This window comes from Pleurodeles waltl, chromosome 12 (assembly GCF_031143425.1).
Source record: "Pleurodeles waltl isolate 20211129_DDA chromosome 12, aPleWal1.hap1.20221129, whole genome shotgun sequence".
In the NCBI taxonomy this organism is placed as follows: Eukaryota; Metazoa; Chordata; class Amphibia; order Caudata; family Salamandridae; genus Pleurodeles; species Pleurodeles waltl.
This window is the reverse complement of record NC_090451.1, coordinates 120,717,652-120,860,932: the sequence shown is the minus strand read 5'-3', so window position 1 is coordinate 120,860,932 and position 143,281 is coordinate 120,717,652. Positions and strand designations below refer to the sequence as shown.

Sequence of the window (143,281 nt, the reverse complement as noted above, 5' to 3'; positions counted from 1 at the left end):
TAGAGCAAAGCTGAAGACAACAAGTTGCCATAACAATCTGTAAATATATGCTCTTTATTATGTGTGGACAACTATCACCTCATAGAACACATTTCGGCTACTATATTTTTTCCTCCTGAAAACTGACCTTTACACGACAAGGTGGCCGAGTGGTTAAGGCGATGGACTGCTAATCCATTGTGCTCTGCATGCGTGGGTTCGAATCCCACCATTGTCGGTTTATTATTGTGTGTTTACTTTTTAATATGCGGTATGTCTGGTTTAACCCTATTTAATGTGAAAGTTAAATTACGTATCCCATGGTATTTCCGACAGTACAATGCCTCGGTTTGGAAACACCGCTCAGGTGAGCACTGTGCTTAGGCATTACTGTAAACAGCGCCGGCCGGGTTCTGTGCATGAATCACAAATTCTTTCCTCAGGCGGAGGGTTGTTAAGTTGGGGGACGTAGAAGTTTGCAATATATTGTGTAATGAAACTGCATAGAAAATGTGTTAATGTAGAAATAATGCACGCGTTTGAAATGTGCCCACGGGGAGTGGCTACCAATGTATACGAAGACTAATGAAAGTTATTAATGCTGAATTAATGATGTTTTGAACTTGTATTAACATATCAAAATTGGAGTTATGTATTAGGAGTTTGTACATTAAGCACTAGGCCTTAGTTTGGCGAGGGTCTGGGCCTACATGCCTGGTCTCATATTAAACTGTGTTTTTCTAACGTGCAATGTGCTGTTTTCCTGAAGGACACGAAACTGTACTTTTCCAGAAGCTAGAGATGTGTGTAGCTGTAGTAAATTCTTTCTCATGGGACCCGACTTGCTCAAGTAGACATTCTTGCTGAAAGCAACAGTGTAATTCGTAACAGGTGCAAGGTTGCCTGGAGTAGGAGAAAACAATGGAACTTCTGACTGGTGCGTAAAGTGTAACTTTTCTTACCTGACATTCCAACCGATGAAGACGTCAATAACATGGGCCAATCAACGACATGTGAACTATGGTTTGTGGAAAATTCTGGTGAAATGCGTGAATAATTATTGGACAGAGATAACGATGCACAAATTATTATCCAACGAGGAATTAGGAGTAAATTAGACAGTTTTGATTTAACCATATGACCTGAGCAGAAATCAGCTATTTATTGGACATTCCACTCCAACCCATTCTTTGCCATTCTACTGAGCCATTTAGGCCATTTCCTTTGAGACTTTGCCGTTTGTTCGTCCTGATACTCTAAACCACCCTTTACTTATTCCTTACCTGATACTCCTATCTCCTCTATATGAGGGGAGTTCTTGTTCCTCAGCTATGCAATACAGAGGCTTTGCCCTGTCCTATCTTTGCTGATGGTGAAAACGACTGATGGCCTGAGGACAAAGACTGACGCTGTTTGCTGATCTGTTGGATGGGTAACTATCTGATGAAAATTGTAATTGTCGGCTTGCCTTTTCTTTCTCGGTACCAACTGCTCTTTGATAGAGGCCATAGTTAGATGTTTTCCAAATTTGTGTTTGCTAAATTGTTTTGCATGAAGCCCAACATGCTGATGCTAATTTGAGGTTAGTTAAGGTGTTCACTAAAATCTGACGCAAATAGACAAAATACTGAGTTCTTGCTTTTTTGAATCATGCACTACTGAGACTTTGCTAAGTTGGTTCTTATTAATGATGTGTTAATACTGAGTGAATATTCTCCATGCATTGATTAATTGCATTTCTAATTGCAAATCTGAAGAGTTACTAATGAGATGAATTGCCGATGAGATTAACAGAAATGACTTTAGATTGTAACCAATAGGGAAATAAGTATCCTAACACTTAACTAAATTGGTGTTTTTATTCATGACTGAAAGGTCATGGTGTGTTCACTTTATTGACTCTCATTAAAGGTTATTGATTAGCATGATGATTAGTTATTGCGATTGTTGTTGAGATATTGATCCATTGATTTGTGATGCCAAAAGACATCTCGTACTGGGAAGTCCCCGAACGTAGTCCAAAAGGTTCATCGACCTAGGCGTGTCTCCTTGTAAGTTTACTTATCAAAGCCGTGATGCGCTATCACTAATAAAAAGTCATCTGATCTGTTGCTGCTGAGTCATCGTCAACGAAAACCACCAAGATATTACTTCAATGTGGTGTAATTACGACTGCCTCAGTTTTATGCGTTACGTGAGCAGTCGGACAGCAATTTATTTAGCGCAAAAATATTTCTTGTTGATGCACGTACGTTTTTAAACTGAAGTGTCAAAGCTGTAGCGGCAATACTCCCAGTTTAGGCGGTTTTATAAACTAAGTTTTACTTTCTCCTACTTAAAACGTTTTGCAGAACAATGCACATTAAATGGGAAGGCAGTTTTCCTTATTTGTGTACTATTTGCTGCCTAATGTTGACATGTAAGCACCCCAACAATGAATGACACCTAGAGACTCGAAAGCACCATACCAGTAAAATATTTGTGTGAAATTGCACTTTAAATCCACGTACAACTGAAATAAAGCAATCTTATCTCATTTGAGGGTAGTGTGACAGTAGATCACATATGGATAGAACACGTTTGGAATGTGTAATTTTCATGATTCCATTACATATATCATATAAATTCAAGCTGAAGTAGGGAAGGACAACAAGGTCATTTAGAGCAAAGCTGAAGACAACAAGTTGCCATAACAATCTGTAAATATATGCTCTTTATTATGTGTGGACAACTATCACCTCATAGAACACATTTAGGCTACTATATTTTTTCCTCCTGAAAGCTGCCCTTTACACGACAAGGTAGCCGAGTGGTTAAGGCGATGGACTGCTAATCCATTGTGCTCTGCATGCGTGGGTTCGAATCCCACCCTTGTCGGTTTATTATTATTGTGTGTTTACTTTTTAATATGCGGTATGTCTGGTTTAACCCTATTTTATGTGAAAGTTAAATTACGTATCCCATGGTATTTCGGACAGTACAATGCCTCGGTTTGGAAACACCGCTCAGGTGAACACTGTGCTTAGGCATTACTGTAAACAGCGCCGGCCGGCTTCTGTGCATGAATCACAAATTCTTTCCTCAGGCGGAGGGTTGTTAATATGGGGGACGTAGAAGTTTGCAATATATTGTGTAATGAAACTGCATAGAAAATGTGTTAATGTATAAATAATGCACGCGTTTAAAATGTGCCCACGGGGAGTGGCTACCAATGTATACGAAGACTAATGAAAGTTATTAATGCTGAATTAATTATGTACTGATGTTTTGAACTTGTATTAACATGTCAAAATTGGTGTTATGTATTAGGAGTTTGTACATTAAGCACTAGGCCTTAGTTTAGCGAAGGTCTGGGCCTACATGCCTCGTCTCATATTAAACTGTGTTTTTCTAACGTGCAATGTGCTGTTTTCCTGAAGGACACGAAACTGTACTTTTCCAGAAGCTAGAGATGTGTGTAGCTGTAGTAAATTCTTTCTCATGGGACCCGACTTGCTCAAGGAGAGATTCTTGCTGAATGCAACAGTGTAATTCGTAACAGGTGCAAGGTTGCCTGGAGTAGGAGAAAACAATGGAACTACTGACTGGTGCGTAAAGTGTAACTTTTCTTATCTGACATTCCAACCGATGAAGACGTCAATAACATGGGCCAATCAACGACATGTGAACTATGGTTTGTGGAAAATTCTGGTGAAATGCATGAATAATTATTGGACAGAGATAACGATGCACAAATTATTATCCAACGAGGAATTAGGAGTAAATTAGACCGTTTTGATTTAACCATATGAACTGAGCAGAAATCAGCTATTTATTGGTCATTCCACTCCAACCCATTCTTTGCCATTCTACTGAGCCATTTAGGCCATTTCCTTTGAGACTTTGCCGTTTGTTCGTCCTGATACTCTAAACCACCCTTTACTTATTCCTTACCTGATACTCATATCTCCTCTATATGAGGGGAGTTCTTGTTCCTCAGCTATGCAATACAGAGGCTTTGCCCTGTCCTATCTTTGCTGATGGTGAAAACGACTGATGCCCTGAGGACAAAGACTGACGCTGTTTGCTGATCCGTTGGATGGGTAACTATCTGATGAAAATTGTAATTGTCGGCTTGCCTTTTCTTTCTCGGTACCAACTGCTCTTTGATAGAGGCCATAGTTAGATGTTTTCCAAATTTGTGTTTGCTAAATTGTTTTGCATGAAGCCCAACATGCTGATTCTAATTTGAGGTTAGTTAAGGTGTTCACAAAAATCTGACGCAAATAGACAAAATACTGAGTTCTTGCTTTTTTGAATCATGCACTACTGAGACTTTGCTAAGTTGGTTCTTATTAATGATGTGTTAATACTGAGTGAATATTCTCCATGCATTGATTAATTGCATTTCTAATTGCAAATCTGAAGAGTTACTAATGAGATGAATTGCCGATGAGATTAACAGAAATGACTTTAGATTGTAACCAATAGGGAAATAAGTATCCTAACACTTAACTAAATTGGTGTTTTTATTCATGACTGAAAGGTCATGGTGTGTTCACTTTATTGACTCTCATTAAAGGTTATTGATTAGCATGATGATTAGTTATTGCGATTGTTGTTGAGATATTGATCCATTGATTTGTGATGCCAAAAGACATCTCGTACTGGGAAGTCCCCGAACGTAGTCCAAAAGGTTCATCGACCTAGGCGTGTCTCCTTGTAAGTTTACTTATCAAAGCCGTGATGCGCTATCACTAATAAAAAGTCATCTGATCTGTTGCTGCTGAGTCATCGTCAACGAAAACCACCAAGATATTACTTCAATGTGGTGTAATTACGACTGCCTCAGTTTTATGCGTTACGTGAGCAGTCGGACAGCAATTTATTTAGCGCAAAAATATTTCTTGTTGATGCACGTACGTTTTTAAACTGAAGTGTCAAAGCTGTAGCGGCAATACTCCCAGTTTAGGCGGTTTTATAAACTAAGTTTTACTTTCTCCTACTTAAAACGTTTTGCAGAACAATGCACATTAAATGGGAAGGCAGTTTTCCTTATTTGTGTACTATTTGCTGCCTAATGTTGACATGTAAGCACCCCAACAATGAATGACACCTAGAGACTCGAAAGCACCATACCAGTAAAATATTTGTGTGAAATTGCACTTTAAATCCACGTACAACTGAAATAAAGCAATCTTAGCTCATTTGAGGGTAGTGTGACAGTAGATCACATATGGATAGAACACGTTTGGAATGTGTAATTTTCATGATTCCATTACATATATCATATAAATTCAAGCTGAAGTAGGGAAGGACAACAAGGTCATTTAGAGCAAAGCTGAAGACAACAAGTTGCCATAACAATCTGTAAATATATGCTCTTTATTATGTGTGGACAACTATCACCTCATAGAACACATTTCGGCTACTATATTTTTTCCTCCTGAAAGCTGCCCTTTACACGACAAGGTGGCCGAGTGGTTAAGGCGATGGACTGCTAATCCATTGTGCTCTGCATGCGTGGGTTCGAATCCCACCCTTGTCGGTTTATTATTATTGTGTGTTTACTTTTTAATATGCGGTATGTCTGGTTTAACCCTATTTTATGTGAAAGTTAAATTACGTATCCCATGGGATTTCAGACAGTACAATGCCTCGGTTTGGAAACACCGCTCAGGTGAGCACTGTGCTCAGGCATTACTGTAAACAGCGCCGGCCGGGTTCTGTGCATGAATCACAAATTCTTTCCTCAGGCGGAGGATTGTTAAGTTGGGGGACGTAGAAGTTTGCAATATATTGTGTAATGAAACTGCATAGAAAATGTGTTAATGTAGAAATAATGCACGCGTTTAAAATGTGCCCACGGGGAGTGGCTACCAATGTATACGAAGACTAATGAAAGTTATTAATGCTGAATTAATTATGTACTGATGTTTTGAACTTGTATTAACATATCAAAATTGGAGTTATGTATTAGGAGTTTGTACATTAAGCACTAGGCCTTAGTTTAGCGAGGGTCTGGGCCTACATGCCTGGTCTCATATTAAACTGTGTTTTTCTAACGTGCAATGTGCTGTTTTCCTGAAGGACACGAAACTGTACTTTTCCAGAAGCTAGATATGTGTGTAGCTGTAGTAAATTCTTTCTCATGGGACCCGACTTGCTCAAGGAGACATTCTTGCTGAATGCAACAGTGTAATTCGTAACAGGTGCAAGGTTGCCTGGAGTAGGAGAAAACAATGGAACTACTGACTGGTGCGTAAAGTGTAACTTTTCTTACCTGACATTCCAACCGATGAAGACGTCAATAACATGGGCCAATCAACGACATGTGAACTATGGTTTGTGGAAAATTCTGGTGAAATGCGTGAATAATTATTGGACAGAGATAACGATGCACAAATTATTATCCAACGAGGAATTAGGAGTAAATTAGACCGTTTTGATTTAACCATATGAACTGAGCAGAAATCAGCTATTTATTGGACATTCCACTCCAACTCATTCTTTGCCATTCTACTGAGCCATTTAGGCCATTTCCTTTGAGACTTTGCCGTTTGTTCGTCCTGATACTCTAAACCACCCTTTACTTATTCCTTACCTGATACTCATATCTCCTCTATATGAGGGGAGTTCTTGTTCCTCAGCTATGCAATACAGAGGCTTTGCCCTGTCCTATCTTTGCTGATGGTGAAAACGACTGATGCCCTGAGGACAAAGACTGACGATGTTTGCTGATCCGTTGGATGGGTAACTATCTGATGAAAATTGTAATTGTCGGCTTGCCTTTTCTTTCTCGGTACCAACTGCTCTTTGATAGAGGCCATAGTTAGATGTTTTCCAAATTTGTGTTTGCTAAATTGTTTTGCATGAAGCCCAACATGCTGATTCTAATTTGAGGTTAGTTAAGGTGTTCACTAAAATCTGACGCAAATAGACAAATTACTGAGTTCTTGCTTTTTTGAATCATGCACTACTGAGACTTTGCTAAGTTGGTTCTTATTAACGATGTGTTAATACTGAGTGAATATTCTCCATGCATTGATTAATTGCATTTCTAATTGCAAATCTGAAGAGTTACTAATGAGATGAATTGCCGATGAGATTAACAGAAATGACTTTAGATTGTAACCAATAGGGAAATAAGTATCCTAACACTTAACTAAATTGGTGTTTTTATTCATGACTGAAAGGTCATGGTGTGTTCACTTTATTGACTCTCATTAAAGGTTATTGATTAGCATGATGATTAGTTATTGCGATTGTTGTTGAGATATTGATCCATTGATTTGTGATGCCAAAAGACATCTCGTACTGGGAAGTCCCCGAACGTAGTCCAAAAGGTTCATCGACCTAGGCGTGTCTCCTTGTAAGTTTACTTATCAAGGCCGTGATGCGCTATCACTAATAAAAAGTCATCTGATCTGTTGCTGCTGAGTCATCGTCAACGAAAACCACCAAGATATTACTTCAATGTGATGTAATTACGACTGCCTCAGTTTTATGCGTTACGTGAGCAGTCGGACAGCAATTTATTTAGCGCAAAAATATTTCTTGTTGATGCACGTACGTTTTTAAACTAAAGTGTCAAAGCTGTAGCGGCAGTACTTCCAGGTTAGGCGGTTTTATAAACTAAGTTTTACTTTCTCCTACTTAAAACGTTTTGCAGAACAATGCACATTAAATGGGAAGGCAGTTTTCCTTATTTGTGAACTATTTGCTGCCTAATGTTGACATGTAAGCACCCCAACAATGAATGACACCTAGAGACTCGAAAGCACCATACCATTAAAATATTTGTATGAAATTGCACTTTAAATCCACGTACAACTGAAATAAAGCAATCTTAGCTCATTTGAGGGTAGTGTGACAGTAGATCACATATGGATAGAACACGTTTGGAATGTGTAATTTTCATGATTCCATTACATATATCATATAAATTCAAGCTGAAGTAGGGAAGGACAACAAGGTCATTTAGAGCAAAGCTGAAGACAACAAGTTGCCATAACAATCTGTAAATATATGCTCAATATTATGTGTGGACAACTATCACATCATAGAACACATTTCGGCTACTATATTTTTTCCTCCTGAAAACTGACCTTTACACGACAAGGTGGCCGAGTGGTTAAGGCGATGGACTGCTAATCCTTGGTGCTCTGCATGCGTGGGTGCAAATCCCACCCTTGTCGGTTTATTATTGTGTGTTTACTTTTTAATATGCGGTATGTCTGGTTTAACCCTATTTTATGTGAAAGTTAAATTACGTATCCCATGGTATTTCCGACAGTACAATGCCTCGGTTTGGAAACACCGCTCAGGTGAGCACTGTGCTTAGGCATTACTGTAAACAGCGCCGGCCGGGTTCTGTGCATGAATCACAAATTCTTTCCTCAGGCGGAGGGTTGTTAAGTTGGGGGACGTAGAAGTTTGCAATATATTGTGTAATGAAACTGCATAGAAAATGTGTTAATGTAGAAATAATGCACACGTTTAAAATGTGCCCACGGGGAGTAGCTACCAATGTATACGAAGACTAATGAAAGTTATTAATGCTGAATTAATTATGTACTGATGTTTTGAACTTGTATAAACATATCAAAATTGGAGTTATGTATTAGGAGTTTGTACATTAAGCACTAGGCCTTAGTTTAGCGAGGGTCTGGGCCTACCTGCCTGGTCTCATATTAAACTGTGTTTTTCTAACTTGCAATGTGCGGTTTTCCTGAAGGACACGAAACTGTACTTTTCCAGAAGCTAGAGATGTGTGTAGCTGTAGTAAATTCTTTCTCATGGGACCCGACTTGCTCAAGGAGACATTCTTGCTGAATGCAACAGTGTAATTCGTAACAGGTGCAAGGTTGCCTGGAGTAGGAGAAAACAATGGAACTACTGACTGGTGCGTAAAGTGTAACTTTTCTTACCTGACATTCCAACCGATGAAGACGTCAATAACATGGGCCAATCAACGACATGTGAACTATGGTTTGTGGAAAAATCTGGTGAAATGCGTGAATAATTATTGGATAGAGATAACGATGCACAAATTATTATCCAACGAGGAATTAGGAGTAAATTAGACAGCTTTGATTCAACCATATGACCTGAGCAGAAATCAGCTATTTATTGGACATTCCACTCCAACCCATTCTTTGCCATTCTACTGAGCCATTTAGGCCATTTCCTTTGAGACTTTGCCGTTTGTTCGTCCTGATACTCTGAACCACCCTTTACTTATTCCTTACCTGATACTCATATCTCCTCTATATGAGGGGAGTTCTTGTTCCTCAGCTATGCAATACAGAGGCTTTGCCCTGTCCTATCTTTGCTGATGGTGAAAACGACTGATGCCCTGAGGACAAAGACTGACGATGTTTGCTGATCCGTTGGATGGGTAACTATCTGATGAAAATTGTAATTGTCGGCTTGCCTTTTCTTTCTCGGTACCAACTGCTCTTTGATAGAGGCCATAGTTAGATGTTTTCCAAATTTGTGTTTGCTAAATTGTTTTGCATGAAGCCCAACATGCTGATTCTAATTTGAGGTTAGTTAAGGTGTTCACTAAAATCTGACGCAAATAGACAAATTACTGAGTTCTTGCTTTTTTGAATCATGCACTACTGAGACTTTGCTAAGTTGGTTCTTATTAACGATGTGTTAATACTGAGTGAATATTCTCCATGCATTGATTAATTGCATTTCTAATTGCAAATCTGAAGAGTTACTAATGAGATGAATTGCCGATGAGATTAACAGAAATGACTTTAGATTGTAACCAATAGGGAAATAAGTATCCTAACACTTAACTAAATTGGTGTTTTTATTCATGACTGAAAGGTCATGGTGTGTTCACTTTATTGACTCTCATTAAAGGTTATTGATTAGCATGATGATTAGTTATTGCGATTGTTGTTGAGATATTGATCCATTGATTTGTGATGCCAAAAGACATCTCGTACTGGGAAGTCCCCGAACGTAGTCCAAAAGGTTCATCGACCTAGGCGTGTCTCCTTGTAAGTTTACTTATCAAGGCCGTGATGCGCTATCACTAATAAAAAGTCATCTGATCTGTTGCTGCTGAGTCATCGTCAACGAAAACCACCAAGATATTACTTCAATGTGGTGTAATTACGACTGCCTCAGTTTTATGCGTTACGTGAGCAGTCGGACAGCAATTTATTTAGCGCAAAAATATTTCTTGTTGATGCACGTACGTTTTTAAACTAAAGTGTCAAAGCTGTAGCGGCAGTACTTCCAGGTTAGGCGGTTTTATAAACTAAGTTTTACTTTCTCCTACTTAAAACGTTTTGCAGAACAATGCACATTAAATGGGAAGGCAGTTTTCCTTATTTGTGAACTATTTGCTGCCTAATGTTGACATGTAAGCACCCCAACAATGAATGACACCTAGAGACTCGAAAGCACCATACCAGTAAAATATTTGTATGAAATTGCACTTTAAATCCACGTACAACTGAAATAAAGCAATCTTAGCTCATTTGAGGGTAGTGTGACAGTAGATCACATATGGATAGAACACGTTTGGAATGTGTAATTTTCATGATTCCATTACATATATCATATAAATTCAAGCTGAAGTAGGGAAGGACAACAAGGTCATTTAGAGCAAAGCTGAAGACAACAAGTTGCCATAACAATCTGTAAATATATGCTCAATATTATGTGTGGACAACTATCACATCATAGAACACATTTCGGCTACTATATTTTTTCCTCCTGAAAACTGACCTTTACACGACAAGGTGGCCGAGTGGTTAAGGCGATGGACTGCTAATCCTTGGTGCTCTGCATGCGTGGGTGCAAATCCCACCCTTGTCGGTTTATTATTGTGTGTTTACTTTTTAATATGCGGTATGTCTGGTTTAACCCTATTTTATGTGAAAGTTAAATTACGTATCCCATGGTATTTCCGACAGTACAATGCCTCGGTTTGGAAACACCGCTCAGGTGAGCACTGTGCTTAGGCATTACTGTAAACAGCGCCGGCCGGGTTCTGTGCATGAATCACAAATTCTTTCCTCAGGCGGAGGGTTGTTAAGTTGGGGGACGTAGAAGTTTGCAATATATTGTGTAATGAAACTGCATAGAAAATGTGTTAATGTAGAAATAATGCACACGTTTAAAATGTGCCCACGGGGAGTAGCTACCAATGTATACGAAGACTAATGAAAGTTATTAATGCTGAATTAATTATGTACTGATGTTTTGAACTTGTATAAACATATCAAAATTGGAGTTATGTATTAGGAGTTTGTACATTAAGCACTAGGCCTTAGTTTAGCGAGGGTCTGGGCCTACCTGCCTGGTCTCATATTAAACTGTGTTTTTCTAACTTGCAATGTGCGGTTTTCCTGAAGGACACGAAACTGTACTTTTCCAGAAGCTAGAGATGTGTGTAGCTGTAGTAAATTCTTTCTCATGGGACCCGACTTGCTCAAGGAGACATTCTTGCTGAATGCAACAGTGTAATTCGTAACAGGTGCAAGGTTGCCTGGAGTAGGAGAAAACAATGGAACTACTGACTGGTGCGTAAAGTGTAACTTTTCTTACCTGACATTCCAACCGATGAAGACGTCAATAACATGGGCCAATCAACGACATGTGAACTATGGTTTGTGGAAAAATCTGGTGAAATGCGTGAATAATTATTGGATAGAGATAACGATGCACAAATTATTATCCAACGAGGAATTAGGAGTAAATTAGACAGCTTTGATTCAACCATATGACCTGAGCAGAAATCAGCTATTTATTGGACATTCCACTCCAACCCATTCTTTGCCATTCTACTGAGCCATTTAGGCCATTTCCTTTGAGACTTTGCCGTTTGTTCGTCCTGATACTCTGAACCACCCTTTACTTATTCCTTACCTGATACTCATATCTCCTCTATATGAGGGGAGTTCTTGTTCCTCAGCTATGCAATACAGAGGCTTTGCCCTGTCCTATCTTTGCTGATGGTGAAAACGACTGATGCCCTGAGGACAAAGACTGACGATGTTTGCTGATCCGTTGGATGGGTAACTATCTGATGAAAATTGTAATTGTCGGCTTGCCTTTTCTTTCTCGGTACCAACTGCTCTTTGATAGAGGCCATAGTTAGATGTTTTCCAAATTTGTGTTTGCTAAATTGTTTTGCATGAAGCCCAACATGCTGATTCTAATTTGAGGTTAGTTAAGGTGTTCACTAAAATCTGACGCAAATAGACAAATTACTGAGTTCTTGCTTTTTTGAATCATGCACCACTGAGACTTTGCTAAGTTGGTTCTTATTAACGATGTGTTAATACTGAGTGAATATTCTCCATGCATTGATTAATTGCATTTCTAATTGCAAATCTGAAGAGTTACTAATGAGATGAATTGCCGATGAGATTAACAGAAATGACTTTAGATTGTAACCAATAGGGAAATAAGTATCCTAACACTTAACTAAATTGGTGTTTTTATTCATGACTGAAAGGTCATGGTGTGTTCACTTTATTGACTCTCATTAAAGGTTATTGATTAGCATGATGATTAGTTATTGCGATTGTTGTTGAGATATTGATCCATTGATTTGTGATGCCAAAAGACATCTCGTACTGGGAAGTCCCCGAACGTAGTCCAAAAGGTTCATCGACCTAGGCGTGTCTCCTTGTAAGTTTACTTATCAAGGCCGTGATTGCGCTATCACTAATAAAAAGTCATCTGATCTGTTGCTGCTGAGTCATCGTCAACGAAAACCACCAAGATATTACTTCAATGTGGTGTAATTACGACTGCCTCAGTTTTATGCGTTACGTGAGCAGTCGGACAGCAATTTATTTAGCGCAAAAATATTTCTTGTTGATGCACGTACGTTTTTAAACTGAAGTGTCAAAGCTGTAGCGGCAATACTCCCAGTTTAGGCGGTTTTATAAACTAAGCTTTACTTTCTCCTACTTAAAACGTTTTGCAGAACAATGCACATTAAATGGGAAGGCAGTTTTCCTTATTTGTGTACTATTTGCTGAATAATGTTGACATGTAAGCACCCCAACAATGAATGACACCTAGAGACTCGAAAGCACCATACCAGTAAAATATTTGTATGAAATTGCACTTTAAATCCACGTACAACTGAAATAAAGCAATCTTAGCTCATTTGAGGGTAGTGTGACAGTAGATCACATATGGATAGAACACGTTTGGAATGTGTAATTTTCATGATTCCATTACATATATCATATAAATTCAAGCTGAAGTAGGGAAGGACAACAAGGTCATTTAGAGCAAAGCTGAAGACAACAAGTTGCCATAACAATCTGTAAATATATGCTCTTTATTATGTGTGGACAACTATCACCTCATGGAACACATTTCGGCTACTATATTTTTTCCTCCTGAAAACTGCCCTTTACACGACAAGGTGGCCGAGTGGTTAAGGCGATGGACTGCTAATCCATTGTGCTCTGCATGCGTGGGTTCGAATCCCACCCTTGTCGGTTTATTATTGTGTGTTTACTTTTTAATATGCGGTATGTCTGGTTTAACCCTATTTAATGTGAAAGTTAAATTACGTATCCCATGGTATTTCCGACAGTACAATGCCTCGGTTTGGAAACACCGCTCTGGTGAGCACTGTGCTTAGGCATTACTGTAAACAGCGCCGGCCGGGTTCTGTGCATGAATCACAAATTCTTTCCTCAGGCGGAGTGTTGTTAAGTTGGGGGACGTAGAAGTTTGCAATATATTGTGTAATGAAACTGCATAGAAAATGTGTTAATGTAGAAATAATGCACGCGTTTGAAATGTGCCCACGGTGAGTGGCTACCAATGTATACGAAGACTAATGAAAGTTATTAATGCTGAATTAATGATGTTTTGAACTTGTATTAACATATCAAAATTGGAGTTATGTATTAGGAGTTTGTACATTAAGCACTAGGCCTTAGTTTGGCGAGGGTCTGGGCCTACATGCCTGGTCTCATATTAAACTGTGTTTTTCTAACGTGCAATGTGCTGTTTTCCTGAAGGACACGAAACTGTACTTTTCCAGAAGCTAGAGATGTGTGTAGCTGTAGTAAATTCTTTCTCATGGGACCCGACTTGCTCAAGGAGACATTCTTGCTGAAAGCAACAGTGTAATTCGTAACAGGTGCAAGGTTGCCTGGAGTAGGAGAAAACAATGGAACTACTGACTGGTGCGTAAAGTGTAACTTTTCTTACCTGACATTCCAACCGATGAAGACGTCAATAACATGGGCCAATCAATGACATGTGAACTATGGTTTGTGGAAAATTCTGGTGAAATGCGTGAATAATTATTGGACAGAGATAACGATGCACAAATTATTATCCAACGAGGAATTAGGAGTAAATTAGACAGTTTTGATTTAACCATATGACCTGAGCAGAAATCAGCTATTTATTGGACATTCCACTCCAACCCATTCTTTGCCATTCTACTGAGCCATTTAGGCCATTTCGTTTGAGACTTTGCCGTTTGTTCCTCCTGATACTCTAAACCACCCTTTACTTATTCCTTACCTGATACTCATATCTCCTCTATATGAGGGGAGTTCTTGTTCCTCAGCTATGCAATACAGAGGCTTTGCCCTGTCCTATCTTTGCTGATGGTGAAAACGACTGATGGCCTGAGGACAAAGACTGACGCTGTTTGCTGATCTGTTGGATGGGTAACTATCTGATGAAAATTGTAATTGTCGGCTTGCCTTTTCTTTCTCGGTACCAACTGCTCTTTGATAGAGGCCATAGTTAGATGTTTTCCAAATTTGTGTTTGCTAAATTGTTTTGCATGAAGCCCAACATGCTGATGCTAATTTGAGGTTAGTTAAGGTGTTCACTAAAATCTGACGCAAATAGACAAATTACTGAGTTCTTGCTTTTTTGAATCATGCACTACTGAGACTTTGCTAAGTTGGTTCTTATTAATGATGTGTTAATACTGAGTGAATATTCTCCATGCATTGATTAATTGCATTTCTAATTGCAAATCTGAAGAGTTACTAATGAGATGAATTGCCGATGAGATTAACAGAAATGACTTTAGATTGTAACTAATAGGGAAATAAGTATCCTAACACTTAACTAAATTGGTGTTTTTATTCATGACTGAAAGGTCATGGTGTGTTCACTTTATTGACTCTCATTAAAGGTTATTGATTAGCATGATGATTAGTTATTGCGATTGTTGTTGAGATATTGATCCATTGATTTGTGATGCCAAAAGACATCTCGTACTGGGAAGTCCCCGAACGTAGTCCAAAAGGTTCATCGACCTAGGCGTGTCTCCTTGTAAGTTTACTTATCAAGGCCGTGATGCGCTATCACTAATAAAAAGTCATCTGATCTGTTGCTGCTAATTCATCGTCAACGAAAACCACCAAGATATTACTTCAATGTGGTGTAATTACGACTGCATCAGTTTTATGCGTTACGTGAGCAGTCGGACAGCAATTTATTTAGCGCAAAAATATTTCTTGTTGATGCACGTACGTTTTTAAACTGAAGTGTCAAAGCTGTAGCGGCAATACTCCCAGTTTAGGCGGTTTTATAAACTAAGTTTTACTTTCTCCTACTTAAAACGTTTTGCAGAACAATGCACATTAAATGGGAAGGCAGTTTTCCTTATTTGTGTACTATTTGCTGCCTAATGTTGACATGTAAGCACCCCAACAATGAATGACATCTAGAGACTCGAAAGCACCATACCAGTAAAATATTTGTATGAAATTGCACTTTAAATCCACGTACAACTGAAATAAAGCAATCTTAGCTCATTTGAGGGTAGTGTGACAGTAGATCACATATGGATAGAACACGTTTGGAATGTATAATTTTCATGATTCCATTACATATATCATATAAATTCAAGCTGAAGTAGGGACGGACAACAAGGTCATTTAGAGCAAAGCTGAAGACAACAAGTTGCCATAACAATCTGTAAATATATGCTCTTTATTAGGTGTGGACAATTATCACCTCATAGAACACATTTCGGCTACTATATTTTTTCCTCCTGAAAACTGACCTGTAAAAGACAAGGTGGCCGAGTGGTTAAGGCGATGGACTGCTAATCCATTGTGCTTTGCATGCGTGGGTTCGAATCCCACCCTTGTTGGTTTATTATTGTGTGTTTACTTTTTAATATGCGGTATGTCTGGTTTAACCCTATTTTATGTGAAAGTTAAATTACATATCCCATGGTATTTCCGACAGTACAATGCCTCGGTTTGGAAACACCGCTCAGGTGAGCACTGTGCTTAGGCATTACTGTAAACAGCGCCGGCCGGGTTCTGTGCATGAATCACAAATTCTTTCCTCAGGCGGAGGATTGTTAAGTTGGGGGACGTAGAAGTTTGCAATATATTGTGTAATGAAACTGCATAGAAAATGTGTTAATGTAGAAATAATGCACACGTTTAAAATGTGCCCACGGGGAGTGGCTACCAATGTATACGAAGACTAATGAAAGTTATTAATGCTGAATTAATTATGTACTGATGTTTTGAACTTGTATTAACATGTCAAAATTGGTGTTATGTATTAGGAGTTTGTACATTAAGCACTAGGCCTTAGTTTAGCGAGGGTCTGGGCCTACATGCCTCGTCTCATATTAAACTTTGTTTTTCTAACGTGCAATGTGCTGTTTTCCTGAAGGACACGAAACTGTACTTTTCCAGAAGCTAGAGATGTGTGTAGCTGTAGTAAATTCTTTCTCATGGGACCCGACTTGCTCAAGGAGAGATTCTTGCTGAATGCAACAGTGTAATTCGTAACAGGTGCAAGGTTGCCTGGAGTAGGAGAAAACAATGGAACTACTGACTGGTGCGTAAAGTGTAACTTTTCTTACCTGACATTCCAACCGATGAAGACGTCAATAACATGGACCAATCAACGACATGTGAACTATGGTTTGTGGAAAATTCTGGTGAAATGCGTGAATAATTATTGGACAGAGATAACGATGCAGAAATTATTATCCAACGAGGAATTAGGAGTAAATTAGACCGTTTTGATTTAACCATATGAACTGAGCAGAAATCAGCTATTTATTGGTCATTCCACTCCAACCCATTCTTTGCCATTCTACTGAGCCATTTAGGCCATTTCCTTTGAGACTTTGCCGTTTGTTCGTCCTGATACTCTAAACCACCCTTTACTTATTCCTTACCTGATACTCATATCTCCTCTATATGAGGGGAGTTCTTGTTCCTCAGCTATGCAATACAGAGGCTTTGCCCTGTCCTATCTTTGCTGATGGTGAAAACGACTGATGCCCTGAGGACAAAGACTGACGCTGTTTGCTGATCCGTTGGATGGGTAACTATCTGATGAAAATTGTAATTGTCGGCTTGCCTTTTCTTTCTCGGTACCAACTGCTCTTTGATAGAGGCCATAGTTAGATGTTTTCCAAATTTGTGTTTGCTAAATTGTTTTGCATGAAGCCCAACATGCTGATGCTAATTTGAGGTTAGTTAAGGTGTTCACTAAAATCTGACGCAAATAGACAAAATACTGAGTTCTTGCTTTTTTGAATCATGCACTACTGAGACTTTGCTAAGTTGGTTCTTATTAATGATGTGTTAATACTGAGTGAATATTCTCCATGCATTGATTAATTGCATTTCTAATTGCAAATCTGAAGAGTTACTAATGAGATGAATTGCCGATGAGATTAACAGAAATGACTTTAGATTGTAACCAATAGGGAAATAAGTATCCTAACACTTAACTAAATTGGTGTTTTTATTCATGACTGAAATGTCATGGTGTGTTCACTTCATTGACTCTCATTAAAGGTTATTGATTAGCATGATGATTAGTTATTGCGATTGTTGTTGAGATATTGATCCATTGATTTGTGATGCCAAAAGACATCTCGTACTGGGAAGTCCCCGAACGTAGTCCAAAAGGTTCATCGACCTAGGCGTGTCTCCTTGTAAGTTTACTTATCAAGGCCGTGATGCGCTATCACTAATAAAAAGTCATCTGATCTGTTGCTGCTAAGTCATCGTCAACGAAAACCACCAAGATATTACTTCAATGTGGTGTAATTACGACTGCATCAGTTTTATGCGTTACGTGAGCAGTCGGACAGCAATTTATTTAGCGCAAAAATATTTCTTGTTGATGCACGTACGTTTTTAAACTGAAGTGTCAAAGCTGTAGCGGCAATACTCCCAGTTTAGGCGGTTTTATAAACTAAGTTTTACTTTCTCCTACTTAAAACGTTTTGCAGAACAATGCACATTAAATGGGAAGGCAGTTTTCCTTATTTGTGTACTATTTGCTGCCTAATGTTGACATGTAAGCACCCCAACAATGAATGACATCTAGAGACTCGAAAGCACCATACCAGTAAAATATTTGTATGAAATTGCACTTTAAATCCACGTACAACTGAAATAAAGCAATCTTAGCTCATTTGAGGGTAGTGTGACAGTAGATCACATATGGATAGAACACGTTTGGAATGTATAATTTTCATGATTCCATTACATATATCATATACATTCAAGCTGAAGTAGGGACGGACAACAAGGTCATTTAGAGCAAAGCTGAAGACAACAAGTTGCCATAACAATCTGTAAATATATGCTCTTTATTATGTGTGGACAATTATCACCTCATAGAACACATTTCGGCTACTATATTTTTTCCTCCTGAAAACTGACCTGTAAAAGACAAGGTGGCCGAGTGGTTAAGGCGATGGACTGCTAATCCATTGTGCTTTGCATGCGTGGGTTCGAATCCCACCCTTGTTGGTTTATTATTGTGTGTTTACTTTTTAATATGCGGTATGTCTGGTTTAACCCTATTTTATGTGAAAGTTAAATTACATATCCCATGGTATTTCCGACAGTACAATGCCTCGGTTTGGAAACACCGCTCAGGTGAGCACTGTGCTTAGGCATTACTGTAAACAGCGCCGGCCGGGTTCTGTGCATGAATCACAAATTCTTTCCTCAGGCGGAGGATTGTTAAGTTGGGGGACGTAGAAGTTTGCAATATATTGTGTAATGAAACTGCATAGAAAATGTGTTAATGTAGAAATAATGCACACGTTTAAAATGTGCCCACGGGGAGTGGCTACCAATGTATACGAAGACTAATGAAAGTTATTAATGCTGAATTAATTATGTACTGATGTTTTGAACTTGTATTAACATGTCAAAATTGGTGTTATGTATTAGGAGTTTGTACATTAAGCACTAGGCCTTAGTTTAGCGAGGGTCTGGGCCTAAATGCCTCGTCTCATATTAAACTTTGTTTTTCTAACGTGCAATGTGCTGTTTTCCTGAAGGACACGAAACTGTACTTTTCCAGAAGCTAGAGATGTGTGTAGCTGTAGTAAATTCTTTCTCATGGGACCCGACTTGCTCAAGGAGAGATTCTTGCTGAATGCAACAGTGTAATTCGTAACAGGTGCAAGGTTGCCTGGAGTAGGAGAAAACAATGGAACTACTGACTGGTGCGTAAAGTGTAACTTTTCTTACCTGACATTCCAACCGATGAAGACGTCAATAACATGGGCCAATCAACGACATGTGAACTATGGTTTGTGGAAAATTCTGGTGAAATGCGTGAATAATTATTGGACAGAGATAACGATGCACAAATTATTATCCAACGAGGAATTAGGAGTAAATTAGACCGTTTTGATTTAACCATATGAACTGAGCAGAAATCAGCTATTTATTGGTCATTCCACTCCAACCCATTCTTTGCCATTCTACTGAGCCATTTAGGCCATTTCCTTTGAGACTTTGCCGTTTGTTCGTCCTGATACTCTAAACCACCCTTTACTTATTCCTTACCTGATACTCATATCTCCTCTATATGAGGGGAGTTCTTGTTCCTCAGCTATGCAATACAGAGGCTTTGCCCTGTCCTATCTTTGCTGATGGTGAAAACGACTGATGCCCTGAGGACAAAGACTGACGCTGTTTGCTGATCCGTTGGATGGGTAACTATCTGATGAAAATTGTAATTGTCGGCTTGCCTTTTCTTTCTCGGTACCAACTGCTCTTTGATAGAGGCCATAGTTAGATGTTTTCCAAATTTGTGTTTGCTAAATTGTTTTGCATGAAGCCCAACATGCTGATGCTAATTTGAGGTTAGTTAAGGTGTTCACTAAAATCTGACGCAAATAGACAAAATACTGAGTTCTTGCTTTTTTGAATCATGCACTACTGAGACTTTGCTAAGTTGGTTCTTATTAATGATGTGTTAATACTGAGTGAATATTCTCCATGCATTGATTAATTGCATTTCTAATTGCAAATCTGAAGAGTTACTAATGAGATGAATTGCCGATGAGATTAACAGAAATGACTTTAGATTGTAACCAATAGGGAAATAAGTATCCTAACACTTAACTAAATTGGTGTTTTTATTCATGACTGAAATGTCATGGTGTGTTCACTTCATTGACTCTCATTAAAGGTTATTGATTAGCATGATGATTAGTTATTGCGATTGTTGTTGAGATATTGATCCATTGATTTGTGATGCCAAAAGACATCTCGTACTGGGAAGTCCCCGAACGTAGTCCAAAAGGTTCATCGACCTAGGCGTGTCTCCTTGTAAGTTTACTTATCAAAGCCGTGATGCGCTATCACTAATAAAAAGTCATCTGATCTGTTGCTGCTGAGTCATCGTCAACGAAAACCACCAAGATATTACTTCAATGTGGTGTAATTACGACTGCCTCAGTTTTATGCGTTACGTGAGCAGTCGGACAGCAATTTATTTAGCGCAAAAATATTTCTTGTTGATGCACGTACGTTTTTAAACTGAAGTGTCAAAGCTGTAGCTGCAATACTCCCAGTTTAGGCGGTTTTATAAACTAAGTTTTACTTTCTCCTACTTAAAACGTTTTGCAGAACAATGCACATTAAATGGGAAGGCAGTTTTCCTTATTTGTGTACTATTTGCTGCCTAATGTTGACATGTAAGCACCCCAACAATGAATGACACCTAGAGACTCGAAAGCACCATACCAGTAAAATATTTGTGTGAAATTGCACTTTAAATCCACGTACAACTGAAATAAAGCAATCTTAGCTCATTTGAGGGTAGTGTGACAGTAGATCACATATGGATAGAACACGTTTGGAATGTGTAATTTTCATGATTCCATTACATATATCATATAAATTCAAGCTGAAGTAGGGAAGGACAACAAGGTCATTTAGAGCAAAGCTGAAGACAACAAGTTGCCATAACAATGTGTAAATATATGCTCTTTATTATGTGTGGACAACTATCACCTCATAGAACACATTTCGGCTACTATATTTTTTCCTCCTGAAAGCTGCCCTTTACACGACAAGGTGGCCGAGTGGTTAAGGCGATGGACTGCTAATCCATTGTGCTCTGCATGCGTGGGTTCGAATCCCACCCTTGTCGGTTTATTATTGTGTGTTTACTTTTTAATATGCGGTATGTCTGGTTTAACCCTATTTTATGTGAAAGTTAAATTACGTATCCCATGGTATTTCAGACAGTACAATGCCTCGGTTTGGAAACACCGCTCAGGTGAGCACTGTGCTTAGGCATTACTGTAAACAGCGCCGGCCGGGTTCTGTGCATGAATCACAAATTCTTTCCTCAGGCGGAGGATTGTTAAGTTGGGGGACGTAGAAGTTTGCAATATATTGTGTAATGAAACTGCATAGAAAATGTGTTAATGTAGAAATAATGCACGCGTTTAAAATGTGCCCACGGGGAGTGGCTACCAATGTATACGAAGACTAATGAAAGTTATTAATGCTGAATTAATTATGTACTGATGTTTTGAACTTGTATTAACATATCAAAATTGGAGTTATGTATTAGGAGTTTGTACATTAAGCACTAGGCCTTAGTTTAGCGAGGGTCTGGGCCTACATGCCTGGTCTCATATTAAACTGTGTTTTTCTAACGTGCAATGTGCTGTTTTCCTGAAGGACACAAAACTGTACTTTTCCAGAAGCTAGAGATGTGTGTAGCTGTAGTAAATTCTTTCTCATGGGACCCGACTTGCTCAAGGAGAGATTCTTGCTGAATGCAACAGTGTAATTCGTAACAGGTGCAAGGTTGCCTGGAGTAGGAGAAAACAATGGAACTACTGACTGGTGCGTAAAGTGTAACTTTTCTTACCTGACATTCCAACCGATGAAGACGTCAATAACATGGGCCAATCAACGACATGTGAACTATGGTTTGTGGAAAATTCTGGTGAAATGCGTGAATAATTATTGGACAGAGATAACGATGCACAAATTATTATCCAACGAGGAATTAGGAGTAAATTAGACCGTTTTGATTTAACCATATGAACTGAGCAGAAATCAGCTATTTATTGGTCATTCCACTCCAACCCATTCTTTGCCATTCTACTGAGCCATTTAGGCCATTTCCTTTGAGACTTTGCCGTTTGTTCGTCCTGATACTCTAAACCACCCTTTACTTATTCCTTACCTGATACTCATATCTCCTCTATATGAGGGGAGTTCTTGTTCCTCAGCTATGCAATACAGAGGCTTTGCCCTGTCCTATCTTTGCTGATGGTGAAAACGACTGATGCCCTGAGGACAAAGACTGACGCTGTTTGCTGATCCGTTGGATGGGTAACTATCTGATGAAAATTTTAATTGTCGGCTTGCCTTTTCTTTCTCGGTACCAACTGCTCTTTGATAGAGGCCATAGTTAGATGTTTTCCAAATTTGTGTTTGCTAAATTGTTTTGCATGAAGCCCAACATGCTGATGCTAATTTGAGGTTAGTTAAGGTGTTCACTAAAATCTGACGCAAATAGACAAAATACTGAGTTCTTGCTTTTTTTAATCATGCACTACTGAGACTTTGCTAAGTTGGTTCTTATTAACGATGTGTTAATACTGAGTGAATATTCTCCATGCATTGATTAATTGCATTTCTAATTGCAAATCTGAAGAGTTACTAATGAGATGAATTGCCGATGAGATTAACAGAAATGACTTTAGATTGTAACCAATAGGGAAATAAGTATCCTAACACTTAACTAAATTGGTGTTTTTATTCATGACTGAAAGGTCATGGTGTGTTCACTTTATTGACTCTCATTAAAGGTTATTGATTAGCATGATGATTAGTTATTGCGATTGTTGTTGAGATATTGATCCATTGATTTGTGATGCCAAAAGACATCTCGTACTGGGAAGTCCCCGAACGTAGTCCAAAAGGTTCATCGACCTAGGCGTATCTCCTTGTAAGTTTACTTATCAAGGCCGTGATGCGCTATCACTAATAAAAAGTAATCTGATCTGTTGCTGCTGAGTCATCGTCAACGAAAACCACCAAGATATTACTTCAATGTGGTGTAATTACGACTGCCTCAGTTTTATGCGTTACGTGAGCAGTCGGACAGCAATTTATTTAGCGCAAAAATATTTCTTGTTGATGCACGTACGTTTTTAAACTGAAGTGTCAAAGCTGTAGCGGCAATACTCCCAGTTTAGGCGGTTTTATAAACTAAGTTTTACTTTCTCCTACTTAAAACGTTTTGCAGAACAATGCACATTAAATGGGAAGGCAGTTTTCCTTATTTGTGTACTATTTGCTGCCTAATGTTGACATGTAAGCACCCCAACAATGAATGACACCTAGAGACTCGAAAGCACCATACCAGTAAAATATTTGTATGAAATTGCACTTTAAATCCACGTACAACTGAAATAAAGCAATCTTAGCTCATTTGAGGGTAGTGTGACAGTAGATCACATATGGATAGAACACGTTTGGAATGTGTAATTTTCATGATTCCATTACATATATCATATAAATTCAAGCTGAAGTAGGGAAGGACAACAAGGTCATTTAGAGCAAAGCTGAAGACAACAAGTTGCCATAACAATCTGTAAATATATGCTCTTTATTATGTGTGGACAACTATCACCTCATAGAACACTTTTCGGCTACTATATTTTTTCCTCCTGAAAACTGACCTTTACACGACAAGGTGGCCGAGTGGTTAAGGCGATGGACTGCTAATCCTTTGTGCTCTGCATGCGTGGGTTCAAATCCCACCCTTGTCGGTTTATTATTGTGTGTTTACTTTTTAAAATACGGTATGTCTGGTTTAACCCTATTTTATGTGAAAGTTAAATTACGTATCCCATGGTATTTCCGACAGTACAATGCCTCGGTTTGGAAACACCGCTCAGGTGAGCACTGTGCTTAGGCATTACTGTAAACAGCGCCGGCCGGGTTCTGTGCATGAATCACAAATTCTTTCCTCAGGCGGAGGGTTGTTAAGTTGGGGGACGTAGAAGTTTGCAATATATTGTGTAATGAAACTGCATAGAAAATGTGTTAATGTAGAAATAATGCACGCGTTTAAAATGTGCCCACGGGGAGTGGCTACCAATGTATACGAAGACTAATGAAAGTTATTAATGCTGAATTAATTATGTACTGATGTTTTGAACTTGTATAAACATATCAAAATTGGAGTTATGTATTAGGAGTTTGTACATTAAGCACTAGGCCTTAGTTTAGCGAGGGTCTGGGCCTACCTGCCTGGTCTCATATTAAACTGTGTTTTTCTAACTTGCAATGTGCTGTTTTCCTGAAGGACACGAAACTGTACTTTTCCAGAAGCTAGAGATGTGTGTAGCTGTAGTAAATTCTTTCTCATGGGACCCGACTTGCTCAAGGAGACATTCTTGCTGAATGCAACAGTGTAATTCGTAACAGGTGCAAGGTTGCCTGGAGTAGGAGAAAACAATGGAACTACTGACTGCTGTGTAAAGTGTAACTTTTCTTACCTGACATTCCAACCGATGAAGACGTCAATAACATGGGCCAATCAACGACATGTGAACTATGGTTTGTGGAAAATTCTGGTGAAATGCGTGAATAATTATTGGACAGAGATAACGATGCACAAATTATTATCCAACGAGGAATTAGGAGTAAATTAGACAACTTTGATTTAACCGTATGACCTGAGCAGAAATCAGCTATTTATTGGACATTCCACTCCAACCCATTCTTTGCCATTCTACTGAGCCATTTAGGCCATTTCCTTTGAGACTTTGCCGTTTGTTCGTCCTGATACTCTAAACCACCCTTTACTTATTCCTTACCTGATACTCATATCTCCTCTATATGAGGGGAGTTCTTGTTCCTCAGCTATGCAATACAGAGGCTTTGCCCTGTCCTATCTTTGCTGATGGTGAAAACGACTGATGCCCTGAGGAGAAAGACTGACACTGTTTGCTGATCCGTTGGATTGGGTAACTATCTGATGAAAATTGTAATTGTCGGCTTGCCTTTTCTTTCTCGGTACCAACTGCTCTTTGATAGAGGCCATAGTTAGATGTTTTCCAAATTTGTGTTTGCTAAATTGTTTTGCATGAAGCCCAACATGCTGATTCTAATTTGAGGTTAGTTAAGGTGTTCACTAAAATCTGACGCAAATAGACAAATTACTGAGTTCTTGCTTTTTTGAATCATGCACTACTGAGACTTTGCTAAGTTGGTTCTTATTAATGATGTGTTAATACTGAGTGAATATTCTCCATGCATTGATTAATTGCATTTCTAATTGCAAATCTGAAGAGTTACTAATGAGATGAATTGCCGATGAGATTAACAGAAATGACTTTAGATTGTAACTAATAGGGAAATAAGTATCCTAACACTTAACTAAATTGGTGTTTTTATTCATGACTGAAAGGTCATGGTGTGTTCACTTTATTGACTCTCATTAAAGGTTATTGATTAGCATGATGATTAGTTATTGGGATTGTTGTTGAGATATTGATCCATTGATTTGTGATGCCAAAAGACATCTCGTACTGGGAAGTCCCCGAACGTAGTCCAAAAGGTTCATCGACCTAGGCGTGTCTCCTTGTAAGTTTACTTATCAAGGCCGTGATGCGCTATCACTAATAAAAAGTAATCTGATCTGTTGCTGCTGAGTCATCGTCAACGAAAACCACCAAGATATTACTTCAATGTGGTGTAATTACGACTGCCTCAGTTTTATGCGTTACGTGAGCAGTCGGACAGCAATTTATTTAGCGCAAAAATATTTCTTGTTGATGCACGTACGTTTTTAAACTGAAGTGTCAAAGCTGTAGCGGCAATACTCCCAGTTTAGGCGTTTTTATAAACTAAGTTTTACTTTCTCCTACTTAAAACGTTTTGCAGAACAATGCACATTAAATGGGAAGGCAGTTTTCCTTATTTGTGTACTATTTGCTGCCTAATGTTGACATGTAAGCACCCCAACAATGAATGACATCTAGAGACTCGAAAGCACCATACCAGTAAAATATTTGTATGAAATTGCACTTTAAATCTACGTACAACTGAAATAAAGCAATCTTAGCTCATTTGAGGGTAGTGTGACAGTAGATCACATATGGATAGAACACGTTTGGAATGTATAATTTTCATGATTCCATTACATATATCATATCAATTCAAGCTGAAGTAGGGAAGGACAACAAGGTCATTTAGAGCAAAGCTGAAGACAACAAGTTGCCATAACAATCTGTAAATATATGCTCTTTATTATGTGTGGACAACTATCACCTCATAGAACTCATTTCGGCTACTATATTTTTTCCTCCTGAAAACTGACCTTTACACGACAAGGTGGCCGAGTGTTTAAGGTGATGAACTGCTAATCCATTGTGCTCTGCTTGCGTGGGTTCGAATCCCACCCTTGTCGGTTTATTATTGTGTGTTTACTTTTTAATAGGCGGTATGTCTGGTTTAACCCTATTTTATGTGAAAGTTAAATTACGTATCCCATGGTATTTCAGACAGTACAATGCCTCGGTTTGGAAACACCGCTCAGGTGAGCACTGTGCTTAGGCATTACTGTAAACAGCGCCGGCCGGGTTCTGTGCATGAATCACAAATTCTTTCCTCAGGCGGAGGATTGTTAAGTTGGGGGACGTAGAAGTTTGCAATATATTGTGTAATGAAACTGCATAGAAAATGTGTTAATGTAGAAATAATGCACGCGTTTAAAATGTGCCCACGGGGAGTGGCTACCAATGTATACGAAGACTAATGAAAGTTATTAATGCTGAATTAATTATGTACTGATGTTTTGAACTTGTATTAACATATCAAAATTGGAGTTATGTATTAGGAGTTTGTACATTAAGCACTAGGCCTTAGTTTAGCGAGGGTCTGGGCCTACATGCCTGGTCTCATATTAAACTGTGTTTTTCTAACGTGCAATGTGCTGTTTTCCTGAAGGACACGAAACTGTACTTTTCCAGAAGCTAGAGATGTGTGTAGCTGTAGTAAATTCTTTCTCATGGGACCCGACTTGCTCAAGGAGACATTCTTGCTGAATGCAACAGTGTAATTCGTAACAGGTGCAAGGTTGCCTGGAGTAGGAGAAAACAATGGAACTACTGACTGGTGCGTAAAGTGTAACTTTTCTTACCTGACATTCCAACCGATGAAGACGTCAATAACATGGGCCAATCAACGACATGTGAACTATGGTTTGTGGAAAATTCTGGTGAAATGCGTGAATAATTATTGGACAGAGATAACGATGCACAAATTATTATCCAACGAGGAATTAGGAGTAAATTGGACCGTTTTGATTTAACCATATGAACTGAGCAGAAATCAGCTATTTATTGGACATTCCACTCCAACCCATTCTTTGCCATTCTACTGAGCCATTTAGGCCATTTCCTTTGAGACTTTGCCGTTTGTTCGTCCTGATACTCTAAACCACCCTTTACTTATTCCTTACCTGATACTCATATCTCCTCTATATGAGGGGAGTTCTTGTTCCTCAGCTATGCAATACGGAGGCTTTGCCCTGTCCTATCTTTACTGATGGTGAAAACGACTGATGCCCTGAGGACAAAGACTGACGCTGTTTGCTGATCTGTTGGATGGGTAACTATCTGATGAAAATTGTAATTGTCGGCTTGCCTTTTCTTTCTCGGTACCAACTGCTCTTTGATAGAGGCCATAGTTAGATGTTTTCCAAATTTGTGTTTGCTAAATTGTTTTGCATGAAGCCCAACATGCTGATTCTAATTTGAGGTTAGTTAAGGTGTTCACTAAAATCTGACGAAATAGACAAATTACTGAGTTCTTGCTTTTTTGAATCATGCACTACTGAGACTTTGCTAAGTTGGTTCTTATTAATGATGTGTTAATACTGAGTGAATAATCTCCATGCATTGATTAATTGCATTTCTAATTGCAAATCTGAAGAGTTACTAATGAGATGAATTGCCGATGAGATTAACAGAAATGACTTTAGATTGTAACCAATAGGGAAATAAGTATCCTAACACTTAACTAAATTGGTGTTTTTATTAATGACTGAACGGTCATGTTGTGTTCACTTTATTGACTCTCATTAAAGGTTATTGATTAGCATGATGATTAGTTATTGCGATTGTTGTTGAGATATTGATCCATTGATTTGTGATGCCAAAAGACATCTCGTACTGGGAAGTCCCCGAACGTAGTCCAAAAGGTTCATCGACCTAGGCGTGTCTCCTTGTAAGTTTACCTATCAAGGCCGTGATGCGCTATCACTAATAAAAAGTCATCTGATCTGTTGCTGCTGAGTCATCGTCAACGAAAACCACCAAGATATTACTTCAATGTGGTGTAATTACGACTGCCTCAGTTTTATGCGTTATGTGAGCAGTCGGACAGCAATTTATTTAGCGCAAAAATATTTCTTGTTGATGCACGTACGTTTTTAAACTGAAGTGTCAAAGCTGTAGCGGCAATACTCCCAGTTTAGGCGGTTTTATAAACTAAGTTTTACTTTCTCCTACTTAAAACGTTTTCCAGAACAATGCACATTAAATGGAAAGGCAGTTTTCCTTATTTGTGTACTATTTGCTGCCTAATGTTGACATGTAAGCACCCCAACAATGAATGACACCTAGAGACTCGAAAGCACCATACCATTAAAATATTTGTATGAAATTGCACTTTAAATCCACGTACAACTGAAATAAAGCAATCTTAGCTCATTTGAGGGTAGTGTGACAGTAGATCACATATGGATAGAACACGTTTAGAATGTGTAATTTTCATGATTCCATTACATATATCATATAAATTCAAGCTGAAGTAGGGAAGGACAACAAGGTCATTTAGAGCAAAGCTGAAGACAACAATTTGCCATAACAATCTGTAAATATATGCTCTTTATTATGTGTGGACAACTATCACCTCATAGAACACATTTCGGCTACTATATTTTTTCCTCCTGAAAACTGCCCTTTACACGACAAGGTGGCCGAGTGGTTAAGGCGATGGACTGCTAATCCATTGTGCTCTGCATGCGTGGGTTCGAATCCCACCATTGTTGGTTGATTATTGTGTGTTTACTTTTTAATATGCGGTATGTCTGGTTTAACCCTATTTTATGTGAAAGTTAAATTACGTATCCCATGGTATTTCCGACAGTACAATGCCTCGGTTTGGAAACACCGCTCAGGTGAGCACTGTTCTTAGGCATTACTGTAAACAGCGCCGGCCGGGTTCTGTGCATGAATCACAAATTCTTTCCTCAGGCGGAGGGTTGTTAAGTTGGGGGACGTAGAAGTTTGCAATATATTGTGTAATGAAACTGAATAGAAAATGTGTTAATGTAGAAATAATGCACGCGTTTGAAATGTGCCCACGGGGAGTGGCTACCAATGTATACGAAGACTAATCAAAGTTATTAATGCTGAATTAATTACATACTGATGTTTTGAACTTGTATTAACATATCAAAATTGGAGTTATGTATTAAGAGTTTGTACATTAAGCACTAGGCCTTAGTTTAGCGAGGGTCTGGGCCTACATGCCTGGTCTCATATTAAACTGTGTTTTTCTAACGTGCAATGTGCTGTTTTCCTGAAGGACACGAAACTGTACTTTTCCAGAAGCTAGAGATGTGTGTAGCTGTAGTAAATTCTTTCTCATGGGACCCGACTTGCTCAAGGAGACATTCTTGCTGAATGCAACAGTGTAATTCGTAACAGGTGCAAGGTTGCCTGGAGTAGGAGAAAACAATGGAACTACTGACTGGTGCGTAAAGTGTAACTTTTCTTACCTGACATTCCAACTGATGAAGACGTCAATAACATGGGCCAATCAACGACATGTGAACTATGGTTTGTGGAAAATTCTGGTGAAATGCGTGAATAATTATTGGACAGAGATAATGATGCACAAATTATTATCCAACGAGGAATTAGGAGTAAATTAGACCGTTTTGATTTAACCATATGAACTGAGCAGAAATCAGCTATTTATTGGACATTCCACTCCAACCCATTCTTTGCCATTCTACTGAGCCATTTAGGCCATTTCCTTTGAGACTTTGCCTTTTGTTCGTCCTGATACTCTAAACCACCCTTTACTTATTCCTTACCTGATACTCATATCTCCTCTATATGAGGGGAGTTCTTGTTCCTCAGCTATGCAATACAGAGGCTTTGCCCTGTCCTATCTTTGCTGATGGTGAAAACGACTGATGCCCTGAGGACAAAGACTGACGCTGTTTGCTGATCCGTTGGATGGGTAAGTATCTGATGAAAATTGTAATTGTCGGCTTGCCTTTTCTTTCTCGGTACCAACTGCTCTTTGATAGAGGCCATAGTTAGATGTTTTCCAAATTTGTGTTTGCTAAATTGTTTTGCATGAAGCCCAACATGCTGATGCTAATCTGAGGTTAGTTAAGGTGTTTACTAAAATCTGACGCAAATAGACAAATTACTGAGTTCTTGCTTTTTTGAATCATGCACTACTGAGACTTTGCTAAGTTGGTTCTTATTAATGATGTGTTAATACTGAGTGAATATTCTCCATGCATTGATTAATTGCATTTCTAATTGCAAATCTGAAGAGTTACTAATGAGATGAATTGCCGATGAGATTAACAGAAATGACTTTAGATTGTAACCAATAGGGAAATAAGTATCCTAACACTTAACTAAATTGGTGTTTTTATTAATGACTGAAGTGTGTTCACTTTATTGACTCTCATTAAAGGTTATTGATTAGCATGATGATTAGTTATTGCGATTGTTGTTGAGATATTGATCCATTGATTTGTGATGCCAAAAGACATCTCGTACTGGGAAGTCCCCGAACGTAGTCCAAAAGGTTCATCGACCTAGGCGTGTCTCCTTGTAAATTTACTTATCAAGGCCGTGATGCGCTATCACTAATAAAAAGTCATCTGATCTGTTGCTGCTGAGTCATCGTCAACGAAAACCACCAAGATATTACTTCAATGTGGTGTAATTACGACTGCCTCAGTTTTATGCGTTACGTGAGCAGTCGGACAGCAATTTATTTAGCGCAAAAATATTTCTTGTTGATGCACGTACGTTTTTAAACTGAAGAGTCAAAGCTGTAGCGGCAATACTCCCAGTTTAGGCGGTTTTATAAACTAAGTTTTACTTTCTCCTACTTAAAACGTTTTCCAGAACAATGCACATTAAATGGGAAGGCAGTTTTCCTTATTTGTGTACTATTTGCTGCCTAATGTTGACATGTAAGCACCCCAACAATGAATGACACCTAGAGACTCGAAAGCACCATACCAGTAAAATATTTGTATGAAATTGCACTTTAAATCCACGTACAACTGAAATAAAGCAATCTTAGCTCATTTGAGGGTAGTGTGACAGTAGATCACATATGGATAGAACACGTTTGGAATGTGTAATTTTCATGATTCCATTACATATATCATATAAATTCAAGCTGAAGTAGGGAAGGACAACAAGGTCATTTAGAGCAAAGCTGAAGACAACAATTTGCCATAACAATCTGTAAATATATGCTCTTTATTATGTGTGGACAACTATCACCTCATAGAACACATTTCGGCGACTATATTTTTTCCTCCTGAAAACTGACCTTTACACGACAAGGTGGCTGAGTGGTTAAGGCGATGGACTGCTAATCTATTGTGCTCTGCATGCGTGGGTTCGAATCCCTCCCTTGTTGGTTGATTATTGTGTGTTTACTTTTTAATATGCGGTATGTCTGGTTTAACCCTATTTTATGTGAAAGTTAAATTACGTATCCCACGGTATTTCCGACAGTACAATGCCTCGGTTTGGAAACACCGCTCAGGTGAGCACTGTGCTTAGGCATTACTGTAAACAGCGCCGGCCGGGTTCTGTGCATGAATCACAAATTCTTTCCTCAGGCGGAGGGTTGTTAAGTTGGGGGACGTAGAAGTTTGCAATATATTGTGTAATGAAACTGCATAGAAAATGTGTTAATGTAGAAATAATGCACACGTTTAAAATGTGCCCACGGGGAGTGGCTACCAATGTATACGAAGACTGATGAAAGTTATTAATGCTGAATTAATTATGTACTGATGTTTTGAACTTGTATTAACATATCAAAATTGGAGTTATGTATTAGGAGTTTGTACATTAAGCACTAGGCCTTAGTTTAGCGAGGGTCTGGGCCTACATGCCTGGTCTCATATTAAACTGTGTTTTTCTAACGTGCAATGTGCTGATTTCCTGAAGGACACGAAACTGTACTTTTCCAGAAGCTAGAGATGTGTGTAGCTGTAGTAAATTCTTTCTCATGGGACCCGACTTGCTCAAGGAGACATTCTTGCTGAATGCAACAGTGTAATTCGTAACAGGTGCAACGTTGCCTGGAGTAGGAGAAAACAATGGAACTACTGACTGGTGCGTGAAGTGTAACTTTTCTTACCTGACATTCCAACCGATGAAGACGTCAATAACATGGGACAATCAAGGACATGTGAACTATGGTTTGTGGAAAATTCTGGTGAAATGCGTGAATAATTATTGGACAGAGATAACAATGCACAAATTATTATCCAACGAGGAATTAGGAGTAAATTAGACAGTTTTGATTTAACCATATGACCGGAGCAGAAATCAGCTATTTATTGGACATTCCACTCCAACCCATTCTCTGCTATTCTACTGAGCCATTTAGGCTATTTCCTTTGAGACTTTGCCGTTTGTTCGTCCTGATACTCTAAACCACCCTTTACTTATTCCTTACCTGATACTCATATCTCCTCTATATGAGGGGAGTTCTTGTTCCTCAGCTATGCAATACAGAGGCTTTGCCCTGTCCTATCTTTGCTGATGGTGAAAACGACTGATGGCCTGAGGACAAAGACTGACGCTGTTTGCTGATCCGTTGGATGGGTAACTATCTGATGAAAATTGTAATTGTCGGCTTGCCTTTTCTTTCTCGGTACCAACTGCTCTTTGATAGAGGCCATAGTTAGATGTTTTCCAAATTTGTGTTTGCTAAATTGTTTTGCATGAAGCCCAACATGCTGATGCTAATTTGAGGTTAGTTAAGGTGTTCACTAAAATCTGACGCAAATAGACAAATTACTGAGTTCTTGCTTTTTTGAATCATGCACTACTGAGACTTTGCTAAGTTGGTTCTTATTAATGATGTGTTAATACTGAGTGAATATTCTCCATGCATTGATTAATTGCATTTCTAATTGCAAATCTGAAGAGTTACTAATGAGATGAATTGCCGATGAGATTAACAGAAATGACTTTAGATTGTAACCAATAGGGAAATAAGTATCCTAACACTTAACTAAATTGGTGTTTTTATTCATGACTGAAAGGTCCTGGTGTGTTCACTTTATTGACTCTCATTAAAGGTTAATGATTAGCATAATGATTCGTTATTGCGATTGTTGTTGAGATATTGATCCATTGATTTGTGATGCCAAAAGACTTCTCGTACTGGGAAGTCCCCGAACGTAGTCCAAAAGGTTCATCGACCTAGGCGTGTCTCCTTGTAAGTTTACTTATCAAGGCCGTGATGCGCTATCACTAATAAAAAGTCATCTGATCTGTTGCTGCTGAGTCATCGTCAACGAAAACCACCAAGATATTACTTCAATGTGGTGTAATTACGACTGCCTCAGTTTTATGCGTTACGTGAGCAGTCGGACAGCAATTTATTTAGCGCAAAAATATTTCTTGTTGATGCACGTACGTTTTTAAACTGAAGTGTCAAAGCTGTAGCGGCAATACTCCCAGTTTAGGCGGTTTTATAAACTATGTTTTACTTTCTCCTACTTAAAACGTTTTGCAGAACAATGCACATTAAATGGGAAGGCAGTTTTCCTTATTTGTGTACTATTTGCTGCCTAATGTTGACATGTAAGCACCCCAACAATGAATGACACCTAGAGACTCGAAAGCACCATACCAGTAAAATATTTGTGTGAAATTGCACTTTAAATCCATGTACAACTGAAATAAAGCAATCTTAGCTCATTTGAGGGTAGTGTGACAGTAAATCACATATGGATAGAACACGTTTGGAATGTGTAATTTTCATGATTCCATTACATATATCATATAAATTCAAGCTGAAGTAGGGAAGGACAACAAGGTCATTTAGAGCAAAGCTGAAGACAACAAGTTGCCATAACAATCTGTAAATATATGCTCTTTATTATGTGTGGACAACTATCACCTCATAGAACACATTTCGGCTACTATATTTTTTCCTCCTGAAAGCTGCCCTTTATACGACAAGGTGGCCGAGTGGTTAAGGCGATGGACTGCTAATCCATTGTGCTCTGCATGCGTGGGTTCGAATCCCACCCTTGTCGGTTTATTTTTGTGTGTTTACTTTTTAATATGCGGTATGTCTGGTTTAACCCTATTTTATGTGAAAGTTAAATTACGTATCCCATGGTATTTCAGACAGTACAATGCCTCGGTTTGGAAACACCGCTCAGGTGAGCACTGTGCTTAGGCATTACTGTAAACAGCGCCGGCCGGGTTCTGTGCATGAATCACAAATTCTTTCCTCAGGCGGAGGGTTGTTAAGTTGGGGGACGTAGAAGTTTGCAATATATTGTGTAATGAAACTGCATAGAAAATGTGTTAATGTAGAAATAATGCATGCGTTTGAAATGTGCCCACGGGGAGTGGCTACCAATGTATACGAAGACTAATGAAAGTTATTAATGCTTAATTAATTATGTACTGATGTTTTGAACTTGTATTAACATATCAAAATTGGAGTTATGTATTAGGAGTTTGTACATTAAGCACTAGGCCTTAGTTTAGCGAAGGTCTGGGCCTACATGCCTGGTCTCATATTAAACTGTGTTTTTCTAACGTGCAATGTGCTGATTTCCTGAAGGACACGAAACTGTACTTTTCCAGAAGCTAGAGATGTGTGTAGCTGTAGTAAATTCTTTCTCATGGGACCCGACTTGCTCAAGGAGACATTCTTGCTGAATGCAACAGTGTAATTCGTAACAGGTGCAAGGTTGCCTGGAGTAGGAGAAAACAATGGAACTACTGACTGGTGCGTAAATTGTAACTTTTCTTACCTGACATTCCAACCGATGAAGACGTCAATAACATGGGCCAATAAACGACATGTGAACTATGGTTTGTGGAAAATTCTGGTGAAATGCGTGAATAATTATTGGACAGAGATAACGATGCACAAATTATTATCCAACGAGGAATTAGGAGTAAATTAGACAGTTTTGATTTAACCATATGACCGGAGCAGAAATCAGCTATTTATTGGACATTCCACTCCAACCCATTCTTTGCCATTCTACTGAGCCATTTAGGCCATTTCCTTTGAGACTTTGCCGTTTGTTCGTCCTGATACTCTAAACCACCCTTTACTTATTCCTTACCTGATACTCATATCTCCTCTATATGAGGGGAGTTCTTGTTCCTCAGCTATGCAATACAGAGGCTTTGCCCTGTCCTATCTTTGCTGATGGTGAAAACGACTGATGGCCTGAGGACAAAGACTGACGCGGTTTGCTGATCCGTTGGATGGGTAACTATCTGGTGAAAATTGTAATTGTCGGCTTGCCTTTTCTTTCTCGGTACCAACTGCTCTTTGATAGAGGCCATAGTTAGATGTTTTCCAAATTTGTGTTTGCTAAATTGTTTTGCATGAAGCCCAACATGCTGATGCTAATTGGAGGTTAGTTAAGGTGTTCACTAAAATCTGACGCAAATAGACAAATTACTGAGTTCTTGCTTTTTTGAATCATGCACTACTGAGACTTTGCTAAGTTGGTTATTATTAATGATGTGTTAATACTGAGTGAATATTCTCCATGCATTGATTAATTGCATTTCTAATTGCAAATCTGAAGAGTTACTAATGAGATGAATTGCCGATGAGATTAACAGAAATGACTTTAGATTGTAACCAATAGGGAAATAAGTATCCTAACACTTAACTAAATTGGTGTTTTTATTCATGACTGAAAGGTCATGGTGTGTTCACTTTATTGACTCTCATTAAAGGTTATTGATTAGCATGATGATTAGTTATTGCGATTGTTGTTGAGATATTGATCCATTGATTTGTGATGCCAAAAGACATCTCGTACTGGGAAGTCCCCGAACGTAGTCCAAAAGGTTCATCGACCTAGGCGTGTCTCCTTGTAAGTTTACTTATCAAGGCCGTGATGCGCTATCACTAAAAAAAAGTCATCTGATCTGTTGCTGCTGAGTCAACGTCAACGAAAACCACCAAGATATTACTTCAATGTGGTGTAAATACGACTGCCTCAGTTTTATGCGTTACGTGAGCAGTCGGACAGCAATTTATTTAGCGCAAAAATATTTCTTGTTGATGCACGTCCTTTTTTAAACTGAAGTGTCAAAGCTGTAGCGGCAATACTCCCAGTTTAGGCGGTTTTATAAACTAAGTTTTACTTTCTTCTACTTAAAACGTTTTGCAGAACAATGCACATTAAATGGGAAGGCAGTTTTCCTTATTTGTGTACTATTTGCTGCCTAATGTTGACATGTAAGCACCCCAACAATGAATGACACCTAGAGACTCGAAAGCACCATACCAGTAAAATATTTGTGTGAAATTGCACTTTAAATCCACGTACAACTGAAATAAAGCAATCTTAGCTCATTTGAGGGTAGTGTGACAGTAGATCACATATGGATAGAACACGTTTGGAATGTGTAATTTTCATGATTCCATTACATATATCATATAAATTCAAGCTGAAGTAGGGAAGGACAACAAGGTCATTTAGAGCAAAGCTGAAGACAACAAGTTGCCACAACAATCTGTAAATATATGCTCTTTATTATGTGTGGACAACTATCACCTCATAGAACACATTTCGGCTACTATATTTTTTCCTCCTGAAAACTGACCTTTACACGACAAGGTGGCCGAGTGGTTAAGGCGATGGACTGCTAATCCATTGTGCTCTGCATGCGTTGGTTCGAATCCCACCCTTGTAGGTTTATTATTGTGTGTTTACTTTTTAATATGCGGTATGTCTGGTTTAACCCTATTTTATGTGAAAGTTAAATTACGTATCCCATGGCATTTCCGACAGTACAATGCCTCGGTTTGGAAACACCACTCAGGTGAGCACTGTGCTTAGGCATTACTGTAAACAGCGCCGGCCGGGTTCTGTGCATGAATCACAAATTCTTTCCTCAGGCGGAGGGTTGTTAAGTTGGGGGACGTAGAAGTTTGCAATATATTGTGTAATGAAACTGCATAGAAAATGTGTTAATGTAGAAATAATGCACACGTTTAAAATGTGCCCACGGGGAGTGGCTACCAATGTATACGAAGACTAATGAAAGTTATTAATGCTGAATTAATTATGTACTGATGTTTTGAACTTGTATTAACATATCAAAATTGGAGTTATGTATTAGGAGTTTGTCCATTAAGCACTAGGCCTTAGTTTAGCGAGGGTCTGGGCCTACATGCCTGGTCTCATATTAAACTGTGTTTTTCTAACGTGCAATGTGCTGTTTTCCTGAAGGACACGAAACTGTACTTTTCCAGAAGTTAGAGATGTGTGTAGCTGTAGTAAATTCTTTCTCATGGGACCCGACTTGCTCAAGGAGACATTATTGCTGAATGCAACAGTGTAATTCGTAACAGGTGCAAGGTTGCCTGGAGTAGGAGAAAACAATGGAACTACTGACTGGTGCGTAAAGTGTAACTTTTCTTACCTGACATTCCAACCGATGAAGACGTCAATAACATGGGCCAATCAACGACATATGAACTATGGTTTGTGGAAAATTCTTGTGAAATGCGTGAATAATTATTGGACAGAGATAACGATGCACAAATTATTATCCAACGAGGAATTAGGAGTAAATTAGACAGTTTTGATTTAACCATATGACCTGAGCAGAAATCAGCTATTTATTGGACATTCCACTCCAACCCATTCTTTGCCATTCTACTGAGCCATTTAGGCCATTTCCTTTGAGACTTTGCCGTTTGTTCGTCCTGATACTCTAAACCACCCTTTACTTATTCCTTACCTGATACTCATATCTCCTCTAGATGAGGGGAGTTCTTGTTCCTCATCTATGCAATACAGAGGCTTTGCCCTGTCCTATCTTTGCTGATCGTGAAAACGACTGATGCCCTGAGGACAAAGACTGACGCTGTTTGCTGATCCGTTGGATGGGTAACTATCTGATGAAAATTGCAATTGTCGGCTTGCCTTTTCTTTCTCGGTACCAACTGCTCTTTGATAGAGGCCATAGTTAGATGTTTTCCAAATTTGTGTTTGCTAAATTGTTTTGCATGAAGCCCAACATGCTGATTCTAATTTGAGGTTAGTTAAGGTGTTCACTAAAATCTGACGCAAATAGACAAATTACTGAGTTCTTGCTTTTTTGAATCATGCACTACTGAGACTTTGCTAAGTTGGTTCTTATTAATGATGTGTTAATACTGAGTGAATAATCTCCATGCATTGATTAATTGCATTTCTAATTGCAAATCTGAAGAGTTACTAATGAGATGAATTGCCGATGAGATTAACAGAAATGACTTTAGATTGTAACCAATAGGGAAATAAGTATCCTAACACTTAACTAAATTGGTGTTTTTATTCATGACTGAAAGGTCATGGTGTGTTCACTTTATTGACTCTCATTAAAGGTTATTGATTAGCATGATGATTAGTTATTGCGATTGTTGTTGAGATATTGATCCATTGATTTGTGATGCCAAAAGACATCTCGTACTGGGAAGTCCCCGAACGTAGTCCAAAAGGTTCATCGACCTAGGCGTGTCTCCTTGTAAGTTTACTTATCAAGGCCGTGATGCGCTATCACTAATAAAAAGTCATCTGATCTGTTGCTGCTGAGTCATCGTCAACGAAAACCACCAAGATATTACTTCAATGTGGTGTAATTACGACTGCCTCAGTTTTATGCGTTACGTGAGCAGTCGGACAGCAATTTATTTAGCGCAAAAATATTTCTTGTTGATGCACGTACGTTTTTAAACTGAAGTGTCAAAGCTGTAGCGGCAATACTCCCAGTTTAGGCGGTTTTATAAACTAAGTTTTACTTTCTTCTACTTAAAACGTTTTGCAGAACAATGCACATTAAATGGGAAGGCAGTTTTCCTTATTTGTGTACTATTTGCTGCCTAATGTTGACATGTAAGCACCCCAACAATGAATGACACCTAGAGACTCGAAAGCACCATACCAGTAAAATATTTGTGTGAAATTGCACTTTAAATCCACGTACAACTGAAATAAAGCAATCTTAGCTCATTTGAGGGTAGTGTGACAGTAGATCACATATGGATAGAGCACGTTTGGAATGTGTAATTTTCATGATTCCATTACATATATCATATAAATTCAAGCTGAAGTAGGGAAGGACAACAAGGTCATTTAGAGCAAAGCTGAAGACAACAAGTTGCCATAACAATCTGTAAATATATGCTCTTTATTATGTGTGGACAACTATCACCTCATAGAACACATTTCGGCTACTATATTTTTTCCTCCTGAAAACTGACATTTACACGACAAGGTGGCCGAGTGGTTAAGGCGATGGACTGCTAATCCATTGTGCTCTGCATGCGTTGGTTTGAATCCCACCCTTGTCGGTTTATTATTGTGTGTTTACTTTTTAATATGTGGTATGTCTGGTTTAACCCTATTTTATGTGAAAGTTAAATTACGTATCCCATGGTATTTCCGACAAAACAATGCCTCGGTTTGGAAACACCGCTCAGGTGAGCACTGTGCTTAGGCATTACTGTAAACAGCGCCGGCCGGGTTCTGTGCATGAATCACAAATTCTTTCCTCAGGCGGAGGGTTGTTATGTTGGGGGACGTAGAAGTTTGCAATATATTGTGTAATGAAACTGCATAGAAAATGTGTTAATGTAGAAATAATGCACACGTTTAAAATGTGCCCACGGGGAGTGGCTACCAATGTATACGAAGACTAATGAAAGTTATTAATGCTGAATTAATTATGTACTGATGTTTTGAACTTGTATTAACATATCAAAATTGGAGTTATGTATTAGGAGTTTGTACATTAAGCACTAGGCCTTAGTTTAGCGAGGGTCTGGGCCTACATGCCTGGTCTCATATTAAACTGTGTTTTTCTAACGTGCAATGTGCTGTTTTCCTGAAGGACACGAAACTGTACTTTTCCAGAAGCTAGAGATGTGTGTAGCTGTAGTAAATTCTTTCTCATGGGACCCGACTTGCTCAAGGAGACATTCTTGCTGAATGCAACAGTGTAATTCGTAACAGGTGCAAGGTTGCCTGGAGTAGGAGAAAACAATGGAACTACTGACTGGTGCGTAAAGTGTAACTTTTCTTACCTGACATGCCAACCGATGAAGACGTCAATAACATGGGCCAATCAACGACATGTGAACTATGGTTTGTGGAAAATTCTTGTGAAATGCGTGAATAATTATTGGACAGAGATAACGATGCACAAATTATTATCCAACGAGGAATTAGGAGTAAATTAGCCAGTTTTGATTTAACCATATGACCTGAGCAGAAATCAGCTATTTATTGGACATTCCACTCCAACCCATTCTTTGCCATTCTACTGAGCCATTTAGGCCATTTCCTTTGAGACTTTGCCGTTTGTTCGTCCTGATACTCTAAACCACCCTTTACATATTCCTTACCTGATACTCATATCTCCTCTATATGAGGGGAGTTCTTGTTCCTCATCTATGCAATACAGAGGCTTTGCCCTGTCCTATCTTTGCTGATGGTGAAAACGACTGATGCCCTGAGGACAAAGACTGACGCTGTTTGCTGATCCGTTGGATGGGTAACTATCTGATGAAAATTGTAATTGTCGGCTTGCCTTTTCTTTCTCGGTACCAACTGCTCTTTCATAGAGGCCATAGTTAGATGTTTTCCAAATTTGTGTTTACTAAATTGTTTTGCATGAAGCCCAACATGCTGATTCTAATTTGAGGTTAGTTAAGGTGTTCACAAAAATCTGACGCAAATAGACAAATTACTGAGTTCTTGCTTTTTTGAATCATGCACTACTGAGACTTTGCTAAGTTGGTTCTTATTAATGATGTGTTAATACTGAGTGAATAATCTCCATGCATTGATTAATTGCATTTCTAATTGCAAATCTGAAGAGTTACTAATGAGATGAATTGCCGATGTGATTAACAGAAATGACTTTAGATTGTAACCAATAGGGAAATAAGTATCCTAACACTTAACTAAATTGGTGTTTTTATTCATGACTGAAAGGTCATGGATTGTTCACTTTATTGACTCTCATTAAAGGTTATTGATTAGCATGATGATTAGTTATTGCGATTGTTGTTGAGATATTGATCCATTGATTTGTGATGCCAAAAGACATCTCGTACTGGGATGTCCCCGAACGTAGTCCAAAAGGTTCATCGACCTAGGCGTGTCTCCTTGTAAGTTTACTTATCAAAGCAGTGATGCGCTATCACTAATAAAAAGTAATCTGATCTGTTGCTGCTGAGTCATCGTCAACGAAAACCACCAAGATATTACTTCAATGTGGTGTAATTACGACTGCCTCAGTTTTATGCGTTACGTGAGCAGTCGGACAGCAATTTATTTAGCGCAAAAATATTTCTTGTTGATGCAGGTACGTTTTTAAACTGAAGTGTCAAAGCTGTAGCGGCAATACTCCCAGTTTAGGCGGTTTTATAAACTAAGTTTTACTCTCTCCTACTTAAAACATTTTGCAGAACAATGCACATTAAATGGGAAGGCAGTTTTCCTTATTTGTGTACTATTTGCTGCCTAATGTTGACATGTAAGCACCCCAACAATGAATGACACCTAGAGACTCGAAAGCACCATACCAGTAAAATATTTGTATGAAATTGCACTTTAAATCCACGTACAACTGAAATAAAGCAATCTTAGCTCATTTGAGGGTAGTGTGACAGTAGATCACATATGGATAGAACACGTTTGGAATGTGTAATTTTCATGATTCCATTACATATATCATATAAATTCAAGCTGAAGTAGGGAAGGACAACAAGGTCATTTAGAGCAAAGCTGAAGACAACAAGTTGCCATAAAAATCTGTAAATATATGCTCTTTATTATGTGTGGACAACTATCACCGCATAGAACACATTTCGGCTACTATATTTTTTCCTCCTGAAAACTGGCTGTTACACGACAAGGTGGCCGAGTGGTTAAGGCGATGGACTGCTAATCCATTGTGCTCTGCATGCGTGGGTTCAAATCCCACCCTTGTCGGTTTATTATTGTGTGTTTACTTTTTAATATGCGGTATGTCTGGTTTAACCCTATTTTATGTGAATGTTAAATTACGTATCCCATGGTATTTCCGACAGTACAATGCCTCGGTTTGGAAACACCGCTCAGGTGAGCACTGTGCTTAGGCATTACTGTAAACAGCGCCGGCCGGGTTCTGTGCATGAATCACAAATTCTTTCCTCAGGCGGAGGGTTGTTAAGTTGGGGGACGTAGAAGTTTGCAATATATTGTGTAATGAAACTGCATAGAAAATGTGTTAATGTAGAAATAATGCGCGTGTTTGAAATGTGCCCACGGGGAGTGGCAACCAATGTATACGAAGACTAATGAAAGTTATTAATGCTGAATTAATTATGTACTGATGTTTTGAACTTGTATTAACATATCAAAATTGGAGTTATGTATTAGGAGTTTGTACATTAAGCACTAGGCCTTAGTTTAGAGAGGGTCTGGGCCTACATGCCTGGTCTCATATTAAACTGTGTTTTTCTAACGTGCAATGTGCTGTTTTCCTGAAGGACACGAAACTGTACTTTTCCAGAAGCTAGAGATGTGTGTAGCTGTAGTAAATTCTTTCTCATGGGACCCGACTTGCTCAAGGAGACATTCTTGCTGAATGCAACAGTGTAATTCGTAACAGGTGCAAGGTTGCCTGGAGTAGGAGAAAACAATGGAACTACTGACTGGTGCGTAAAGTGTAACTTTTCTTACCTGACATTCCAACCGATGAAGACGTCAATAACATGGGCCAATCAAGGACATGTGAACTATGGTTTGTGGAAAATTCTGGTGAAATGCGTGAATAATTATTGGACAGAGATAACGATGCACAAATTATTATCCAACGAGGAATTAGGAGTAAATTAGACAGTTTTGATTTAACCATATGACCTGAGCAAAAATCAGCTATTTATTGGACATTCTACTCCAACCCATTCTTTGCCATTCTACTGAGCCATTTAGGCCATTTCCTTTGAGACTTTGCCGTTTGTTCGTCCTGATACTCTAAACCACCCTTTACTTATTCCTTACCTGATACTCATATCTCCTCTATATGAGGGGAGTTCTTGTTCCTCAGCTATGCAATACAGAGGCTTTGCCCTGTCCTATCTTTGCTGATGGTGAAAACGACTGATGCCCTGAGGACAAAGACTGACACTGTTTGCTGATCCGTTGGATGGGTAACTATCTGATGAAAATTGTAATTGTCGGCTTGCCTTTTCTTTCTCGGTACCAACTGCTCTTTGATAGAGGCCATAGTTAGATGTTTTCCAAATTTGTGTTTGCTAAATTGTTTTGCATGAAGCCCAACATGCTGATGCTAATTTGAGGTTAGTTAAGGTGTTCACTAAAATCTGACGCAAATAGACAAATTACTGAGTTCTTGCTTTTTTGAATCATGCACTACTGAGACTTTGCTAAGTTGGTTCTTATTAATGATGTGTTAATACTGAGTGAATATTCTCCATGCATTGATTAATTGCATTTCTAATTGCAAATCTGAAGAGTTACTAATGAGATGAATTGCCGATGAGATTAACAGAAATGACTTTAGATTGTAACCAATAGGGAAATAAGTATCCTAACACTTAACTAAATTGGTGTTTTTATTCATGACTGAAAGGTCATGGTGTGTTCACTTTATTGACTCTCATTAAAGGTTATTTATTAGCATGATGATTAGTTATTGCGATTGTTGTTGAGATATTGATCCATTGATTTGTGATGCCAAAAGACATCTCGTACTGGGAAGTCTCTGAACGTAGTCCAAAAGGTTCATCGACCTAGGCGTGTCTCCTTGTAAGTTTACTTATCAAGGCCGTGATGCGCTATCACTAATAAAAAGTCATCTGATCTGTTGCTGCTGAGTCATCGTCAACGAAAACCACCAAGATATTACTTCAATGTGGTGTAATTACGACTGCCTCAGTTTTATGCGTTACGTGAGCAGTCGGACAGCTATTTATTTAGCGCAAAAATATTTCTTGTTGATGCACGTACGTTTTTAAACTGAAGTCTCAAAGCTGTAGCGGTAATACTCCCAGTTTAGGCGGTTTTATAAACTAAGTTTTACTTTCTTCTACTTAAAACGTTTTGCAGAACAATGCACATTAAATGGGAAGGCAGTTTTCCTTATTTGTGTACTATTTGCTGCCTAATGTTGACATGTAAGCACCCCAACAATGAATGACACCTAGAGACTCGAAAGCACCATACCAGTAAAATATTTGTATGAAATTGCACTTTAAATCCACGTACAACTGAAATAAAGCAATCTTAGCTCATTTGAGGGTAGTGTGACAGTAGATCACATATGGATAGAACACGTTTGGAATGTGTAATTTTCATGATTCCATTACATATATCATATAAATTCAAGCTGAAGTAGGGAAGGACAACAAGGTCATTTAGAGCAAAGCTGAAGACAACAAGTTGCCATAACAATCTGTAAATATATGCTCTTTATCATCTGTGGACAACTATCACCTCATAGAACACATTTCGGCTACTATATTTTTTCCTCCTGAAAACTGACCTTTCCACGACAAGGTGGCCGAGTGGTTAAGGCGATGGACTGCTAATCCAGTGTGCTCTGCATGTGTGGGTTCAAATCCCACCCTTGTCGGTTTATTATTGTGTGTTTACTTTTTAATATGCGGTATGTCTGGTTTAACCCTATTTTATGTGAAAGTTAAATTACGTATCCCATGGTATTTCCGACAGTACAATGCCTCGGTTTGGAAACACCACTCAGGTGAGCACTGTGCTTAGGCATTACTGTAAACAGCGCCGGCCGGGTTCTGTGCATGAATCACAAATTCTTTCCTCAGGCGGAGGGTTGTTAAGTTGGGGGACGTAGAAGTTTGCAATATATTGTGTAATGAAACTGCATAGAAAATGTGTTAATGTAGAAATAATGCACGCGTTTGAAATGTGCCCACGGGGAGTGGCTACCAATGTATATGAAGACTAATGAAAGTTATTAATGCTGAATTAATTATGTACTGATGTTTTGAACTTGTATTAACATATCAAAATTGGAGTTATGTATTAGGAGTTTGTACATTAAGCACTAGGCCCTAGTTTAGCGAGGGTCTGGGCCTACATGCCTGGTCTCATATTAAACTGTGTTTTTCTAACGTGCAATGTGCTGATTTCCTGAAGGACACCAGAAGCTAGAGATGTGTGTAGCTGTAGTAAATTCTTTCTCATGGGACCCGACTTGCTCAAGGAGACATTCTTGCTGAATGCAACAGTGTAATTCGTAACAGGTGCAAGGTTGCCTGGAGTAGGAGAAAACAATGGAACTACTGACTGGTGCGTAAAGTGTAACTTTTCTTACCTGACATTCCAACCGATGAAGACGTCAATAACATGGGCCAATCAAGGACATGTGAACTATGGTTTGTGGAAAATTCTGGTGAAATGCGTGAATAATTATTGGACAGAGATAACGATGCACAAATTATTATCCAACGAGGAATTAGGAGTAAATTAGACAGTTTTGATTTAACCATATGACCTGAGCAAAAATCAGCTATTTATTGGACATTCTACTCCAACCCATTCTTTGCCATTCTACTGAGCCATTTAGGCCATTTCCTTTGAGACTTTGCCGTTTGTTCGTCCTGATACTCTAAACCACCCTTTACTTATTCCTTACCTGATACTCATATCTCCTCTATATGAGGGGAGTTCTTGTTCCTCAGCTATGCAATACAGAGGCTTTACCCTGTCCTATCTTTGCTGATGGTGAAAACGACTGATGCCCTGAGGACAAAGACTGACACTGTTTGCTGATCCGTTGGATGGGTAACTATCTGATGAAAATTGTAATTGTCGGCTTGCCTTTTCTTTCTCGGTACCAACTGCTCTTTGATAGAGGCCATAGTTAGATGTTTTCCAAATTTGTGTTTGCTAAATTGTTTTGCATGAAGCCCAACATGCTGATGCTAATTTGAGGTTAGTTAAGGTGTTCACAAAAATATGACGCAAATAGACAAATTACTGAGTTCTTGCTTTTTTGAATCATGCACTACTGAGACTTTGCTAAGTTGGTTCTTATTAATGATGTGTTAATACTGAGTGAATATTCTCCATGCATTGATTAATTGCATTTCTAATTGCAAATCTGAAGAGTTACTAATGAGATGAATTGCCGATGAGATTAACAGAAATGACTTTAGATTGTAACCAATAGGGAAATAAGTATCCTAACACTTAACTAAATTGGTGTTTTTATTCATGACTGAAAGGTCATGGTGTGTTCACTTTATTGACTCTCATTAAAGGTTATTTATTAGCATGATGATTAGTTATTGCGATTGTTGTTGAGATATTGATCCATTGATTTGTGATGCCAAAAGACATCTCGTACTGGGAAGTCTCTGAACGTAGTCCAAAAGGTTCATCGACCTAGGCGTGTCTCCTTGTAAGTTTACTTATCAAGGCCGTGATGCGCTATCACTAATAAAAAGTCATCTGATCTGTTGCTGCTGAGTCATCGTCAACGAAAACCACCAAGATATTACTTCAATGTGGTGTAATTACGACTGCCTCAGTTTTATGCGTTACGTGAGCAGTCGGACAGCTATTTATTTAGCGCAAAAATATTTCTTGTTGATGCACGTACGTTTTTAAACTGAAGTGTCAAAGCTGTAGCGGCAATACTCCCAGTTTAGGCGGTTTTATAAACTAAGTTTTACTTTCTTCTACTTAAAACGTTTTGCAGAACAATGCACATTAAATGGGAAGGCAGTTTTCCTTATTTGTGTACTATTTGCTGCCTAATGTTGACATGTAAGCACCCCAACAATGAATGACACCTAGAGACTCGAAAGCACCATACCAGTAAAATATTTGTATGAAATTGCACTTTAAATCCACGTACAACTGAAATAAAGCAATCTTAGCTCATTTGAGGGTAGTGTGACAGTAGATCACATATGGATAGAACACGTTTGGAATGTGTAATTTTCATGATTCCATTACATATATCATATAAATTCAAGCTGAAGTAGGGAAGGACAACAAGGTCATTTAGAGCAAAGCTGAAGACAACAAGTTGCCATAACAATCTGTAAATATATGCTCTTTATCATCTGTGGACAACTATCACCTCATAGAACACATTTCGGCTACTATATTTTTTCCTCCTGAAAACTGACCTTTCCACGACAAGGTGGCCGAGTGGTTAAGGCGATGGACTGCTAATCCAGTGTGCTCTGCATGTGTGGGTTCAAATCCCACCCTTGTCGGTTTATTATTGTGTGTTTACTTTTTAATATGCGGTATGTCTGGTTTAACCCTATTTTATGTGAAAGTTAAATTACGTATCCCATGGTATTTCCGACAGTACAATGCCTCGGTTTGGAAACACCACTCAGGTGAGCACTGTGCTTAGGCATTACTGTAAACAGCGCCGGCCGGGTTCTGTGCATGAATCACAAATTCTTTCCTCAGGCGGAGGGTTGTTAAGTTGGGGGACGTAGAAGTTTGCAATATATTGTGTAATGAAACTGCATAGAAAATGTGTTAATGTAGAAATAATGCACGCGTTTGAAATGTGCCCACGGGGACTGGCTACCAATGTATATGAAGACTAATGAAAGTTATTAATGCTGAATTAATTATGTACTGATGTTTTGAACTTGTATTAACATATCAAAATTGGAGTTATGTATTAGGAGTTTGTACATTAAGCACTAGGCCCTAGTTTAGCGAGGGTCTGGGCCTACATGCCTGGTCTCATATTAAACTGTGTTTTTCTAACGTGCAATGTGCTGATTTCCTGAAGGACACCAGAAGCTAGAGATGTGTGTAGCTGTAGTAAATTCTTTCTCATGGGACCCGACTTGCTCAAGGAGACATTCTTGCTGAATGCAACAGTGTAATTCGTAACAGGTGCAAGGTTGCCTGGAGTAGGAGAAAACAATGGAACTACTGACTGGTGCGTAAAGTGTAACTTTTCTTACCTGACATTCCAACCGATGAAGACGTCAATAACATGGGCCAATCAACGACATGTGAACTATGGTTTGTGGAAAATTCTGGTGAAATGCGTGAATAATTATTGGACAGAGATAACGATGCACAAATTATTATCCAACGAGGAATTAGGAGTAAATTAGACAGTTTTGATTTAACCATATGACCGGAGCAGAAATCAGCTATTTATTGGACATTCCTCTCCAACCCATTCTTTGCCATTCTACTGAGCCATTTAGGCCATTTCCTTTGAGACTTTGCCGTTTGTTCGTACTGATACTCTAAACCACCCTTTACTTATTCCTTACCTGATACTCATATCTCCTCTATATGAGGGGAGTTCTTGTTCCTCAGCTATGCAATACAGAGGCTTTGCCCTGTCCTATCTTTGCTGATGGTGAAAACGACTGATGGCCTGAGGACAAAGACTGACGCTGTTTGCTGATCCGTTGGATGGGTAACTATCTGATGAAAATTGTAATTGTTGGCTTGCCTTTTCTTTCTCGGTACCAACTGCTCTTTGATAGAGGCCATAGTTAGATGTTTTCCAAATTTGTGTTTGCTAAATTGTTTTGCATGAAGCCCAACATGCTGATGCTAATTTGAGGTTAGTTAAGGTGTTCACTAAAATCTGACGCAAATAGACAAATTACTGAGTTCTTGCTTTTTTGAATCATGCACTACTGAGACTTTGCTAAGTTGGTTCTTATTAATGATGTGTTAATATTGAGTGAATATTCTCCATGCATTGATTAATTGCATTTCTAATTGCAAATCTGAAGAGTTACTAATGAGATGAATTGCCGATGAGATTAACAGAAATGACTTTAGATTGTAACCAATAGGGAAATAAGTATCCTAACACTTAACTAAATTGGTGTTTTTATTCATGACTGAAAGGTCATGGTGTGTTCACTTTATTGACTCTCATTAAAGGTTATTGATTAGCATGATGATTAGTTATTGCGATTGTTGTTGAGATATTGATCCATTGATTTGTGATGCCAAAAGACATCTCGTACTGGGAAGTCCCCGAACGTAGTCCCAAAGGTTCATCGACCTAGGCGTGTCTCCTTGTAAGTTTACTTATCAAGGCCGTGATGCGCTATCACTAATAAAAAGTCATCTGATCTGTTGCTGCTGAGTCATCGTCCACGAAAACCACCAAGATATTACTTCAATGTGGTGTAATTACGACTGCCTCAGTTTTATGCGTTACGTGAGCAGTCGGACAGCAATTTATTTAGCGCAAAAATATTTCTTGTTGATGCACGTACGTTTTTAAACTGAAGTGTCAAAGCTGTATCGGCAATACTCCCAGTTTAGGCGGTTTTATAAACTAAGTTTTACTTTCTTCTACTTAAAACGTTTTGCAGGACAATGCACATTAAATGGGAAGGCAGTTTTCCTTATTTGTGTACTATTTGCTGCCTAATGTTGACATGTAAGCACCCCAACAATGAATGACACCTAGAGACTCGAAAGCACCATACCAGTAAAATATTTGTATGAAATTGCACTTTAAATCCACGTACAACTGAAATAAAGCAATCTTAGCTCATTTGAGGGTAGTGTGACAGTAGATCACATATGGATAGAAAACGTTTGGAATGTGTAATTTTCATGATTCCATTACATATATCATATAAATTCAAGCTGAAGTAGGGAAGGACAACAAGGTCATTTAGAGCAAAGCTGAAGACAACAAGTTGCCATAACAATCTGTAAATATATGCTCTTTATCATGTGTGGACAACTATCACCTCATAGAACACGTTTCGGCTACTATATTTTTTCCTCCTGAAAACTGACCTTTCCACGACAAGGTGGCCGAGTGGTTAAGGCAATGGACTGCTAATCCAGTGTGCTCTGCATGCGTGGGTTCAAATCCCACCCTTGTCGGTTTATTATTGTGTGTTTACTTTTTAATATGCGGTATGTCTGGTTTAACCCTATTTTATGTGAAAGTTAAATTACGTATCCCATGGTATTTCCGACAGTACAATGCCTCGGTTTGGAAACACCGCTCAGGTGAGCACTGTGCTTAGGCATTACTGTAAACAGCGCCGGCCGGGTTCTGTGCATGAATCACAAATTCTTTCCTCAGGCGGAGGGTTGTTAAGTTGGGGGACGTAGAAGTTTGCAATATATAGTGTAATGAAACTGCATAGAAAATGTGTTAATGTAGAAATAATGCACGCGTTTGAAATGTGCCCACGGGGAGTGGCTACCAATGTAGATGAAGACTAATGAAAGTTATTAATGCTGAATTAATTATGTACTGATGTTTTGAACTTGTATTAACATATCAAAATTGGAGTTATGTATTAGGAGTTTGTACATTAAGCACTAGGCCCTAGTTTAGCGAGGGTCTGGGCCTACATGTCTGGTCTCATATTAAACTGTGTTTTTCTAACGTGCAATGTGCTGATTTCCTGAAGGACACCAGAAGCTAGAGATGTGTGTAGCTGTAGTAAATTCTTTCTCATGGGACCCGACTTGCTCAAGGAGACATTCTTGTTGAATGCAACAGTGTAATTCGTAACAGGTGCAAGGTTGCCTGGAGTAGGAGAAAACAATGGAACTACTGACTGGTGCGTAAAGTGTAACTTTTCTTACCTGACATTCCAACCGATGAAGACGTCAATAACATGGGCCAATCAAGGACATGTGAACTATGGTTTGTGGAAAATTCTGGTGAAATGCGTGAATAATTATTGGACAGAGATAACGATGCACAAATTATTATCCAACGAGGAATTAGGAGTAAATTAGACAGTTTTGATTTAACCATATGACCGGAGCAGAAATCAGCTATTTATTGGACATTCCTCTCCAACCCATTCTTTGCCATTCTACTGAGCCATTTAGGCCATTTCCTTTGAGACTTTGCCGTTTGTTCGTCCTGATACTCTAAACCACCCTTTACTTATTCCTTACCTGATACTCATATCTCCTCTATATGAGGGGAGTTCTTGTTCCTCAGCTATGCAATACAGAGGCTTTGCCCTGTCCTATCTTTGCTGATGGTGAAAACGACTGATGGCCTGAGGACAAAGACTGACGCTGTTTGCTGATCCTTTGGATGGGTAACTATCTGATGAAAATTGTAATTGTCGGCTTGCCTTTTCTTTCTCGGTACCAACTGCTCTTTGATAGAGGCCATAGTTAGATGTTTTCCAAATTTGTGTTTGCTAAATTGTTTTGCATGAAGCCCAACATGCTGATGCTAATTTGAGGTTAGTTAAGGTGTTCACTAAAATCTGACGCAAATAGACAAATTACTGAGTTCTTGCTTTTTTGAATCATGCACTACTGAGACTTTGCTAAGTTGGTTCTTATTAATGATGTGTTAATAATGAGTGAATATTCTCCATGCATTGATTAATTGCATTTCTAATTGCAAATCTGAAGAGTTACTAATGAGATGAATTGCCGATGAGATTAACAGAAATGACTTTAGATTGTAACCAATAGGGAAATAAGTATCCTAACACTTAACTAAATTGGTGTTTTTATTCATGACTGAAAGGTCATGGTGTGTTCACTTTATTGACTCTCATTAAAGGTTATTGATTAGCATGATGATTAGTTATTGCGATTGTTGTTGAGATATTGATCCATTGATTTGTGATGCCAAAAGACATCTCGTACTGGGAAGTCCCCGAACGTAGTCCCAAAGGTTCATCGACCTAGGCGTGTCTCCTTGTAAGTTTACTTATCAAGGCCGTGATGCGCTATCACTAATAAAAAGTCATCTGATCTGTTGCTGCTGAGTCATCGTCAACAAAAACCACCAAGATATTACTTCAATGTGGTGTAATTACGACTGCCTCAGTTTTATGCGTTACGTGAGCAGTCGGACAGCAATTTATTTAGCGCAAAAATATTTCTTGTTGATGCACGTACATTTTTAAACTGAAGTGTCAAAGCTGTATCTGCAATACTCCCAGTTTAGGCGGTTTTATAAACTAAGTTTTACTTTCTTCTACTTAAAACGTTTTGCAGGACAATGCACATTAAATAGGAAGGCAGTTTTCCTTATTTGTGTACTATTTGCTGCCTAATGTTGACATGTAAGCACCCCAACAATGAATGACACCTAGAGACTCAAAAGCACCATACCAGTAAAATATTTGTGTGAAATTGCACTTTAAATCCACGTACAACTGAAATAAAGCAATCTTAGCTCATTTGAGGGTAGTGTGACAGTAGATCACATATGGATATAACACGTTTGGAATGTGTAATTTTCATGATTCCATTACATATATCATATAAATTCAAGCTGAAGTAGGGAAGGACAACAAGGTCATTTAGAGCAAAGCTGAAGACAACAAGTTGCCATAACAATCTGTAAATATATGCTCTTTATTATGTGTGGACAACTATCACCTCTTAGAACACATTTCGGCTACTATATTTTTTCCTCCTGAAAACTGACCTTTACACGACAAGGTGGCCGAGTGGTTAAGGCAATGGACTGCTAATCCATTGTGCTCTGCATGCGTTGGTTCGAATCCCACCCTTGTCGGTTTATTATTGTGTGTTTACTTTTTAATATGCGGTATGTCTGGTTTAACCCTATTTTATGTGAAAGTTAAATTACGTATCCCATGGTATTTCCGACAGTACAATGCCTCGGTTTGGAAACACCGCTCGGTGAGCACTGTGCTTAGGCATTACTGTAAACAGCGCCGGCCGGGTTCTGTGCATGAATCACAAATTCTTTCCTCAGGCGGAGGGTTGTTAAGTTGGGGAACGTAGAAGTTTGCAATATATTGTGTAATGAAACTGCATAGAAAATGTGTTAATGTAGAAATAATGCACGCGTTTAAAATGTGCCCACGGGGAGTGGCTACCAATGTATACGAAGACTAATGAAAGTTATTAATGCTGAATTAATTATGTACTGATGTTTTGAACTTGTATTAACATATCAAAATTGGAGTTATGTATTAGGAGTTTGTACATTAAGCACTAGGCCTTAGTTTAGCGAGGGTCTGGGCCTACATGCCTGGTCTCATATTAAACTGTGTTTTTCTAACGTGCAATGTGCTGTTTTCCTGAAGGACACAAAACTGTACTTTTCCAGAAGCTAGAGATGTATGTAACTGTAGTAAATTCTTTCTCATGGGACCCGACTTGCTCAAGGAGACATTCTTGCTGAATGCAACAGTGTAATTCGTAACAGGTGCAAGGTTGCCTGGAGTAGGAGAAAACAATGGAACTACTGACTGGTGCGTAAAGTGTAACTTTTCTTACCTGACATTCCAACCGATGAAGACGTCAATAACATGGGCCAATCAACGACATGTGAACTATGGTTTGTGGAAAATTCTGGTGAAATGCGTGAATAATTATTGGACAGAGATAACGATGCACAAATTATTATCCAACGAGGAATTAGGAGTAAATTAGACAGTTTTGATTTAACCATATGACCTGAGCAGAAATCAGCTATTTATTGGACATTCCACTCCAACCCATTCTTTGCCATTCTACTGAGCCATTTAGGCCATTTCCTTTGAGACTTTGCCGTTTGTTCGTCCTGATACTCTAAACCACCCTTTACTTATTCCTTACCTGATACTCATATCTCCTCTATATGAGGGGAGTTCTTGTTCCTCATCTATGCAATACAGAGGCTTTGCCCTGTCCTATCTTTGCTGATGGTGAAAACGACTGATGCCCTGAGGACAAAGACTGACGCTGTTTGCTGATCCGTTGTATGGGTAACTATCTGATGAAAATTGTAATTGTCGGCTTGCCTTTTCTTTCTCGGTTCCAACTGCTCTTTGATAGAGGCCATAGTTAGATGTTTTCCAAATTTGTGTTTGCTAAATTGTTTTGCATGAAGCCCAACATGCTGATTCTAATTTGAGGTTAGTTAAGGTGTTCACTAAAATCTGACGCAAATAGACAAATTACTGAGTTCTTGCTTTTTTGAATCACGCACTACTGAGACTTTGCTAAGTTGGTTCTTATTAATGATGTGTTAATACTGAGTGAATAATCTCCATGCATTGATTAATTGCATTTCTAATTGCAAATCTGAACAGTTACTAATGAGATGAATTGCCGATGAGATTAACAGAAATGACTTTAGTTGTAACCAATAGGGAAATAAGTATCCTAACACTTAACTAAATTGGTGTTTTTATTCATGACTGAAAGGTCATGGTGTGTTCACTTTATTGACTCTCATTAAAGGTTATTGATTAGCATGATGATTAGTTATTGCGATTGTTGTTGAGATATTGATCCATTGATTTGTGATGCCAAAAGACATCTCGTACTGAGATGTCCCCGAACGTAGTCCAAAAGGTTCATCGACCTAGGCGTGTCTCCTTGTAAGTTTACTTATCAAAGCAGTGATGCGCTATCACTAATAAAAAGTAATCTGATCTGTTGCTGCTGAGTCATCGTCAACGAAAACCACCAAGATATTACTTCAATGTGGTGTAATTACGACTGCCTCAGTTTTATGCGTTACGTGAGCAGTCGGACAGCAATTTATTTAGCGCAAAAATATTTCTTGTTGATGCAGGTACGTTTTTAAACTGAAGTGTCAAAGCTGTAGCGGCAATACTCCCAGTTTAGGCGGTTTTATAAACTAAGTTTTACTCTCTCCTACTTAAAACATTTTGCAGAACAATGCACATTAAATGGGAAGGCAGTTTTCCTTATTTGTGTACTATTTGCTGCCTAATGTTGACATGTAAGCACCCCAACAATGAATGACACCTAGAGACTCGAAAGCACCATACCAGTAAAATATTTGTATGAAATTGCACTTTAAATCCACGTACAACTGAAATAAAGCAATCTTAGCTCATTTGAGGGTAGTGTGACAGTAGATCACATATGGATAGAACACGTTTGGAATGTGTAATTTTCATGATTCCATTACATATATCATATAAATTCAAGCTGAAGTAGGGAAGGACAACAAGGTCATTTAGAGCAAAGCTGAAGACAACAAGTTGCCATAAAAATCTGTAAATATATGCTCTTTATTATGTGTGGACAACTATCACCGCATAGAACACATTTCGGCTACTATATTTTTTCCTCCTGAAAACTGGCTGTTACACGACAAGGTGGCCGAGTGGTTAAGGCGATGGACTGCTAATCCATTGTGCTCTGCATGCGTGGGTTCAAATCCCACCCTTGTCGGTTTATTATTGTGTGTTTACTTTTTAATATGCGGTATGTCTGGTTTAACCCTATTTTATGTGAATGTTAAATTACGTATCCCATGGTATTTCCGACAGTACAATGCCTCGGTTTGGAAACACCGCTCAGGTGAGCACTGTGCTTAGGCATTACTGTAAACAGCGCCGGCCGGGTTCTGTGCATGAATCACAAATTCTTTCCTCAGGCGGAGGGTTGTTAAGTTGGGGGACGTAGAAGTTTGCAATATATTGTGTAATGAAACTGCATAGAAAATGTGTTAATGTAGAAATAATGCGCGTGTTTGAAATGTGCCCACGGGGAGTGGCAACCAATGTATACGAAGACTAATGAAAGTTATTAATGCTGAATTAATTATGTACTGATGTTTTGAACTTGTATTAACATATCAAAATTGGAGTTATGTATTAGGAGTTTGTACATTAAGCACTAGGCCTTAGTTTAGAGAGGGTCTGGGCCTACATGCCTGGTCTCATATTAAACTGTGTTTTTCTAACGTGCAATGTGCTGTTTTCCTGAAGGACACGAAACTGTACTTTTCCAGAAGCTAGAGATGTGTGTAGCTGTAGTAAATTCTTTCTCATGGGACCCGACTTGCTCAAGGAGACATTCTTGCTGAATGCAACAGTGTAATTCGTAACAGGTGCAAGGTTGCCTGGAGTAGGAGAAAACAATGGAACTACTGACTGGTGCGTAAAGTGTAACTTTTCTTACCTGACATTCCAACCGATGAAGACGTCAATAACATGGGCCAATCAAGGACATGTGAACTATGGTTTGTGGAAAATTCTGGTGAAATGCGTGAATAATTATTGGACAGAGATAACGATGCACAAATTATTATCCAACGAGGAATTAGGAGTAAATTAGACAGTTTTGATTTAACCATATGACCTGAGCAAAAATCAGCTATTTATTGGACATTCTACTCCAACCCATTCTTTGCCATTCTACTGAGCCATTTAGGCCATTTCCTTTGAGACTTTGCCGTTTGTTCGTCCTGATACTCTAAACCACCCTTTACTTATTCCTTACCTGATACTCATATCTCCTCTATATGAGGGGAGTTCTTGTTCCTCAGCTATGCAATACAGAGGCTTTGCCCTGTCCTATCTTTGCTGATGGTGAAAACGACTGATGCCCTGAGGACAAAGACTGACACTGTTTGCTGATCCGTTGGATGGGTAACTATCTGATGAAAATTGTAATTGTCGGCTTGCCTTTTCTTTCTCGGTACCAACTGCTCTTTGATAGAGGCCATAGTTAGATGTTTTCCAAATTTGTGTTTGCTAAATTGTTTTGCATGAAGCCCAACATGCTGATGCTAATTTGAGGTTAGTTAAGGTGTTCACTAAAATCTGACGCAAATAGACAAATTACTGAGTTCTTGCTTTTTTGAATCATGCACTACTGAGACTTTGCTAAGTTGGTTCTTATTAATGATGTGTTAATACTGAGTGAATATTCTCCATGCATTGATTAATTGCATTTCTAATTGCAAATCTGAAGAGTTACTAATGAGATGAATTGCCGATGAGATTAACAGAAATGACTTTAGATTGTAACCAATAGGGAAATAAGTATCCTAACACTTAACTAAATTGGTGTTTTTATTCATGACTGAAAGGTCATGGTGTGTTCACTTTATTGACTCTCATTAAAGGTTATTTATTAGCATGATGATTAGTTATTGCGATTGTTGTTGAGATATTGATCCATTGATTTGTGATGCCAAAAGACATCTCGTACTGGGAAGTCTCTGAACGTAGTCCAAAAGGTTCATCGACCTAGGCGTGTCTCCTTGTAAGTTTACTTATCAAGGCCGTGATGCGCTATCACTAATAAAAAGTCATCTGATCTGTTGCTGCTGAGTCATCGTCAACGAAAACCACCAAGATATTACTTCAATGTGGTGTAATTACGACTGCCTCAGTTTTATGCGTTACGTGAGCAGTCGGACAGCTATTTATTTAGCGCAAAAATATTTCTTGTTGATGCACGTACGTTTTTAAACTGAAGTCTCAAAGCTGTAGCGGTAATACTCCCAGTTTAGGCGGTTTTATAAACGAAGTTTTACTTTCTTCTACTTAAAACGTTTTGCAGAACAATGCACATTAAATGGGAAGGCAGTTTTCCTTATTTGTGTACTATTTGCTGCCTAATGTTGACATGTAAGCACCCCAACAATGAATGACACCTAGAGACTCGAAAGCACCATACCAGTAAAATATTTGTATGAAATTGCACTTTAAATCCACGTACAACTGAAATAAAGCAATCTTAGCTCATTTGAGGGTAGTGTGACAGTAGATCACATATGGATAGAACACGTTTGGAATGTGTAATTTTCATGATTCCATTACATATATCATATAAATTCAAGCTGAAGTAGGGAAGGACAACAAGGTCATTTAGAGCAAAGCTGAAGACAACAAGTTGCCATAACAATCTGTAAATATATGCTCTTTATCATCTGTGGACAACTATCACCTCATAGAACACATTTCGGCTACTATATTTTTTCCTCCTGAAAACTGACCTTTCCACGACAAGGTGGCCGAGTGGTTAAGGCGATGGACTGCTAATCCAGTGTGCTCTGCATGTGTGGGTTCAAATCCCACCCTTGTCGGTTTATTATTGTGTGTTTACTTTTTAATATGCGGTATGTCTGGTTTAACCCTATTTTATGTGAAAGTTAAATTACGTATCCCATGGTATTTCCGACAGTACAATGCCTCGGTTTGGAAACACCACTCAGGTGAGCACTGTGCTTAGGCATTACTGTAAACAGCGCCGGCCGGGTTCTGTGCATGAATCACAAATTCTTTCCTCAGGCGGAGGGTTGTTAAGTTGGGGGACGTAGAAGTTTGCAATATATTGTGTAATGAAACTGCATAGAAAATGTGTTAATGTAGAAATAATGCACGCGTTTGAAATGTGCCCACGGGGAGTGGCTACCAATGTATATGAAGACTAATGAAAGTTATTAATGCTGAATTAATTATGTACTGATGTTTTGAACTTGTATTAACATATCAAAATTGGAGTTATGTATTAGGAGTTTGTACATTAAGCACTAGGCCCTAGTTTAGCGAGGGTCTGGGCCTACATGCCTGGTCTCATATTAAACTGTGTTTTTCTAACGTGCAATGTGCTGATTTCCTGAAGGACACCAGAAGCTAGAGATGTGTGTAGCTGTAGTAAATTCTTTCTCATGGGACCCGACTTGCTCAAGGAGACATTCTTGCTGAATGCAACAGTGTAATTCGTAACAGGTGCAAGGTTGCCTGGAGTAGGAGAAAACAATGGAACTACTGACTGGTGCGTAAAGTGTAACTTTTCTTACCTGACATTCCAACCGATGAAGACGTCAATAACATGGGCCAATCAAGGACATGTGAACTATGGTTTGTGGAAAATTCTGGTGAAATGCGTGAATAATTATTGGACAGAGATAACGATGCACAAATTATTATCCAACGAGGAATTAGGAGTAAATTAGACAGTTTTGATTTAACCATATGACCTGAGCAAAAATCAGCTATTTATTGGACATTCTACTCCAACCCATTCTTTGCCATTCTACTGAGCCATTTAGGCCATTTCCTTTGAGACTTTGCCGTTTGTTCGTCCTGATACTCTAAACCACCCTTTACTTATTCCTTACCTGATACTCATATCTCCTCTATATGAGGGGAGTTCTTGTTCCTCAGCTATGCAATACAGAGGCTTTGCCCTGTCCTATCTTTGCTGATGGTGAAAACGACTGATGCCCTGAGGACAAAGACTGACACTGTTTGCTGATCCGTTGGATGGGTAACTATCTGATGAAAATTGTAATTGTCGGCTTGCCTTTTCTTTCTCGGTACCAACTGCTCTTTGATAGAGGCCATAGTTAGATGTTTTCCAAATTTGTGTTTGCTAAATTGTTTTGCATGAAGCCCAACATGCTGATGCTAATTTGAGGTTAGTTAAGGTGTTCACTAAAATCTGACGCAAATAGACAAATTACTGAGTTCTTGCTTTTTTGAATCATGCACTACTGAGACTTTGCTAAGTTGGTTCTTATTAATGATGTGTTAATACTGAGTGAATATTCTCCATGCATTGATTAATTGCATTTCTAATTGCAAATCTGAAGAGTTACTAATGAGATGAATTGCCGATGAGATTAACAGAAATGACTTTAGATTGTAACCAATAGGGAAATAAGTATCCTAACACTTAACTAAATTGGTGTTTTTATTCATGACTGAAAGGTCATGGTGTGTTCACTTTATTGACTCTCATTAAAGGTTATTTATTAGCATGATGATTAGTTATTGCGATTGTTGTTGAGATATTGATCCATTGATTTGTGATGCCAAAAGACATCTCGTACTGGGAAGTCTCTGAACGTAGTCCAAAAGGTTCATCGACCTAGGCGTGTCTCCTTGTAAGTTTACTTATCAAGGCCGTGATGCGCTATCACTAATAAAAAGTCATCTGATCTGTTGCTGCTGAGTCATCGTCAACGAAAACCACCAAGATATTACTTCAATGTGGTGTAATTACGACTGCCTCAGTTTTATGCGTTACGTGAGCAGTCGGACAGCTATTTATTTAGCGCAAAAATATTTCTTGTTGATGCACGTACGTTTTTAAACTGAAGTGTCAAAGCTGTAGCGGCAATACTCCCAGTTTAGGCGGTTTTATAAACTAAGTTTTACTTTCTTCTACTTAAAACGTTTTGCAGAACAATGCACATTAAATGGGAAGGCAGTTTTCCTTATTTGTGTACTATTTGCTGCCTAATGTTGACATGTAAGCACCCCAACAATGAATGACACCTAGAGACTCGAAAGCACCATACCAGTAAAATATTTGTATGAAATTGCACTTTAAATCCACGTACAACTGAAATAAAGCAATCTTAGCTCATTTGAGGGTAGTGTGACAGTAGATCACATATGGATAGAACACGTTTGGAATGTGTAATTTTCATGATTCCATTACATATATCATATAAATTCAAGCTGAAGTAGGGAAGGACAACAAGGTCATTTAGAGCAAAGCTGAAGACAACAAGTTGCCATAACAATCTGTAAATATATGCTCTTTATCATCTGTGGACAACTATCACCTCATAGAACACATTTCGGCTACTATATTTTTTCCTCCTGAAAACTGACCTTTCCACGACAAGGTGGCCGAGTGGTTAAGGCGATGGACTGCTAATCCAGTGTGCTCTGCATGTGTGGGTTCAAATCCCACCCTTGTCGGTTTATTATTGTGTGTTTACTTTTTAATATGCGGTATGTCTGGTTTAACCCTATTTTATGTGAAAGTTAAATTACGTATCCCATGGTATTTCCGACAGTACAATGCCTCGGTTTGGAAACACCACTCAGGTGAGCACTGTGCTTAGGCATTACTGTAAACAGCGCCGGCCGGGTTCTGTGCATGAATCACAAATTCTTTCCTCAGGCGGAGGGTTGTTAAGTTGGGGGACGTAGAAGTTTGCAATATATTGTGTAATGAAACTGCATAGAAAATGTGTTAATGTAGAAATAATGCACGCGTTTGAAATGTGCCCACGGGGAGTGGCTACCAATGTATATGAAGACTAATGAAAGTTATTAATGCTGAATTAATTATGTACTGATGTTTTGAACTTGTATTAACATATCAAAATTGGAGTTATGTATTAGGAGTTTGTACATTAAGCACTAGGCCCTAGTTTAGCGAGGGTCTGGGCCTACATGCCTGGTCTCATATTAAACTGTGTTTTTCTAACGTGCAATGTGCTGATTTCCTGAAGGACACCAGAAGCTAGAGATGTGTGTAGCTGTAGTAAATTCTTTCTCATGGGACCCGACTTGCTCAAGGAGACATTCTTGCTGAATGCAACAGTGTAATTCGTAACAGGTGCAAGGTTGCCTGGAGTAGGAGAAAACAATGGAACTACTGACTGGTGCGTAAAGTGTAACTTTTCTTACCTGACATTCCAACCGATGAAGACGTCAATAACATGGGCCAATCAAGGACATGTGAACTATGGTTTGTGGAAAATTCTGGTGAAATGCGTGAATAATTATTGGACAGAGATAACGATGCACAAATTATTATCCAACGAGGAATTAGGAGTAAATTAGACAGTTTTGATTTAACCATATGACCGGAGCAGAAATCAGCTATTTATTGGACATTCCTCTCCAACCCATTCTTTGCCATTCTACTGAGCCATTTAGGCCATTTCCTTTGAGACTTTGCCGTTTGTTCGTACTGATACTCTAAACCACCCTTTACTTATTCCTTACCTGATACTCATATCTCCTCTATATGAGGGGAGTTCTTGTTCCTCAGCTATGCAATACAGAGGCTTTGCCCTGTCCTATCTTTGCTGATGGTGAAAACGACTGATGGCCTGAGGACAAAGACTGACGCTGTTTGCTGATCCGTTGGATGGGTAACTATCTGATGAAAATTGTAATTGTTGGCTTGCCTTTTCTTTCTCGGTACCAACTGCTCTTTGATAGAGGCCATAGTTAGATGTTTTCCAAATTTGTGTTTGCTAAATTGTTTTGCATGAAGCCCAACATGCTGATGCTAATTTGAGGTTAGTTAAGGTGTTCACTAAAATCTGACGCAAATAGACAAATTACTGAGTTCTTGCTTTTTTGAATCATGCACTACTGAGACTTTGCTAAGTTGGTTCTTATTAATGATGTGTTAATATTGAGTGAATATTCTCCATGCATTGATTAATTGCATTTCTAATTGCAAATCTGAAGAGTTACTAATGAGATGAATTGCCGATGAGATTAACAGAAATGACTTTAGATTGTAACCAATAGGGAAATAAGTATCCTAACACTTAACTAAATTGGTGTTTTTATTCATGACTGAAAGGTCATGGTGTGTTCACTTTATTGACTCTCATTAAAGGTTATTGATTAGCATGATGATTAGTTATTGCGATTGTTGTTGAGATATTGATCCATTGATTTGTGATGCCAAAAGACATCTCGTACTGGGAAGTCCCCGAACGTAGTCCCAAAGGTTCATCGACCTAGGCGTGTCTCCTTGTAAGTTTACTTATCAAGGCCGTGATGCGCTATCACTAATAAAAAGTCATCTGATCTGTTGCTGCTGAGTCATCGTCCACGAAAACCACCAAGATATTACTTCAATGTGGTGTAATTACGACTGCCTCAGTTTTATGCGTTACGTGAGCAGTCGGACAGCAATTTATTTAGCGCAAAAATATTTCTTGTTGATGCACGTACGTTTTTAAACTGAAGTGTCAAAGCTGTATCGGCAATACTCCCAGTTTAGGCGGTTTTATAAACTAAGTTTTACTTTCTTCTACTTAAAACGTTTTGCAGGACAATGCACATTAAATGGGAAGGCAGTTTTCCTTATTTGTGTACTATTTGCTGCCTAATGTTGACATGTAAGCACCCCAACAATGAATGACACCTAGAGACTCGAAAGCACCATACCAGTAAAATATTTGTATGAAATTGCACTTTAAATCCACGTACAACTGAAATAAAGCAATCTTAGCTCATTTGAGGGTAGTGTGACAGTAGATCACATATGGATAGAAAACGTTTGGAATGTGTAATTTTCATGATTCCATTACATATATCATATAAATTCAAGCTGAAGTAGGGAAGGACAACAAGGTCATTTAGAGCAAAGCTGAAGACAACAAGTTGCCATAACAATCTGTAAATATATGCTCTTTATCATGTGTGGACAACTATCACCTCATAGAACACATTTCGGCTACTATATTTTTTCCTCCTGAAAACTGACCTTTCCACGACAAGGTGGCCGAGTGGTTAAGGCGATGGACTGCTAATCCAGTGTGCTCTGCATGCGTGGGTTCAAATCCCACCCTTGTCGGTTTATTATTGTGTGTTTACTTTTTAATATGCGGTATGTCTGGTTTAACCCTATTTTATGTGAAAGTTAAATTACGTATCCCATGGTATTTCCGACAGTACAATGCCTCGGTTTGGAAACACCGCTCAGGTGAGCACTGTGCTTAGGCATTACTGTAAACAGCGCCGGCCGGGTTCTGTGCATGAATCACAAATTCTTTCCTCAGGCGGAGGGTTGTTAAGTTGGGGGACGTAGAAGTTTGCAATATATAGTGTAATGAAACTGCATAGAAAATGTGTTAATGTAGAAATAATGCACGCGTTTGAAATGTGCCCACGGGGAGTGGCTACCAATGTAGATGAAGACTAATGAAAGTTATTAATGCTGAATTAATTATGTACTGATGTTTTGAACTTGTATTAACATATCAAAATTGGAGTTATGTATTAGGAGTTTGTACATTAAGCACTAGGCCCTAGTTTAGCGAGGGTCTGGGCCTACATGTCTGGTCTCATATTAAACTGTGTTTTTCTAACGTGCAATGTGCTGATTTCCTGAAGGACACCAGAAGCTAGAGATGTGTGTAGCTGTAGTAAATTCTTTCTCATGGGACCCGACTTGCTCAAGGAGACATTCTTGTTGAATGCAACAGTGTAATTCGTAACAGGTGCAAGGTTGCCTGGAGTAGGAGAAAACAATGGAACTACTGACTGGTGCGTAAAGTGTAACTTTTCTTACCTGACATTCCAACCGATGAAGACGTCAATAACATGGGCCAATCAAGGACATGTGAACTATGGTTTGTGGAAAATTCTGGTGAAATGCGTGAATAATTATTGGACAGAGATAACGATGCACAAATTATTATCCAACGAGGAATTAGGAGTAAATTAGACAGTTTTGATTTAACCATATGACCGGAGCAGAAATCAGCTATTTATTGGACATTCCTCTCCAACCCATTCTTTGCCATTCTACTGAGCCATTTAGGCCATTTCCTTTGAGACTTTGCCGTTTGTTCGTCCTGATACTCTAAACCACGCTTTACTTATTCCTTACCTGATACTCATATCTCCTCTATATGAGGGGAGTTCTTGTTCCTCAGCTATGCAATACAGAGGCTTTGCCCTGTCCTATCTTTGCTGATGGTGAAAACGACTGATGGCCTGAGGACAAAGACTGACGCTGTTTGCTGATCCGTTGGATGGGTAACTATCTGATGAAAATTGTAATTGTCGGCTTGCCTTTTCTTTCTCGGTACCAACTGCTCTTTGATAGAGGCCATAGTTAGATGTTTTCCAAATTTGTGTTTGCTAAATTGTTTTGCATGAAGCCCAACATGCTGATGCTAATTTGAGGTTAGTTAAGGTGTTCACTAAAATCTGACGCAAATAGACAAATTACTGAGTTCTTGCTTTTTTGAATCATGCACTACTGAGACTTTGCTAAGTTGGTTCTTATTAATGATGTGTTAATAATGAGTGAATATTCTCCATGCATTGATTAATTGCATTTCTAATTGAAAATCTGAAGAGTTACTAATGAGATGAATTGCCGATGAGATTAACAGAAATGACTTTAGATTGTAACCAATAGGGAAATAAGTATCCTAACACTTAACTAAATTGGTGTTTTTATTCATGACTGAAAGGTCATGGTGTGTTCACTTTATTGACTCTCATTAAAGGTTATTGATTAGCATGATGATTAGTTATTGCGATTGTTGTTGAGATATTGATCCATTGATTTGTGATGCCAAAAGACATCTCGTACTGGGAAGTCCCCGAACGTAGTCCCAAAGGTTCATCGTCCTAGGCGTGTCTCCTTGTAAGTTTACTTATCAAGGCCGTGATGCGCTATCACTAATAAAAAGTCATCTGATCTGTTGCTGCTGAGTCATCGTCAACAAAAACCACCAAGATATTACTTCAATGTGGTGTAATTACGACTGCCTCAGTTTTATGCGTTACGTGAGCAGTCGGACAGCAATTTATTTAGCGCAAAAATATTTCTTGTTGATGCACGTACATTTTTAAACTGAAGTGTCAAAGCTGTATCTGCAATACTCCCAGTTTAGGCGGTTTTATAAACTAAGTTTTACTTTCTTCTACTTAAAACGTTTTGCAGGACAATGCACATTAAATAGGAAGGCAGTTTTCCTTATTTGTGTACTATTTGCTGCCTAATGTTGACATGTAAGCACCCCAACAATGAATGACACCTAGAGACTCAAAAGCACCATACCAGTAAAATATTTGTGTGAAATTGCACTTTAAATCCACGTACAACTGAAATAAAGCAATCTTAGCTCATTTGAGGGTAGTGTGACAGTAGATCACATATGGATATAACACGTTTGGAATGTGTAATTTTCATGATTCCATTACATATATCATATAAATTCAAGCTGAAGTAGGGAAGGACAACAAGGTCATTTAGAGCAAAGCTGAAGACAACAAGTTGCCATAACAATCTGTAAATATATGCTCTTTATTATGTGTGGACAACTATCACCTCTTAGAACACATTTCGGCTACTATATTTTTTCCTCCTGAAAACTGACCTTTACACGACAAGGTGGCCGAGTGGTTAAGGCAATGGACTGCTAATCCATTGTGCTCTGCATGCGTTGGTTCGAATCCCACCCTTGTCGGTTTATTATTGTGTGTTTACTTTTTAATATGCGGTATGTCTGGTTTAACCCTATTTTATGTGAAAGTTAAATTACGTATCCCATGGTATTTCCGACAGTACAATGCCTCGGTTTGGAAACACCGCTCGGTGAGCACTGTGCTTAGGCATTACTGTAAACAGCGCCGGCCGGGTTCTGTGCATGAATCACAAATTCTTTCCTCAGGCGGAGGGTTGTTAAGTTGGGGAACGTAGAAGTTTGCAATATATTGTGTAATGAAACTGCATAGAAAATGTGTTAATGTAGAAATAATGCACGCGTTTAAAATGTGCCCACGGGGAGTGGCTACCAATGTATACGAAGACTAATGAAAGTTATTAATGCTGAATTAATTATGTACTGATGTTTTGAACTTGTATTAACATATCAAAATTGGAGTTATGTATTAGGAGTTTGTACATTAAGCACTAGGCCTTAGTTTAGCGAGGGTCTGGGCCTACATGCCTGGTCTCATATTAAACTGTGTTTTTCTAACGTGCAATGTGCTGTTTTCCTGAAGGACACAAAACTGTACTTTTCCAGAAGCTAGAGATGTATGTAACTGTAGTAAATTCTTTCTCATGGGACCCGACTTGCTCAAGGAGACATTCTTGCTGAATGCAACAGTGTAATTCGTAACAGGTGCAAGGTTGCCTGGAGTAGGAGAAAACAATGGAACTACTGACTGGTGCGTAAAGTGTAACTTTTCTTACCTGACATTCCAACCGATGAAGACGTCAATAACATGGGCCAATCAACGACATGTGAACTATGGTTTGTGGAAAATTCTGGTGAAATGCGTGAATAATTATTGGACAGAGATAACGATGCACAAATTATTATCCAACGAGGAATTAGGAGTAAATTAGACAGTTTTGATTTAACCATATGACCTGAGCAGAAATCAGCTATTTATTGGACATTCCACTCCAACCCATTCTTTGCCATTCTACTGAGCCATTTAGGCCATTTCCTTTGAGACTTTGCCGTTTGTTCGTCCTGATACTCTAAACCACCCTTTACTTATTCCTTACCTGATACTCATATCTCCTCTATATGAGGGGAGTTCTTGTTCCTCATCTATGCAATACAGAGGCTTTGCCCTGTCCTATCTTTGCTGATGGTGAAAACGACTGATGCCCTGAGGACAAAGACTGACGCTGTTTGCTGATCCGTTGTATGGGTAACTATCTGATGAAAATTGTAATTGTCGGCTTGCCTTTTCTTTCTCGGTTCCAACTGCTCTTTGATAGAGGCCATAGTTAGATGTTTTCCAAATTTGTGTTTGCTAAATTGTTTTGCATGAAGCCCAACATGCTGATTCTAATTTGAGGTTAGTTAAGGTGTTCACTAAAATCTGACGCAAATAGACAAATTACTGAGTTCTTGCTTTTTTGAATCACGCACTACTGAGACTTTGCTAAGTTGGTTCTTATTAATGATGTGTTAATACTGAGTGAATAATCTCCATGCATTGATTAATTGCATTTCTAATTGCAAATCTGAACAGTTACTAATGAGATGAATTGCCGATGAGATTAACAGAAATGACTTTAGTTGTAACCAATAGGGAAATAAGTATCCTAACACTTAACTAAATTGGTGTTTTTATTCATGACTGAAAGGTCATGGTGTGTTCACTTTATTGACTCTCATTAAAGGTTATTGATTAGCATGATGATTAGTTATTGCGATTGTTGTTGAGATATTGATCCATTGATTTGTGATGCCAAAAGACATCTCGTACTGGGAAGTCCCCGAACGTAGTCAAAAAGGTTCATCGACCTAGGCGTGTCTCCTTGTAAGTTTACTTATCAAGGCCGTGATGCGCTATCACTAATAAAAAGTCATCTGATCTGTTGCTGCTGAGTCATCGTCAACGAAAACCACCAAGATATTACTTCAATGTGGTGTAATTACGACTGCCTCAGTTTTATGCGTTACGTGAGCAGTCGGACAGCAATTTATTTAGCGCAAAAATATTTCTTGTTGATGCACGTACGTTTTTAAACTGAAGTGTCAAAGCTGTAGCGGCAATACTCCCAGTTTAGGCGGTTTTATAAACTAAGTTTTACTTTCTCCTACTTAAAACGTTTTGCAGAACAATGCACATTAAATGGGAAGGCAGTTTTCCTTATTTGTGTACTATTTGCTGCCTAATGTTGACATGTAAGCACCCCAACAATGAATGACACCTAGAGACTCGAAAGCACCATACCAGTAAAATATTTGTATGAAATTGCACTTTAAATCCACGTACAACTGAAATAAAGCAATCTTAGCTCATTTGAGGGTAGTGTGACAGTAGATCACATATGGATAGAACACGTTTGGAATGTGTAATTTTCATGATTCCATTACATATATCATATAAATTCAAGCTGAAGTAGGGAAGGACAACAAGGTCATTTAGAGCAAAGCTGAAGACAACAAGTTGCCATAAAAATCTGTAAATATATGCTCTTTATTATGTGTGGACAACTATCACCTCATAGAAAACATTTCGGCTACTATATTTTTTCCTCCTGAAAACTGACTGTTATACGACAAGGTGGCCGAGTGGTTAAGGCGATGGACTGCTAATCCATTGTGCTCTGCATGCGTGGATTCGAATCCCACCCTTGTCGGTTTATTATTGTGTGTTTACTTTTTAATATGCGGTATGTCTGGTTTAACCCTATTTTATGTGAATGTTAAATTACGTATCCCATGGTATTTCCGACAGTACAATGCCTAGGTTTGGAAACACCGCTCAGGTGAGCACTGTGCTTAGGCATTACTGTAAACAGCGCCGGCCGGGTTCTGTGCATGAATCACAAATTCTTTCCTCAGGCGGAGGGTTGTTAAGTTGGGGGACGTAGAAGTTTGCAATATATTGTGTAATGAAACTGCATAGAAAATGTGTTAATGTAGAAATAATGCACGCGTTTGAAATGTGCCCACGGGGAGTGGCTACCAATGTATACGAAGACTAATGAAAGTTATTAATGCTGAATTAATTATGTACTGATGTTTTGAACTTGTATTAACATATCAAAATTGGAGTTATGTATTAGGAGTTTGTACATTAAGCACTAGGCCTTAGTTTAGCGAGGGTCTGGGCCTACATGCCTGGTCTCTTATTAAACTGTGTTTTTCTAACGTGCAATGTGCTGTTTTCCTGAAGGACACGAAACTGTACTTTTCCAGAAGCTAGAGATGTGTGTAGCTGTAGTAAATTCTTTCTCATGGGACCCGACTTGCTCAAGGAGACATTCTTCCTGAATGCAACAGTGTAATTCGTAACAGGTGCAAGGTTGCCTGGAGTAGGAGAAAACAATGGAACTACTGACTGGTGCGTAAAGTGTAACTTTTCTTACCTGACATTCCAACCGATGAAGACGTCAATAACATGGGCCAATCAAGGACATGTGAACTATGGTTTGTGGAAAATTCTGGTGAAATGCGTGAATAATTATTGGACAGAGATAACGATGCACAAATTATTATCCAACGAGGAATTAGGAGTAAATTAGACAGTTTTGATTTAACCATATGACCTGAGCAGAAATCAGCTATTTATTGTACATTCTACTCCAACCCATTCTTTGCCATTCTACTGAGCCATTTAGGCCATTTCCTTTGAGACTTTGCCGTTTGTTCGTCCTGATACTCTAAACCACCCTTTACTTATTCCTTACCTGATACTCATATCTCCTCTATATGAGGGGAGTTCTTGTTCCTCAGCTATGCAATACAGAGGCTTTGCCCTGTCCTATCTTTGCTGATGGTGAAAACGACTGATGGCCTGAGGACAACGACTTACGCTGCTTGCTGATCCGTTGGATGGGTAACTATCTGATGAAAATTGTAATTGTCGGCTTGCCTTTTCTTTCTCGGTACCAACTGCTCTTTGACAGAGGCCATAGTTAGATGTTTTCCAAATTTGTGTTTGCTAAATTGTTTTGCATGAAGCCCAACATGCTGATGCTAATTTGAGGTTAGTTAAGGTGTTCACTAAAATCTGACGCAAATAGACAAATTACTGAGTTCTTGCTTTTTTGAATCATGCACTACTGAGACTTTGCTAAGTTGGTTCTTATTAATGATGTGTTAATACTGAGTGAATATTCTCCATGCATTGATTAATTGCATTTCTAATTGCAAATCTGAAGAGTTACTAATCAGATGAATTGCCGATGAGATTAACAGAAATGACTTTAGATTGTAACCAATAGGGAAATAAGTATCCTAACACTTAACTAAATTGGTGTTTTTATTCATGACTGAAAGGTCATGGTGTGTTCACTTTATTGACTCTCATTAAAGGTTATTGATTAGCATGATGATTAGTTATTGCGATTGTTGTTGAGATATTGATCCATTGATTTGTGATGCCAAAAGACATCTCGTACTGGGAAGTCCCCGAACGTAGTCAAAAAGGTTCATCGACCTAGGCGTGTCTCCTTGTAAGTTTACTTATCAAGGCCGTGATGCGCTATCACTAATAAAAAGTCATCTGATCTGTTGCTGCTGAGTCATCGTCAACGAAAACCACCAAGATATTACTTCAATGTGGTGTAATTACGACTGCCTCAGTTTTATGCGTTACGTGAGCAGTCGGACAGCAATTTATTTAGCGCAAAAATATTTCTTGTTGATGCTCGTACGTTTTTAAACTGAAGTGTCAAAGCTGTAGCGGCAATACTCCCAGTTTAGGCGGTTTTATAAACTAAGTTTTACTTTCTTCTACTTAAAACGTTTTGCAGAACAATGCACATTAAATGGGAAGGCAGTTTTCCTTATTTGTGTACTATTTGCTGCCTAATGTTGACATGTAAGCAACCCAACAATGAATGACACCTAGAGACTTGAAAGCACCATACCAGTAAAATATTTGTATGAAATTGCACTTTAAATCCACGTACAACTGAAATAAAGCAATCTTAGCTCATTTGAGGGTAGTGTGACAGTAGATCACATATGGATATAACACGTTTGGAATGTGTAATTTTCATGATTCCATTACATATATCATATAAATTCAAGCTGAAGTAGGGAAGGACAACAAGGTCATTTAGAGCAAAGCTGAAGACAACAAGTTGCCATAACAATCTGTAAATATATGCTCTTTATTATGTGTGGACAACTATCACCTCATAGAACACATTTCGGCTACTATATTTTTTCATCCTGAAAAATGACCTTTACACAACAAGGTGGCGGAGTGGTTAAGGCGATGGACTGCTAATCCATTGTGGTCTGCATGCGTGGGTTCGAATCTCACCCTTGTTGGTTTATTATTGTGTGTTTACTTTTTAATATGCGGTATGTCTGGTTTAACCCTATTTCATCTGAAAGTTAAATTACGTATTCCATGGAATTTCCGACAGTACAATGCCTCGGTTTGGAAACACCGCTCAGGTGAGCACTGTGCTTAGGCATTACTGTAAACAGCGCCGGCCGGGTTCTGTGCATGAATCACAAATTCTTTCCTCAGGCGGAGGGTTGTTAAGTTGGGGGACGTAGAAGTTTGCAATATATTGTGTAATGAAACTGCATAGAAAATGTGTTAATGTAGAAATAATGGACGCGTTTGAAATGTGCCCACGGGGTGTGGCTACCAATGTATACGAAGACTAATGAAAGTTATTAATGCTGAATTAATTATGTACTGATGTTTTGAACTTGTATTAACATATCAAAATTGGAGTTATGTATTAGGAGTTTGTACATTAAGCACTAGGCCTTAGTTTAGCGAGGGTCTGGGCCTACATGCCTGGTCTCATATTAAACTGTGTTTTTCTAACGTGCAATGTGCTGTTTTCCTGAAGGACACGAAACTGTACTTTTCCAGAAGCTAGAGATGTGTGTAGCTGTAGTAAATTCTTTCTCATGGGACCCGACTTGCTCAAGGAGACATTCTTGCTGAATGCAACAGTGTAATTCGTAACAGGTGCAAGGTTGCCTGGAGTAGGAGAAAACAATGGAACTACTGACTGGTGCGTAATGTGTAACTTTTCTTACCTGACATTCCAACTGATGAAGACGTCAATAACATGGGCCAATCAACGACATGTGAACTATGGTTTGTGGAAAATTCTTGTGAAATGCGTGAATAATTATTGGACAGAGATAACGATGCACAAATTATTATCCAACGAGGAATTAGGAGCAAATTAGACAGTTTTGATTTAACCATATGACCTGAGCAGAAATCAGCTATTTATTGGACATTCCACTCCAACCCATTCTTTGCCATTCTACTGAGCCATTTAGGCCATGTCCTTTGAGACTTTGCCGTTTGTTCGTCCTGATACTCTAAACCACCCTTTACTTATTCCTTACCTGATACTCATATCTCCTCTATATGAGGGGAGTTCTTGTTCCTCAGCTGTGCAATACAGAGGCTTTGCCCTGTCCTATCTTTGCTGATGGTGAAAACGACTGATGGCCTGAGGACAAAGACTGACGCTGTTTGCTGATCCGTTGGATGGGTAACTATCTGATGAAAATTGTAATTGTCGGCTTGCCTTTTCTTTCTCGGTACCAACTGCTCTTTGATAGAGGCCATAGTTAGATGTTTTCCAAATTTGTGTTTGCTAAATTGTTTTGCATGAAGCCCAACATGCTGATGCTAATTTGAGGTTAGTTAAGGTGTTCACTAAAATCTGACGCAAATAGACAAATTACTGAGTTCTTGCTTTTTTGTATTATGCACTACTGAGACTTTGCTAAGTTGGTTCTTATTAATGATGTGTTAATACTGAGTGAATATTCTCCATGCATTGATTAATTGCATTTCTAATTGCAAATCTGAAGAGTTACTAATGAGATGAATTGCCGATGAGATTAACAGAAATGACTTTAGATTGTAACCAATAGGGAAATAAGTATCCTAACACTTAACTAAATTGGTGTTTTTATTCATGACTGAAAGGTCATGGTGTGTTCACTTTATTGACTCTCATTAAAGGTTATTGATTAGCATGATGATTAGTTATTGTGATTGTTGTTGAGATATTGATCCATTGATTTGTGATGCCAAAAGACATCTCGTACTGGGAAGTCCCCGAACGTAGTCCAAAAGGTTCATCGACCTAGGCGTGTCTCCTTGTAAGTTTACTTATCAAGGCCGTGATGCGCTATCACTAATAAAAAGTCATCTGATCTGTTGCTGCTGAGTCATCGTCAACGAAAACCACCAAGATATTACTTCAATGTGGTGTAATTACGACTGCCTCAGTTTTATGCGTTACGTGAGCAGTCGGACAGCAATTTATTTAGCGCAAAAATATTTCTTGTTGATGCAAGTACGTTTTTAAACTGAAGTGTCAAAGCTGTAGCGGCAATACTCCCAGTTTAGGCGGTTTTATAAACTAAGTTTTACTTTCTCCTACTTAAAACGTTTTGCAGAACAATCCACATTAAATGGGAAGGCAGTTTTCCTTATTTGTGTACTATTTGCTGCCTAATGTTGACATGTAAGCACCCCAACAATGAATGACACCTAGAGACTCGAAAGCACCATACCAGTAAAATATTTGCATGAAATTGCACTTTAAATCCACGTACAACTGAAATAAAGCAATCTTAGCTCATTTGAGGGTAGTGTGACAGTAGATCACATATGGATAGAACACGTTTGGAATGTGTAATTTTCATGATTCCATTACATATATCATATAAATTCAAGCTGAAGTAGGGAAGGACAACAAGGTCATTTAGAGCAAAGCTGAAGACAACAAGTTGCCATAACAATCTGTAAATATATGCTCTTTATTATGTGTGGACAACTATCACCTCATAGAACACATTTCGGCTACTATATTTTTTCCTCCTGAAAACTGACCTTTACACGACAAGGTGGCCGAGTGGTTAAGGTGATGGACTGCTAATCCATTGTGCTCTGCATGCGTTGGTTCGAATCTCACCCTTGTCGGTTTATTATTGTGTGTTTACTTTTTAATATGCGGTATGTCTGGTTTAACCCTATTTTTTGTGAAAGTTAAATTACGTATCCCATGGTATTTCCGACAGTACAATGCCTCGGTTTGGAAACACCGCTCAGGTGAGCACTGTGCTTAGGCATTACTGTAAACAGCGCCGGCCGGGTTCTGTGCATGAATCACAAATTCTTTCCTCAGGCGGAGGGTTGTTAAGTTGGGTGACGTAGAAGTTTGCAATATATTGTGTAATGAAACTGCATAGAAAATGTGTTAATGTAGAAATAATGCACACGTTTAAAATGTGCCCACAGGGAGTGGCTACCAATGTATACGAAGACTAATGAAAGTTATTAATGCTGAATTAATTATGTACTGATGTTTTGAACTTGTATTAACATATCAAAATTGGAGTTATGTATTAGGAGTTTGTACATTAAGCACTAGGCCTTAGTTTAGCGAGGGTCTGGGCCTACATGCCTGGTCTCATATTAAACTCTGTTTTTCTAACGTGCAATGTGCTGTTTTCCTGAAGGACACAAAACTGTACTTTTCCAGAAGCTAGAGATGTGTGTAGCTGTAGTAAATTCTTTCTCATGGGACCCGACTTGCTCAAGGAGACATTCTTGCTGAATGCAACAGTGTAATTCGTAACAGGTGCAAGGTTGCCTGGAGTAGGAGAAAACAATGGAACTACTGACTGGTGCGTAAAGTGTAACTTTTCTTACCTGACATTCCAACCGATGAAGACGTCAATAACATGGGCCAATCAACGACATGTGAACTATGGTTTGTGGAAAATTCTTGTGAAATGCGTGAATAATTATTGGACAGAGATAACGATGCACAAATTATTATCCAACGAGGAATTAGGAGTAAATTAGACAGTTTTGATTTAACCATATGACCTGAGCAGAAATCAGCTATTTATTGGACATTCCACTCCAACCCATTCTTTGCCATTCTACTGAGCCATTTAGGCCATTTCCTTTTTGACTTTGCTGTTTGTTGGTCCTGATACTCTAAACCACCCTTTACTTATTCCTTACCTGATACTCATATCTCCTCTATATGAGGAGAGTTCTTGTTCCTCATCTATGCAATACAGAGGCTTTGCCCTGTCCTATCTCTGCTGATGGTAAAAACGACTGATGCCCTGAGGACAAGGACTGACGCTGTTTGCTGATCCGTTGGATGGGTAACTATCTGATGAAAATTGTAATTGTCGGCTTGCCTTTTCTTTCTCGGTACCAACTGCTCTTTGATAGAGGCCATAGTTAGATGTTTTCCAAATTTGTGTTTGCTAAATTGTTTTGCATGAAGCCCAACATGCTGATTCTAATTTGAGGTTAGTTAAGGTGTTCACTAAAATCTGACGCAAATAGACAAATTACTGAGTTCTTGCTTTTTTGAATCATGCACTACTGAGACTTTGCTAAGTTGGTTCTTATTAATGATGTGTTAATTCTGAGTGAATAATCTCCATGCATTGATTAATTGAATTTCTAATTGCAAATCTGAAGAGTTACTAATGAGATGAATTGCCGATGAGATTAACAGAAATGACTTTAGATTGTAACCAATAGGGAAATAAGTATCCTAACACTTAACTAAATTGGTGTTTTTATTCATGACTGAAAGGTCATGTTGTGTTCACTTTATTGACTCTCATTAAAGGTTATTGATTAGCATGATGATTAGTTATTGCGATTGTTGTTGAGATATTGATCCATTGATTTGTGATGCCAAAAGACATCTCGTACTGGGAAGTCCCCGAACGTAGTCCAAAAGGTTCATCGACCTAGGCGTGTCTCCTTGTAAGTTTACTTATCAAGGCCGTGATGCGCTATCACTAATAAAAAGTCATCTGATCTGTTGCTGCTGAGTCATCGTCAACGAAAACCACCAAGATATTACTTCAATGTGGTGTAATTACGACTGCCTCAGTTTTATGCGTTACGTGAGCAGTCGGACAGCAATTTATTTAGCGCAAAAATATTTCTTGTGGATGCACGTACGTTTTTAAACTGAAGTGTCAAAGCTGTAGCGGCAATACTCCCAGTTTAGGCGGTTTTATAAACTAAGTTTTACTTTCTCCTACTTAAAACGTTTTGCAGAACAATGCACATTAAATGGGAAGGCAGTTTTCCTTATTTGTGTACTATTTGCTGCCTAATGTTGACATGTAAGCACCCCAACAATGAATGACACCTAGAGACTCGAAAGCACCATACCAGTAAAATGTTTGTATGAAATTGCACTTTAAATCCACGTACAACTGAAATAAAGCAATCTTAGCTCATTTGAGGGTAGTGTGACAGTAGATCACATATGGATAGAACACGTTTGGAATGTGTAATTTTCATGATTCCATTACATATATCAGACAAATTCAAGCTGAAGTAGGGAAGGACAACAAGGTCATTTAGAGCAAAGCTGAAGACAACAAGTTGCCATAACAATCTGTAAATATATGCTCTTTATTATGTGTGGACAACTATCACCTCATAGAACACATTTCGGCTACTATATTTTTTCCTCCTGAAAACTGACCTTTACACGACAAGGTGGCCGAGTGGTTAAGGTGATGGACTGCTAATCCATTGTGCTCTGCATGCGTGGGTTCAAATCCCTCCCTTGTCGGTTTATTATTGTGTGTTTACTTTTTAATATGCGGTATGTCTGGTTTAACCCTATTTTATGTGAAAGTTAAATTACGTATCCCATGGTATTTCCGACAGTACAATGCCTCGGTTTGGAAACACCGCTCAGGTGAGCACTGTGCTTAGGCATTACTGTAAACAGCGCCGGCCGGGTTCTGTGCATGAATCACAAATTCTTTCCTCAGGCGGAGGATTGTTAAGTTGGGGGACGTAGAAGTTTGCAATATATTGTGTAATGAAACTGCATAGAAAATGTGTTAATGAAGAAATAATGCACGCGTTTGAAATGTGCCCACGGGGAGTGGCTACCAATGTATACGAAGACTAATGAAAGTTATTAATGCTGAATTAATTATGTACTGATGTTTTGAACTTGTATTACAACATATCAAAATTGGAGTTATGTATTAGGAGTTTGTACATTAAGCACTAGGCCTTAGTTTAGCGAGGGTCTGGGCCTACATGCCTGGTCTCATATTAAACTGTGTTTTTCTAACGTGCAATGTGCTGTTTTCCTGAAGGACACGAAACTGTACTTTTCCAGAAGCTAGAGATGTGTGTAGCTGTAGTAAATTCTTTCTCATGGGACCCGACTTGCTCAAGGAGACATTCTTGCTGAATGCAACAGTGTAATTCGTAACAGGTGCAAGGTTGCCTGGAGTAGGAGAAAACAATGGAACTACTGACTGGTGCGTAAAGTGTAACTTTTCTTACCTGACATTCCAACCGATGAAGACGTCAATAACATGGGCCAATCAACGACATGTGAACTATGGTTTGTGGAAAATTCTGGTGAAATGCGTGAATAATTATTGGACAGAGATAACGATGCACAAATTATTATCCAACGAGGAATTAGGAGTAAATTAGACCGTTTTGATTTAACCATATGAACTGAGCAGAAATCAGCTATTTATTGGACATTCCACTCCAACCCATTCTTTGCCATTCTACTGAGCCATTTAGGCCATTTCCTTTGAGACTTTGCCGTTTGTTCGTCCTGATACTCTAAACCACCCTTTACTTATTCCTTACCTGATACTCATATCTCCTCTATATGTGGGGAGTTCTTGTTCCTCAGCTATGCAATACAGAGGCTTTGCCCTGTCCTATCTTTGCTGATGGTGAAAACGACTGATGCCCTGAGGACAAAGACTGACGCTGTTTGCTGATCCGTTGGATGGGTAACTATCTGATGAAAATTGTAATTGTCGGCTTGCCTTTTCTTTCTCGGTACCAACTGCTCTTTGATAGAGGCCATAGTTAGATGTTTTCCAAATGTGTGTTTGCTAAATTGTTTTGCATGAAGCCCAACATGCTGATGCTAATTTGAGGTTAGTTAAGGTGTTCACTAAAATCTGACGCAAATAGACAAATTACTGAGTTCTTGCTTTTTTGAATCATGCACTACTGAGACTTTGCTAAGTTGGTTCTTATTAATGATGTGTTAATACTGAGTGAATATTCTCCATGCATTGATTAATTGCATTTCTAATTGCAAATCTGAAGAGTTACTAATGAGATGAATTGGCGATGAGATTAACAGAAATGACTTTAGATTGTAACCAATAGGGAAATAAGTATACTAACACTTAACTAAATTGGTGTTTTTATTCATGACTGAAAGGTCATGGTGTGTTCACTTTATTGACTCTCATTAAAGGTTATTGATTAGCATGATGATTAGTTATTGCGATTGTTGTTGAGATATTGATCCATTGATTTGTGATGCCAAAAGACATCTCGTACTGGGAAGTCCCCGAACGTAGTCCAAAAGGTTCATCGACCTAGGCGTGTCTCCTTGTAAGTTTACTTATCAAGGCCGTGATGCGCTATCACTAATAAAAAGTCATCTGATCTGTTGCTGCTGAGTGATCGTCAACGAAAACCACCAAGATATTACTTCAATGTGGTGTAATTACGACTGCCTCAGTTTTATGCGTTACGTGAGCAGTCGGACAGCAATTTATTTAGCGCAAAAATATTTCTTGTTGATGCACGTACGTTTTTAAACTGAAGTGTCAAAGCTGTAGCGGCAATACTCCCAGTTTAGGCGGTTTTATAAACTAAGTTTTACTTTCTCCTACTTAAAACGTTTTGCAGAACAATGCACATTAAATGGGAAGGCAGTTTTCCTTATTTGTGTACTATTTGCTGCCTAATGTTGACATGTAAGCACCCCAACAATGAATGACACCTAGAGACTCGAAAGCACTATACCAGTAAAATATTTGTATGAAATTGCACTTTAAATCCACGTACAACTGACATAAAGCAATCTTAGCTTATTTGAGGGTAGTGTGACAGTAGATCACATATGGATAGAACACGTTTGGAATGTGTAATTTTCATGATTCCATTACATATATCATATAAATTCAAGCTGAAGTAGGGAAGGACAACAAGGTCATTTAGAGCAAAGCTGAAGACAACAAGTTGCCATAACAATCTGTAAATATATGCTCTTTATTATGTGTGGACAACTATCACCTCATAGAACACATTTCGGCTACTATATTTTTTCCTCCTGAAAACTGACCTTTACACGACAAGGTGGCCGAGTGGTTAAGGCGATGGACTGCTAATCCATTGTGCTCTGCATACGTTGGTTCAAATCCCACCCTTGTCGGTTTATTATTGTGTGGTTACTTTTTAATATGCGGTATGTCTGGTTTAACCCTATTTTATGTGAAAGTTAAATTACGTATCCCATGGTATTTCCGACAGTACAATGCCTCGGTTTGGAAACACCGCTCAGGTGAGCACTGTGCTTAGGCATTACTGTAAACAGCGCCGGCCGGGTTCTGTGCATGAATCACAAATTCTTTCCTCAGGCGGAGGGTTGTTAAGTTGGGGGACGTAGAAGTTTGCAATATATTGTGTAATGAAACTGCATAGAAAATGTGTTAATGTAGAAATAATGCACGCGTTTAAAATGTGCCCACGGGGAGTGGCTACCAATGTATACGAGGACTAATGAAAGTTATTAATGCTGAATTAATTATGTACTGATGTTTTGAACTTGTATTAACATATCAAAATTGGAGTTATGTATTAGGAGTTTGTACATTAAGCACTAGGCCTTAGTTTAGCGAGGGTCTGGGCCTACATGCCTGGTCTCATATTAAACTGTGTTTTTCTAACGTGCAATGTGCTGTTTTCCTGAAGGGCATGAAACTGTACTTTTCCAGAAGCTAGAGATGTGTGTAGCTGTAGTAAATTCTTTCTCATGGGACCCGACTTGCTCAAGGAGACATTCTTGCTGAATGCAACAGTGTAATTCGTAACAGGTGCAAGGTTGCCTGGAGTAGGAGAAAACAATGGAACTACTGACTGGTGCGTAAAGTGTAACTTTTCTTACCTGACATTCCAACCGATGAAGATGTCAATAACATGGGCCAATCAACGACATGTGAACTATGGTTTGTGGAAAATTCTGGTGAAATGCGTGAATAATTATTGGACATAGATAACGATGCACAAATTATTATCCAACGAGGAATTAGGAGTAAATTAGACCGTTTTGATTTAACCATATGAACTGAGCAGAAAATAGCTATTTATTGGACATTCCACTCCAACCCATTCTTTGCCATTCTACTGAGCCATTTAGGCCATTTCCTTTGAGACTTTGCCGTTTGTTCGTCCTGATACTCTAAACCACCCTTTACTTATTCCTTACCTGATACTCATATCTCCTCTATATGAGGGGAGTTCTTGTTCCTCAGCTATGCAATACAGAGGCTTTGCCCTGTCCTATCTTTGCTGATGGTGAAAACGACTGATGCCCTGAGGACAAGGACTGACGCTGTTTGCTGATCCGTTGGATGGGTAACTATCTGATGAAAATTGTAATTGTCGGCTTGCCTTTTCTTTCTCGGTACCAACTGCTCTTTGATAGAGGCCATAGTTAGATGTTTTCCAAATTTGTGTTTGCTAAATTGTTTTGCATGAAGCCCAACATGCTGATTCTAATTTGAGGTTAGTTAAGGTGTTCACTAAAATCTGACGCAAATAGACAAATTACTGAGTTCTTGCTTTTTTGAATCATGCACTACTGAGACGTTGCTAAATTGGTTCTTATTAATGATGTGTTAATACTGAGTGAATATTCTCCATGCACTGATTAATTGCATTTCTAATTGCAAATCTGAAGAGTTACTAATGAGATGAATTGCAGATGAGATTAACAGAAATGACTTTAGATTGTAACCAATAGGGAAATAAGTATCCTAACACTTAACTAAATTGGTGTTTTTATTCATGACTGAAAGGTCATGGTGTGTTCACTTTATTTACTCTCATTAAAGGTTATTGATTAGCATGATGATTAGTTATTGCGATTGTTGTTGAGATATTGATCCATTGATTTGTGATGCCAAAAGACATCTCGTACTGGGAAGTCCCCGAACGTAGTCCAAAAGGTTCATCCACCTAGGGGTGTCTCCTTGTAAGTTTACTTATCAAGGCCGTGATGCGCTATCACTAATAAAAAGTCATCTGATCTGTTGCTGCTGAGTCATCGTCAACGAAAACCACCAAGATATTACTTCAATGTGGTGTAATTACGACTGCCTCAGTTTTATGCGTTACGTGAGCAGTCGGACAGCAATTTATTTAGCGCAAAAATATTTCTTGTTGATGCACGTACGTTTTTAAACTGAAGTGTCAAAGCTGTAGCGGCAATACTCCCAGTTTAGGCGGTTTTATAAACTAAGTTTTACTTTCTCCTACTTAAAACGTTTTGCAGAACAATGCACATTAAATGGGAAGGCAGTTTTCCTTATTTGTGTACTATTTGCTGCCTAATGTTGACATGTAAGCACCCCAACAATGAATGACACCTAGAGACTCGAAAGCACCATACCAGTAAAATATTTGTATGAAATTGCACTTTAAATCCACGTACAACTGAAATAAAGCAATCTTAGCTCATTTGAGGGTAGTGTGACAGTAGATCACATATGGATAGAACACGTTTGGAATGTGTAATTTTCATGATTCCATTACATATATCAGACAAATTCAAGCTGAAGTAGGGAAGGACAACAAGGTCATTTAGAGCAAAGCTGAAGACAACAAGTTGCCATAAAAATCTGTAAATATATGCTCTTTATTATGTGTGGACAACTATCACCTCATAGAACACATTTCGGCTACTATATTTTTTCCTCCTGAAAACTGACCTTTACACGACAAGGTGGCCGAGTGGTTAAGGTGATGAACTGCTAATCCATTGTGCTCTGCATGCGTGGGTTCAAATCCCACCCTTGTCGGTTTATTATTGTGTGTTTACTTTTTAATATGCGGTATGTCTGGTTTAACCCTATTTTATGTGAAAGTTAAATTACGTATCCCATGGTATTTCCGACAGTACAATGCCTCGGTTTGGAAACACCGCTCAGGTGAGCACTGTGCTTAGGCATTACTGTAAACAGCGCCGGCCGGGTTCTGTGCATGAATCACAAATTCTTTCCTCAGGCGGAGGATTGTTAAGTTGGGGGACGTAGAAGTTTGCAATATATTGTGTAATGAAACTGCATAGAAAATGTGTTAATGAAGAAATAATGCACGCGTTTGAAATGTGCCCACGGGGAGTGGCTACCAATGTATACGAAGACTAATGAAAGTTATTAATGCTGAATTAATTATGTACTGATGTTTTGAACTTGTATTACAACATATCAAAATTGGAGTTATGTATTAGGAGTTTGTACATTAAGCACTAGGCCTTAGTTTAGCGAGGGTCTGGGCCTACATGCCTGGTCTCATATTAAACTGTGTTTTTCTAACGTGCAATGTGCTGTTTTCCTGAAGGACACGAAACTGTACTTTTCCAGAAGCTAGAGATGTGTGTAGCTGTAGTAAATTCTTTCTCATGGGACCCGACTTGCTCAAGGAGACATTCTTGCTGAATGCAACAGTGTAATTCGTAACAGGTGCAAGGTTGCCTGGAGTAGGAGAAAACAATGGAACTACTGACTGGTGCGTAAAGTGTAACTTTTCTTACCTGACATTCCAACCGATGAAGACGTCAATAACATGGGCCAATCAACGACATGTGAACTATGGTTTGTGGAAAATTCTGGTGAAATGCGTGAATAATTATTGGACAGAGATAACGATGCACAAATTATTATCCAACGAGGAATTAGGAGTAAATTAGACCGTTTTGATTTAACCATATGAACTGAGCAGAAATCAGCTATTTATTGGACATTCCACTCCAACCCATTCTTTGCCATTCTACTGAGCCATTTAGGCCATTTCCTTTGAGACTTTGCCGTTTGTTCGTCCTGATACTCTAAACCACCCTTTACTTATTCCTTACCTGATACTCATATCTCCTCTATATGTGGGGAGTTCTTGTTCCTCAGCTATGCAATACAGAGGCTTTGCCCTGTCCTATCTTTGCTGATGGTGAAAACGACTGATGCCCTGAGGACAAAGACTGACGCTGTTTGCTGATCCGTTGGATGGGTAACTATCTGATGAAAATTGTAATTGTCGGCTTGCCTTTTCTTTCTCGGTACCAACTGCTCTTTGATAGAGGCCATAGTTAGATGTTTTCCAAATGTGTGTTTGCTAAATTGTTTTGCATGAAGCCCAACATGCTGATGCTAATTTGAGGTTAGTTAAGGTGTTCACTAAAATCTGACGCAAATAGACAAATTACTGAGTTCTTGCTTTTTTGAATCATGCACTACTGAGACTTTGCTAAGTTGGTTCTTATTAATGATGTGTTAATACTGAGTGAATATTCTCCATGCATTGATTAATTGCATTTCTAATTGCAAATCTGAAGAGTTACTAATGAGATGAATTGGCGATGAGATTAACAGAAATGACTTTAGATTGTAACCAATAGGGAAATAAGTATACTAACACTTAACTAAATTGGTGTTTTTATTCATGACTGAAAGGTCATGGTGTGTTCACTTTATTGACTCTCATTAAAGGTTATTGATTAGCATGATGATTAGTTATTGCGATTGTTGTTGAGATATTGATCCATTGATTTGTGATGCCAAAAGACATCTCGTACTGGGAAGTCCCCGAACGTAGTCCAAAAGGTTCATCGACCTAGGCGTGTCTCCTTGTAAGTTTACTTATCAAGGCCGTGATGCGCTATCACTAATAAAAAGTCATCTGATCTGTTGCTGCTGAGTGATCGTCAACGAAAACCACCAAGATATTACTTCAATGTGGTGTAATTACGACTGCCTCAGTTTTATGCGTTACGTGAGCAGTCGGACAGCAATTTATTTAGCGCAAAAATATTTCTTGTTGATGCACGTACGTTTTTAAACTGAAGTGTCAAAGCTGTAGCGGCAATACTCCCAGTTTAGGCGGTTTTATAAACTAAGTTTTACTTTCTCCTACTTAAAACGTTTTGCAGAACAATGCACATTAAATGGGAAGGCAGTTTTCCTTATTTGTGTACTATTTGCTGCCTAATGTTGACATGTAAGCACCCCAACAATGAATGACACCTAGAGACTCGAAAGCACTATACCAGTAAAATATTTGTATGAAATTGCACTTTAAATCCACGTACAACTGACATAAAGCAATCTTAGCTTATTTGAGGGTAGTGTGACAGTAGATCACATATGGATAGAACACGTTTGGAATGTGTAATTTTCATGATTCCATTACATATATCATATAAATTCAAGCTGAAGTAGGGAAGGACAACAAGGTCATTTAGAGCAAAGCTGAAGACAACAAGTTGCCATAACAATCTGTAAATATATGCTCTTTATTATGTGTGGACAACTATCACCTCATAGAACACATTTCGGCTACTATATTTTTTCCTCCTGAAAACTGACCTTTACACGACAAGGTGGCCGAGTGGTTAAGGTGATGGACTGCTAATCCATTGTGCTCTGCATACGTTGGTTCAAATCCCACCCTTGTCGGTTTATTATTGTGTGGTTACTTTTTAATATGCGGTATGTCTGGTTTAACCCTATTTTATGTGAAAGTTAAATTACGTATCCCATGGTATTTCCGACAGTACAATGCCTCGGTTTGGAAACACCGCTCAGGTGAGCACTGTGCTTAGGCATTACTGTAAACAGCGCCGGCCGGGTTCTGTGCATGAATCACAAATTCTTTCCTCAGGCGGAGGGTTGTTAAGTTGGGGGACGTAGAAGTTTGCAATATATTGTGTAATGAAACTGCATAGAAAATGTGTTAATGTAGAAATAATGCACGCGTTTAAAATGTGCCCACGGGGAGTGGCTACCAATGTATACGAGGACTAATGAAAGTTATTAATGCTGAATTAATTATGTACTGATGTTTTGAACTTGTATTAACATATCAAAATTGGAGTTATGTATTAGGAGTTTGTACATTAAGCACTAGGCCTTAGTTTAGCGAGGGTCTGGGCCTACATGCCTGGTCTCATATTAAACTGTGTTTTTCTAACGTGCAATGTGCTGTTTTCCTGAAGGGCATGAAACTGTACTTTTCCAGAAGCTAGAGATGTGTGTAGCTGTAGTAAATTCTTTCTCATGGGACCCGACTTGCTCAAGGAGACATTCTTGCTGAATGCAACAGTGTAATTCGTAACAGGTGCAAGGTTGCCTGGAGTAGGAGAAAACAATGGAACTACTGACTGGTGCGTAAAGTGTAACTTTTCTTACCTGACATTCCAACCGATGAAGATGTCAATAACATGGGCCAATCAACGACATGTGAACTATGGTTTGTGGAAAATTCTGGTGAAATGCGTGAATAATTATTGGACAGAGATAACGATGCACAAATTATTATCCAACGAGGAATTAGGAGTAAATTAGACCGTTTTGATTTAACCATATGAACTGAGCAGAAAATAGCTATTTATTGGACATTCCACTCCAACCCATTCTTTGCCATTCTACTGAGCCATTTAGGCCATTTCCTTTGAGACTTTGCCGTTTGTTCGTCCTGATACTCTAAACCACCCTTTACTTATTCCTTACCTGATACTCATATCTCCTCTATATGAGGGGAGTTCTTGTTCCTCAGCTATGCAATACAGAGGCTTTGCCCTGTCCTATCTTTGCTGATGGTGAAAACGACTGATGCCCTGAGGACAAGGACTGACGCTGTTTGCTGATCCGTTGGATGGGTAACTATCTGATGAAAATTGTAATTGTCGGCTTGCCTTTTCTTTCTCGGTACCAACTGCTCTTTGATAGAGGCCATAGTTAGATGTTTTCCAAATTTGTGTTTGCTAAATTGTTTTGCATGAAGCCCAACATGCTGATTCTAATTTGAGGTTAGTTAAGGTGTTCACTAAAATCTGACGCAAATAGACAAATTACTGAGTTCTTGCTTTTTTGAATCATGCACTACTGAGACGTTGCTAAATTGGTTCTTATTAATGATGTGTTAATACTGAGTGAATATTCTCCATGCACTGATTAATTGCATTTCTAATTGCAAATCTGAAGAGTTACTAATGAGATGAATTGCAGATGAGATTAACAGAAATGACTTTAGATTGTAACCAATAGGGAAATAAGTATCCTAACACTTAACTAAATTGGTGTTTTTATTCATGACTGAAAGGTCATGGTGTGTTCACTTTATTTACTCTCATTAAAGGTTATTGATTAGCATGATGATTAGTTATTGCGATTGTTGTTGAGATATTGATCCATTGATTTGTGATGCCAAAAGACATCTCGTACTGGGAAGTCCCCGAACGTAGTCCAAAAGGTTCATCCACCTAGGGGTGTCTCCTTGTAAGTTTACTTATCAAGGCCGTGATGCGCTATCACTAATAAAAAGTCATCTGATCTGTTGCTGCTGAGTCATCGTCAACGAAAACCACCAAGATATTACTTCAATGTGGTGTAATTACGACTGCCTCAGTTTTATGCGTTACGTGAGCAGTCGGACAGCAATTTATTTAGCGCAAAAATATTTCTTGTTGATGCACGTACGTTTTTAAACTGAAGTGTCAAAGCTGTAGCGGCAATACTCCCAGTTTAGGCGGTTTTATAAACTAAGTTTTACTTTCTCCTACTTAAAACGTTTTGCAGAACAATGCACATTAAATGGGAAGGCAGTTTTCCTTATTTGTGTACTATTTGCTGCCTAATGTTGACATGTAAGCACCCCAACAATGAATGACACCTAGAGACTCGAAAGCACCATACCAGTAAAATATTTGTATGAAATTGCACTTTAAATCCACGTACAACTGAAATAAAGCAATCTTAGCTCATTTGAGGGTAGTGTGACAGTAGATCACATATGGATAGAACACGTTTGGAATGTGTAATTTTCATGATTCCATTACATATATCAGACAAATTCAAGCTGAAGTAGGGAAGGACAACAAGGTCATTTAGAGCAAAGCTGAAGACAACAAGTTGCCATAAAAATCTGTAAATATATGCTCTTTATTATGTGTGGACAACTATCACCTCATAGAACACATTTCGGCTACTATATTTTTTCCTCCTGAAAACTGACCTTTACACGACAAGGTGGCCGAGTGGTTAAGGTGATGGACTGCTAATCCATTGTGCTCTGCATGCGTGGGTTCAAATCCCACCCTTGTCGGTTTATTATTGTGTGTTTACTTTTTAATATGCGGTATGTCTGGTTTAACCCTATTTTATGTGAAAGTTAAATTACGTATCCCATGGTATTTCCGACAGTACAATGCCTCGGTTTGGAAACACCGCTCAGGTGAGCACTGTGCTTAGGCATTACTGTAAACAGCGCCGGCCGGGTTCTGTGCATGAATCACAAATTCTTTCCTCAGGCGGAGGATTGTTAAGTTGGGGGACGTAGAAGTTTGCAATATATTGTGTAATGAAACTGCATAGAAAATGTGTTAATGAAGAAATAATGCACGCGTTTGAAATGTGCCCACGGGGAGTGGCTACCAATGTATACGAAGACTAATGAAAGTTATTAATGCTGAATTAATTATGTACTGATGTTTTGAACTTGTATTACAACATATCAAAATTGGAGTTATGTATTAGGAGTTTGTACATTAAGCACTAGGCCTTAGTTTAGCGAGGGTCTGGGCCTACATGCCTGGTCTCATATTAAACTGTGTTTTTCTAACGTGCAATGTGCTGTTTTCCTGAAGGACACGAAACTGTACTTTTCCAGAAGCTAGAGATGTGTGTAGCTGTAGTAAATTCTTTCTCATAGGACCCGACTTGCTCAAGGAGACATTCTTGCTGAATGCAACAGTGTAATTCGTAACAGGTGCAAGGTTGCCTGGAGTAGGAGAAAACAATGGAACTACTGGCTGGTGCGTAAAGTGTAACTTTTCTTACCTGACATTCCAACCGATGGAGACGTCAATAACATGGGCCAATCAACGACATGTGAACTATGGTTTGTGGAAAATTCTGGTGAAATGCGTGAATAATTATTGGACAGAGATAACGATGCACAAATTATTATCCAACGAGGAATTAGGAGTAAATTAGACAGTTTTGATTTAACCATATGACCTGAGCAGAAATCAGCTATTTATTGGACATTCCACTCCAACCCATTCTTTGCCATTCTACTGAGCCATTTAGGCCATTTCATTTGAGACTTTGCCGTTTGTTCGTCCTGATACTCTAAACCACCCTTTACTTATTCCTTACCTGATACTCATATCTCCTCTATATGAGGGGAGTTCTTGTTCCTCAGCTATGCAATACAGAGGCTTTGCCCTGTCCTATCTTTGCTGATGGTGAAAACAACTGATGGCCTGAGGACAAAGACTGACGCTGTTTGCTGATCCGTTGGATGGGTAACTATCTGATTAAAATTGTAATAGTCGGCTTGCCTTTTCTTTCTCGGTACCAACTGCTCTTTGATAGAGGCCATAGTTAGATGTTTTCCAAATTTGTGTTTGCTAAATTGTTTTGCCTGAAGCCCAACATGCTGATGCTAATTTGAGGTTAGTTAAGGTGTTCACTAAAATCTGACGCAAATAGACAAATCACTGAGTTCTTGCTTTTTTTAATCATGCACTACTGAGACTTTGCTGAGTTGGTTCTTATTAATGATGTGTTAATACTGAGTGAATATTCTCCATGCATTGATTAATTGCATTTCTAATTGCAAATCTGAAGAGTTACTAATGAGATGAATTGCCGATGAGATTAACAGAAATGACTTTAGATTGTAACCAATAGTAAAATACGTATCCTAACACTTAACTAAATTGGTGTTTTTATTCATGACTGAAAGGTCATGGTGTGTTCACTTTATTGACTCTCATTAAAGGTTATTGATTAGCATGATGATTAGTTATTGCGATTGTTGTTGAGATATTGATCCATTGATTTGTGATGCCAAAAGACATCTCGTACTGGGAAGTCCCCGAACGTAGTCCAAAAGGTTCATCCACCTAGGGGTGTCTCCTTGTAAGTTTACTTATCAAGGCCGTGATGCGCTATCACTAATAAAAAGTCATCTGATCTGTTGCTGCTGAGTCATCGTCAACGAAAACCACCAAGATATTACTTCAATGTGGTGTAATTACGACTGGCTCAGTTTTATGCGTTACGTGAGCAGTCGGACAGCAATTTATTTAGCGCAAAAATATTTCTTGTTGATGCACGTACGTTTTTAAACTGAAGTGTCAAAGCTGTAGCGGCAATACTCCCAGTTTAGGCGGTTTTATAAACTAAGTTTTACTATTTGCTGCCTAATGTTGACATGTAAGCACCCCAACAATGAATGACACCTAGAGACTCGAAAGCACCATACCAGTAAAATATTTGTATGAAATTGCACTTTAAATCCACGTACAACTGAAATAAAGCAATCTTAGCTCATTTGAGGGTAGTGTGACAGTAGATCACATATGGATAGAACACGTTTGGAATGTGTAATTTTCATGATTCCATTACATATATCAGACAAATTCAAGCTGAAGTAGGGAAGGACAACAAGGTCATTTAGAGCAAAGCTGAAGACAACAAGTTGCCATAACAATCTGTAAATATATGCTCTTTATTATGTGTGGACAACTATCACCTCATAGAACACATTTCGGCTACTATATTTTTTCCTCCTGAAAACTGACCTTTACACGACAAGGTGGCCGAGTGGTTAAGGTGATGGACTGCTAATCCATTGTGCTCTGCATGCGTGGGTTCAAATCCCACCCTTGTCGGTTTATTATTGTGTGTTTACTTTTTAATATGCGGTATGTCTGGTTTAACCCTATTTTATGTGAAAGTTAAATTACGTATCCCATGGTATTTCCGACAGTACAATGCCTCGGTTTGGAAACACCGCTCAGGTGAGCACTGTGCTTAGGCATTACTGTAAACAGCGCCGGCCGGGTTCTGTGCATGAATCACAAATTCTTTCCTCAGGCGGAGGATTGTTAAGTTGGGGGACGTAGAAGTTTGCAATATATTGTGTAATGAAACTGCATAGAAAATGTGTTAATGTAGAAATAATGCACGCGTTTGAAATGTGCCCACGGGGAGTGGCTACCAATGTATACGAAGACTAATGAAAGTTATTAATGCTGAATTAATTATGTACTGATGTTTTGAACTTGTATTACAACATATCAAAATTGGAGTTATGTATTAGGAGTTTGTACATTAAGCACTAGGCCTTAGTTTAGCGAGGGTCTGGGCCTACATGCCTGGTCTCATATTAAACTGTGTTTTTCTAACGTGCAATGTGCTGTTTTCCTGAAGGACACGAAACTGTACTTTTCCAGAAGCTAGAGATGTGTGTAGCTGTAGTAAATTCTTTCTCATAGGACCCAACTTGCTCAAGGAGACATTCTTGCTGAATGCAACAGTGTAATTCGTAACAGGTGCAAGGTTGCCTGGAGTAGGAGAAAACAATGGAACTACTGGCTGGTGCGTAAAGTGTAACTTTTCTTACCTGACATTCCAACCGATGGAGACGTCAATAACATGGGCCAATCAACGACATGTGAACTATGGTTTGTGGAAAATTCTGGTGAAATGCGTGAATAATTATTGGACAGAGATAACGATGCACAAATTATTATCCAACGAGGAATTAGGAGTAAATTAGACAGTTTTGATTTAACCATATGACCTGAGCAGAAATCAGCTATTTATTGGACATTCCACTCCAACCCATTCTTTGCCATTCTACTGAGCCATTTAGGCCATTTCATTTGAGACTTTGCCGTTTGTTCGTCCTGATACTCTAAACCACCCTTTACTTATTCCTTACCTGATACTCCTATCTCCTCTATATGAGGGGAGTTCTTGTTCCTCAGCTATGCAATACAGAGGCTTTGCCCTGTCCTATCTTTGCTGATGGTGAAAACAACTGATGGCCTGAGGACAAAGACTGACGCTGTTTGCTGATCCGTTGGATGGGTAACTATCTGATGAAAATTGTAATAGTCGGCTTGCCTTTTCTTTCTCGGTACCAACTGCTCTTTGATAGAGGCCATAGTTAGATGTTTTCCAAATTTGTGTTTGCTAAATTGTTTTGCCTGAAGCCCAACATGCTGATGCTAATTTGAGGTTAGTTAAGGTGTTCACTAAAATCTGACGCAAATAGACAAATCACTGAGTTCTTGCTTTTTTTAATCATGCACTACTGAGACTTTGCTGAGTTGGTTCTTATTAATGATGTGTTAATACTGAGTGAATATTCTCCATGCATTGATTAATTGCATTTCTAATTGCAAATCTGAAGAGTTACTAATGAGATGAATTGCCGATGAGATTAACAGAAATGACTTTAGATTGTAACCAATAGTGAAATACGTATCCTAACACTTAACTAAATTGGTGTTTTTATTCATGACTGAAAGGTCATGGTGTGTTCACTTTATTGACTCTCATTAAAGGTTATTGATTAGCATGATGATTAGTTATTGCGATTGTTGTTGAGATATTGATCCATTGATTTGTGATGCCAAAAGACATCTCGTACTGGGAAGTCCCCGAACGTAGTCCAAAAGGTTCATCGACCTAGGCGCGTCTCCTTGTAAGTTTACTTATCAAGGCCGTGATGCGCTATCACTAATAAAAAGTAATCTGATCTGTTGCTGCTGAGTCATCGTCAATGAAAACCACCAAGATATTACTTCAATGTGGTGTAATTACGACTGCCTCAGTTTTATGGGTTACGTGAGCAGTCGGACAGCAATTTATTTAGCGCAAAAATATTTCTTGTTGATGCACGTACGTTTTTAAACTGAAGTGTCAAAGCTGTAGCGGCAATACTCCCAGTTTAGGCGGTTTTATAAACTAAGTTTTACTTTCTTCTACTTAAAACGTTTTGCAGAACAATGCACATTAAATGGGAAGGCAGTTTTCCTTATTTGTGTACTATTTGCTGCCTAATGTTGACATGTAAGCACCCCAACAATGAATGACACCTAGAGACTCGAAAGCACCATACCAGTAAAATATATGTATGAAATTGCACTTTAAATCCACGTACAACTGAAATAAAGCAATCTTAGCTCATTTGAGGGTAGTGTGACAGTAGATCACATATGGATAGAACACGTTTGGAATGTGTAATTTTCATGATTCCATTACATATATCATACAAATTCAAGCTGAAGTAGGGAAGGACAACAAGGTCATTTAGAGCAAAGCTGAAGACAACAAGTTGCCATAACAATCTGTAAATATATGCTCTTGATTATGTGTGGCCAACTATCAACTCAAAGAACACATTTCAGCTACTATATTTTTTCCTCCTGAAAACTGACCTTTACAAGACAAGGTGGCTGAGTGGTTAAGGTGATGGACTGCTAATCCATTGTGCTCTGCATGCGTGGGTTCAAATCCCTCCCTTGTCGGTTTATTATTGTGTGTTTACTTTTTAATATGCGGTATGTCTGGTTGAACCCTATTTTATGTGAAAGTTAAATTACGTATCCCATGGTATTTCCGACAGTACACTGCCTCGGTTTGGAAACACCGCTCAGGTGAGCACTGTGCTTAGGCATTACTGTAAACAGCGCCGGCCGGGTTCTGTGCATGAATCACAAATTCTTTCCTCAGGCGGAGGATTGTTAAGTTGGGGGACGTAGAAGTTTGCAAGATATTGTGTAATGAAACTGCATAGAAAATGTGTTAATGTAGAAATAATGCACGCGTTTAAAATGTGCCCACGGGGAGTGGCTACCAATGTATACGAAGACTAATGAAAGTTATTAATGCTGAATTAATTATGTAATGATGTTTTGAACTTGTATTAACATATCAAAATTGGAGTTATGTATTAGGAGTTTGTACATTAAGCACTAGGCCTTAGTTTAGCGAGGGTCTGGGCCTACATGCCTGGTCTCATATTAAACTGTGTTTTTCTAACATGCAATGTGCTGTTTTCCTGAAGGACACGAAACTGTACTTTTCCAGAAGCTAGAGATGTGTGTAGCTGTAGTAAATTCTTTCTCATGGGACCCGACTTGCTCAAGGAGACATTCTTGCTGAATGCAACAGTGTAATTCGTAACAGGTGCAAGTTTGCCTGGAGTAGGAGAAAACAATGGAACTACTGACTGGTGCGTAAAGTGTAATTTTCTTACCTGACATTCCAACCGATGAAGACGTCAATAACATGGGCCAATCAAGGACATGTGAACTATGGTTTGTGGAAAATTCTGGTGAAATGCGTGAATAATTATTGGACAGAGATAACAATGCACAAATTATTATCCAACGAGGAATTAGGAGTAAATTAGACAGCTTTGATTTAACCATATGACCTGAGCAGAAATCAGCTATTTATTGGACATTCCACTCCAACCCATTCTTTGCCATTCTACTGAGCCATTTAGGCCATTTCCTTTGAGACTTTGCCGTTTGTTCGTCCTGATACTCTAAACCACCCTTTACTTATTCCTTACCTGATACTCATATCTCCTCTATATCAGGGGAGTTCTTGTTCCTCAGCTATGCAATACAGAGGCTTTGCCCTGTCCTATCTTTGCTGATGTTGAAAACGACTGATGGCCTGAGGACAAAGACTGACGCTGTTTGCTGCTCCGTTGGATGGGTAACTATCTGATGAAAATTGTAATTGTCGGCTTGCCTTTTCTTTCTCGGTACCAACTGCTCTTTGATAGAGGCCATAGTTAGATGTTTTCCAAATTTGTGTTTGCTAAATTGTTTTGCATGAAGCCCAACATGCTGATTATAATTTGAGGTTAGTTAAGGTGTTCACTAAAATCTGACGCAAAGAGACAAATGACTGAGTTCTTGCTTTGTTGAATCATGCACTACTGAGACGTTGCTAAGTTGGTTCTTATTAATGATGTGTTAATACTGAGTGAATATTCTCCATGCATTGATTAATTGCATTTCTAATTGCAAATCTGAAGAGTTACTAATGAGATGAATTGCCGATGAGATTAACAGAAATGACTTTAGATTGTAACCAATAGGGAAATAAGTATCCTAACACTTAACTAAATTGGTGTTTTTATTCATGACTGAAAGGTCATGGTGTGTTCACTTTATTTACTCTCATTAAAGGTTATTGATTAGCATGATGATTAGTTATTGCGATTGTTGTTGAGATATTGATCCATTGATTTGTGATGCCAAAAGACATCTCGTACTGGGAAGTCCCCGAACGTAGTCCAAAAGGTTCATCCACCTAGGGGTGTCTCCATGTAAGTTTACTTATCAAGGCCGTGATGCGCTATCACTAATAAAAAGTCATCTGATCTGTTGCTGCTGAGTCATCGTCAACGAAAACCACCAAGATATTACTTCAATGTGGTGTAATTACGACTGCCTCAGTTTTATGCGTTACGTGAGCAGTCGGACAGCAATTTATTTAGCGCAAAAATATTTCTTGTTGATGCACGTACGTTTTTAAACTGAAGTGTCAAAGCTGTAGCGGCAATACTCCCAGTTTAGGCGGTTTTATAAACTAAGTTTTACTTTCTCCTACTTAAAACGTTTTGCAGAACAATGCACATTAAATGGGAAGGCAGTTTTCCTTATTTGTGTACTATTTGCTGCCTAATGTTGACATGTAAGCACCCCAACAATGAATGACACCTAGAGACTCGAAAGCACCATACCAGTAAAATATTTGTATGAAATTGCACTTTAAATCCACGTACAACTGAAATAAAGCAATCTTAGCTCATTTGAGGGTAGTGTGACAGTAGATCACATATGGATAGAACACGTTTGGAATGTGTAATTTTCATGATTCCATTACATATATCAGACAAATTCAAGCTGAAGTAGGGAAGGACAACAAGGTCATTTAGAGCAAAGCTGAAGACAACAAGTTGCCATAACAATCTGTAAATATATGCTCTTTATTATGTGTGGACAACTATCACCTCATAGAACACATTTCGGCTACTATATTTTTTCCTCCTGAAAACTGACCTTTACACGACAAGGTGGCCGAGTGGTTAAGGTGATGGACTGCTAATCCATTGTGCTCTGCATGCGTGGGTTCAAATCCCACCCTTGTCGGTTTATTATTGTGTGTTTACTTTTTAATATGCGGTATGTCTGGTTTAACCCTATTTTATGTGAAAGTTAAATTACGTATCCCATGGTATTTCCGACAGTACAATGCCTCGGTTTGGAAACACCGCTCAGGTGAGCACTGTGCTTAGGCATTACTGTAAACAGCGCCGGCCGGGTTCTGTGCATGAATCACAAATTCTTTCCTCAGGCGGAGGATTGTTAAGTTGGGGGACGTAGAAGTTTGCAATATATTGTGTAATGAAACTGCATAGAAAATGTGTTAATGAAGAAATAATGCACGCGTTTGAAATGTGCCCACGGGGAGTGGCTACCAATGTATACGAAGACTAATGAAAGTTATTAATGCTGAATTAATTATGTACTGATGTTTTGAACTTGTATTACAACATATCAAAATTGGAGTTATGTATTAGGAGTTTGTACATTAAGCACTAGGCCTTAGTTTAGCGAGGGTCTGGGCCTACATGCCTGGTCTCATATTAAACTGTGTTTTTCTAACGTGCAATGTGCTGTTTTCCTGAAGGACACGAAACTGTACTTTTCCAGAAGCTAGAGATGTGTGTAGCTGTAGTAAATTCTTTCTCATAGGACCCGACTTGCTCAAGGAGACATTCTTGCTGAATGCAACAGTGTAATTCGTAACAGGTGCAAGGTTGCCTGGAGTAGGAGAAAACAATGGAACTACTGGCTGGTGCGTAAAGTGTAACTTTTCTTACCTGACATTCCAACCGATGGAGACGTCAATAACATGGGCCAATCAACGACATGTGAACTATGGTTTGTGGAAAATTCTGGTGAAATGCGTGAATAATTATTGGACAGAGATAACGATGCACAAATTATTATCCAACGAGGAATTAGGAGTAAATTAGACAGTTTTGATTTAACCATATGACCTGAGCAGAAATCAGCTATTTATTGGACATTCCACTCCAACCCATTCTTTGCCATTCTACTGAGCCATTTAGGCCATTTCATTTGAGACTTTGCCGTTTGTTCGTCCTGATACTCTAAACCACCCTTTACTTATTCCTTACCTGATACTCATATCTCCTCTATATGAGGGGAGTTCTTGTTCCTCAGCTATGCAATACAGAGGCTTTGCCCTGTCCTATCTTTGCTGATGGTGAAAACAACTGATGGCCTGAGGACAAAGACTGACGCTGTTTGCTGATCCGTTGGATGGGTAACTATCTGATTAAAATTGTAATAGTCGGCTTGCCTTTTCTTTCTCGGTACCAACTGCTCTTTGATAGAGGCCATAGTTAGATGTTTTCCAAATTTGTGTTTGCTAAATTGTTTTGCCTGAAGCCCAACATGCTGATGCTAATTTGAGGTTAGTTAAGGTGTTCACTAAAATCTGACGCAAATAGACAAATCACTGAGTTCTTGCTTTTTTTAATCATGCACTACTGAGACTTTGCTGAGTTGGTTCTTATTAATGATGTGTTAATACTGAGTGAATATTCTCCATGCATTGATTAATTGCATTTCTAATTGCAAATCTGAAGAGTTACTAATGAGATGAATTGCCGATGAGATTAACAGAAATGACTTTAGATTGTAACCAATAGTAAAATACGTATCCTAACACTTAACTAAATTGGTGTTTTTATTCATGACTGAAAGGTCATGGTGTGTTCACTTTATTGACTCTCATTAAAGGTTATTGATTAGCATGATGATTAGTTATTGCGATTGTTGTTGAGATATTGATCCATTGATTTGTGATGCCAAAAGACATCTCGTACTGGGAAGTCCCCGAACGTAGTCCAAAAGGTTCATCCACCTAGGGGTGTCTCCTTGTAAGTTTACTTATCAAGGCCGTGATGCGCTATCACTAATAAAAAGTCATCTGATCTGTTGCTGCTGAGTCATCGTCAACGAAAACCACCAAGATATTACTTCAATGTGGTGTAATTACGACTGGCTCAGTTTTATGCGTTACGTGAGCAGTCGGACAGCAATTTATTTAGCGCAAAAATATTTCTTGTTGATGCACGTACGTTTTTAAACTGAAGTGTCAAAGCTGTAGCGGCAATACTCCCAGTTTAGGCGGTTTTATAAACTAAGTTTTACTATTTGCTGCCTAATGTTGACATGTAAGCACCCCAACAATGAATGACACCTAGAGACTCGAAAGCACCATACCAGTAAAATATTTGTATGAAATTGCACTTTAAATCCACGTACAACTGAAATAAAGCAATCTTAGCTCATTTGAGGGTAGTGTGACAGTAGATCACATATGGATAGAACACGTTTGGAATGTGTAATTTTCATGATTCCATTACATATATCAGACAAATTCAAGCTGAAGTAGGGAAGGACAACAAGGTCATTTAGAGCAAAGCTGAAGACAACAAGTTGCCATAACAATCTGTAAATATATGCTCTTTATTATGTGTGGACAACTATCACCTCATAGAACACATTTCGGCTACTATATTTTTTCCTCCTGAAAACTGACCTTTACACGACAAGGTGGCCGAGTGGTTAAGGTGATGGACTGCTAATCCATTGTGCTCTGCATGCGTGGGTTCAAATCCCACCCTTGTCGGTTTATTATTGTGTGTTTACTTTTTAATATGCGGTATGTCTGGTTTAACCCTATTTTATGTGAAAGTTAAATTACGTATCCCATGGTATTTCCGACAGTACAATGCCTCGGTTTGGAAACACCGCTCAGGTGAGCACTGTGCTTAGGCATTACTGTAAACAGCGCCGGCCGGGTTCTGTGCATGAATCACAAATTCTTTCCTCAGGCGGAGGATTGTTAAGTTGGGGGACGTAGAAGTTTGCAATATATTGTGTAATGAAACTGCATAGAAAATGTGTTAATGTAGAAATAATGCACGCGTTTGAAATGTGCCCACGGGGAGTGGCTACCAATGTATACGAAGACTAATGAAAGTTATTAATGCTGAATTAATTATGTACTGATGTTTTGAACTTGTATTACAACATATCAAAATTGGAGTTATGTATTAGGAGTTTGTACATTAAGCACTAGGCCTTAGTTTAGCGAGGGTCTGGGCCTACATGCCTGGTCTCATATTAAACTGTGTTTTTCTAACGTGCAATGTGCTGTTTTCCTGAAGGACACGAAACTGTACTTTTCCAGAAGCTAGAGATGTGTGTAGCTGTAGTAAATTCTTTCTCATAGGACCCAACTTGCTCAAGGAGACATTCTTGCTGAATGCAACAGTGTAATTCGTAACAGGTGCAAGGTTGCCTGGAGTAGGAGAAAACAATGGAACTACTGGCTGGTGCGTAAAGTGTAACTTTTCTTACCTGACATTCCAACCGATGGAGACGTCAATAACATGGGCCAATCAACGACATGTGAACTATGGTTTGTGGAAAATTCTGGTGAAATGCGTGAATAATTATTGGACAGAGATAACGATGCACAAATTATTATCCAACGAGGAATTAGGAGTAAATTAGACAGTTTTGATTTAACCATATGACCTGAGCAGAAATCAGCTATTTATTGGACATTCCACTCCAACCCATTCTTTGCCATTCTACTGAGCCATTTAGGCCATTTCATTTGAGACTTTGCCGTTTGTTCGTCCTGATACTCTAAACCACCCTTTACTTATTCCTTACCTGATACTCCTATCTCCTCTATATGAGGGGAGTTCTTGTTCCTCAGCTATGCAATACAGAGGCTTTGCCCTGTCCTATCTTTGCTGATGGTGAAAACAACTGATGGCCTGAGGACAAAGACTGACGCTGTTTGCTGATCCGTTGGATGGGTAACTATCTGATGAAAATTGTAATAGTCGGCTTGCCTTTTCTTTCTCGGTACCAACTGCTCTTTGATAGAGGCCATAGTTAGATGTTTTCCAAATTTGTGTTTGCTAAATTGTTTTGCCTGAAGCCCAACATGCTGATGCTAATTTGAGGTTAGTTAAGGTGTTCACTAAAATCTGACGCAAATAGACAAATCACTGAGTTCTTGCTTTTTTTAATCATGCACTACTGAGACTTTGCTGAGTTGGTTCTTATTAATGATGTGTTAATACTGAGTGAATATTCTCCATGCATTGATTAATTGCATTTCTAATTGCAAATCTGAAGAGTTACTAATGAGATGAATTGCCGATGAGATTAACAGAAATGACTTTAGATTGTAACCAATAGTGAAATACGTATCCTAACACTTAACTAAATTGGTGTTTTTATTCATGACTGAAAGGTCATGGTGTGTTCACTTTATTGACTCTCATTAAAGGTTATTGATTAGCATGATGATTAGTTATTGCGATTGTTGTTGAGATATTGATCCATTGATTTGTGATGCCAAAAGACATCTCGTACTGGGAAGTCCCCGAACGTAGTCCAAAAGGTTCATCGACCTAGGCGCGTCTCCTTGTAAGTTTACTTATCAAGGCCGTGATGCGCTATCACTAATAAAAAGTAATCTGATCTGTTGCTGCTGAGTCATCGTCAATGAAAACCACCAAGATATTACTTCAATGTGGTGTAATTACGACTGCCTCAGTTTTATGGGTTACGTGAGCAGTCGGACAGCAATTTATTTAGCGCAAAAATATTTCTTGTTGATGCACGTACGTTTTTAAACTGAAGTGTCAAAGCTGTAGCGGCAATACTCCCAGTTTAGGCGGTTTTATAAACTAAGTTTTACTTTCTTCTACTTAAAACGTTTTGCAGAACAATGCACATTAAATGGGAAGGCAGTTTTCCTTATTTGTGTACTATTTGCTGCCTAATGTTGACATGTAAGCACCCCAACAATGAATGACACCTAGAGACTCGAAAGCACCATACCAGTAAAATATATGTATGAAATTGCACTTTAAATCCACGTACAACTGAAATAAAGCAATCTTAGCTCATTTGAGGGTAGTGTGACAGTAGATCACATATGGATAGAACACGTTTGGAATGTGTAATTTTCATGATTCCATTACATATATCATACAAATTCAAGCTGAAGTAGGGAAGGACAACAAGGTCATTTAGAGCAAAGCTGAAGACAACAAGTTGCCATAACAATCTGTAAATATATGCTCTTGATTATGTGTGGCCAACTATCAACTCAAAGAACACATTTCAGCTACTATATTTTTTCCTCCTGAAAACTGACCTTTACAAGACAAGGTGGCTGAGTGGTTAAGGTGATGGACTGCTAATCCATTGTGCTCTGCATGCGTGGGTTCAAATCCCTCCCTTGTCGGTTTATTATTGTGTGTTTACTTTTTAATATGCGGTATGTCTGGTTGAACCCTATTTTATGTGAAAGTTAAATTACGTATCCCATGGTATTTCCGACAGTACACTGCCTCGGTTTGGAAACACCGCTCAGGTGAGCACTGTGCTTAGGCATTACTGTAAACAGCGCCGGCCGGGTTCTGTGCATGAATCACAAATTCTTTCCTCAGGCGGAGGATTGTTAAGTTGGGGGACGTAGAAGTTTGCAAGATATTGTGTAATGAAACTGCATAGAAAATGTGTTAATGTAGAAATAATGCACGCGTTTAAAATGTGCCCACGGGGAGTGGCTACCAATGTATACGAAGACTAATGAAAGTTATTAATGCTGAATTAATTATGTAATGATGTTTTGAACTTGTATTAACATATCAAAATTGGAGTTATGTATTAGGAGTTTGTACATTAAGCACTAGGCCTTAGTTTAGCGAGGGTCTGGGCCTACATGCCTGGTCTCATATTAAACTGTGTTTTTCTAACATGCAATGTGCTGTTTTCCTGAAGGACACGAAACTGTACTTTTCCAGAAGCTAGAGATGTGTGTAGCTGTAGTAAATTCTTTCTCATGGGACCCGACTTGCTCAAGGAGACATTCTTGCTGAATGCAACAGTGTAATTCGTAACAGGTGCAAGTTTGCCTGGAGTAGGAGAAAACAATGGAACTACTGACTGGTGCGTAAAGTGTAATTTTCTTACCTGACATTCCAACCGATGAAGACGTCAATAACATGGGCCAATCAAGGACATGTGAACTATGGTTTGTGGAAAATTCTGGTGAAATGCGTGAATAATTATTGGACAGAGATAACAATGCACAAATTATTATCCAACGAGGAATTAGGAGTAAATTAGACAGCTTTGATTTAACCATATGACCTGAGCAGAAATCAGCTATTTATTGGACATTCCACTCCAACCCATTCTTTGCCATTCTACTGAGCCATTTAGGCCATTTCCTTTGAGACTTTGCCGTTTGTTCGTCCTGATACTCTAAACCACCCTTTACTTATTCCTTACCTGATACTCATATCTCCTCTATATCAGGGGAGTTCTTGTTCCTCAGCTATGCAATACAGAGGCTTTGCCCTGTCCTATCTTTGCTGATGTTGAAAACGACTGATGGCCTGAGGACAAAGACTGACGCTGTTTGCTGCTCCGTTGGATGGGTAACTATCTGATGAAAATTGTAATTGTCGGCTTGCCTTTTCTTTCTCGGTACCAACTGCTCTTTGATAGAGGCCATAGTTAGATGTTTTCCAAATTTGTGTTTGCTAAATTGTTTTGCATGAAGCCCAACATGCTGATTATAATTTGAGGTTAGTTAAGGTGTTCACTAAAATCTGACGCAAAGAGACAAATGACTGAGTTCTTGCTTTGTTGAATCATGCACTACTGAGACGTTGCTAAGTTGGTTCTTATTAATGATGTGTTAATACTGAGTGAATATTCTCCATGCATTGATTAATTGCATTTCTAATTGCAAATCTGAAGAGTTACTAATGAGATGAATTGCCGATGAGATTAACAGAAATGACTTTAGATTGTAACCAATAGGGAAATAAGTATCCTAACACTTAACTAAATTGGTGTTTTTATTCATGACTGAAAGGTCATGGTGTGTTCACTTTATTTACTCTCATTAAAGGTTATTGATTAGCATGATGATTAGTTATTGCGATTGTTGTTGAGATATTGATCCATTGATTTGTGATGCCAAAAGACATCTCGTACTGGGAAGTCCCCGAACGTAGTCCAAAAGGTTCATCCACCTAGGGGTGTCTCCTTGTAAGTTTACTTATCAAGGCCGTGATGCGCTATCACTAATAAAAAGTCATCTGATCTGTTGCTGCTGAGTCATCGTCAACGAAAACCACCAAGATATTACTTCAATGTGGTGTAATTACGACTGCCTCAGTTTTATGCGTTACGTGAGCAGTCGGACAGCAATTTATTTAGCGCAAAAATATTTCTTGTTGATGCACGTACGTTTTTAAACTGAAGTGTCAAAGCTGTAGCGGCAATACTCCCAGTTTAGGCGGTTTTATAAACTAAGTTTTACTTTCTCCTACTTAAAACGTTTTGCAGAACAATGCACATTAAATGGGAAGGCAGTTTTCCTTATTTGTGTACTATTTGCTGCCTAATGTTGACATGTAAGCACCCCAACAATGAATGACACCTAGAGACTCGAAAGCACCATACCAGTAAAATATTTGTATGAAATTGCACTTTAAATCCACGTACAACTGAAATAAAGCAATCTTAGCTCATTTGAGGGTAGTGTGACAGTAGATCACATATGGATAGAACACGTTTGGAATGTGTAATTTTCATGATTCCATTACATATATCAGACAAATTCAAGCTGAAGTAGGGAAGGACAACAAGGTCATTTAGAGCAAAGCTGAAGACAACAAGTTGCCATAACAATCTGTAAATATATGCTCTTTATTATGTGTGGACAACTATCACCTCATAGAACACATTTCGGCTACTATATTTTTTCCTCCTGAAAACTGACCTTTACACGACAAGGTGGCCGAGTGGTTAAGGTGATGGACTGCTAATCCATTGTGCTCTGCATGCGTGGGTTCAAATCCCACCCTTGTCGGTTTATTATTGTGTGTTTACTTTTTAATATGCGGTATGTCTGGTTTAACCCTATTTTATGTGAAAGTTAAATTACGTATCCCATGGTATTTCCGACAGTACAATGCCTCGGTTTGGAAACACCGCTCAGGTGAGCACTGTGCTTAGGCATTACTGTAAACAGCGCCGGCCGGGTTCTGTGCATGAATCACAAATTCTTTCCTCAGGCGGAGGATTGTTAAGTTGGGGGACGTAGAAGTTTGCAATATATTGTGTAATGAAACTGCATAGAAAATGTGTTAATGAAGAAATAATGCACGCGTTTGAAATGTGCCCACGGGGAGTGGCTACCAATGTATACGAAGACTAATGAAAGTTATTAATGCTGAATTAATTATGTACTGATGTTTTGAACTTGTATTACAACATATCAAAATTGGAGTTATGTATTAGGAGTTTGTACATTAAGCACTAGGCCTTAGTTTAGCGAGGGTCTGGGCCTACATGCCTGGTCTCATATTAAACTGTGTTTTTCTAACGTGCAATGTGCTGTTTTCCTGAAGGACACGAAACTGTACTTTTCCAGAAGCTAGAGATGTGTGTAGCTGTAGTAAATTCTTTCTCATAGGACCCGACTTGCTCAAGGAGACATTCTTGCTGAATGCAACAGTGTAATTCGTAACAGGTGCAAGGTTGCCTGGAGTAGGAGAAAACAATGGAACTACTGGCTGGTGCGTAAAGTGTAACTTTTCTTACCTGACATTCCAACCGATGGAGACGTCAATAACATGGGCCAATCAACGACATGTGAACTATGGTTTGTGGAAAATTCTGGTGAAATGCGTGAATAATTATTGGACAGAGATAACGATGCACAAATTATTATCCAACGAGGAATTAGGAGTAAATTAGACAGTTTTGATTTAACCATATGACCTGAGCAGAAATCAGCTATTTATTGGACATTCCACTCCAACCCATTCTTTGCCATTCTACTGAGCCATTTAGGCCATTTCATTTGAGACTTTGCCGTTTGTTCGTCCTGATACTCTAAACCACCCTTTACTTATTCCTTACCTGATACTCATATCTCCTCTATATGAGGGGAGTTCTTGTTCCTCAGCTATGCAATACAGAGGCTTTGCCCTGTCCTATCTTTGCTGATGGTGAAAACAACTGATGGCCTGAGGACAAAGACTGACGCTGTTTGCTGATCCGTTGGATGGGTAACTATCTGATTAAAATTGTAATAGTCGGCTTGCCTTTTCTTTCTCGGTACCAACTGCTCTTTGATAGAGGCCATAGTTAGATGTTTTCCAAATTTGTGTTTGCTAAATTGTTTTGCCTGAAGCCCAACATGCTGATGCTAATTTGAGGTTAGTTAAGGTGTTCACTAAAATCTGACGCAAATAGACAAATCACTGAGTTCTTGCTTTTTTCAATCATGCACTACTGAGACTTTGCTGAGTTGGTTCTTATTAATGATGTGTTAATACTGAGTGAATATTCTCCATGCATTGATTAATTGCATTTCTAATTGCAAATCTGAAGAGTTACTAATGAGATGAATTGCCGATGAGATTAACAGAAATGACTTTAGATTGTAACCAATAGTAAAATACGTATCCTAACACTTAACTAAATTGGTGTTTTTATTCATGACTGAAAGGTCATGGTGTGTTCACTTTATTGACTCTCATTAAAGGTTATTGATTAGCATGATGATTAGTTATTGCGATTGTTGTTGAGATATTGATCCATTGATTTGTGATGCCAAAAGACATCTCGTACTGGGAAGTCCCCGAACGTAGTCCAAAAGGTTCATCCACCTAGGGGTGTCTCCTTGTAAGTTTACTTATCAAGGCCGTGATGCGCTATCACTAATAAAAAGTCATCTGATCTGTTGCTGCTGAGTCATCGTCAACGAAAACCACCAAGATATTACTTCAATGTGGTGTAATTACGACTGGCTCAGTTTTATGCGTTACGTGAGCAGTCGGACAGCAATTTATTTAGCGCAAAAATATTTCTTGTTGATGCACGTACGTTTTTAAACTGAAGTGTCAAAGCTGTAGCGGCAATACTCCCAGTTTAGGCGGTTTTATAAACTAAGTTTTACTATTTGCTGCCTAATGTTGACATGTAAGCACCCCAACAATGAATGACACCTAGAGACTCGAAAGCACCATACCAGTAAAATATTTGTATGAAATTGCACTTTAAATCCACGTACAACTGAAATAAAGCAATCTTAGCTCATTTGAGGGTAGTGTGACAGTAGATCACATATGGATAGAACACGTTTGGAATGTGTAATTTTCATGATTCCATTACATATATCAGACAAATTCAAGCTGAAGTAGGGAAGGACAACAAGGTCATTTAGAGCAAAGCTGAAGACAACAAGTTGCCATAACAATCTGTAAATATATGCTCTTTATTATGTGTGGACAACTATCACCTCATAGAACACATTTCGGCTACTATATTTTTTCCTCCTGAAAACTGACCTTTACACGACAAGGTGGCCGAGTGGTTAAGGTGATGGACTGCTAATCCATTGTGCTCTGCATGCGTGGGTTCAAATCCCACCCTTGTCGGTTTATTATTGTGTGTTTACTTTTTAATATGCGGTATGTCTGGTTTAACCCTATTTTATGTGAAAGTTAAATTACGTATCCCATGGTATTTCCGACAGTACAATGCCTCGGTTTGGAAACACCGCTCAGGTGAGCACTGTGCTTAGGCATTACTGTAAACAGCGCCGGCCGGGTTCTGTGCATGAATCACAAATTCTTTCCTCAGGCGGAGGATTGTTAAGTTGGGGGACGTAGAAGTTTGCAATATATTGTGTAATGAAACTGCATAGAAAATGTGTTAATGTAGAAATAATGCACGCGTTTGAAATGTGCCCACGGGGAGTGGCTACCAATGTATACGAAGACTAATGAAAGTTATTAATGCTGAATTAATTATGTACTGATGTTTTGAACTTGTATTACAACATATCAAAATTGGAGTTATGTATTAGGAGTTTGTACATTAAGCACTAGGCCTTAGTTTAGCGAGGGTCTGGGCCTACATGCCTGGTCTCATATTAAACTGTGTTTTTCTAACGTGCAATGTGCTGTTTTCCTGAAGGACACGAAACTGTACTTTTCCAGAAGCTAGAGATGTGTGTAGCTGTAGTAAATTCTTTCTCATAGGACCCAACTTGCTCAAGGAGACATTCTTGCTGAATGCAACAGTGTAATTCGTAACAGGTGCAAGGTTGCCTGGAGTAGGAGAAAACAATGGAACTACTGGCTGGTGCGTAAAGTGTAACTTTTCTTACCTGACATTCCAACCGATGGAGACGTCAATAACATGGGCCAATCAACGACATGTGAACTATGGTTTGTGGAAAATTCTGGTGAAATGCGTGAATAATTATTGGACAGAGATAACGATGCACAAATTATTATCCAACGAGGAATTAGGAGTAAATTAGACAGTTTTGATTTAACCATATGACCTGAGCAGAAATCAGCTATTTATTGGACATTCCACTCCAACCCATTCTTTGCCATTCTACTGAGCCATTTAGGCCATTTCATTTGAGACTTTGCCGTTTGTTCGTCCTGATACTCTAAACCACCCTTTACTTATTCCTTACCTGATACTCCTATCTCCTCTATATGAGGAGAGTTCTTGTTCCTCAGCTATGCAATACAGAGGCTTTGCCCTGTCCTATCTTTGCTGATGGTGAAAACAACTGATGGCCTGAGGACAAAGACTGACGCTGTTTGCTGATCCGTTGGATGGGTAACTATCTGATGAAAATTGTAATAGTCGGCTTGCCTTTTCTTTCTCGGTACCAACTGCTCTTTGATAGAGGCCATAGTTAGATGTTTTCCAAATTTGTGTTTGCTAAATTGTTTTGCCTGAAGCCCAACATGCTGATGCTAATTTGAGGTTAGTTAAGGTGTTCACTAAAATCTGACGCAAATAGACAAATCACTGAGTTCTTGCTTTTTTTAATCATGCACTACTGAGACTTTGCTGAGTTGGTTCTTATTAATGATGTGTTAATACTGAGTGAATATTCTCCATGCATTGATTAATTGCATTTCTAATTGCAAATCTGAAGAGTTACTAATGAGATGAATTGCCGATGAGATTAACAGAAATGACTTTAGATTGTAACCAATAGTGAAATACGTATCCTAACACTTAACTAAATTGGTGTTTTTATTCATGACTGAAAGGTCATGGTGTGTTCACTTTATTGACTCTCATTAAAGGTTATTGATTAGCATGATGATTAGTTATTGCGATTGTTGTTGAGATATTGATCCATTGATTTGTGATGCCAAAAGACATCTCGTACTGGGAAGTCCCCGAACGTAGTCCAAAAGGTTCATCGACCTAGGCGCGTCTCCTTGTAAGTTTACTTATCAAGGCCGTGATGCGCTATCACTAATAAAAAGTAATCTGATCTGTTGCTGCTGAGTCATCGTCAATGAAAACCACCAAGATATTACTTCAATGTGGTGTAATTACGACTGCCTCAGTTTTATGGGTTACGTGAGCAGTCGGACAGCAATTTATTTAGCGCAAAAATATTTCTTGTTGATGCACGTACGTTTTTAAACTGAAGTGTCAAAGCTGTAGCGGCAATACTCCCAGTTTAGGCGGTTTTATAAACTAAGTTTTACTTTCTTCTACTTAAAACATTTTGCAGAACAATGCACATTAAATGGGAAGGCAGTTTTCCTTATTTGTGTACTATTTGCTGCCTAATGTTGACATGTAAGCACCCCAACAATGAATGACACCTAGAGACTCGAAAGCACCATACCAGTAAAATATATGTATGAAATTGCACTTTAAATCCACGTACAACTGAAATAAAGCAATCTTAGCTCATTTGAGGGTAGTGTGACAGTAGATCACATATGGATAGAACACGTTTGGAATGTGTAATTTTCATGATTCCATTACATATATCATACAAATTCAAGCTGAAGTAGGGAAGGACAACAAGGTCATTTAGAGCAAAGCTGAAGACAACAAGTTGCCATAACAATCTGTAAATATATGCTCTTGATTATGTGTGGCCAACTATCAACTCAAAGAACACATTTCAGCTACTATATTTTTTCCTCCTGAAAACTGACCTTTACAAGACAAGGTGGCTGAGTGGTTAAGGTGATGGACTGCTAATCCATTGTGCTCTGCATGCGTGGGTTCAAATCCCTCCCTTGTCGGTTTATTATTGTGTGTTTACTTTTTAATATGCGGTATGTCTGGTTGAACCCTATTTTATGTGAAAGTTAAATTACGTATCCCATGGTATTTCCGACAGTACACTGCCTCGGTTTGGAAACACCGCTCAGGTGAGCACTGTGCTTAGGCATTACTGTAAACAGCGCCGGCCGGGTTCTGTGCATGAATCACAAATTCTTTCCTCAGGCGGAGGATTGTTAAGTTGGGGGACGTAGAAGTTTGCAAGATATTGTGTAATGAAACTGCATAGAAAATGTGTTAATGTAGAAATAATGCACGCGTTTAAAATGTGCCCACGGGGAGTGGCTACCAATGTATACGAAGACTAATGAAAGTTATTAATGCTGAATTAATTATGTAATGATGTTTTGAACTTGTATTAACATATCAAAATTGGAGTTATGTATTAGGAGTTTGTACATTAAGCACTAGGCCTTAGTTTAGCGAGGGTCTGGGCCTACATGCCTGGTCTCATATTAAACTGTGTTTTTCTAACATGCAATGTGCTGTTTTCCTGAAGGACACGAAACTGTACTTTTCCAGAAGCTAGAGATGTGTGTAGCTGTAGTAAATTCTTTCTCATGGGACCCGACTTGCTCAAGGAGACATTCTTGCTGAATGCAACAGTGTAATTCGTAACAGGTGCAAGTTTGCCTGGAGTAGGAGAAAACAATGGAACTACTGACTGGTGCGTAAAGTGTAATTTTCTTACCTGACATTCCAACCGATGAAGACGTCAATAACATGGGCCAATCAAGGACATGTGAACTATGGTTTGTGGAAAATTCTGGTGAAATGCGTGAATAATTATTGGACAGAGATAACAATGCACAAATTATTATCCAACGAGGAATTAGGAGTAAATTAGACAGCTTTGATTTAACCATATGACCTGAGCAGAAATCAGCTATTTATTGGACATTCCACTCCAACCCATTCTTTGCCATTCTACTGAGCCATTTAGGCCATTTCCTTTGAGACTTTGCCGTTTGTTCGTCCTGATACTCTAAACCACCCTTTACTTATTCCTTACCTGATACTCATATCTCCTCTATATCAGGGGAGTTCTTGTTCCTCAGCTATGCAATACAGAGGCTTTGCCCTGTCCTATCTTTGCTGATGGTGAAAACGACTGATGGCCTGAGGACAAAGACTGACGCTGTTTGCTGCTCCGTTGGATGGGTAACTATCTGATGAAAATTGTAATTGTCGGCTTGCCTTTTCTTTCTCGGTACCAACTGCTCTTTGATAGAGGCCATAGTTAGATGTTTTCCAAATTTGTGTTTGCTAAATTGTTTTGCATGAAGCCCAACATGCTGATTATAATTTGAGGTTAGTTAAGGTGTTCACTAAAATCTGACGCAAAGAGACAAATGACTGAGTTCTTGCTTTGTTGAATCATGCACTACTGAGACGTTGCTAAGTTGGTTCTTATTAATGATGTGTTAATACTGAGTGAATATTCTCCATGCATTGATTAATTGCATTTCTAATTGCAAATCTGAAGAGTTACTAATGAGATGAATTGCCGATGAGATTAACAGAAATGACTTTAGATTGTAACCAATAGGGAAATAAGTATCCTAACACTTAACTAAATTGGTGTTTTTATTCATGACTGAAAGGTCATGGTGTGTTCACTTTATTGACTCTCATTAAAGGTTATTGATTAGTATGATGATTAGTTATTGCGATTGTTGTTGAGATATTGATCCATTGATTTGTGATGCCAAAAGACATCTCGTACTGGGAAGTCCCCGAACGTAGTCCAAAAGGTTCATCGACCTAGGCGTGTCTCCTTGTAAGTTTACTTATCAAGGCCGTGATGCGCTATCACTAATAAAAAGTCATCTGATCTGTTGCTGCTGAGTCATCATCAATGAAAACCACCAAGATATAACTTCAATGTAATGTAATTACGACTGCCTCAGTTTTATGCGTTACGTGAGCAGTCGGACAGCAATTTATTTAGCGCAAAAATATTTCTTGTTGATGCACGTACGTTTTTAGTCAAAGCTGTAGCGGCAATACTCCCAGTTTAGGCGGTTTTATAAATTAAGTTTTACTTTCTCCTACTTAAAACGTTTTGCAGAACAATGCACATTAAATGGGAAGGCAGTTTTCCTTATTTGTGTACTATTTGCTGCCTAATGTTGACATGTAAGCACCCCAACAATGAATGACACCTAGAGACTCGAAAGCACCATACCAGTAAAATATTTGTATGAAATTGCACTTTAAATCCACGTACAACTGAAATAAAGCAATCTTAGCTCATTTGAGGGTAGTGTGACAGTAGATCACATATGGATAGAACACGTTTGGAATGTGTAATTTTCATGATTCCATTACATATATCATATAAATTCAAGCTGAAGTAGGGAAGGACAACAAGGTCATTTAGAGCAAAGCTGAAGACAACAAGTTGCCATAACAATCTGTAAATATCTGCTCTTTATTATGTGTGGACAACTATCACCTCATAGAACACATTTCGGCTACTATATTTTTTCCTCCTGAAAACTGACTTTTACACGACAAGGTGGCCGAGTGGTTAAGGCGATGGACTGCTAATCCATTTTGCTCTGCATGCGTGGGTTCGAATCCCACCCTTGTCGGTTTATTATTGTGTGTTTACTTTTTAATATGCGGTATGTCTGGTTTAACCCTATTTTATGTGAAAGTTAAATTACGTATCCCATGGTATTTCCGACAGTACAATGCCTCGGTTTGGAAACACCGCTCAGGTGAGCACTGTGCTTAGGCATTACTGTAAACAGCACCGGCCGGGTTCTGTGCATGAATCACAAATTCTATCCTCAGGCGGAGGGTTGTTAAGTTGGGGGACGTAGAAGTTTGCAATATATTGTGTAATGAAACTGCATAGAAAATGTGTTAATGTAGAAATAATGCACATGTTTAAAATGTGCCCACGGGGAGTGGCTACCAATGTATACGAAGACTAATGAAAGTTATTAATGCTGAATTAATTATGTACTGATGTTTTGAACTTGTATTAACATATTAAAATTGGAGTTATGTATTAGGAGTTTGTACATTAAGCACTAGGCCTTAGTTTAGCGAGGGTCTGGGCCTACATGCCTGGTCTCATATTAAACTGTGTTTTTCTAACGTGCAATGTGCTGTTTTCCTGAAGGACACGAAACTGTACTTTTCCAGAAGCTAGAGATGTGTGTAGCTGTAGTAAATTCTTTCTCATGGGACCCGACTTGCTCAAGGAGACATTCTTGCTGAATGCAACAGTGTAATTCGTAACAGGTGCAAGGTTGCCTGGAGTAGGAGAAAACAATGGAACTACTGACTGGTGCGTAAAGTGTAACATTTCTTACCTGACGTTCCAACCGATGAAGACGTCAATAACATGGGCCAATCAACGACATGTGAACTATGGTTTGTGGAAAATTCTGGTGAAATGCGTGAATAATTATTGGACAGAGATAACGATGCACAAATTATTATCCAACGAGGAATTAGGAGTAAATTAGACAGTTTTGATTTAACCATATGACCTGAGCAGAAATCAGCTATTTATTGGACATTCCACTCCAACCCATTCTTTGCCATTCTACTGAGCCATTTAGGCCATTTCCTTTGAGACTTTGCCGTTTGTTCGTCCTGATACTCTAAACCACCCTTTAGTTATTCCTTACCTGATACTCATATCTCCTCTATATGAGGGGAGTTCTTGTTGCTCAGCTATGCAATACAGAGGCTTTGCCCTGTCCTATCTTTGCTGATGGTGAAAACGACTGATGGCCGGAGGACAAAGACTGACGCGGTTTGCTGATCCGTTGGATGGGTAACTATCTGATGAAAATTGTAATTGTCGGCTTGCCTTTTCTTTCTCAGTACCAACTGCTCTTTGATAGAGGCCATAGTTAGATGTTTTCCAAATTTGTGTTTGCTAAATTGTTTTGCATGAAGCCCAACATGCGGATGCTAATTTGAGGTTAGTTAAGGTGTTCACTAAAATCTGACGCAAATAGACAAATCACTGAGTTCTTGCTTTTTTGAATCATGCACTACTGAGACTTTGCTAAGTTGGTTCTTATTAATGATGTGTTAATACTGAGTGAATATTCTCCATGCATTGATTAATTGCATTTCTAATTGCAAATCTGAAGAGTTACTAATGAGATGAATTGCCAATGAGATTAACAGAAATTACTTTAGATTGTAACCAATAGGGAAATAAGTATCCTAACACTTAACTAAATTGGTGTTTTTATTCATGACCGAAAGGTCATGGTGTGTTCACTTTATTGACTCTCATTAAAGGTTATTGATTAGCATGATGATTAGTTATTGCGATTGTTGTTGAGATAGTGATCCATTGATTTGTGATGCCAAAAGACATCTCGTACTGGGAAGTCCCCGAACGTAGTCCAAAAGGTTCATCGACCTAGGCGTGTCTCCTTGTAAGTTTACTTATCAAGGCCGTGATGCGCTATCACTAATAAAAAGTCATCTGATCTGTTGCTGCTGAGTCATCATCAATGAAAACCACCAAGATATAACTTCAATGTGGTGTAATTACGACTGCCTCAGTTTTATGCGTTACGTGAGCAGTCGGACAGCAATTTATTTAGCGCAAAAATATTTCTTGTTGATGCACGTACGTTTTTAAACTGAAGTGTCAAAGCTGTAGCGGCAATACTCCCAGTTTAGGCGGTTTTATAAACTAAGTTTTACTTTCTCCTACTTAAAACGTTTTGCAGAACAATGCACATTAAATGGGAAGGCAGTTTTCCTTATTTGTGTACTATTTGCTGCCTAATGTTGACATGTAAGCACCCCAACAATGAATGACACCTAGAGACTCGAAAGCACCATACCAGTAAAATATTTGTATGAAATTGGACTTTAAATCCACGTACAACTGAAATAAAGCAATCTTAGCTCATTTGAGGGTAGTGTGACAGTAGATCACATATGGATAGAACACGTTTGGAATGTGTAATTTTCATGATTCCATTACATATATCATATAAATTCAAGCTGAAGTAGGGAAGGACAACAAGGTCATTTAGAGCAAAGCTGAAGACAACAAGTTGCCATAACAATCTGTAAATATATGCTCTTTATTATGCATGGACAACTATCACCTCCTAGAACACATTTCGGCTAATATATTTTTTCCTCCTGAAAACTGACTTTTACACAACAAGGTGGCCGAGTGGTTAAGGCAATGGACTGCTAATCCATTGTGCTCTGCATGTGTGGGTTCAAATCCCACCCATGTCGGTTTATCATTGTCTGTTTACTTTTTAATATGCGGTATGTCTGGTTGAACCCTATTTTATGTGAAAGTTAAATTACGTATCCCATGGTATTTCCGACAGTACAATGCCTCGGTTTGGAAACACCGCTCAGGTGAGCACTGTGCTTAGGCATTACTGTAAACAGTGCCGGCCGGGTTCTGTGCATAAATCACAAATTCTTACCTCAGGCAGAGGGTTGTTAAGTTGGGGGACGTAGAAGTTTGCAATATATTGTGTAATGAAACTGCATAGAAAATGTGTTAATGTAGAAATAATGCACGCGTTTGAAATGTGCCCACGGGGAGTGGCTACCAATGTATACGAAGACTAATGAAAGTTATTAATGCTGAATTAATTATGTACTGATGTTTTGAACTTGTATTAACATATCAAAATTGGAGTTATGTATTAGGAGTTTGTACATTAAGCACTAGGCCTTAGTTTAGCGAGGGTCTGGGCCTACATGCCTGGTCTCATATTAAACTGTGTTTTTCTAACGTGCAATGTGCTGTTTTCCTGAAGGACACAAAACTGTACTTTTCCAGAAGCTAGAGATGTGTGTAGCTGTAGTAAATTCTTTCTCATGGGACCCGACGTGCTGAAGGAGACATTCTTGCTGAATGCAACAGTGTAATTCGTAACAGGTGCAAGGTTGCCTGGAGTAGGAGAAAACAATGGAACTACTGACTGGTGCGTAAAGTGTAACTTTTCTTACCTGACATTCCAACCGATGAAGAAGTCAATAACATGGGCCAATCAACGACATGTGAACTATGGTTTGTGGAAAATTCTGGTGAAATGCGTGAATAATTATTGGACAGAGATACCGATGCACAAATTATTATCCAACGAGGAATTAGGAGTAAATTAGACAGTTTTGATTTAACCATATGACCTGAGCAGAAATCAGCTATTTATTGGACATTCCACTCCAACCCATTCTTTGCCATTCTACAGAGCCATTTAGGCCATTTCCTTTGAGACTTTGCCGTTTGTTCGTCCTGATACTCTAAACCACCCTTTACTTATTACTTACCTGATACTCATATCTCCTCTATATGAGGGGAGTTCTTGTTCTTCAGCTATGCAATACAGAGGCTTTGCCCTGTCCTATCTTTGCTGATGGTGAAAACCACTGATGCCCTGAGGACAAAGACTGACGCTGTTTGCTGATCCGTTGGATGGGTAACTATCTGATGAAAATTGTAATTGTCGGCTTGCCTTTTCTTTCTCGGTACCAACTGCTCTTTGATAGAGGCCATAGTTAGATGTTTTCCAAATTTGTGTTTGCTAAATTGTTTTGCATGAAGGCCAACATGCTGATTCTAATTTGAGGTTAGTTAAGGTGTTCACTAAAATCTGACGCAAATAGACAAATTACTGAGTTCTTGCTTTTTTGAATCATGCACTACTGAGACTTTGCTAAGTTGGTTATAATTAATGATGTGTTAATACTGAGTGAATATTCTCCTTGCATTGATTAATTGCATTTCTAATTGCAAATCTGAAGAGTTACTAATGAGATGAATTGCCGATGAGATTAACAGAAATGACTTTAGATTGTAACCAATAGGGAAATAAGTATCCTAACACTTAACTAAATTGGTGTTTTTATTCATGACTGAAAGGTCATGGTGTGTTCACTTTATTGACTCTCATTAAAGGTTATTGATTAGCATGATGATTAGTTATTGCGATTGTTGTTGAGATATTGATCCATTGATTTGTGATGCCAAAAGACATCTCGTACTGGGAAGTCCCCGAACGTAGTCCAAAAGGTTCATCGACCTAGGCGTGTCTCCTTGTAAGTTTACTTATCAAGGCCGTGATGCGCTATCACTAATAAAAAGTCATCTGATCTGTTGCTGCTGAGTCATCATCAATGAAAACCACCAAGATATAACTTCAATGTGGTGTAATTACGACTGCCTCAGTTTTATGCGTTACGTGAGCAGTCGGACAGCAATTTATTTAGCGCAAAAATATTTCTTGTTGATGCACGTACGTTTTTAAACTGAAGTGTCAAAGCTGTTGCGGCAATACTCCCAGTTTAGGCGGTTTTATAAACTAAGTTTTACTTTCTCCTACTTAAAACGTTTTGCAGAACAATGCACATTAAATGGGAAGGCAGTTTTCCTTATTTGTGTACTATTTGCTGCCTAATGTTGACATGTAAGCACCCCAACAATGAATGACACCTAGAGACTCGAAAGCACCATACCAGTAAAATATTTGTATGAAATTGCACTTTAAATCCACGTACAACTGAAATAAAGCAATCTTAGCTCATTTGAGGGTAGTGTGACAGTAGATCACATATGGATAGAACACGTTTGGAATGTGTAATTTTCATGATTCCATTACATATATCATATAAATTCAAGCTGAAGTAGGGAAGGACAACAAGGTCATTTAGAGCAAAGCTGAAGACAACAAGTTGCCATAACAATCTGTAAATATATGCTCTTTATTATGTGTGGACAACTATCACCTCATAGAACACATTTCGGCTACTATATTTTTTCCTCCTGAAAAGTGACTTTTACACGACAAGGTGGCCGAGTGGTTAAGGCGATGGACTGCTAATCCATTGTGCTCTGCATGCGTGGGTTCGAATCCCACCCTTGTCGGTTTATTATTGTGTGTTTACTTTTTAATATGCGGTATGTCTGGTTTAACCCTATTTTATGAGAAAGTTAAATTACGTATCCCATGGTATTTCCGACAGTACAATGCCTCGGTTTGGAAACACCGCTCAGGTGAGCACTGTGCTTAGGCATTACTGTAAACAGCGCCGGCCGGGTTCTGTGCATGAATCACAAATTCTTTCCTCAGGCGGAGGATTGTTAAGTTGGGGGACGTAGAAGTTTGCAATATATTGTGTAATGAAACTGCATAGAAAATGTGTTAATGTAGAAATAATGCACGTGTTTAAAATGTGCCCACGGGGAGTGGCTACCAATGTATACAAAGACTAATGAAAGTTATTAATGCTGAATTAATTATGTACTGATGTTTTGAACTTGTATTAACATATCAAAATTGGAGTTATGTATTAGGAGTTTGTACATTAAGCACTAGGCCTTCGTTTAGCGAGGGTCTGGGCCTTCATGCCTGGTCTCATATTAAACTGTGATTTTCTAACGTGCAATGTGCTGTTTTCCTGAAGGACACGAAACTGTACTTTTCCAGAAGCTAGAGATGTGTGTAGCTGTAGTAAATTCTTTCTCATGGGACCCGACTTGCTCAAGGAGACATTCTTGCTGAATGCAACAGTGTAATTCGTAACAGGTGCAAGGTTGCCTGGAGTAGGAGAAAACAATGGAACTACTGACTGGTGCGTAAAGTGTAACTTTTCTTACCTGACATTCCAACCGATGAAGACGTCAATAACATGGGCCAATCAACGACATGTGAACTATGGTTTGTGGAAAATTCTGGTGAAATGCGTGAATAATTATTGGACAGAGATACCGATGCACAAATTATTATCCAACGAGGAATTAGGAGTAAATTAGACAGTTTTGATTTAACCATATGACCTGAGCAGAAATCAGCTATTTATTGGACATTCCACTCCAACCCATTCTTTGCCATTCTACCGAGCCATTTAGGCCATTTCCTTTGAGACTTTGCCGTTTGTTCGTCCTGATACTCTAAACCACCCTTTAGTTATTCCTTACCTGATACTCATATCTCCTCTATATGAGGGGAGTTCTTGTTCCTCAGCTATGCAATACAGAGGCTTTGCCCTGTCCTATCTTTGCTGATGGTGAAAACGACTGATGGCCGGAGGACAAAGACTGACGCTGTTTGCTGATCCGTTGGATGGGTAACTATCTGATGAAAATTGTAATTGTCGGCTTGCCTTTTCTTTCTCAGTACCAACTGCTCTTTGATAGAGGCCATAGTTAGATGTTTTCCAAATTTGTGTTTGCTAAATTGTTTTGCATGAAGCCCAACATGCGGATGCTAATTTGAGGTTAGTTAAGGTGTTCACTAAAATCTGACGCAAATAGACAAATTACTGAGTTCTTGCTTTTTTGAATCATGCACTACTGAGACTTTGCTATGTTGGTTCTTATTAATGATGTGTTAATATTGAGTGAATATTCTCCATGCATTGATTAATTGCATTTCTAATTGGAAATCTGAAGAGTTACTAATGAGATGAATTGCCAATGAGATTAACAGAAATGACTTTAGATTGTAACCAATAGGGAAATAAGTATCCTAACACTTAACTAAATTGGTGTTTTTATTCATGACCGAAAGGTCATGGTGTGTTCACTTTATTGACTCTCATTAAAGGTTATTGATTAGCATGATGATTAGTTATTGCGATTGTTGTTGAGATATTGATCCATTGATTTGTGATGCCAAAAGACATCTCGTACTGGGAAGTCCCCGAACGTAGTCTAAAAGGTTCATCGACCTAGACGTGTCTCCTTGTAAGTTTACTTATCAAGGCCGTGATGCGCTATCACTAATAAAAAGTCATCTGATCTGTTGCTGCTGAGTCATCATCAATGAAAACCACCAAGATATAACTTCAATGTGGTGTAATTACGACTGCCTCAGTTTTATGCGTTACGTGAGCAGTCGGACAGCAATTTATTTAGCGCAAAAATATTTCTTGTTGATGCACGTACGTTTTTAAACTGAAGTGTGAAAGCTGTAGCGGCAATACTCCCAGTTTAGGCGGTTTTATAAACTAAGTTTTACTTTCTCCTACTTGAAACGTTTTGCAGAACAATGCACATTAAATGGGAAGGCAGTTTTCCTTATTTGTGTACTATTTGCTGCCTAATGTTGACATGTAAGCACCCCAACAATGAATGACACCTAGAGAATCGAAAGCACCATACCAGTAAAATATTTGTATGAAATTGCACTTTAAATCCACGTACAACTGAAATAAAGCAATCTTAGCTCATTTGAGGGTAGTGTGACTGTAGATCACATATGGATAGAACACGTTTGGAATGTGTAATTTTCATGATTCCATTACATATATCATATAAATTCAAGCTGAAGTAGGGAAGGACAACAAGGTCATTTAGAGCAAAGCTGAAGACAATAAGTTGCCATAACAATCTGTAAATATATGCTCTTTATTATGCATGGACAACTATCACCTCCTAGAACACATTTCGGCTACTATATTTTTTCCTCCTGAAAGCTGACTTTTACACGACCAGGTGGCCGAGTGGTTAAGGCAATGGACTGCTAATCCATTGTGCTCTGCATGTGTGGGTTCGAATCCCACCCTTGTCGGTTTATCATTGTGTGTTTAATTTTTAATATGCGGTATGTCTGGTTTAACCCTATTTTATGTGAAAGTTAAATTACGTATCCCATGGTATTTCCGACAGTACAATGCCTTGGTTTGGAAACACCGCTCAGGTGAGCACTGTGCTTAGGCATTACTGTAAACAGCGCCGGCCGGGTTCTGTGCATGAATCACAAATTCTTACCTCAGGCAGAGGGTTGTTAAGTTGGGGGACGTAGAAGTTTGCAATATATTGTGTAATGAAACTGCATAGAAAATGTGTTAATGTAGAAATAATGCACGCGTTTGAAATGTGCCCACGGGGAGTGGCTACCAATGTATACGAAGACTAATGAAAGTTATTAATGCTGAATTAATTATGTACTGATGTTTTGAACTTGTATTAACATATAAAAATTGGAGTTATGTATTAGGAGTTTGTACATTAAGCACTAGGCCTTAGTTTAGCGAGGGTCTGGGCCTACATGCCTGGTCTCATATTAAACTGTGTTTTTCTAACGTGCAATGTGCTGTTTTCCTGAAGGACACAAAACTGTACTTTTCCAGAAGCTAGAGATGTGTGTAGCTGTAGTAAATTCTTTCTCATGGGACCCGACTTGCTCAAGGAGACATTCTTGCTGAATGCAACAGTGTAATTCGTAACAGGTGCAAGGTTGCCTGGAGTAGGAGAAAACAATGGAACTACTGACTGGTGCGTAAAGTGTAACTTTTCTTACCTGACATTCCAACCGATGAAGAAGTCAATAACATGGGCCAATCAACGACATGTGAACTATGGTTTGTGGAAAATTCTGGTGAAATGCGTGAATAATTATTGGACAGAGATACAGATGCACAAATTATTATCCAACGAGGAATTAGGAGTAAATTAGACAGTTTTGATTTAACCATATGACCTGAGCAGAAATCAGCTATTTATTGGACATTCCACTCCAACCCATTCTTTGCCATTCTACAGAGCCATTTAGGCCATTTCCTCTGAGACTTTGCCGTTTGTTCGTCCTGATACTCTAAACCACCCTTTACTTATTCCTTACCTGATACTCATATCTCCTCTATATGAGGGGAGTTCTTGTTCTTCAGCTATGCAATACAGAGGCTTTGCCCTGTCCTATCTTTGCTGATGGTGAAAACCACTGATGCCCTGAGGACAAAGACTGACGCTGTTTGCTGATCCTTTGGATGGGTAACTATCTGATGAAAATTGTAATTGTCGGCTTGCCTTTTCTTTCTCGGTACCAACTGCTCTTTGATAGAGGCCATAGTTACATGTTTTCCAAATTTGTGTTTGCTAAATTGTTTTGCATGAAGCCCAACATGCTGATTCTAATTTGAGGTTAGTTAAGGTGTTCACTAAAATCTGACGCAAATAGACAAATTACTGAGTTCTTGCTTTTTTGAATCATGCACTACTGAGACGTTGCTAAGTTGGTTCTTATTAATGATGTGTTAATACTGAGTGAATATTCTCCTTGCATTGATTAATTGCATTTCTAATTGCAAATCTGAAGAGTTACTAATGAGATGAATTGCCGATGAGATTAACAGAAATGACTTTAGATTGTAACCAATAGGGAAATAAGTATCCTAACACTTAACTAAATTGGTGTTTTTATTCATGACTGAAAGGTCATGGTGTGTTCACTTTATTGACTCTCATTAAAGGTTATTGATTAGCATGATGATTAGTTATTGCGATTGTTGTTGAGATATTGATCCATTGATTTGTGATGCCAAAAGACATCTCGTACTGGGAAGTCCCCGAACGTAGTCCAAAAGGTTCATCGATCTAGGCGTGTCTCCTTGTAAGTTTACTTATCAAGGCCGTGATGCGCTATCACTAATAAAAAGTCATCTGATCTGTTGCTGCTGAGTCATTGTCAATGAAAACCACCAAGATATTACTTCAATGTGGTGTAATTACGACTGCCTCAGTTTTATGCGTTACGCGAGCAGTCGGACAGCAATTTATTTAGCTCAAAAATATTTCTTGTTGATGCACGTACGTTTTTAAACTGAAGTGTCAAAGCTGTAGCGGCAATACTCCCAGTTTAGGCGGTTTTATAAACTAAGTTTTACTTTCTCCTACTTAAAACGTTTTGCAGAACAATGCACATTAAATGGGAAGGCAGTTTTCCTTATTTGTGTACTATTTGCTGCCTAATGTTGACATGTAAGCACCCCAACAATGAATGACACCTAGAGACTCGAAAGCACCATACCAGTAAAATATTTGTATGAAATTGCACTTTAAATCCACGTACAACTGAAATAAAGCAATCTTAGCTCATTTGAGGGTAGTGTGACAGTAGATCACATATGGATAGAACACGTTTGGAATGTGTAATTTTCATGATTCCATTACATATATCATATAAATTCAAGCTGAAGTAGGGAAGGACAACAAGTTCATTTAGAGCAAAGCTGAAGACAACAAGTTGCCATAACAATCTGTAAATATATGCTCTTTATTATGTGTGGACAACTATCACCTCATAGAACACATTTCGGCTACTATATTTTTTCCTCCTGAAAACTGACTTTTACATGACAAGGTGGCCGAGTGGTTAAGGCGATGGACTGCTAATCCATTGTGCTCTGCATGCGTGGGTTCGAATCCCACCCTTGTTGGTTTATTATTGTGTGTTTACTTTTTAATATGCGGTATGTCTGGTTTAACCCTATTTTATGTGAAAGTTAAATTACGTATCCCATGGTATTTCCGACAGTACAATGCCTCGGTTTGGAAGCACCGCTCAGGTGAGCACTGTGCTTAGGCATTACTGTAAACAGCGCCGGCCGGGTTCTGTTCATGAATCACAAATTCTTTCCTCAGGCGGAGGGTTGTTAAGTTGGGGAACGTAGAAGTTTGCAATATATTGTGTAATGAAACTGCATAGAAAATGTGTTAATGTAGAAATAATGCACGCGTTTGAAATGTGCCCACGGGGAGTGGCTACCAATGTATACGAAGACTAATGAAAGTTATTAATGCAGAATTAATTATGTACTGATGTTTTGAACTTGTATTAACATATCAAAATTGGAGTTATGTATTAGGAGTTTGTACATTAAGCACTAGACCTTAGTTTAGCGAGGGTCTGGGCCTACATGCCTGGTCTCATATTAAACTGTGTTTTTCTAACGTGCAATGTGCTGTTTTCCTGAAGGACACGAAACTGTACTTTTCCAGAAGCTAGAGATGTGTGTAGCTGTAGTAAATTCTTTCTCATGGGACCCGACTTGCTCAAGGAGACATTCTTGCTGAATGCAACAGTGTAATTCGTAACAGGTGCAAGGTTGCCTGGAGTAGGAGAAAACAATGGAACTACTGACTGGTGCGTAAAGTGTAACTTTTCTTACCTGACATTCCAACCGATTAAGACGTCAATAACATGGGCCAATCAACGACATGTGAACTATGGATTGTGGAAAACTCTGGTGAAATGCATGAATAATTATTGGACAGAAATAACGATGCACAAATTATTATCCAACGAGGAATTAGGAGTAAATTAGACAGTTTTGATTTAACCATATGACCTGAGCAGAAATCAGCTATTTATTGGACATTCCACTCCAACCCATTCTATGCCATTCTACTGAGCCATTTAGGCCATTTCCTTTGAGACTTTGCCGTTTGTTCGTCCTGATACTCTAAACCACCCTTTACTTATTCCTTACCTGATACTCATATCTCCTCTATATGAGGGGAGTTCTTGTTCCTCAGCTATGCAATACAGAGGCTTTGCCCTGTCCTATCTTTGCTGATGGTGAAAACGACTGATGCCCTGAGGACAAAGACTGACGCTGTTTGCTGATCCGTTGGATGGGTAACTATCTGATTAAAATTGTAATTGTCGGCTTGCTTTTTCTTTCTCGGTACCAACTGCTCTTTGATAGAGGCCATAGTTAGATGTTTTCCAAATTTGTGTTTGCTAAATTGTTTTGCATGAAGCCCAACATGCTGATGCTAATTTGAGGTTAGTTAAGGTGTTCACTAAAATCTGACGCAAATAGACAAATTACTGAGTTCTTGCTTTTTTGAATCATGCACTGCTGAGACTTTGCTAAGTTGGTTCTTATTAATGATGTGTTAATACTGAGTGAATATTCTCCATGCATTGATTAATTGCATTTCTAATTGCAATTCTGAAGAGTTACTAATGAGATGAATTGCCGATGAGATTAACAGAAATGACTTTAGATTGTAACCAATAGGGAAATAAGTATCCTAATACTTAACTAAATTGGTGTTTTTATTCATGACTGAAAGGTCATGGTGTGTTCACTTTATTGACTCTCATTAAAGGTTATTGATTAGCATGATGATTAGTTATTGCGATTGTTGTGGAGATATTGATCCATTGATTTGTGATGCCAAAAGACATCTCGTACTGGGAAGTCCCCGAACGTAGTCCAAAAGGTTCATCGATCTAGGCGTGTCTCCTTGTAAGTTTACTTATCAAGGCCGTGATGCGCTATCACTAATAAAAAGTCATCTGATCTGTTGCTGCTGAGTCATTGTCAACGAAAACCACCAAGATATAACTTCAATGTGGTGTAATTACGACTGCCTCAGTTTTATGCGTTACGTGAGCAGTCAGACAGCAATTTATTTAGCGCAAAAATATTTCTTGTTGATGCACGTACGTTTTTAAACTGAAGTGTCAAAGCTGTAGCGGCAATACTCCCAGTTTAGGCGGTTTTATAAACTAAGTTTTACTTTCTTCTACTTAAAATGTTTTGCAGAACAATGCACATTAAATGGGAAGGCAGTTTTCCTTATTTGTGTACTATTTGCTGCCTAATGTTGACATGTAAGCACCCCAACAATGAATGACACCTAGAGACTCGAAAGCACCATACCAGTAAAATATTTGTATGAAATTGCACTTTAAATCCACGTACAACTGAAATAAAGCAATCTTAGCTCATTTGAGGGTAGTGTGACAGTAGATCACATATGGGTAGAACACGTTTGGAATGTGTCATTTTCATGATTCCATTACATATATCATATAAATTCAAGCTGAAGTAGGGAAGGACAACAAGGTCATTTAGAGAAAAGCTGAAGACAACAAGTTGCCATAACAATCTGTAAATATATGCTCTTTATTATGTGTGGACAACTATCACCTCATAGAACACATTTCGGCTACTATATTTTTTCCTCCTGAAAACTGACCTTTACATGACAAGGTGGCCGAGTGGTTAAGGTGATGGACTGCTAATCCATTGTGCTCTGCATGCGTGGGTTCGAATCCCACCCTTGTCGGTTTGTGTGTTTACTTTTTAATATGCGGTATGTCTGGTTTAACCCTATTTTATGTGAAAGTTAAATTACGTATCCCATGGTATTTCCGACAGTACAATGCCTCGGTTTGGAAACACCGCTCAGGTGAGCACTGTGCTTAGGCATTACTGTAAACAGCGCCGGCCGGGTTCTGTGCATGAATCACAAATTCTTTCCTCAGGCGGAGGGTTGTTAAGTTGGGGGACGTAGAAGTTTGCAATATATTGCGTAATGAAACTGCATAGAAAATGTGTTAATGTAGAAATAATGCACGCGTTTGAAATGTGCCCACGGGGAGTGGCTACCAATGTATACGAAGACTAATGAAAGTTATTAATGCTGAATTAATTATGTACTGATGTTTTGAACTTGTATTAACATATCAAAATTGGAGTTATGTATTAGGAGTTTGTACATTAAGCACTAGGCCTTAGTTTAGCGAGGGTCTGGGCCTACATGCCTGGTCTCATATTAAACTGTGTTTTTCTAACGTGCAATGTGCTGTTTTCCTGAAGGACACGAAACTGTACTTTTCCAGAAGCTAGAGATGTGTGTAGCTCTAGTAAATTCTTTCTCATGGGACCCGACTTGCTCAAGGAGACATTCTTGCTGAATGCAACAGTGTAATTCGTAACAGGTGCAAGGTTGCCTGGAGTAGGAGAAAACAATGGAACTACTGACTGGTGCGTAAAGTGTAACTTTTCTTACCTGACATTCCAACCGATGAAGACGTCAATAACATGGGCCAATCAAGGACATGTGAACTATGGTTTGTGGAAAATTCTGGTGAAATGCGTGAATAATTATTGGACAGAGATAACGATGCACAAATTATTATCCAACGAGGAATTAGAAGTAAATTAGACAGTTTTGATTTAACCATGTGACCTGAGCAGAAATCAGCTATTTATTGGACATTCCACTCCAACCCATTCTATGCCATTCTACTGAGCCATTTAGGCCATTTCCTTTGAGACTTTGCCGTTTGTTCGTCCTGATACTCTAAACCACCCTTTACTTATTCCTTACCTGATACTCATATCTCCTCTATATGAGGGGAGTTCTTGTTCCTCAGCTATGCAATACAGAGGCTTTGCCCTGTCCTATCTTTGCTGATGGTGAAAACGACTGATGCCCTGAGGACAAAGACTGACGCTGTTTGCTGATCCGTTGGATGGGTAACTATCTGATTAAAATTGTAATTGTCGGCTTGCCTTTTCTTTCTCGGTACCAACTGCTCTTTGATAGAGGCCATAGTTAGATGTTTTCCAAATTTGTGTTTGCTAAATTGTTTTGCATGAAGCCCAACATGCTGATGCTAATTTGAGGTTAGTTAAGGTGTTCACTAAAATCTGACGCAAATAGACAAATTACTGAGTTCTTGCTTTTTTGAATCATGCACTACTGAGACTTTGCTAAGTTGGTTCTTATTAATGATGTGTTAATACCGAGTGAATATTCTCCATGCATTGATTAATTGCATTTCTAATTGCAATTCTGAAGAGTTACTAATGAGATGAATTGCCGATGAGATTAACAGAAATTACTTTAGATTGTAACCAATAGGGAAATAAGTATCCTAATACTTAACTAAATTGGTGTTTTTATTCATGACTGAAAGGTCATGGTGTGTTCACTTTATTGACTCTCATTAAAGGTTATTGATTAGCATGATGATTAGTTATTGCGATTGTTGTTGAGATATTGATCCATTGATTTGTGATGCCAAAAGACATCTCGTACTGGGAAGTCCCCGAACGTAGTCCAAAAGGTTCATCGACCTAGGGGTGTCTCCTTGTAAGTTTACTTATCAAGGCCGTGATGCGCTATCACTAATAAAAAGTCATCTGATCTGTTGCTGCTGAGTCATCGTCAACGAAAACCACCAAGATATTACTTCAATGTGTTGTAATTACAACTGCCTCAGTTTTATGCCTTACGTGAGCAGTCGGACAGCAATTTATTTAGCGCAAAAATATTTCTTGTTGATGCACGTACGTTTTTAAACTGAAGTGTCAAAGCTGTAGCGGCAATACTACCAGTTTAGGCGGTTTTATAAACTAAGTTTTACTTTCTTCTACTTAAAACGTTTTGCAGAACAATGCACATTAAATGGGAAGGCAGTTTTTCTTATTTGTGTACTATTTGCTGCCTAATGTTGACATGTAAGCACCCCAACAATGAATGACACCTAGAGACTCGAAAGCACCATACCAGTAAAATATTTGTATGAAATTGCACTTTAAATCCACGTACAACTGAAATAAAGCAATCTTAGCTCATTTGAGGGTAGTGTGACAGTAGATCACATATGGATAGAACACGTTTGGAATGTGTAATTTTCATGATTCCATTACATATATCATATAAATTCAAGCTGAAGTAGGGAAGGACAACAAGGTCATTTAGAGCAAAGTTGAAGACAAGAAGTTGCCATAACAATCTGTAAATATATGCTCTTTATTATGTGTGGACAACTATCACCTCATAGAACACATTTCGGCTACTATATTTTTTCCTCCTGAAAACTGACCTTTCTGCGACAAGGTCGCCGAGTGGTTAAGGCGATGGACTACTAATCCATTGTGCTCTGCATGCGTGGGTTTGAATCCCACCCTTGTCGGTTTATTATTGTGTGTTTACTTTTTAATATGCGGTATGTCTGGTTTAACCCTATTTTATGTGAAAGTTAAATTACGTATCCCATGGTATTTCCGACAGTACAATGCCTCGGTTTGGAAACACCGCTCAGGTGAGCACTGTGCTTAGGCATTACTGTAAACAGCGCCGGCCGTGTTCTGTGCATGAATCACAAATTCTTTCCTTAGGCGGAGGGTTGTTAAGTTGGGGGACGTAGAAGTTTGCAATATATTGTGTAATGAAACTGCATAGAAAATGTGTTAATGTAGAAATAATGCACGCGTTTAAAACGTGCCCACGGGGAGTGGCTAACAATGTATACGAAGACTAATGAAAGTTATTAATGCTGAATTAATTATGTACTGATGTTTTGAACTTGTATTAACATATCAAAATTGGAGTTATGTATTAGGAGTTTGTACATTAAGCACTAGGCCTTAGTTTAGCGAGGGTCTGTGCCTACATGCCTGGTCTCATATTAAACTGTGTTTTTCTAACGTGCAATGTGCTGTTTTCCTGAAGGACACGAAACTGTACTTTTCCAGAAGCTAGAGATGTGTGTAGCTGTAGTAAATTCTTTCTCATGGGACCCGACTTGCTCAAGGAGACATTCTTGCTGAATGCAACAGTGTAATTCGTAACAGGTGCAAGGTTGCCTGGAGTAGGAGAAAACAATGGAACTACTGACTGGTGCGTAAAGTGTAACTTTTCTTACCTGACATTCCAACCGATGAAGACGTCAATAACATGGGCCAATCAACGACATGTGAACTATGGTTTGTGAAAAATTCTGGTGAAATGCGTGAATAATTATTGGAGAGAGATAACGATGCACAAATTATTATCCAATGAGGAATTAGGAGTAAATTAGACAGTTTTGATTAAACATATGACCTGAGCAGAAATCAGCTCTTTATTGGACATTCCACTCCAACCCATTCTTTGCCATTCTACTGAGCCATTTAGGCCATTTCCTTTGAGACTTTGCCGTTTGTTCGTCCTGATACTCTAAACCACCCTTTACTTATTCCTTACCTGATACTCATATCTCCTCTATATGAGGGGAGTTCTTGTTCCTCAGCTATGCAATACAGAGGCTTTGCCCTGTCCTATCTTTGCTGATGGTGAAAACGACTGATGCCCTGAGGACAAAGACTGACGCTGTTTGCTGATCCGTTGGATGCGTAACTATCTGATGAAAATTGTAATTGTCAGTTTGCCTTTTCTTTCTCGGTACCAACTGCTCTTTGATAGAGACCATAGTTAGATGTTTTCCAAATTTGTGTTTGCTAAATTGTTTTGCATGAAGCCCAACATGCTGATTCTAATTTGAGGTTAGTTAAGGTGTTCACTAAAATCTGACACAAATAGACAAATTACTGAGTCCTTGCTTTTTTGAATCATGCACTACTGAGACTTTGCTAAGTTGGTTCTTATTAATGATGTGTTATTACTGAGTGAATATTCTCCATGCATTGATTAATTGCATTTCTAATTGCAAATCTGAAGAGTTACTAATGAGATGAATTGCCGATGAGATTAACAGAAATGACTTTAGATTGTAACCAATAGGGAAATAAGTATCCTAACACTTAACTAAATTGGTGTTTTTATTCATGACTGAAAGGTCATGGTGTGTTCACTTTATTGACTCTCATTAAAGATGATTGATTAGCATGATGATTAGTTATTGCGATTGTTGTTGAGATATTGATCCATTGATTTGTGATGCCAAAAGACATCTCGTACTGGGAAGTCCCCGAACGTAGTCCAAAAGGTTCATCGACCTAGGCGTTTCTCCTTGTAAGTTTACTTATCAAGGCCGTGATGCGCTATCACTAATAAAAAGTCATCTGATCTGTTGCTGCTGAGTCATCGTCAACGAAAAACACCAAGATATTACTTCAATGTGGTGTAATTACGACTGCCTCAGTTTTATGCGTTACGTGAGCAGTCGGACAGCAATTTATTTATCGCAAAAATATTTCTTGTTGATGCACGTACGTTTTTAAACTGAAGTGTGAAAGCTGTAGTGGCAATACTCCCAGTTTAGGCGGTTTTATAAACTAAGTTTTACTTTCTCCTACTTAAAACGTTTTGCAGGACAATGCACATTAAATGGGAAGGCAGTTTTCCTTATTTGTGTACTATTTGCTGCCTAATGTTGACATGTAAGCACCCCAACAATGAATGACACCTAGAGACTCGAAAGCACCATACCAGTAAAATATTTGTATGAAATTGCACTTTAAATCCACGTACAACTGAAATAAAGCAATCTTAGCTCATTTGAGGGTAGTGTGACAGTAGATCACATATGGATAGAACACGTTTGGAATGTGTAATTTTCATGATTCCATTACATATATCATATAAATTCAAGCTGAAGTAGGGAAGGACAACAAGGTCATTTAGAGCAAAGCTGAAGACAACAAGTTGCCATAACAATCTGTAAATATATGCTCTTTATTATGTGTGGACAACTATCACCTCATAGAACACATTTCGGCTACTATATTTTTTCCTCCTGAAAACTGACCTTTCCACGACAAGGTGGCCGAGTGGTTAAGGCGATGAACTGCAAATCCATTGTGCTCTGCATGTGTGGGTTCGAATCCCACCCTTGTCGGTTTATTATTGTGTGTTTACTTTTTAATATGCGGTATGTCTGGTTTAACCCTATTTTATGTGAAAGTTAAATTACGTATCCCATGGTATTTCCGACAGTACAATGCCTCGGTTTGGAAACACCGCTCAGGTGAGCACTGTGCTTAGGCATTACTGTAAACAGCGCCGGCCGGGTTCTGTGCATGAATCACAAATTCTTTCCTCAGGCGGAGGGTTGTTAAGTTGGGGGACGTAGAAGTTTGCAATATATTGTGTAATGAAACTGCATAGAAAATGTGTTAATGTAGAAATAATGCACGCGTTTAAAATGTGCCCACGGGGAGTGGCTACCAATGTATACGAAGACTAATGAAAGTTATTAATGCTGAATTAATTAGGTACTGATGTTTTGAACTTGTATTAACATATCAAAATTGGAGTTATGTATTAGGAGTTTGTACATTAAGCACTAGGCCTTAGTTTAGCGAGGGTCTGGGCCTACATTCCTGGTCTCATATTAAACTGTGTTTTTCTAACGTGCAATGTGCTGTTTTCCTGAAGGACACAAAACTGTACTTTTCCAGAAGCTAGAGATGTGTGTAGCTGTAGTAAATTCTTTCTCATGGGACCCGACTTGCTCAAGGAGACATTCTTGCTGAATGCAACAGTGTAATTCGTAACAGGTGCAAGGTTGCCTGGAGTAGGAGAAAACAATGGAACTACTGACTGGTGCGTAAAGTGTAACTTTTCTTACCTGACATTCCAACCGATGAAGACGTCAATAACATGGGCCAATCAACGACACGTGAACTATGGTTTGTGGAAAATTCTGGTGAAATGTGTGAATAATTATTGGACAGAGATAACGATGCACAAATTATTATCCAACGAGGAATTAGGAGTACATTAGACAGTTTTGATTAAACATATGACCTGAGCAGAAATCAGCTATTTATTGGACATTCCACTCCAACCCATTCTTTGCCATTCTACTGAGCCATTTAGGCCATTTCCTTTGAGACTTTGCCGTTTGTTCGTCCTGATACTCTAAACCACCCTTTACTTATTCCTTACCTGATACTCATATCTCCTCTATATGAGGGGAGTTCTTGTTCCTCAGCTATGCAATGCAGAGGCTTTGCCCTGTCCTATCTTTGCTGATGGTGAAAACGACTGATGCCCTGAGGACAAAGACTGACGCTGTTTGCTGATCCGTTGGATGGGTAACTATCTGATGAAATTTGTAATTGTCGGCTTGCCTTTTCTTTCTCAGTACCAACTGCTCTTTAATAGAGGCCATAGTTAGATGTTTTCCAAATTTGTGTTTGCTAAATTGTTTTGCATGAAGCCCAACATGCTGATTCTAATTTGAGGTTAGTTAAGGTGTTCACTAAAATCTGACGCAAATAGACAAATTACTGAGTTCTTGCTTTTTTGAATCATGCACTACTGAGACTTTGCTAAGTTGGTTCTTATTAATGACGTGTTAATACTGAGTGAATATTCTCCATGCATTGATTAATTGCATTTCTAATTGCAAATCTGAAGAGTTACTAATGAGATGAATTGCCGATGAGATTAACAGAAATGACTTTAGATTGTAACCAATAAGGAAATAAGTATCCTAACACTTAACTAAATTGGTGTTTTTATTCATGACTGAAAGGTCATGGTGTGTTCACTTTATTGACTCTCATTAAAGGTTATTGATTAGCATGATGATTAGTTATTGCGATTGTTGTTGAGATATTGATCCATTGATTTGTGATGCCAAAAGACATCTCGTACTGGGAAGTCCCCGAACGTAGTCCAAAAGGTTCATCGACCTAGGCGTGTCTCCTTGTAAGTTTACTTATCAAGGCCGTGATGCGCTATCACTAATAAAAAGTCATCTGATCTGTTGCTGCTGAGTGATCGTCAACGAAAACCACCAAGATATTACTTCAATGTGGTGTAATTACGACTGCCTCAGTTTTATGCGTTACGTGAGCAGTCGGACAGCAATTTATTTAGCGCAAAAATATTTCTTGTTGATGCACGTACGTTTTTAAACTGAAGTGTCAAAGCTGTAGCGGCAATACTCCCAGTTTAGGCGGTTTTATAAACTAAGTTTTACTTTCTTCTACTTAAAACGTTTTGCAGAACAATGCACATTAAATGGGAAGGCAGTTTTCCTTATTTGTGTACTATTTGCTGCCTAATGTTGACATGTAAGCACCCCAACAATGAATGACACCTAGAGACTCGAAAGCACCATACCAGTAAAATATTTGTATGAAATTGCACTTTAAATCCACGTACAACTGAAATAAAGCAATCTTAGCTCATTTGAGGGTAGTGTGACAGTAGATCACATATGGATGGAACACGTTTGGAATGTATAATTTTCATGATTCCATTACATATATGATATAAATTCAAGCTGAAGTAGGGAAGGACAACAAGGTCATTTAGAGCAAAGCTGAAGACAACAAGTTGCCATAACAATCTGTAAATGTATGCTCTTTATTATGTGTGGACAACTATCACCTCATAGAACACATTTCGGCTACTATATTTTTTCCTCCTGAAAACTGACCTTTACACGATAAGGTGGCCGAGTGGTTATGGCGATGGACTGCTAATCCATTGTGCTCTGCATGTGTGGGTTCGAATCCCACCCTTGTGGGTTTATTATTGTGTGTTTACTTTTTAATATGCGGTATGTCTGGTTTAACCCTATTTTATGTCAAAGTTAAATTACGTATCCCATGGTATTTCCGACAGTACAATGCCTCGGTTTGGAAACACCGCTCAGGTGAGCACTGTGCTTAGGCATTACTGTAAACAGCGCCGGCCGGGTTCTGTGCACGAATCACAAATTCTTTCCTCAGGCGGAGGGTTGTTAAGTTGGGGGACGTAGAAGTTTGCAATATATTGTGTAATGAAACTGCATAGAAAATGTGTTAATGTAGAAATAATGCACGCGTTTAAAATGTGCCCACGGGGAGTGGCTACCAATGTATACGAAGACTAATGAAAGTTATTAATGCTGAATTAATTATGTACTGATGTTTTGAACTTGTATTAACATATCAAAATTGGAGTTATGTATTAGGAGTTTGTACATTAAGCACTAGGCCTTAGTTTAGCGAGGGTCTGGGCCTACATGCCTGGTCTCATATTAAACTGTGTTTTTCTAACGTGCAATGTGCTGTTTTCCTGAAGGACACGAAACTGTACTTTTCCAGAAGCTAGAGGTGTGTGTAGCTGTAGTAAATTCTTTCTCATGGGACCCGACTTGCTCAAGGAGACATTCTTGCTGAATGCAACAGTGTAATTCGTAACAGGTGCAAGGTTGCCTGGAGTAGGAGAAAACAATGGAACTACTGACAGGTGCGTAAAGTGTAACTTTTCTTACCTGACATTCCAACCGATGAAGACGTCAATAACATGGGCCAATCAACGACATGTGAACTATGGTTTGTGGAAAATTCTGGTGAAATGCGTGAATAATTATTGGACAGAGATAACGATGCACAAATTATTATCCAACGAGGAATTAGGAGTACATTAGACAGTTTTGATTAAACATATGAACTGAGCAGAAATCAGCTATTTATTGGACATTCCACTCCAACCCATTCTTTGCCATTCTACTGAGCCATTTAGGCCATTTCCTTTGAGACTTTGCCGTTTGTTCGTCCTGATACTCTAAACCACCCTTTACTTATTCCTTACCTGATACTCATATCTCCTCTATATGAGGGGAGTTCTTGTTCCTCAGCTATGCAATACAGAGGCTTTGCCCTGTCCTATCTTTGCTGATGGTGAAAACGACTGATGCCCTGAGGACAAAGACTGACGCTGTTTGCTGATCCGTTGGATGGGTAACTATCTGATGAAAATTTTAATTGTCGGCTTGCCTTTTCTTTCTCGGTACCAACTGCTCTTTGATAGAGGCCATAGTTAGATGTTTTCCAAATTTGTGTTTGCTAAATTGTTTTGCATGAAGCCCAACATGCTGATTCTAATTTGAGGTTAGTTAAGGTGTTCACTAAAATCTGACGCAAATAGACAAATTACTGAGTTCTTGCTTTTTTTAATCATGCACTACTGAAACTTTGCTAAGTTGGTTCTTATTAATGATGTGTTAATACTGAGTGAATATTCTCCATGCATTGATTAATTGCATTTCTAATTGCAAATCTGAAGAGTTACTAATGAGATGAATTGCTGATGAGATTAACAGAAATGACTTTAGATTGTAACCAATAGGGAAATAAGTATCCTAACACTTAACTAAATTGGTGTTTTTATTCATGACTGAAAGGTCATGGTGTGTTCACTTTATTGACTCTCATTAAAGGTTATTGATTAGCATGATGATTAGTTATTGCGATTGTTGTTGAGATATTGATCCATTGATTTGTGATGCCAAAAGACATCTCGTACTGGGAAGTCCCTGAACGTAGTCCAAAAGGTTCATCGACCTAGGCGTGTCTCCTTGTAAGTTTACTTATCAAGGCCGTGATGCGCTATCACTAATAAAAAGTCATCTGATCTGTTGCTGCTGAGTCATCATCAATGAAAACCACCAAGATATAACTTCAATGTGGTGTAATTACGACTGCCTCAGTTTTATGCGTTACGTGAGCAGTCGGACAGCAATTTATTTAGCGCAAAAATATTTCTTGTTGATGCACGTACGTTTTTAAACTGAAGTGTCAAAGCTGTAGCGGCAATACTCCCAGTTTAGGCGGTTTTATGAACTAAGTTTTACTTTCTCCTACTTAAAACGTTTTGCAGAACAATGCATATTAAATGGGAAGGCAGTTTCACTTCTTTGTATACTATTTGCTGCCTAATGTTGACATGTAAGCACCCCAACAATGAATGACACCTAGAGACTCGAAAGCACCATACCAGTAAAATATTTGTATGAAATTGCACTTTAAATCCACGTACAACTGAAATAAAGCAATCTTAGCTCATTTGAGGGTAGTGTGACAGTAGATCACATATGGATGGAACACGTTTGGAATGTATAATTTTCATGATTCCATTACATATATGATATAAATTCAAGCTGAAGTAGGGAAGGACAACAAGGTCATTTAGAGCAAAGCTGAAGACAACAAGTTGCCATAACAATCTGTAAATGTATGCTCTTTATTATGTGTGGACAACTATCACCTCATAGAACACATTTCGGCTACTATATTTTTTCCTCCTGAAAACTGACCTTTACACGATAAGGTGGCCGAGTGGTTATGGCGATGGACTGCTAATCCATTGTGCTCTGCATGTGTGGGTTCGAATCCCACCCTTGTCGGTTTATTATTGTGTGTTTACTTTTTAATATGCGGTATGTCTGGTTTAACCCTATTTTAGGTCAAAGTTAAATTACGTATCCCATGGTATTTCCGACAGTACAATGCCTCGGTTTGGAAACACCGCTCAGGTGAGCACTGTGCTTAGGCATTACTGTAAACAGCGCCGGCCGGGTTCTGTGCACGAATCACAAATTCTTTCCTCAGGCGGAGGGTTGTTAAGTTGGGGGACGTAGAAGTTTGCAATATATTGTGTAATGAAACTGCATAGAAAATGTGTTAATGTAGAAATAATGCACGCGTTTAAAATGTGCCCACGGGGAGTGGCTACCAATGTATACGAAGACTAATGAAAGTTATTAATGCTGAATTAATTATGTACTGATGTTTTGAACTTGTATTAACATATCAAAATTGGAGTTATGTATTAGGAGTTTGTACATTAAGCACTAGGCCTTAGTTTAGCGAGGGTCTGGGCCTACATGCCTGGTCTCATATTAAACTGTGTTTTTCTAACGTGCAATGTGCTGTTTTCCTGAAGGACACGAAACTGTACTTTTCCAGAAGCTAGAGGTGTGTGTAGCTGTAGTAAATTCTTTCTCATGGGACCCGACTTGCTCAAGGAGACATTCTTGCTGAATGCAACAGTGTAATTCGTAACAGGTGCAAGGTTGCCTGGAGTAGGAGAAAACAATGGAACTACTGACAGGTGCGTAAAGTGTAACTTTTCTTACCTGACATTCCAACCGATGAAGACGTCAATAACATGGGCCAATCAACGACATGTGAACTATGGTTTGTGGAAAATTCTGGTGAAATGCGTGAATAATTATTGGACAGAGATAACAATGCACAAATTATTATCCAACGAGGAATTAGGAGTACATTAGACAGTTTTGATTAAACATATGAACTGAGCAGAAATCAGCTATTTATTGGACATTCCACTCCAACCCATTCTTTGCCATTCTACTGAGCCATTTAGGCCATTTCCTTTGAGACTTTGCCGTTTGTTCGTCCTGATACTCTAAACCACCCTTTACTTATTCCTTACCTGATACTCATGTCTCCTCTATATGAGGGGAGTTCTTGTTCCTCAGCTATGCAATACAGAGGCTTTGCCCTGTCCTATCTTTGCTGATGGTGAAAACGACTGATGCCCTGAGGACAAAGACTGACGCTGTTTGCTGATCCGTTGGATGGGTAACTATCTGATGAAAATTGTAATTGTCGGCTTGCCTTTTCTTTCTCGGTACCAACTGCTCTTTGATAGAGGCCATAGTTAGATGTTTTCCAAATTTGTGTTTGCTAAATTGTTTTGCATGAAGCCCAACATGCTGATTCTAATTTGAGGTTAGTTAAGGTGTTCACTAAAATCTGACGCAAATAGACAAATTACTGAGTTCTTGCTTTTTTTAATCATGCACTACTGAAACTTTGCTAAGTTGGTTCTTATTAATGATGTGTTAATACTGAGTGAATATTCTCCATGCATTGATTAATTGCATTTCTAATTGCAAATCTGAAGAGTTACTAATGAGATGAATTGCTGATGAGATTAACAGAAATGACTTTAGATTGTAACCAACAGGGAAATAAGTATCCTAACACTTAACTAAATTGGTGTTTTTATTCATGACTGAAAGGTCATGGTGTGTTCACTTTATTGACTCTCATTAAAGGTTATTGATTAGCATGATGATTAGTTATTGCAATTGTTGTTGAGATATTGATCCATTGATTTGTGATGCCAAAAGACATCTCGTACTGGGAAGTCCCTGAACGTAGTCCAAAAGGTTCATCGACCTAGGCGTGTCTCCTTGCAAGTTTACTTATCAAGGCCGTGATGCGCTATCACTAATAAAAAGTCATCTGATCTGTTGCTGCTGAGTCATCATCAATGAAAACCACCAAGATATAACTTCAATGTGGTGTAATTACGACTGCCTCAGTTTTATGCGTTACGTGAGCAGTCGGACAGCAATTTATTTAGCGCAAAAATATTTCTTGTTGATGCACGTACGTTTTTAAACTGAAGTGTCAAAGCTGTAGCGGCAATACTCCCAGTTTAGGCGGTTTTATGAACTAAGTTTTACTTTCTCCTACTTAAAACGTTTTGCAGAACAATGCATATTAAATGGGAAGGCAGTTTCACTTCTTTGTATACTATTTGCTGCCTAATGTTGACATGTAAGCACCCCAACAATGAATGACACCTAGAGACTCGAAAGCACCATACCAGTAAAATATTTGTATGAAATTGCACTTTAAATCCACGTACAACTGAAATAAAGCAATCTTAGCTCATTTGAGGGTAGTGTGACAGTAGATCACATATGGATAGAACACGTTTGCAATGTGTAATTTTTATGATTCCATTACATATATCATATAAATTCAAGCTGAAGTAGGGAAGGACAACAAGGTCATTTAGAGCAAAGATGAAGACAACAAGTTGCCATAACAATCTGTAAATATATGCTCTTTATTATGTGTGGACAACTATCACCTCATAGAACACATTTCGGCTACTATATTTTTTCCTCCTGAAAACTGACTTTTACACGACAAGGTGGCCGAGTGGTTAAGGCGATGGACTGCTAATCCATTGTGCTCTGCATGCGTGGGTTCGAATCCCACCCTTGTCGGTTTATTATTGTGTGTTTACTTTTTAATATGCGGTATGTCTGGTTTAACCCTATTTTATGTGAAAGTTAAATTACGTATCCCATGGTATTTCCGACAGTACAATGCCTCGGTTTGGAAACACCGCTCAGGTGAGCACTGTGCTTAGGCATTACTGTAAACAGCGCCGGCCGGGTTCTGTGCATGAATCACAAATTCTTTCCTCAGGCGGAGGGTTGTTAAGTTGGGGGACGTAGAAGTTTGCAATATATTGTGTAATGAAACTGCATAGAAAATGTGTTAATGTAGAAATAATGCACGCGTTTGAAATGTGCCCACGGGGAGTGGCTACCAATGTATACGAAGACTAAAGAAAGTTATTAATGCTGAATTAATTATGTACTGATGTTTTGAACTTGTATTAACATATCAAAATTGGAGTTATGTATTAGGAGTTTTTACATTAAGCAATAGGCCTTAGTTTAGGGAGGGTCTGGGCCTTCATGCCTGGTTTCATATTAAACTGTGTTTTTCTAACGTGCAATGTGCTGTTTTCCTGAAGGACACGAAACTTTACTTTTCCAGAAGCTAGAGATGTGTGTAGCTGTAGTAAATTCTTTCTCATGGGACCCGACTTGCTCAAGGAGACATTCTTGCTGAATGCAACAGTGTAATTCGTAACAGGTGCAAGGTTGCCTGGAGTAGGAGAAAACAATGGAACTACTGACTGGTGCGTAAAGTGTAACTTTTCTTACCTGACATTCCAACCGATGAAGACATCAATAACATGGGCCAATCAACGACATGTGAACTATGGTTTGTGGAAAATTCTGGTGAAATGCGTGAATAATTATTGGACAGAGATAACGATGCACAAATTATTATCCAACGAGGAATTAGGAGTAAATTAGACCGTTTTGATTTAACCATATGAACTGAGCAGAAATCAGCTATTTATTGGACATTCCACTCCAACCCATTCTTTGCCATTCTACTGAGCCATTTAGGCCATTTCCTTTGAGGCTTTGCCGTTTGTTCGTCCTGATACTCTAAACCACCCTTTACTTATTCCTTACCTGATACTCATATCTCCTCTATATGAGGGGAGTTCTTGTTCCTCAGCTATGCAATACAGAGGCTTTGCCCTGTCCTATCTTTGCTGATGGTGAAAACGACTGATGCCCTGAGGACAAAGACTGACGCTGTTTGCTGATCCGTTGGATGGGTAACTATCTGATGAAAATTGTAATTGTCGGCTTGCCTTTTCTTTCTCGGTACCAACTGCTCTTTGATAGAGGCCATAGTTAGATGTTTTCCAAATTTGTGTTTGCTAAATTGTTTTGCATGAAGCCCAACATGCTGATGCTAATTTGAGGTTAGTTAAGGTGTTCACTAAAATCTGACGCAAATAGACAAATTACTGAGTTCTTGCTTTTTTGAATCATGCACTACTGAGACTTTGCTAAGTTGGTTCTTATTAATGATGTGTTAATACTGAGTGAATATTCCCCATGCATTGATTAATTGCATTTCTAATTGCAAATCTGAAGAGTTACTAATGAGATGAATTGCCGATGAGATTAACAGAAATGACTTTAGATTGTAACCAATAGGGAAATAAGTATCCTAACACTTAACTAAATTGGTGTTTTTATTCATGACTGAAAGGTCATGGTGTGTTCACTTTATTTACTCTCATTAAAGGTTATTGATTAGCATGATGATTAGTTATTGCGATTGTTGTTGAGATATTGATCCATTGATTTGTGATGCCAAAAGACATCTCGTACTGGGAAGTCCCCGAACGTAGTCCAAAAGGTTCATCTACCTAGGCGTGTCTCCTTGTAAGTTTACTTATCAAGGCCGTGATGCGCTATCACTAATAAAAAGTCATCTGATCTGTTGCTGCTGAGTCATCGTCAATGAAAACCACCAAGATATAACTTCAATGTGGTGTAATTACGACTGCCTCAGTTTTATGCGTTACGTGAGCAGTCGGACAGCAATTTATTTAGCGCAAAAATATTTCTTGTTGATGCACGTACGTTTTTAAACTGAAGTGTCAAAGCTGTAGCGGCAATACTCCCAGTTTAGGCGGTTTTATAAACTAAGTTTTACTTTCTCCTACTTAAAACGTTTTGCAGAACAATGCACATTAAATGGGAAGGCAGTTTTCCTTATTTGTGTACTATTTGCTGCCTAATGTTGACATGTAAGCACCCCAACAATGAATGACACCTAGAGACTCGAAAGCACCATACCAGTAAAATATTTGTATGAAATTGCACTTTAAATCCACGTACAACTGAAATAAAGCAATCTTAGCTCATTTGAGGGTAGTGTGACAGTAGATCACATATGGATAGAACACGTTTGGAATGTGTAATTTTCATGATTCCATTACATATATCATATAAATTCAAGCTGAAGTAGGGAAGGACAACAAGGTCATTTAGAGCAAAGCTGAAGACAACAAGTTGCCATAACAATCTGTAAATATATGCTCTTTATTATGTGTGGACAACTATCACCTCATAGAACACATTTCGGCTACTATATTTTTTCCTCCTGAAACCTGACTTTTACACGAAAAGGTGGCCGAGTGGTTAAGATGATGGACTGCTAATCCATTGTGCTCTGCATGCGTTGGTTCGAATCCCACCCTTGTCGGTTTATTATTGTGTGTTTACTTTTTAATATGCGGTATGTCTGGTTTAACCCTATTTTATGTGAAAGTTAAATTACGTATCCCATGGTATTTCCGACAGTACAATGCCTCGGTTTGGAAACACTGCTCAGGTGAGCACTGTGCTTAGGCATTACTGTAAACAGCGCCGGCCGGGTTCTGTGCATGAATCACAAATTCTTTCCTCAGGCGGAGGGTTGTTAAGTTGGGGGACGTAGAAGTTTGCAATATATTGTGTAATGAAACTGCATAGAAAATGTGTTAATGTAGAAATAATGCACGCGTTTGAAATGTGCCCACGGGGAGTGGCTACCAATGTATACGAAGACTAATGAAAGTTATTAATGCTGAATTAATTATGTACTGATGTTTTGAACTTGTATTAACATATCAAAATTGGAGTTATGTATTAGGAGTTTGTACATTAAGCAATAGGCCTTAGTTTAGCGAGGGTCTGGGCCTACATGCCTGGTCTCATATTAAACTGTGTTTTTCTAACGTGCAATGTGCTGTTTTCCTGAAGGACACGAAACTTTACTTTTCCAGAAGCTAGAGATGTGTGTAGCTCTAGTAAATTCTTTCTCATGGGACCCGACTTGCTCAAGGAGACATTCTTGCTGAATGCAACAGTGTAATTCGTAACAGGTGCAAGGTTGCCTGGAGTAGGAGAAAACAATGGAACTACTGACTGGTGCGTAAAGTGTAACTTTTCTTACCTGACATTCCAACCGATGAAGACGTCAATAACATGGGCCAATCAACGACATGTGAACTATGGTTTGTGGAAAATTCTGGTGAAATGCGTGAATAATTATTGGACAGAGATAACGATGCACAAATTATTATCCAACGAGGAATTAGGAGTAAATTAGACCGTTTTGATTTAACCATATGAACTGAGCAGAAATCAGCTATTTATTGGACATTCCACTCCAACCCATTCTTTGCCATTCTACTGAGCCATTTAGGCCATTTCCTTTGAGACTTTGCCGTTTGTTCGTCCTGATACTCTAAACCACCCTTTACTTATTCCTTACCTGATACTCATATCTCCTCTATATGAGGGGAGTTCTTGTTCCTCAGCTATGCAATACAGAGGCTTTGCCCTGTCCTATCTTTGCTGATGGTGAAAACGACTGATGCCCTGAGGATAAAGACTGCCGCTGTTTGCTGATCCTTTGGATGGGTAACTATCTGATGAAAATTGTAATTGTCGGCTTGCCTTTTCTTTCTCGGTACCAACTGCTCTTTGATAGAGGCCATAGTTAGATGTTTTCCAAATTTGTGTTTGCTAAATTGTTTTGCATGAAGCCCAACATGCTGATGCTAATTTGAGGTTAGTTAAGGTGTTCACTAAAATCTGACGCAAATAGACAAATTACTGAGTTCTTGCTTTTTTGAAATATGCACTACTGAGACATTGCTAAGTTGGTTCTTATTAATGATGTGTTAATACTGAGTGAATATTCCCCATGCATTGATTAATTGCATTTCTAATTGCAAATCTGAAGAGTTACTAATGAGATGAATTGCTGATGAGATTAACAGAAATGACTTTAGATTGTAACCAATAGGGAAATAAGTATCCTAACACTTAACTAAATTGGTGTTTTTATTCATGACTGAAAGGTCATGGTGTGTTCACTTTATTGACTCTCATTAAAGGTTATTGATTAGCATGATGATTAGTTATTGCGATTGTTATTGAGATGTTGATCCATTGATTTGTGATGCCAAAAGACATCTCGTACTGGGAAGTCCCTGAACGTAGTCCAAAAGGTTCATCGACCTAGGCGTGTCTCCTTGTAAGTTTACTTATCAAGGCCGTGATGCGCTATCACTAATAAAAAGTCATCTGATCTGTTGCTGCTGAGTCATCATCAATGAAAACCACCAAGATATAACTTCAATGTGGTGTAATTACGACTGCCTCAGTTTTATGCGTTACGTGAGCAGTCGGACAGCAATTTATTTAGCGCAAAAATATTTCTTGTTGATGCACGTACGTTTTTAAACTGAAGTGTCAAAGCTGTAGCGGCAATACTCCCAGTTTAGGCGGTTTTATGAACTAAGTTTTACTTTCTCCTACTTAAAACGTTTTGCAGAACAATGCAGATTAAATGGGAAGGCAGTTTCACTTCTTTGTATACTATTTGCTGCCTAATGTTGACATGTAAGCACCCCAACAATGAATGACACCTAGAGACTCGAAAGCACCATACCAGTAAAATATTTGTATGAAATTGCACTTTAAATCCACGTACAACTGAAATAAAGCAATCTTAGCTCATTTGAGGGTAGTGTGACAGTAGATCACATATGGATAGAACACTTTTGCAATGTGTAATTTTTATGATTCCATTACATATATCATATAAATTCAAGCTGAAGTAGGGAAGGACAACAAGGTCATTTAGAGCAAAGCTGAAGACAACAAGTTGCCATAACAATCTGTAAATATATGCTCTTTATTATGTGTGGACCACTATCACCTCATAGAACACATTTCGGCTACTATATTTTTTCCTCCTGAAAACTGACTTTTACACGACAAGGTGGCCGAGTGGTTAAGGCGATGGACTGCTAATCCATTGTGCTCTGCATGCGTGGGTTCGAATCCCACCCTTGTCGGTTTATTATTGTGTGTTTACTTTTTAATATGCGGTATGTCTGGTTTAACCCTATTTTATGTGAAAGTTAAATTACGTATCCCATGGTATTTCCGACAGTACAATGCCTCGGTTTAGAAACACCGCTCAGGTGAGCACTGTGCTTAGGCATTACTGTAAACAGCGCCGGCCGGGTTCTGTGCATTAATCACAAATTCTTTCCTCAGGCGGAGGGTTGTTAAGTTGGGGGACGTAGAAGTTTGCAATATATTGTGTAATGAAACTGCATAGAAAATGTGTTAATGTAGAAATAATGCACGCGTTTGAAATGTGCCCACGGGGAGTGGCTACCAATGTATACGAAGACTAAAGAAAGTTATTAATGCTGAATTAATTATGTACTGATGTTTTGAACTTGTATTAACATATCAAAATTGGAGTTATGTATTAGGAGTTTTTACATTAAGCAATAGGCCTT

The 143,281-nt window shown here is 38.6% G+C and overlaps 53 non-coding genes across 53 annotated transcripts; all 53 read left to right on the top strand.

Annotated features, from left to right (window-relative positions):
* The first annotated feature begins 135 nt into the window (after nt 1-135).
* TRNAS-GCU (transfer RNA serine (anticodon GCU)) lies at nt 136-217 on the top strand. Its single transcript has one exon. It is a non-coding gene; the product is annotated as a tRNA-Ser (tRNA).
* Nucleotides 218-2,774: 2,557 nt separating this feature from the next.
* TRNAS-GCU (transfer RNA serine (anticodon GCU)) lies at nt 2,775-2,856 on the top strand. Its single transcript has one exon. It is a non-coding gene; the product is annotated as a tRNA-Ser (tRNA).
* A 2,568-nt stretch (nt 2,857-5,424) lies between these two features.
* On the top strand, nt 5,425-5,506 carry TRNAS-GCU (transfer RNA serine (anticodon GCU)). Its single transcript has one exon. It is a non-coding gene; the product is annotated as a tRNA-Ser (tRNA).
* A 2,568-nt stretch (nt 5,507-8,074) lies between these two features.
* TRNAS-GCU (transfer RNA serine (anticodon GCU)) lies at nt 8,075-8,156 on the top strand. The gene has a single exon. It is a non-coding gene; the product is annotated as a tRNA-Ser (tRNA).
* A 2,565-nt stretch (nt 8,157-10,721) lies between these two features.
* Nucleotides 10,722-10,803, top strand: TRNAS-GCU (transfer RNA serine (anticodon GCU)). Its single transcript has one exon. It is a non-coding gene; the product is annotated as a tRNA-Ser (tRNA).
* A 2,566-nt stretch (nt 10,804-13,369) lies between these two features.
* TRNAS-GCU (transfer RNA serine (anticodon GCU)) lies at nt 13,370-13,451 on the top strand. Its single transcript has one exon. It is a non-coding gene; the product is annotated as a tRNA-Ser (tRNA).
* Nucleotides 13,452-16,008: 2,557 nt separating this feature from the next.
* On the top strand, nt 16,009-16,090 carry TRNAS-GCU (transfer RNA serine (anticodon GCU)). Its single transcript has one exon. It is a non-coding gene; the product is annotated as a tRNA-Ser (tRNA).
* Nucleotides 16,091-18,655: 2,565 nt separating this feature from the next.
* TRNAS-GCU (transfer RNA serine (anticodon GCU)) lies at nt 18,656-18,737 on the top strand. Its single transcript has one exon. It is a non-coding gene; the product is annotated as a tRNA-Ser (tRNA).
* A 2,565-nt stretch (nt 18,738-21,302) lies between these two features.
* TRNAS-GCU (transfer RNA serine (anticodon GCU)) lies at nt 21,303-21,384 on the top strand. Its single transcript has one exon. It is a non-coding gene; the product is annotated as a tRNA-Ser (tRNA).
* A 2,565-nt stretch (nt 21,385-23,949) lies between these two features.
* TRNAS-GCU (transfer RNA serine (anticodon GCU)) lies at nt 23,950-24,031 on the top strand. The gene has a single exon. It is a non-coding gene; the product is annotated as a tRNA-Ser (tRNA).
* Nucleotides 24,032-26,597: 2,566 nt separating this feature from the next.
* TRNAS-GCU (transfer RNA serine (anticodon GCU)) lies at nt 26,598-26,679 on the top strand. Its single transcript has one exon. It is a non-coding gene; the product is annotated as a tRNA-Ser (tRNA).
* A 2,564-nt stretch (nt 26,680-29,243) lies between these two features.
* On the top strand, nt 29,244-29,325 carry TRNAS-GCU (transfer RNA serine (anticodon GCU)). The gene has a single exon. It is a non-coding gene; the product is annotated as a tRNA-Ser (tRNA).
* Nucleotides 29,326-31,882: 2,557 nt separating this feature from the next.
* Nucleotides 31,883-31,964, top strand: TRNAS-GCU (transfer RNA serine (anticodon GCU)). The gene has a single exon. It is a non-coding gene; the product is annotated as a tRNA-Ser (tRNA).
* Nucleotides 31,965-34,529: 2,565 nt separating this feature from the next.
* Nucleotides 34,530-34,611, top strand: TRNAS-GCU (transfer RNA serine (anticodon GCU)). The gene has a single exon. It is a non-coding gene; the product is annotated as a tRNA-Ser (tRNA).
* A 2,565-nt stretch (nt 34,612-37,176) lies between these two features.
* On the top strand, nt 37,177-37,258 carry TRNAS-GCU (transfer RNA serine (anticodon GCU)). Its single transcript has one exon. It is a non-coding gene; the product is annotated as a tRNA-Ser (tRNA).
* A 2,565-nt stretch (nt 37,259-39,823) lies between these two features.
* Nucleotides 39,824-39,905, top strand: TRNAS-GCU (transfer RNA serine (anticodon GCU)). Its single transcript has one exon. It is a non-coding gene; the product is annotated as a tRNA-Ser (tRNA).
* A 2,565-nt stretch (nt 39,906-42,470) lies between these two features.
* TRNAS-GCU (transfer RNA serine (anticodon GCU)) lies at nt 42,471-42,552 on the top strand. Its single transcript has one exon. It is a non-coding gene; the product is annotated as a tRNA-Ser (tRNA).
* Nucleotides 42,553-45,117: 2,565 nt separating this feature from the next.
* Nucleotides 45,118-45,199, top strand: TRNAS-GCU (transfer RNA serine (anticodon GCU)). Its single transcript has one exon. It is a non-coding gene; the product is annotated as a tRNA-Ser (tRNA).
* A 2,550-nt stretch (nt 45,200-47,749) lies between these two features.
* Nucleotides 47,750-47,831, top strand: TRNAS-GCU (transfer RNA serine (anticodon GCU)). Its single transcript has one exon. It is a non-coding gene; the product is annotated as a tRNA-Ser (tRNA).
* A 2,550-nt stretch (nt 47,832-50,381) lies between these two features.
* On the top strand, nt 50,382-50,463 carry TRNAS-GCU (transfer RNA serine (anticodon GCU)). The gene has a single exon. It is a non-coding gene; the product is annotated as a tRNA-Ser (tRNA).
* A 2,550-nt stretch (nt 50,464-53,013) lies between these two features.
* TRNAS-GCU (transfer RNA serine (anticodon GCU)) lies at nt 53,014-53,095 on the top strand. Its single transcript has one exon. It is a non-coding gene; the product is annotated as a tRNA-Ser (tRNA).
* Nucleotides 53,096-55,658: 2,563 nt separating this feature from the next.
* On the top strand, nt 55,659-55,740 carry TRNAS-GCU (transfer RNA serine (anticodon GCU)). The gene has a single exon. It is a non-coding gene; the product is annotated as a tRNA-Ser (tRNA).
* A 2,565-nt stretch (nt 55,741-58,305) lies between these two features.
* Nucleotides 58,306-58,387, top strand: TRNAS-GCU (transfer RNA serine (anticodon GCU)). The gene has a single exon. It is a non-coding gene; the product is annotated as a tRNA-Ser (tRNA).
* Nucleotides 58,388-60,937: 2,550 nt separating this feature from the next.
* TRNAS-GCU (transfer RNA serine (anticodon GCU)) lies at nt 60,938-61,019 on the top strand. The gene has a single exon. It is a non-coding gene; the product is annotated as a tRNA-Ser (tRNA).
* A 2,550-nt stretch (nt 61,020-63,569) lies between these two features.
* Nucleotides 63,570-63,651, top strand: TRNAS-GCU (transfer RNA serine (anticodon GCU)). The gene has a single exon. It is a non-coding gene; the product is annotated as a tRNA-Ser (tRNA).
* Nucleotides 63,652-66,201: 2,550 nt separating this feature from the next.
* TRNAS-GCU (transfer RNA serine (anticodon GCU)) lies at nt 66,202-66,283 on the top strand. The gene has a single exon. It is a non-coding gene; the product is annotated as a tRNA-Ser (tRNA).
* Nucleotides 66,284-68,846: 2,563 nt separating this feature from the next.
* On the top strand, nt 68,847-68,928 carry TRNAS-GCU (transfer RNA serine (anticodon GCU)). Its single transcript has one exon. It is a non-coding gene; the product is annotated as a tRNA-Ser (tRNA).
* A 5,212-nt stretch (nt 68,929-74,140) lies between these two features.
* TRNAS-GCU (transfer RNA serine (anticodon GCU)) lies at nt 74,141-74,222 on the top strand. Its single transcript has one exon. It is a non-coding gene; the product is annotated as a tRNA-Ser (tRNA).
* Nucleotides 74,223-76,787: 2,565 nt separating this feature from the next.
* On the top strand, nt 76,788-76,869 carry TRNAS-GCU (transfer RNA serine (anticodon GCU)). The gene has a single exon. It is a non-coding gene; the product is annotated as a tRNA-Ser (tRNA).
* A 2,567-nt stretch (nt 76,870-79,436) lies between these two features.
* Nucleotides 79,437-79,518, top strand: TRNAS-GCU (transfer RNA serine (anticodon GCU)). Its single transcript has one exon. It is a non-coding gene; the product is annotated as a tRNA-Ser (tRNA).
* A 2,565-nt stretch (nt 79,519-82,083) lies between these two features.
* TRNAS-GCU (transfer RNA serine (anticodon GCU)) lies at nt 82,084-82,165 on the top strand. Its single transcript has one exon. It is a non-coding gene; the product is annotated as a tRNA-Ser (tRNA).
* A 2,567-nt stretch (nt 82,166-84,732) lies between these two features.
* TRNAS-GCU (transfer RNA serine (anticodon GCU)) lies at nt 84,733-84,814 on the top strand. Its single transcript has one exon. It is a non-coding gene; the product is annotated as a tRNA-Ser (tRNA).
* Nucleotides 84,815-87,379: 2,565 nt separating this feature from the next.
* Nucleotides 87,380-87,461, top strand: TRNAS-GCU (transfer RNA serine (anticodon GCU)). The gene has a single exon. It is a non-coding gene; the product is annotated as a tRNA-Ser (tRNA).
* A 2,496-nt stretch (nt 87,462-89,957) lies between these two features.
* On the top strand, nt 89,958-90,039 carry TRNAS-GCU (transfer RNA serine (anticodon GCU)). Its single transcript has one exon. It is a non-coding gene; the product is annotated as a tRNA-Ser (tRNA).
* Nucleotides 90,040-92,606: 2,567 nt separating this feature from the next.
* Nucleotides 92,607-92,688, top strand: TRNAS-GCU (transfer RNA serine (anticodon GCU)). Its single transcript has one exon. It is a non-coding gene; the product is annotated as a tRNA-Ser (tRNA).
* A 2,564-nt stretch (nt 92,689-95,252) lies between these two features.
* Nucleotides 95,253-95,334, top strand: TRNAS-GCU (transfer RNA serine (anticodon GCU)). Its single transcript has one exon. It is a non-coding gene; the product is annotated as a tRNA-Ser (tRNA).
* A 2,496-nt stretch (nt 95,335-97,830) lies between these two features.
* TRNAS-GCU (transfer RNA serine (anticodon GCU)) lies at nt 97,831-97,912 on the top strand. The gene has a single exon. It is a non-coding gene; the product is annotated as a tRNA-Ser (tRNA).
* A 2,567-nt stretch (nt 97,913-100,479) lies between these two features.
* TRNAS-GCU (transfer RNA serine (anticodon GCU)) lies at nt 100,480-100,561 on the top strand. The gene has a single exon. It is a non-coding gene; the product is annotated as a tRNA-Ser (tRNA).
* A 2,564-nt stretch (nt 100,562-103,125) lies between these two features.
* Nucleotides 103,126-103,207, top strand: TRNAS-GCU (transfer RNA serine (anticodon GCU)). The gene has a single exon. It is a non-coding gene; the product is annotated as a tRNA-Ser (tRNA).
* A 2,496-nt stretch (nt 103,208-105,703) lies between these two features.
* Nucleotides 105,704-105,785, top strand: TRNAS-GCU (transfer RNA serine (anticodon GCU)). The gene has a single exon. It is a non-coding gene; the product is annotated as a tRNA-Ser (tRNA).
* Nucleotides 105,786-108,352: 2,567 nt separating this feature from the next.
* On the top strand, nt 108,353-108,434 carry TRNAS-GCU (transfer RNA serine (anticodon GCU)). The gene has a single exon. It is a non-coding gene; the product is annotated as a tRNA-Ser (tRNA).
* A 2,555-nt stretch (nt 108,435-110,989) lies between these two features.
* TRNAS-GCU (transfer RNA serine (anticodon GCU)) lies at nt 110,990-111,071 on the top strand. The gene has a single exon. It is a non-coding gene; the product is annotated as a tRNA-Ser (tRNA).
* A 2,565-nt stretch (nt 111,072-113,636) lies between these two features.
* On the top strand, nt 113,637-113,718 carry TRNAS-GCU (transfer RNA serine (anticodon GCU)). Its single transcript has one exon. It is a non-coding gene; the product is annotated as a tRNA-Ser (tRNA).
* Nucleotides 113,719-116,283: 2,565 nt separating this feature from the next.
* On the top strand, nt 116,284-116,365 carry TRNAS-GCU (transfer RNA serine (anticodon GCU)). The gene has a single exon. It is a non-coding gene; the product is annotated as a tRNA-Ser (tRNA).
* A 2,565-nt stretch (nt 116,366-118,930) lies between these two features.
* TRNAS-GCU (transfer RNA serine (anticodon GCU)) lies at nt 118,931-119,012 on the top strand. Its single transcript has one exon. It is a non-coding gene; the product is annotated as a tRNA-Ser (tRNA).
* Nucleotides 119,013-121,577: 2,565 nt separating this feature from the next.
* TRNAS-GCU (transfer RNA serine (anticodon GCU)) lies at nt 121,578-121,659 on the top strand. Its single transcript has one exon. It is a non-coding gene; the product is annotated as a tRNA-Ser (tRNA).
* A 2,565-nt stretch (nt 121,660-124,224) lies between these two features.
* TRNAS-GCU (transfer RNA serine (anticodon GCU)) lies at nt 124,225-124,306 on the top strand. The gene has a single exon. It is a non-coding gene; the product is annotated as a tRNA-Ser (tRNA).
* A 2,559-nt stretch (nt 124,307-126,865) lies between these two features.
* Nucleotides 126,866-126,947, top strand: TRNAS-ACU (transfer RNA serine (anticodon ACU)). Its single transcript has one exon. It is a non-coding gene; the product is annotated as a tRNA-Ser (tRNA).
* A 2,564-nt stretch (nt 126,948-129,511) lies between these two features.
* On the top strand, nt 129,512-129,593 carry TRNAC-GCA (transfer RNA cysteine (anticodon GCA)). The gene has a single exon. It is a non-coding gene; the product is annotated as a tRNA-Cys (tRNA).
* A 2,561-nt stretch (nt 129,594-132,154) lies between these two features.
* On the top strand, nt 132,155-132,239 carry TRNAS-GCU (transfer RNA serine (anticodon GCU)). Its single transcript has one exon. It is a non-coding gene; the product is annotated as a tRNA-Ser (tRNA).
* Nucleotides 132,240-134,803: 2,564 nt separating this feature from the next.
* On the top strand, nt 134,804-134,885 carry TRNAS-GCU (transfer RNA serine (anticodon GCU)). The gene has a single exon. It is a non-coding gene; the product is annotated as a tRNA-Ser (tRNA).
* Nucleotides 134,886-137,449: 2,564 nt separating this feature from the next.
* TRNAS-GCU (transfer RNA serine (anticodon GCU)) lies at nt 137,450-137,531 on the top strand. Its single transcript has one exon. It is a non-coding gene; the product is annotated as a tRNA-Ser (tRNA).
* Nucleotides 137,532-142,743: 5,212 nt separating this feature from the next.
* On the top strand, nt 142,744-142,825 carry TRNAS-GCU (transfer RNA serine (anticodon GCU)). Its single transcript has one exon. It is a non-coding gene; the product is annotated as a tRNA-Ser (tRNA).
* Nucleotides 142,826-143,281: the final 456 nt, after the last annotated feature.